At 51.4% G+C, this 128,052-nt stretch overlaps 3 protein-coding genes across 3 annotated transcripts; 2 read left to right on the forward strand and 1 right to left on the reverse strand.

Moving 5' to 3' along the window:
- Positions 1-445: 445 nt before the first annotated feature.
- SLC9A1 (solute carrier family 9 member A1) lies at positions 446-50,653 on the forward strand. The gene is made up of 12 exons (XM_061184675.1): positions 446-1,567; positions 37,257-37,717; positions 40,800-41,050; positions 41,973-42,190; positions 43,155-43,357; positions 45,300-45,389; positions 45,864-45,934; positions 46,053-46,226; positions 46,459-46,573; positions 46,727-46,828; positions 48,117-48,189; positions 48,811-50,653. The coding sequence occupies exons 1-12, from the start codon at positions 1,216-1,218 to the stop codon at positions 49,149-49,151; spliced, it is 2,451 nt and encodes an 816-aa protein (XP_061040658.1). The 5' UTR covers positions 446-1,215; the 3' UTR covers positions 49,152-50,653.
- A 57,753-nt stretch (positions 50,654-108,406) lies between these two features.
- Positions 108,407-115,259, forward strand: TENT5B (terminal nucleotidyltransferase 5B). The gene is made up of 2 exons (XM_061186933.1): positions 108,407-108,852; positions 113,372-115,259. The coding sequence occupies exons 1-2, from the start codon at positions 108,589-108,591 to the stop codon at positions 114,392-114,394; spliced, it is 1,287 nt and encodes a 428-aa protein (XP_061042916.1). The 5' UTR covers positions 108,407-108,588; the 3' UTR covers positions 114,395-115,259.
- A 3,451-nt stretch (positions 115,260-118,710) lies between these two features.
- On the reverse strand, positions 118,711-125,050 carry TRNP1 (TMF1 regulated nuclear protein 1). Its single transcript, XM_061186934.1, has 2 exons — positions 124,079-125,050; positions 118,711-119,467 (listed from the first exon to the last, which is right to left on the reverse strand). The coding sequence occupies exon 1, from the start codon at positions 124,958-124,960 to the stop codon at positions 124,250-124,252; it is 711 nt and encodes a 236-aa protein (XP_061042917.1). The 5' UTR covers positions 124,961-125,050; the 3' UTR covers positions 118,711-119,467; positions 124,079-124,249.
- Positions 125,051-128,052: the final 3,002 nt, after the last annotated feature.

Below are 128,052 nucleotides of genomic sequence, written 5' to 3' on the forward strand. Positions count from 1 at the left end.
CTCATTTAGTCATCACATATACTATACTACAGCAGATATAGGTACTCCTGTTATCCCCACTTTTTCGGATGAGAAAACTGTGCAACAGAGAGGTTAAGTAATTTGCTCAAGATCACATGGTAACTAAATGTATAAGATAATAATACATCCTTCACAAGATTATTGGGGAGTCTCCATGAGACTGTGGATGTGGCTGTGAAGGCGCTTTGTAAATAGTAGAGCATTTTACTCATGTTAGTTAGAATCTCTGTAGATTCAGGACTTTTTTTTTGCCATCTCTGACTCTCCCTCCTCTTTCGACGCGATACTTCCTTTCCTCGGAGACAGGGGTCGCTGCGTTGAGCGGGCGCTGACAGGTCCTTCTAGCCCGCTGCACCGGCTGCTCGCTGGTGCCTATAAGTGGCAGCGCCGGGCTCAGCGAGGCATCAGTCCGCCGCCGCCGGGGCTGGGGCTGGGGCTGCAACTGGAAGTGGAGCTGGACGCGGAGGAACTGAAGCTGGGCCAGGGCGCAGCGCAGCACCGTGCCGGGGCCGCAAGGAGGGGCGTTTCGCTGCTGGCCCACCGCGAGCCGCCCTCTGCACGCGCCAAGGCGCCCTCTCGCCAGGCCGCCTGCCTCCGCCTTCCGCCTCCCTCCATTTCCCCGGAATCTCAGCCCGGCGCGCCTGCACCCCGGTCCTTCTTTGGGTGGGGAAACTCCCGGCCGCTTTCTGGCTTCACTTCCTCGCAGCCTGGGCTCTCATCCCCCTCTCTTCTTCTCCTGGACTGGGTCTCACCCCCTTCGATCCCCTTCCTTTAGCTCAGGCTCCCTGCCCCTTACCTTAGCCGAGTCCCAGCTCATCAGTCACTTTCCTCAGCCGAGGGTCCCCACCCTCCCTTTTCCTTTTCCTTGCCTGGGATCCAACCCATCCTGTCCCTTCCTCTGTCCCTAGGGTGCAGTCTCTCCCCTCCCCCACCCCCTTTCCCAGGCCTGGAGTTCCAGACCTTTTGGTCTTCTCTTACGGTCCTGAGTCCTTGTCCCTGTTCCCCAGTTTGGAGTCCTAGATCGTGAACCCAGCCTTCCTCCACTTCCAGAGGACTGCTTCCACAAAAACACATCTCTAAAACATGAACTTTGCTTAGAGACTCCCCCAGTCTCTCTTCCCCCGCTGCTGCCCCCCTGCTACCTATGTCCCAGGTCTTACTCTCACTTTGCTAAGGGTCGAGGGTGGCAGCAGGATGCTTCTCTGGTCTGGTGTCTGTGGCCTCTCTCCGCCTCGAATCTTCCCTTCGCTGCTCGTGGCAGTAGCCTTGGTGGGGCTGCTACCCGTTCTTAGAAGCCATGGCCTCCAGCCCGGCCCTACTGCCAGCACCATCAGAGGCTCAGAGCCGCCACGGGAACGCTCCATTGGGGAGGTCACCACCGCCCCACCGGAGCTCGCCCCCGAGAGCCGCCCTGTTAACCATTCCTTCACTGAACACAGCCTGAAATCTCGAAAGGCCTTTCCAGTCCTGGGCATCGACTACACACACGTGCGCACACCCTTCGAAATCTCCCTCTGGATCCTGCTGGCCTGCCTTATGAAGATAGGTAAGTGCAGTTCGCCCCCGATGCTTCCGCCACCACCAAACTAATGAGCTTCTTGAACCATCCTTACCACTTGAGGCTGCCTAGGAATAAAGGTCTGGACTACTCCTGTAAAGTAGGCAGCCTCTATCCCATCATCGTGGTCCTTCTCAAACTGGAGCTCTGTGGCCTCTGTGGTCTGAGGCCTCCTAAGATTGGAGGCAGCATTGTTCATGGGAGAGAGCAGGACCAGAGGATGGGATGCTTCAGGTACTAGGTACATTCAGCGAGGCTTCCAGGCCTGGCAAGTCTCGTCTGGCTGGGACAGACCCCGAGGGGAGCCAGGCACCCAGCTGTGTGAGACAGGAGTGTCTTCAGCAAGTGGCACAGTCCGCTCTGTCCACAGCGACCAGTGTAATTACATGCTTCATGGGAGGGTGTTCCAGGATGGAGGCTATTTCTACTTGGTTTGTCTAAGGAGTTTGAGTGTAGTGGGGGACCTGTGTGCTGGAGACTTACAGGTGTGGTGGAAGATGAGGCATCCCCATATCCTCACCTTCCTTCATCCCCAGCGTGTTATCTGTCAGCTTTGCCTGCCCAGGCTGGTCAGGAGCCCCTGAGTCAGTTTCCTGCCTGGGAATGCCATTCCTTATACAGTTTATGGGACAGGGGCCTTGGGAATTCCTGAAGTCTGGTTTGGGGGTGGAGGGAGAGTGGAGGAGGGTCAAGCTTGGTCTGGCCCCAGCTCATCTCCAGGTTGCACCCAGCTGTGTCTCAAGGTGCTGTCATGTTGGCCTGCCGGCTGCTCATCCAAGAGGGAGAGGGACAGGTGGAGGAGCTCAGCATGTTCTGATCTGAAGAGACTTTGAAACGTTCTTTTTGGGAGAAGGAAACAGAAGAGTTGTTCCCTTCCAGAGGATCGTCTCCCTGCTAGGCCTGAGCGCTCTGCTCTGCTGGGTGATTGATGGAGCTCACCAGAGCCTGCAGAGCCCAGAAGTCCCTTGAAGTGGTGTCCGGGAGGCAGGGGGTGGGGGGGTTTGAAAGCTGCCTTTGCTTTTTTAGCCCCCAGCTAGCTGTGGAAGGCACGGGGGCCTGCAACTCTGCTGGTTTGGGTTTGGAGAGTTTGTGACTCTTGGCAGGAAGCCTTGCAGCTTTCCCAAGGACATGCAGGAGCTGAGTGGCGATGCCAGGCTGGTATGAGGCAGGCTCTGGGACATGCTGCAGGAGGGCACTCGTGCTTCTGTTTTGACAGATCCAGGAGCTGGCTTCCTGATACGGGGCTTTGGTGCTGTGACAGTAGCAGGCCTGCACATGGAGCTGGGCCACCAGCACCTATCCCCTGATGGCAGCCAGCTTCCCGGAAAAAATCGAGGCCTGGGCAAGGGGAGCCATGTGTACTGATTCTGACAAATACATGACCTTGAACAAGCTGGGGCCTTTTTCTGCAGGTCTCGCCCACCTGTGAAACTGGCAAGACTCTCTAAATTTGACCATATCAATTGAATCATGAAACCCTGTGTCTTAATTTGTTGGTAAGAAGCTGAAGTGACTGATGTGTCACTTGCCTGTGTGAGACCAGGAAGAGGCCTCATAAGCACTATTTATAAATTGCCCTCCTCTTTCCAACCCCCTCACCTGGCATTGAGTTAGGGCATTAGAGGCTAATGCACACACTGTGGGTCTCAGTGCCTTCTGGTGGGTCGACAGCATGACCACAAAGATCCTACTCTGGATAGTCAGGAGTTTGTCTCTGCAGGCCTGATTACCTCTAATCCTAATGGGGTCAGGCTTGGCCTGCTTTGTCCCCGCCAAAACTGTGCCCGGGACCCTGGGCAGCTGGCAGAGGTGGTGCCATGACAAGGGTATCAGTCTAGAAGTTAGGAAACTTGGCCTCTTATACCACCTTCCTCTGTGACCTTGGGCCAGTCATGCCTCTCCAGTTGTCAGTTGATCTTTGTGGCTTCTTGCTGGTCTGACATTTCTGCCATTCCACTGACTTGGGTAACCCTGGCAAGTCACTCACCCTTGGGCCACAGTTTTCTCATCGTAAAGTGAGGAGGCTGGATATGATCTCCAAGGGCATTTGTAGTTCCAAGAGACTGTGTCTCTGGCTTGATAGGGCAATTTTCTGCCTCTGAAAACAGGGGTGCCCTAGCATCTGGCCATCCTGGGAAGAGGGTAGAGAGAAAGAGGGCCAAAAGATCTTAAGGGTCCCAGTTCAGGTGGCAAAAAGTGAAAGCCCATTTTTCCCTTTACCTTGCAGTGTTTTGTTTTGTTTTGTTTTGGCTGCGCAGCTTGCGGGATCTCAGTTCCCCAACCAGGGATTGAACCTGGGCTGCGGCAGTTGAAAGCCCCGAATCCTAACCAATAGGCCACCGGGGAACTCCCCCTTTGCAGTGTTGAATTGAGGTTGGCACCACTCTGCCACTTACCCTCTCTGAGCCTCAGTTTCCTCAAGTATAAAAAGGGGGAAATAATAGTATCTAGCTATAATGCTGCTGGCGTGATGATGACATAAATTAACTCACGTAAAGCTGGCTTTGTACCTATAGGAAGCACTCAGTGAGTTGCAGCTGCTCCTGTTGGTATTTTAACCACCTAAGGTAAATGCATCCCTACCTCAGCCCCTCCTACAGTCTTCCTCTGAGGCTGGAGGATTACAAATCTCTCAACCTAGGCTGCCACCAGCAGCCCTTCCTTAAGGTTTCAGGAAGGACTGAAAGTCAGTCCTACTGATTTTGTTCTTCCTTCACTTAAGCTGCCTCCAGAGCAGGTCCTGTGGGGAGGGGACATGGCACCAACCGACTTGGGGGATGGGGGGTGTGCCGAGGCCATGCTCCCTCTGTACTGTCAGATACCCAGGAGCCTAGGAGTTCATTTTGGGGTCTTGCCTATTCTCTCAGCACCCCAGCATGGGTAGGAGCTATGTTGGAGGCCTCATTCTGTCATCTATGGCAGCTGCTTCCCTTGCAAGCTACCCCTCCTTTAAAAATAGAAGGTGCTGTGTGCAGTTCTCACTCCTATCCTAATCGTTGAGCAGAGCCTCAGGTAGATACTGTCGGAGATGCGTGTGGGAAGGGTGGGGTTAGAGCTGAAGTTCTAGAGTAGATGCTTCTGGATTCTTTTCTAAGTGACTCAGTGGGTCACATTAGTCAAGTCACTTCCCATCTCTGGGCCTTTTTTCTCTCTCTGACAGTCAGGGATTCTTGCCTTTTCCTTGGTGAGGAGGGGCTCGTGACGTGAGTTGGGGTTAGACTATTGCGAGAACTGTGAGAATGACTCCAAGCCTTAGGTAGGCCCATTCCCCTCCCCCAGCCCCGCCTTACATTGTGGTTCGGACCCTGCGTGAATTCCGCTTTGTCCCTGTTTACCTGGCTCCCAGTCCAGTGCCTCTTTCAAGGGAGAGCCTCACTGTAACCCAGCTCACCACTGGCACCCCCTGCGTTTGTTTACACATATCCCGGACCCGGAACTCCTGGCAGCCTATGAAGCAGGTATTCATCTCGTCTCCTGACCAGAGACAAAAAAACCTTCCTTTGTCCCTTCACATCTTACAGCTTTTTCTGGTTTTGGTGTTTGCAAGTTGTGTTCTGCCATTGCCTCCTTAGAGCAAGTCTGTGAGGAGGGGAGATGGGGATCATTATTGCCCACTTCACATGCGTGGATATCAGACCCAGCAACTGGTTTCCTGTGTAAGACTAGAACTTGCCTCTCTCACTTCTCAGAATGAGAGAGGAACAACTTAAAGGTCACCTTGAAACTGTTTCTAGAAGCCCAGATGGAACTCTCCAAAAAGAAAGAGGTGACCTTTTCCTCTTTGGGAAAACAGCTGAGTGACTGCAGGACAGTGGGAGGGGAGGTCATCTGGGGACTGGGAAGAAGCTTCAGGTAGGACATGTGTGTCCTGAGGCTCCAGGACACTTAGAGGGCCTCTGTTGGTCATATCGCCTGGACTTCATTCAGCTGAACACCCATGAGGTGCACCTTGCCTCTCCTTCCCGCCCCACCTAGCCCCTCCAGCTCTGGTGGGAAGGACAGACGTTGTCACAAAAGCCTGGGCTCTGCCCCTGCCCCTCGGTACCTGGTACCTGGTTTCTCTGAACCTGACTTGCCGCATCGGGAAGGTAAGGATGCCGTCTCTACCTTCTAGGATGGATGTAGAGACCGAACGTGGAATGCTAGCACAGAGCCCAGCGTGCTGTGGCAGCTTCCAGGGCCTGTTCAGATTCCTCCACTTTGGGCGGTCTTCCCAGCCCACTCCAGCCCACAGCCGTTGCTTTCATTTCTCCCCTAAAACCGTATCCCTTATTGTTTATCCGCAACTTTGGCATTAGGCCTAGCCTGCCCTGTGACATCTCTTCTGTTGGGGGGGATGTGCGTTTTAGTAAGAATTACCATTTATTAAGTATCTACAGAGTGGTGTCAGGCACTTTATAAAAGTAATCTCATTTAATTCCTACTATCATCCTATGAGATAAAGGCTCTCTGTCTCACAGATGAGGAAACAGCCCAAAGGGGTTATCTGCTGTGATGCTGAATTGCCATTTATCTTCTGTTTGAGCCTTGGCACAGTCTCCTCTCAGGGTGCAGCTGCATCTCCTGCCCCTCACGTCTTCCTCAGCAGATGCCCGGGCCCCTGCACAGGGTGGGTGCCCAGCTCACTGCACCTGCCTTCCGGGATTTTAGGACTCCCTCTGGGGGCTGGCACTTGTTGATGGCGGAAGCCCTCTCCCTGCCCTGAGAAAGCTGTAGGGGTTCTGTGCCGGCTTTGGGCCCATCCTCTGTCCCTGTGAGTCCACATATGTGTACCTGAATCCCGCAGCCAGGCTGGGCCTATCCCTTGTCCTCTGCTAGTGACCCTGCCTGCCATCTCTTTGCTCTCTCAGTGGTCTGACTGAGCTTGCTTCTTCCCTGCTTGGGCAGGGGAATGCCACTTAAAGAGTAGTTTCCTTTTCCCAGCAGGGGATGGCTAACCTTGTGATTACCGTCTCCTGCTTCTGGGCTAGAAGGGTACTGGGCTGCTTTTGGTTACCCTTGGGGCCCAGCAGGATCCCCTGAGAGGCAGCCTCTGTGCTGGGAGCAGGTGGCACAACTCTCTTTAGCCCTGTAAGGCAGGTGGAGTTTAGTAGTAATTCTCATTAGTATTGTAACTTGTTTCCAAAGCACTTGCGTGTACAGTATTTAATTCCGATCTTCTCAGTGGTCCTGTGGGTTAGAATAGCAGGTCGTATTGATGTAACCATTTTACATCTAAGGAAACCGAGCCCCAGGTTGTGACCTGCCTGAGGTCACTTAGCAAGTAAGTGGCAAAGGACACAATCCCTGGATTTCTAACCCAAGGCCGTGTCCTCATTCCTGCCTGGTCAGGTCATTGTGAAGACCAAGGGGGACCAGAGGTCCCGAGGGTCTTTAACTAGAGTAAATGACCAGGCACATCCATGTTGGTAACTTGAGTAGTTGACAGGAGAGACACTGTGTCCTCTTGGAGGAGCGAAGGGCCAAAGGAGCATGGTGGTTTGGGTTGGTCTGGAAGCCAGGCCAACTTAACTCCAAGTTCTTAACCCCTCAAGCATGCCTGTATTTGTATGAAGAAAGTGTGTGAGAGTGTGAAGGCTGACTCAGCCTTGGGACCTGTCATTCTCACAGCCTGTGGAGCAGCAAACTTTTGAAATGGAAACTTTTCCTTTCCCTTGATGTGTTGTAGGCCCTCTGGGAGGAGAAGGGAGAGGCAGAGAAGTGAATTACAACAGAAAACATGCTGGATGGGGCAGGAGAGGGAAGGGGTCAAGAGACCCTGAGATATGGTATGGTGCTAGCTTTTTGCTGCCTAGCTGTGTGACCTTAGGCAAGGCACTACTTCTCTGAGCCCTCGTTTCCTAATTTGTAACATTTATGTTAAATATTTGTTAATTATATTAGCTGTCACTTATTAAGCTCCTGCTGCAGAGGCTGTGTCAGGTACTTGCACAGCTAGAAAACAGTGGGGTTGAAGCCCAGATCTGTCTCACTTTGGAGCTCTTGTTCTTTTCATCATCATGCCCTGATTCCCTTTCGGTTCAAAAGTTTTATTTTTCCCATGATCATTTTGAACAGGGAAGGATTAAAGGCATTTCAAGTCTTGGCTGCTCTCTGTGGATCATTTCTTGGGTTCGGGGGGAAAACTGTGACCCCCCCCTCCAAGTCTTACCGTGAAGCAAATAGCCCTTCTCAGAGGTGGTGGCGTTCAGAAACACAGGAGGGACAGGGCATTGGAGCTCAGCAGCCCTGGGCTCCCTTCGGGAATGCCAGCCTGTACACAGCTGGCGGGCCTGCTTCCCTCCCTCCCTCCCTCCCTCCCTCCCTCGTCCTGTCACCCTCCCCCACCTGCCCCCCTTTCCTTCCGTGGTGGGGAGAGAAGGCTCACTCAGCAAACCCAGGACCTGGGTTATTCCTGAGTCATCCATTGCCTGTGTGGGCCTCCTTCTGCAGCACTCACTCCCCCTGTAAACGTCTGAGTCAGACATGTCTCCCCAAGGTTGTCTGCACACACTGCGCTGGGCCCAACCATCTCTTTAGATGCTGACAAACATCAACTGATACTTTAAGGCAGGCCGTGATTATATGTGGGTATTTTTAATCTTACAGGCTAATCTAATTTTAACTGAACTAAGTTTTGAGTTGGGCCGGGATCAGTGGGCTGCCCCCCTTCCCTGGGATCGTGCTGACTTCATTTCCTTCCCCTGAAAGCTCTTTCAACATGCGGGGCCAGTTTTGGGCTCTGTTAGGTCGTACATGACCCCTGAGTTCTGACACTGACTTGCTGAGAACCTGGAGTTTCCCCAAATTACCCAGGCAAGCTCTTTCCTGAAAACATAGCCTTAAGCAGCTCTGAGTGAGATTCAGGATGAGAATTCCTATTCCTTCCCAAGTCCCCTTCCCGGTCCCTTGGGGGACACTTACCCCTAAGCCCAGACTTGCCCTTCCACAGCGCTGGGCCTATCTGAGACCAGGCCACTGAAAAGCGGAGAGGTGACATCACAGCTGTGTCAGGCAGAATCTATGAGCTCACAAAAGTAATAAGTAGCTAACACTTACGTAGCACTTGCTGTGTGCCAGGCAGACTCACAGAGGCTCTGGCTTTGGGCTGGCCAGCCAGGACTGAGAGCAGCTAATTAATTCATCTGTCCAAGGTGGGGTCGTAGAGGCAGGTCAGCTGAAACCAGCCAGTGGGCTCTGAGCTTGTGGCACATCGGGGAACCAAGAAGAGTGAGACCCAGGCCTGGCTCACCAGGAGCTTCCAGTCTGTTTGGAGAAAATGGTCCATCTGTGCTGAGGTCTCGGCGGACTCCTGGCAGAGGCAGAGTTCAGAGGGAACAAGCAGTCCCCGAGGGCACAGGTGGTTAGGGAAGGCTTCTCAGAGGAGGTGGAATTTGAGCCAGTCTTGAAGATAGAGAGGAATTAGGCAAGCAGGCAGGACAGAGAGAGCTATTCTTAGGACAGGATTCCTATAAGAATGTAAGCCCCTTGAGTGCAGAGCCTTTGTTTGCTTTCTTCTCTGTGCCTGGCACAGAGGGAGGGCTCCTAAATACTTGGGGGACAAATAAGTGCATGACTGACTTCCCGTGTAGAGATAGTGTCCATGTGAAGCCTTTGAGGAAGACAAGAAACCAGCTTGACACAGAGTGATGCTCTAGGCGTCAGCCAGCACCTGTGTAAGTGCTGCTGCCACAGCCGCCTTCCTCCCCCTCTGCCTCCCTCGGCTTGGCTCTAATGGAGGGTCTTCTAGGGCATCCTCTCTGGGCTGGGTGGGGTCTCTCTGGGAAAGTCTGCATCTGTTTGGTTTACCCTCAATTTGTATAAGTAAAAGCAAGATACCAGAGCTTCCTCAGGGAGCTGCCGAGAGCCCTACTTGAATTAAGCTTTTCCTGGGAAGATTCATCGAGTCATCAACCACACTGTGACTGTGAATTAATGAGACCAGTGCCGTAAACCATGCAAAAAGGCAGTCTTGCTAATTTATAGTTGTACCTAGACAGGTTGACTTATGTCTTCTCTTTGTTTTTGTGTGTGTGTTGGGAGTGGGCTGGGGCCAGAATCTCCTTTCTGTGGCAGGTTTATTTTTATAACATGAATAAATAAAACATGTTCAACAGTAGAGAGGGGTATTAAGGTAAAAAGTAAAAGTTTTCCTCCTCACTTCTCTGACCACCTCCACTGTCATACTCCCCAGAGGTTACCACTGTTAACTTTCTCGTGCATCTTTTCAGAAATTCTCTGTGCGTATATGAGTGTGAGTGTGAGGGCAGATTTTAGTTTTTAATCTTTTTTTTGTGTGTGGCTGCGAGGCTTGCAGGATCTTAGTTCCCCGACCAGGGATTGAACCCGTGCCCTCAGCAGTGAAGGCGTGGAGTCCTAACCATTGGATCACCAGGGAATTCCTGGATTTAGTTGTTTTTTGTTTTTTAATCTTAACATCTTTATTGGAGTATAATTTACAATGATGTGTTAGTTTCTGCTTTGTAACAAAGTGAATCAGCTATACATATACGTATATCCCCATATCCCCTCCCTCTTGCGTCTCTCTCCCACCCTCCCTATCCCACCCCTCTAGGTGGTCACAAAGCACTGAGCTGATCTCCTTGTGCTATGTGGCTTCTTCCCACTAGCTAGCTATTTTACATTTGGTAGTGTATATATGTCCATGCCACTCTCTCATTTCGTCCCAGCTTACCCTTCCCCCTCCCCGTGTCCTCAAGTCCATTCTCTACGTCAGCATCTTTATTGCTGTCCTGCCTCTAGGTTCGTGAGAACCATTTTTTTTTTTTTTTAGATTTCTTATATATGTGTTAGCATACGGTATTTTTCTCTTTCTGACTTACTTCAGGCTGTATGACAGACTCTAGGTCCATCCACCTCCCTACAAATAACTCAATTTCGTTTCTTTTTATGGCTGAGTAATATTCCATTGTATATATGTGCCATATCTTCTTTATCCATTCATCTGTTGATGGACACTTAGGTTGCTTCCATGTCCTGGCTATTGTAACCGGATTTAGTTTTTATAAAGCCACTTGTGTAAGGAAAAGAGCTCCAGGCTGGGAATCAGGGACCTGGGTCCTAGTCCTAGCTCTGCCTCTTTCTTGAATATTGTCATTTTGCCTCCCTGGGCCTTAGTTTCCCTGTCTGTTGATTTCAGTTGTTGAAAGGCTCTCCGGGACTGCAGGAAAGGCAGTTGTCCCAGAGGAGCCCCTCCTCTGGTGAGGCCTGGGCAGACTGAGGCCCTCGGAAGGAGATCTCCACAGCCCCATCCTTTGGGGGAATGGGCCACTGCTATCATGAGCACTGGCTTCAAAGCACAGAATTCTCAAGTTCATGGTAATGGTCATCTCCAACTCTAGCTCAGGGTTATGGGGTTAAATGAATGGGTCTGCAGAGAGCTAGCTCTCTTGCTGGGGAAGTAAGACAACACACAGGAGAGAAAGCACAGGTGGGAAGTTGTGTGGCTCTGGCTAGGATGCAGAGGGCCTCAGAGAGGAGGGGGAGAGACAAGGGAAGGCTCCCTGAAGGAGGTGATCTTGAGCAGTGGGCCAGGTGGAGAAGAGGAACATCACTCAGGGGGACTTGCTGTTAGAAGGGATCCTAGCTTAGGTGGGAGAATGGCCTGGGTGACCTGCTGTTCTTCTAGGATCTAGATCTAGGTTTCTGAGATTCTTTCTGAGTTCCTGATGGAGTTCAGGGGACCCATGGACCATCCCCCTCCAAATATCTGCAGACATTTGTGTCTTTGTATCAGAGGAAGAAAGCCCATAGTAGCCACAGATTCTCAGCAGGATTTGTGCCCCCGCCCCCTGGGCCAAAGGTTAAGAGCTTTGGCCCTTGTCCTGTGGAAATCTGAAGAAGGGTAAAGGGCTTTCCTTGGATGAAGTGGTACTTACCTCTGGGATGAGAGGGGTTTGCCTGGGGAACTGCAGAACTCCTTCTAGGCAAGGGGAATGAACCCAGTCAGAGTGAACAAGCTGTGTCCCAGGAGAAGAGGAGGAAAGATGATTCTGTAAAGTAGAGAAAAACTTTTCTGGATTGGGGATCAAAGCAGATGAAGCAGGCTCCCCCTGCCCAGTGTAGACAGGGAAAGTACTGGGTTCATTCTGCCCCCTGGTTCTGCTGGGTTTCCAAGGTGAGCTCAGCTGACACCCTGGGAGGTAACTCAGTCCTCCTGCCCTTTTTCCTAAAGTGGCCAGGGCCCAGACAGTCCTCTGAGACTCTGTTACGCAAAGCAGCTACGTTGGAGGCAGCAGAAACAAGGCATTGCCTCTTAAGGGGACAGGCTTCGAGGGCACAATACTAGGCAGCCCCGATTGGCCTCTGCTGTTTCTTGGATTGAGGACCCCCATCTCCTGCTCTGACCCTGCTTCCGGGAGCGAAAGTAGACAATATTATTCTACCTGTAGGATGTTAGAGGTAGAAAGAACCTTATCATAGCCTGTGGCTCCAGGGCCCAAAGGAGAGATGGAGATGTTTTGATCCAGTCCTCTCATCTCCCCATTAAGGCCCAGAGAGGATGTGCCCAGAGCCACATGTGAATTAACGGCAGGGCAGGGAGGGCTTTCCCTGCTCTGTTAACTAACTCAGGGGTCTCTAGGCAGTAAGAGCTGGACCAAGAGGAGGGGCTGTGGTCTTTGGCCTTGATGTTGGTATCTAAGCATTGGTACCTCTCTGGTGGGCCCTAAAAGCCTAAGGAAGGGCAGCTTCGTGCTGGACTATCCATCAGAAGAGCTGTTCCTGGCCGAGAAGCCATTTGGCTTTGGTCATACAGGTCCTTGCAGGAGAACAAAGTGCAAGCCTTGGGACCCAGAAGCTTCTGCCCTCACCCATCAAATTCTTCAGGCTTTTGTACTCCTTCACAAGCCAATACTGAGCCTGGGTGCTCTGCTTTTTATAGCATCTTTGCCCTCAAACCAGGGAATGAGATCTTATCTCCTGGGGCCAGAGCCCACAGGAATCTGGATGCCGTACCAGGTAGGCAGGATGCCAGTGTGGAGGCAGGGCCAGCTCACCTCACTGAGCCCAGCCCAAGACTCAGATTACAGCTCAGTGGGGGAGGGGAGCTGGCACCCTACCACACCCTTCTGGGCCTGCCTGGCTGGTGGAACAAACAAAGATGCACAAGAACTGCTTCTCTCAAGGAGCTCAAGGACTGGTCTGAGAAATTCAGTATAGTTGCAGGAGAGTCAGGCAGTAGAAAGTGGGTGCGCGTCGAGGTGCAGATGGAATTTTTTGAGGGTTTAGAGGAGGCAGAAAGAACTTCCCACCTGGGAGGATCAGGGAGGCTTTATGGAGGTGACTGGTGAACTAGGCCTTAAAGAATAGGTAGGATTTAGATGAGACGCTCGAGTGAAACAGGGCTCACTGGGCACAGCCAGAAGCTTCTACTTGGGGCAGGACCTTTGGATTGCAGAGGAGTGTCCCAGAGCAGTTTCCTTTGGAAACATGGTGGTTAGGAACACAGGCTTTGCAACTTGACAGACCTGGGTTCCAATCTAAGCTCTACCACTGTAGCACCTTGACTATGGGCAAGTCACTTTACCCTGTTTGTGTCTCATTTTGATCCTCCCCAACATGGGGTAACACCTGGCAGGGATGTTGGGAGGATTCAGGGAGAGTACCCTTGTAAGATGCATGACACAGGTTTGACGCATTCTGAACATATGATAAATGGTGGCACTTAGGAGTCCTTCTAGGATCAGGAGGAGGAGAAATACTAGCTTGTTTTCTGTGACTCCTGAATCTCCCAGCAACTGGAAAATCACTCAGCAAGACTTACTGATGCCCTGCTGGGCATCCAGTGCTGTGCTAAACACAGGGGTGAGGTGGCTGCGGGTAAATAAAATTTATTATTATTATTATTTTTTTTTAATCAATTTATTTTATTTATTTATTTTTGGCTGCATTGGGTCTTCGTTGCTGCGCGTGGGCTTTTCTCTAGTTGCGGTGAGCAGGGGCTACTCTTTGTTGTGGTGCGTGGGCTTCTCACTGCGGTGGCTTCTCTTGTTGTGGAGCACGGGCTCTAGGCGCGCGGGCTTCAGTAGTTGTGGCACGTTGGCTCAGTAGTTGTGGCTTGCGGGCTCTAGAGCGCAGGCTCAGTAGTTGTGGCACACGGGCTTGGTTGCTCCGTGGCATGTGAGATCTTCCCGGATCAGGGATCGAACCCGTGTCCCCTGCATTGGCAGGCGGATTCTTAACCACTGCGCCACCAGGGGAGTCCCAAAATTTATTATTTTAATGAAGTGGGTAGAGCACTTTCCAGCATGCATCAGGAAACCTTTTGGGGAGATACTGTTCTTCTCTTTTCTACAAATGAGGAAACTGAGGCCCAGAGAGGTTAGGTGACTTGCCTAGGGTCACATAGCCTGACTATGGCACAGCTGAAGCCAGACCCAGGGCTTCCCATTCCAAGTCCTATGCTGTTTCTCCTACATAACAGTCCTTTCACCACCTAGCTGGAGTAGCAAGACTTTTCACTTGAAACATTTAATGAGCAAAGCACGATTTTGTATGACAATTTGATGTGTAGCTATAAAAGCACTAAATATTGCAGAACAGATGATGGTTTTTTAATACATTTATTTATTTATTTATTTTTGGCTGCGTTGGGTCTTTGTTGCTGTGTGCAGTCTTTCTCTAGTTGCGGCGAGCAGGGGCTACTCTTCGTTGTGGTGCGCAGGCTTCTCATTGCGGTAGCTTCTCTTGTTGTGGAGCACGGGCTCTAGGCGTGCGGGCTTCAGTAGTTGTGGCACTCGGGCTCAGTAGTTGTGGCTCGTGGGCTCTAGAGCGCTGGCTCAGTAGTCGTGGCGCACGGGCTTAGTTGCTCCGCGGCATGTGGGATCTTCCTGGACCAGGGCTCGAACCCGTGTCCCCTGCACTGGCAGGCGGATTCTTAACCACTGCGCCACCAGGGAAGCCCCCACATGATGATTTTTAAAATAGGCCCAGCTGTGATGAGGTGCCCGGTGATCTGTGCCAGCGTTAAGGGCAGAAGATTCTGCCACTTCGTAATCACCTCACCCTGTGAGCCTCAGTCTTCACAATCAAATGCGGTAATGTCTGTAAAGCCCCGAGCACATCATAAGCCCTCAGAAATGGGAGTCACCACTGTCCTGTAACATTAAAGGAAAAGGAGGGAATTCCCTGGCAGTCCAGTGGTTGCAACTCCACGCTGTCACTGCCAAGGGTGCGGGTTCAATCCCTGGTTGGGGAACTAAGATCCCACAAGCCGCGCAGAGCAGCCAAAAAAAATTTAAAAATAAAAAAAGTAAAATAAAGGAAGAGGAGATGAGAGTGAAGTCTAGCAGTGGAGGATGGTTTTAGGTAAGGGGGCCGGAGGACATTGGGGTAGGGCTGAATGTCACCAGGACTGGGGTGGGCATAAAATGAGACCGTGAGCTGAAGTGTCTGGGTTTGGCCTTCAGTTGGAAGAGGGGGAGACACACACTCAGTAAACACTGAACTGTGCGTGATAAATGCTGTGCTGAAGATGGAAAGATGAATAAATATAATCCCAGCCTCGTGGGAGCGGCTGACATGGAAACTGGCACTTGCCATGTGCTGTGAAGTGCCACAGCAGGGGCCCATAGGACTGTGGGTGCACGGGAGGAGTTGGGTGGGGGACGGATCAGGAGGGCTTCCCAAGGCTTGAAGGTTAAGCAGGAGTTTGCTCATTTCACATGGAGGGAGGAGCTGGAGAAAGACGAGATGTGGATAATGCAGAGCATAGATAGTGCAGAGCCATTGACTTTTGCCTTTGAAACCCTTTGGGGCACTCTGCATCCCCTCCACATCACTCACCCCCAAACGGACTTAACCCACGTGCCTGGCTGGGCAGAGAAGCTGAGCCTCCCTGTGGGACAGTGTGCACCAGGGATGGGTGTCCTCATATGCAGGCGATAAGGAGGAAGCTACCATTGAGTGAGACCTACCGAGTGCCTGGCCTTGTACTGAGGGCTCCACACAGCGCATCACTGTCTGAGTGTCACGACAACCCCGAAGGGTGCGAGTCATGGTATTTGCCTTTATCCAGCTTACAGCTACCTCGGGAAAGTGGAAGAGGGAATAATTAAGTGCTTGATGATTGCTGTGCCACTGCCTCGAAGCCCAGGAGGACTTCAGAGAGGGGAGAAATGTGGCTGAAATGAGCAGAGAGCAGGGGCCTTTGCGCAGGTGCCTTCACTAGACCCTCATAAGGGGAGGGCAGGTGGCAGGTCAAGTGAGGGTTGCAGCACCTGCTGCACATGTGACTGGGCAGCTGAGAGGAGGCCCAGCCAGCTGGGGGGAAAGTCTGGGCTGGGGTTCACTGAGAAATAAGATTGGGTAGGTGGGCTGGGCTGGAGTCCCAGGTGTCTAGAACTCCAGCCAGAGGGATATAGAGTCGGCCAGGCCTCTCAGGCCGGTGGACAGATGGCTCCACGGATCGAACGCTTTCCTCTTCCCTCCATTTCCACTTCTGCTCTCCCTATCTAAGCCACAAGCATCTCTAACCCGGATGCCTCCAGTGGCCTCCTGGCCCCACTCCCCTCTGCCTGTAATCAGCTCTCCACAGAGTAGCCAGTGGGGTCGTTTAGAAACGTGACCCACAATGTGGTGTTCCCCTGCTAAAACCTTTCAGTTGCTTCCTGATGAACTTGGGATAAAATCCAGGAGAGGTGTGGCCTATACCTCTCTCTCCTTCACTCCCTGCTGCTCTTTCCCCACCACTCACACCAACCTTCTTGGGTTCCTCAAACACACCAAGCCTTGCCAGACCTCTTCCTCTTCCGTAGGGCCGCGGCGCTTGCTTTCCCGAGCCTGGAAGACTGCCTGGAGATGGCCACAGGCCGGCTGCTTTATTCATGCTCTGGGTCAGATGCCGTCTCTTCAGAGAGGCCTCCCTGACCACCTAGTCTAATATGTAGCACACGCCTCACCACCCCCTGCCCCGGCCCATGTCAGACAGTCTTCTGGGTGCTGAGGACACAGCCGGGAGCAAGATGAGGAGGCTCCCGATGTCAGGGGGCTCATGGGCCAGTGTAGGGTGTTGCACAGTGGACACAACGTCAGGCAGTGATCAGTGTCCGGAAGAAAATAAATATGAGAAGGATGTGCTACTTTGGATGGTCAGCGAAGACCTCTCTAAGGAGCTGGCTTTTGAGCTGAGCACATGACAAGAAGGAGCCCACCTTTCAAAGATCAGGGCCCCTGAGGAGAGCGTCTTTGAGGAAGCTGGGGTGGAATAAGAGGGAGGCGCGGTGTGAGGACAGAGAGGAAGGCGGGGGCCGGACCCTGCTTGGCCCGTGGGCCTTGGGTTAGGCATTGGATTGGATTCTAGGTGCGTGCAATGCCACTGAGCTGGGGAGGGATGTGCAGAGCAGCCTAGGGGTCAAGAGATGGCTCCCAGGGTCGGCTCTGGCTTTGGGCTGGCCACAGCGAGCCAAGCAAAGCAGGACCCTGGCCCAGGGCTACTCAGCCGGGTCTGTGAGAGCAACAAGAGTGAAGCTTCCAAACAGGCATCTCTGGCCAGGCCAGGAGCGGGATGGAGAGCCGTGCCCAGGGAGGAGTGGATAGGGAGGGGGTGAGAGCACGTGGCGAGGGGAGGGGCTGAGTGAGGTGCCAGGCTCTGCTGGACTCCTGCCCCCTCCCCTGCCCAGCCCCAGCACCTCTAGGCAGGATGTCACCAGACCTGTCATGTGGGAGGCGTGGCACCGCCGAGCACCAGGGCCCTGACATGCCTCTTACCGCCTGAACCTTACGGTCCCACGTGGCCTGGGGAGTTATCAGGCCCAGAAAGGGCAGGCCTGGAATCAGAGAATTGGACTTGATTGTTGGGAGGGATGCTAGAGACGGAGTTAGGAGTCCAGGAGGTGTAATGGAAAAAGATAAGGGTGTTGGGGATTAAAAGGCCTGGACTCGAATCCCGGCTCCTGTCCTTGCAGCTGTGTGGTGACTGACGGGCAGAGTTGTGGAGGTTCGGTGACAGTGCCGTGCAGAGCACCGAGCAGCGGCGAGGCCTCCTCATCTCACAGAGGAGGAAGCAGAAGACCAGAGAGGAAATGACTTGCCCACAGGCCAGGGCGGTGGCAGAGCTGGGCTAGTGCAGGTCTTCAGCTCCCGGTCCGGAGCTCTTCTGTGATGGAGTGAGTGGCCCTTCCCTCCTTCCCTCCTGCACTGTTTCTCTGGAACAGTCCTCTGGCCCTTCTGCAGGGGTGAGGCGGCTGCCCCTGGGCGTCCCACCTTCTCCTCAGCTTGCCTCTGAGCACCTACTACGCAGTGGCAGGGCTGTGTGGGAGATAGACATGTAAACAGCTTAAATACAAGGCAGGCTGAAGTGACACAGGGAGGCGGCACAATGCAGCGTGGGCCCTGGTGGCAGACGGTCTCAGTTCTGGCGCCGTCACTTAGAATGTAGTGGTGATGAGGCCCGCACCGAAGTTGGGCCAGATCAGAAAGGCTTCTGATTCACTGCAGAGCCGCGAGGACTGTAGTGTAGTGACGGGAACTGCGGAGGTTTAGGAGGGAGGTGTGACCATGACTGACTGGCTTGTGTTTAGGACAGAGGCTCTCCTGGCAGGTGGAGAATGAACTGGATGAACTTTTCCCCAGTGTTCCTGGCTCTGGGAATTTTCCACCTCCTCCCTCCCTGGATAATTATGCTTCCTAAGAAACTGATCAGATGGGAAGCTGCAGGAAATGATTTGGGACAAGGATTGTGTAGGAGTTGGGGAGAGAGTGGAGAGGATGTAGCGGGAGAGGGAGATCCATGCCAAGCAGCAGGAGGTGGCTCCCTTTGGAGGGGGAAGGGGAGCCTGGGCAGGCTGGAAATTTAAAGCAGAATGTGGTGGCTCTGGGGAAGCCAAGTTCCTCAGAGCTCCTCTGTTCCTGGTCCCTGGTGGGGAAGAAGGGTGAGATTGACTGGCAGGGTCTGGCTTTTCTGGGTCGACAGGAGCTGGGGTCCTAATGGGAGAATGTGAGGCAGTGAAGCCTCAAGGCTGGAGCGCTGGGCTGGGTATCAGAGCCAAGCCCAGGCCCAGCACTGCTGCTTAGCTATCCTTACACATCTGAAATTCCATCACTGTGGGCCAGGGCCTATTATGGTAAGTGGGTGTGTACCAGGCACCCGCTCCTGGCACAGAGCACTCCTCGCATCCCAGCTCCTAGTGGGCCCAAGACGTTAGCTGTGGGCGTGGCCTCTGCTCCTTTTTGGCCTCGCTGGTTAAACCGCAGCCCTCAGTGTGCGGAGCCTTCCGGGGAGCCGGGCTCCATCCACTTGGTGTGAGCAGGTGACTGAACCACAGTGATAACAGTGAAGAGCCAGATGGTCTTAGACGGTCTTGAACCCAGGGGCAAGGCTGCCTTTGCAGTGACACAGGGACCCATTGGGAGATTCAGGGCATCCTTCGGGACAGTCAGGGGTCAGTATAGCCTGGCGGCTTAAGGTCTTCAGAAGCTAACAAACCTGGCTTTGAATCCCAGCTCTACTCCCTGCCAGCTGTATAACCTTGGGCTGAGTACCTGACCTATCAGCATCATTTTTATCTGGAAATAATTCTCGCCTGCGTGTTGTTGTTGTTGTTGTTTTAAATTTTCTTTTATTTATTTATTTATTTATTTATTTATTGGCTGCATTAGGTCTTTGTTGCTGTGCGCAGGGTTTCTCTAGTTGTGGCGAGCGGGGGCTACTCTTCGTTGCAGCGCACGGGCTTCTTATTGCAGTGGCTTCTCTTGTTGCGGAGCACGGGCTCTAGGCTCATGGGCTTCAGTAGTTGTGGCTCACAGGCTCTAGTGTGCAGGCTCAGTAGTTGTGGCACACGGGCTTAGTTGCTCCGCGGCATGTGGGATCTTCCCGGACCAGGGATCGAACCCGTGTCCCCTGCATTGGCAGGTGGATTCTTAACCACTGCGCCACCAGGGAAGTCCCTCGCCTGCATGTTTTTTTTAAACCTTTTTCCCTCTGTTCATTTAATAGAGGAATAACATACATACACGCAGTAGAGTACGCTGATCTTAAAGTGTACGTATGGCTCACTGATTATTTACAAATGTTCACGTCCAGATGGAGATAAAGAACATCTGTGTACACCCCCAGAGTCCCCTCTGCCCTTCCCAGTCTGTACTCCCACTGTCCCCTGTGGGAACCACCATTTTGTCTTCCGTCATTGTCACTTGGTTGTACCTGTTCTTCAACTCCATATACCCGCAGTCAGACACAGGTACTCTTGTGTCTGGCTTCTTTTGCTCAGCATTTCTGGGAGGTTTCCCTTTATCTTTGCATGTCCCAGAGGTTTGTTCTTTCCATAGCTTTGCGGCATCGCCTCGTGTGAGTAAGCCACAGTTGGTTCATTCTCCTGTTGGTGGGCATTTGGGTTAGTTCCCTTTTTTGACAGTTATGAATAAAGCTGCTATGAATATTCTTATCCTCCATAGGGTTTTTGTGAAAATTAAGTGAGATAATCAATTACAGTAACATGTTTAATGCTGAGTTTTGATTTAGAGCTGCTGCCCAGAAAATTCCCTCCAGATTTTTGTTGCTGTCGTTTGTAAAAAAGAAAAAAAAAAAAAAAACCAACAAACACTACATAAGTATTTAAAGAAAAAAATGCAAATCATACCTTTCACCCCAGCTGCTCCTCAGAGCTGATCAGTCTTCACAGTTCAGTGTGTCTGCCTGGACTTTTCCCTACAGTTGTATGAAGTTCTTTTTAATAAAAATAGTTTCACAGTAATAATCATGCTATCCGTAATCTTTTGCAACTTACTTTTGTCATTAAATCTGATCTTTTAAGAGAGTCCCCTTCTCTGTGTTGGTGGAGCAGCTTTGAGAGAGACAGGCTAAGTGAGCTCCTGAACCGGTCTCTCGGGCCTTTCACCCTGGCCTGGCTGGGCTGCCTTCAGCTTTCCTCAATGGGGAGCCCAGGGTGCAAGTTCTGGCTCTGTTGCGCCCTATCTGGATGTGTTCTTGGGCTTAAGTGCCCTGAGCTTTGGTTTTTTCATCTTTAACCGAGGAGAACCCACACTTGCCTCTGAAGCATGCCATGAGGTTTAAATGAGACGAAGTATGCGAAAGTACAAAGCAAAATGGAAAGTGATGCATGTGAGCTGGTTATTATGTAAAATCAGGGGCTGTCAGAGCTAGAGGAGGCCTCTGAGAAGCTAACTCAGCCCACTGTCTTAAACGTGAGGAAACAGTGGCCTGGGGAAGGTCACAGAGCCAGCAAGTGATGGAGCCAGACCTGAACCAAGGGAGGCGTAGGAGCTACAGCTTCACAGGGCACCCCACTTCACCCCCGCCTGCCGCTGCCGCCCCCCTCCCCACCGTTCCCACTCTCTCTGGACCAGAGCTTGGCTCTAACCGGTCCACCTCCTATCTGTGGGGACTCCCTGCTAGGGAAGAAGAGTGCTCTCCCCCTGGTTCCTGACTGAGGCCACTGGGGACTAGAACTTCCGGGCACTGATCTGTCCCCACCCTCCCCTGGTCCAAGAAAGCAGAGAAGCAGGGAGGTGGGGCAGAGGAGCGGGGACTTGGATGGATAGGAGATGCAGCCCTGGTCTAGGACCCCCAAACCTGGGGCTATGTGAGTCCCCCAGCCCCATGGAGCTCACTTCCTCCTCCTAAGAAGCCAAGTTAGCACCGCTGCCCCTGTCCTCAGGTAGACAAAGGCCTGGATCTGAGTTGTCGCTCAGACAGCTTCCAGCTCAGTGTTCAGGTCTCCTGAGGCTTCACCCTCACAGCTTCTGCGAGAGGGTAGAGGGGCATCTTCCAGGCCTGTGAGATTACAGCCTAGGCTGAGGTCAAGAATCCGGAAACAAAACCCTGACCAGCATGGGCTGGGCCTTTGCCTCACTACCCTGCCCCTTCCCGGGAAGAATTTGGCATGATAAGATTTGCACGGTACCAGCCCAGGAGGGCCCCACTTTCCTTGGTGTTTAGCCACTGCATGTGGTGCCAGGCACACAGCGGCGGAAATGGCTCCTGTGCTCTGGCTCCCATCCGTCTAGGAGCCGCAGCTCATTATGAAAGCACCAGGGCAGTGATATCAGGGAGCTGGCAAGGCCCTGCCTGGGAGTGCCGTGTTGATCCAGGGTGGGGCTTGGGGAGGGGCTCTGAGCCCAGGTATCTGCTTTCAGGGTGAGGTTGTGGAGTGACACGTGTTCTAGAGGCAGTGAATAGTGACGTCACAGGAGTCCTGCTCAAAGAATCGGAGGCACCACCACCTGGTGCTTGAGCCTGACCTCACAGGCCCTTTGCCTTCCTCAACTCAATGGGGCTCACCTGACCCTGTGAGGTGGGTGGAAGTGTCCCCATTTATAAATGAGGACCCTGTGGTCTGGAGAGGTTAACTAGCTTACCCAGGGTCACACGCACCAGAAAGTGGAAGAACTGAGTGACCTTGAATCCTGGGAAGCCAGAGTGAAAGACCCATTTGAGGTTCCCTGGTCCCCTCCCCTCACAGGGGAGCAAACCCGAGGCCCATAGTTAGGACGGTGTGGGGACTGGCATTCGGGGACAGTGTTCTTTCCTTTCCACTGATAACAACAATAGTTATTCCATACTGAGGCCCCCAGCCTGGTCCTTTGACCATTCTGAGACAGTTCTAGTTAGGTCCATCCTTCAGAGAATTGAGAAAATGGTATCCAGATCATTTTCTCTGTGGCTCAGATGGGGAACCTGGCTGAGAAACGCCCTGGAGGATGAGCACCTGTCAGCTCTGGAGTCAGCTTCCTGGGCTGGAGTCCTGTTTGGCCCTGCCACTTACCGGCTAGGAGGCCTTGGGCGAGTAACCTAGCCCCTCTGAGCCTCAGGTTCCTCATCTGTGATGTGGGTATGATAGGGCCTCCCTCACTGGATAGTTGTGAGGACTAAGGAGCCCTCAGTGAGGCTGTCATCATTAACATCCCCATCTCAAGCGGAAGCTGGGCCACTGAGCTAGCTGATTAGAACCGGGGCTCCAGCCGGAGTTCCAGGCCCTCCGTGTCCTGCCCTGCAGGGGCTACTTTCCCAGCTTCTGCTGCCACAGGTATCCCCACTTCTGTACCATGTGAAGGATCATACGATGGGCCCTGCCCAGGGGGAAGCAGGTGTTCATGGAGACTTTCTTTACTCCTTCCTGGGCACGGGGCACTGCCTTCTATGGGGCGGGCTGGTGGCAGGCAAGTAGGCAGGTGGGCAGCCTCTCAGCCTGCCTGGGACCTTGCCCCTCCATGCCTGGCTCTTCACTGATGGGCTCCCAGCCTCCAGCCAGGCTCTCCCCGCACAATCTGAGCCGGACTCTGGAACCTGTGCCCTGAGGACGAGAGTGATAGACAGTAGGAAGCTGTTACAGGTCGTTTTCTACTGAGCAGCCTGGCTTGAGGGCAGAGCTTGTCTTCGGGGATCAGGCGGTCCTGGGATCAAATACAGCAAGCAAGTTGTGTTGCTTGCTGTGTGCCATCTGGGCAAGTTCGTTAGGCTCTGAGCCTCAGTTTCTCCTCAGAAAATGGAAACACTGCCTATCTCATGGCGTTACTAAGGCGAAACGAGAAAGCACAGGGCTTGGTGTGATTCTCCCTTCCTATGCTGGTGGGCAGCTGGAGGGCTACGCTGTGCCCCTTGAGGCAGTGCGCACAGGCCCAACCCAGGCCTGGGAGGTGCCTCTGCAAGAGTTCCATTCCTCTTCACTAGGGTACCAGATAGCTCCTGGTTCTCCTGCAAGCAAAGCACATGCAGAACCAGGGCACGTGGGTACTGCTAGGGGTTACCTAGAGGGAATCAGAGGTTTAGAGTGGGTGGGTGGCTTACCTCCAAGGTCACACAGCAAGGGAGTGACAGAGCTGGAAGTAAACTGAGGCTTCTGCTCCCAGCCAGCAGAACAGAAAGCCAGGGCTCGAGATGGAGGCAGCCTAGCTGAGCCGTGGCTCTGGAGTCAAAAAGACCAGCTGTAGGGCCTGGGTTAAGCCCCTTCACCTCTCGCTGCCTCTGTTTTCTTAGCTGCAGAATGAGGATGACAATACCTGTATCAGAGAACTTTCAGGAGAACCATGTAGTTAATGTGTACAAAGCATCACAGTGAAGTGCTAGAAAAAAGGTGGTTCTTTGAAAAAAGGTGGGAGTAATATGAGGGGTGGTATTGTGTTCCAAGTGAGGACTGGCTTTGGAATATTGAGTCCTGGGTGTGAATCCTGGCTCTGCCACCACTTTGCAGTGTGACCTTGGCCAAGTCCCTGCCTGTCTCTGGGCTTCATTCTTTGCATCTGTGAAGTGGAGGGGTCAGATTGAAATGGCCTGGGGAGGCCCTGCCTCTTCTAACCTCCTGTGGCTTTTTGCTGCCCATCTTCTTCGCCAGGAGAGGTCCAACTTCCCTTTGCTGTTTCTGGAGCCCCAGGCCTTCCTGGCACCAGGACCAAGGCCTGCAGCCAGCTGTGTCCTCATCTCTACAGTGTCCTCTAAAGGGCAGCCTCCTCTGAGCATGCTCAGCTCTCCCATCCACTCCGCATATCTCCTGGCTCCCAGAGGCCTGAGGTGGCAAACTGTCCCCAGTGGACAAGGAGAGGAGGTGGGGAGAGGCCCGCCAATGCTCCCTCTGTGACCCCCCCCCGCGCTTCGCGACGCTCGGCCAACTGGGCTGTTTTCAGGAGAAGTGTATGGAGACTTTCAGGGCAGACCCGAGATGGATGCCTCGGGCACCTGCTTAGGGGGAAGCTCCAGCAGCTTAACCGCAGGGACTCTGCTGCCGAGGTTTCAGGGAACCTGCATCCGCGGGGCCCCAGCCGCATCCACAGCTCTCAAGATCTGTACTCAGGTACCCTGGGAGAAAGTTTTACAGGTCTTATAGGGGACGAGAAGCAGGTTCAGTGGGGCTTCTGCCTCTCTTCAGCGTCCCCTCTGTCTTCTCTCAGCACCTCTAGAAACTCCTGCCAGCCAGGCTCAGCCTGGAACCAGTGATGACAAGGACAGGGCACCAAGCTCTGCTTCGGAGGGGCTGCCTCAGAAGGTGCCCGGGTCTCCTGACAGCTGCTTCCCTGGCAGCCGTGCTCTGGTGCCAGCGGGCCCTCTCTGGCCTGGGACTGGGGAGACAGCGATGGGACCATGCCCTTTGCTGAGCACTTTCTTTGGCAGCCCTTTGCTCCAGATATATCATCTCCTCGGACCCTCAGGACAGCCCTTTGACGTAGAAATGATTATGAGCCCCACTTTTCAGATGAAGAAATGGAGACTCCGAGGTTGAGTGCCTGCTAGTAGGTGGCAGAGCCAGGAAACCAGGCTGCTGCGTTCTCAAGACCAGCCTCCCTGCCTCCTCTGGTAACTGAGTTTGAGTTGAAACTTGGGACAGAATTCTGAGGCGACACCCCGGTGTGCTTTTTCAGTGTCTCCCTTCCCAGCCATCTCGCTCCCAGCCTGCACCTGGACTGCCTCCCCTGGCCCAGCCCTCCTACAAGCCCGGGACCGGTCCCTCTGCCTCAGTTGCCCAGAGAGCTGGCTGCCGGGCCCCCAAGAGAAGCTGCCTCTAGTGCAGACTGCCGCCTGACCGGGGTTCCTCCTCTCACTAGGGCCTGGCTGCCTGGCTGGGCCGAGGCTTCGGAGTGAGTCTCTGCTCCCGCGGAGGGCCCAGCACCTCTGGCGTCACCATATTCCTGCTGTGCTCTTGTGGAACCCAAGTCAGGTGGCAGCCACGCTGGGCCACACAATAACCTGAGCCCTGGAGGGCAGACATGCCCTGCTCCCCCCAGGAGCAGAGAGGCCCCTTGCCATCCCACCCCTCCCTCCAAGATGTGTCCTCCCTCCGCGTCTTCCTTGAAAGAGGAGTCGTCACGGTGATTGCCGCAGCTCTCTGGGTGTTTGTTTTATTTTCCTCTCAGTCTTTTTACCTCCATTCCCTCCTCTTTCTCACAGCCACGGTATTGCTTTATCCCCATGCTAGAGGGGAAGGAAGTGGGGTTCAGGGCAGTACCGTGATTTGCCAGAGATCACAGAGAAGTTCAAGTTTAGAACAGAAGCCAACTCCCTTGTTGGCAGACCAGGACTCTGTACACTGCCCCATGCTGCTTGTGCAGTCTTGCTCTGCATGAAGACTGTTCTGGGCCCAGACATCATGCTTGTTGGCATGGACAGAGACGGTATGACAGAGCCCCAGCTTTGTCCATCAGCAGGGCTCATCGGTCAGATGTCAGAGCTGGAAAGGCTCTCAACATGCCTCTGAGGATGGGAAAACTGAGGCTAGAGAAAGGCAAGGGCTTGTTCAAATCACCTAGTGAGGTGGTGGTGGCGGGATCTAGACTGGAATCCAGATCTCCTGATCCCCACCCTGGGCTTGGCTCAGGCCCTTTTCCTCTCCCAATGTTGCTTCCTGGTCTCTGCAGGCATTTGGACGTGAGATGGGGGCTGGGCTTGTCCACCTGCTGGAATCTGCAGGAAGCAGTGCCGGCTGCCCCTGGAGCCTAGACTTGATGGCTGGGCAGTTGGAGAGCTCTGCTCCACCCCAGGGTGCTGAGCCTGGGGGCAGCACCATCTCCCTGACTCCCTCCCCAAGGTGCTTGCAGGCAGGACTTTTTCGCCACCTCTGTCAGAACCCTCCAGCAGCTCTGCCTGGTTCACCAGGTTGACCCAGAATTCTCTCTCCAGGCTATTTAAGGCCTTTCACAGTCTGGCCCTGGGTGAGCACTGGACTGGGTCAGTGGTCTCAGCTTTGTGACCTGGCTCTGCTATTACCCGTGATCTTGGGTGCATGTCTGGATCTCTCTGAACTTCTGTTTCCTCATCTGTTGTCTACTGCCTTGGGTTTTAGTGAGGACCAGAGGAAAGGCTGCTTGATGACCATCTGAGTAATGGTTTCCTCTTCAGCCTTCACTGTCATTTACGCCCAGAAGTCCTCTGCCTACACCACACTTGTTCCGCCTGTCCTGCCTTTCCGGACGCTGGGGCTTTGCCTGGAAGGCCTTCCCCGTGTCTCCCTAACCCCAGCCCTTCCTTCAGGCTCAGGCCAGTTCAGCTAGTGTTTAGTGCACACACGCTTAGTGCCAAACACTGGAGATTAGGTTAAATTAGGACAGGAATTCTGCCCTCGAATAGTCATGCAGACTCAACAAACAAGTTTTACCCTTGCCCTGTGCCAGGCTCTGTGCTAAGTGCTGGAGAGTCAGTGGTGAGTAGGACAGGGTCCCTGCCCTTGAGCAATCTGGACGGGAGACGGCCAACCAGCCACACGGTGTGAGCAGACTCTTTTGGTCTGCTCAGTGCTCCCATGTCTGGGTCTCATGTGGTCCTCACAACAACCTTGTTAGGTCACTGAGGCAGGAGACGATCATCCATTAAGCAAATACTGATTGCAAGCCTACTGTGTGCCAGGCCCAACTCTAGGTGCTACGGACACGACAGCGATTGGGACAGTCTGCCTTGACGGAGTTCGCATTCTGGGTCAGGGGAACCGTCAGTGAGCACATACAGACAGTCAGGAAGTGATAAGTGCCCTCAAGAATGATAAAGCAGGGTAAGCAGATAGGAGGGTACGGGAAGGCCTCCCTGAGGAGGGACCCATAAGAAGGGAGGGAATCTGCCGTCCATGTCCACGTATTCAGTGTAGAATGTTTCAGGCAGAGGAGCCAACAAATGCAAAGGCCCTGGGGTGGAATCATATTTGCATCCAAGGAAAAGCAAGGAGGCCAGTAGCGCCAGAAGGGAAGGAGTGGAGGCAAATCCGGTGTTTGCCACTGGATTGGGTTATGGGTTGTGAGAGAAAGAAAGGAGTCAGGATGATTCCAGGGTTTGGGGCCTGAGCAACTGAGTGATGCTGGGGAGACGGGGACCATGGGAGGAGGAGCAGGTTTGGGGGTGGGGAAATGAGAGTTCAGCTCCTGTGCCCTTGCCACTCTGCAGGTCCACCCTATGCACACCCAGACACACCAGCCTCAGGGTCACCCCACGCCCATCCCACTGGAAGCCTCCCCATCTCCTCAGGCTCGCTCCAAGCTCTGTCCTCTGAGAGTCATTTTCTTTCATCAGTGTCTTTCTGGCCTTTCTGAGTGGTCACCAAAACCTAGTTGAGGGGTGCCGGGCACCCCTTCTTCATCACCACCCCCAGACGCTGTGAAGCACATAGTAGACTCTGTAGCCAATTGAGCTGGGAGGGGTAGAAGGGGCCCCAGATGCCTCCCCAGGGCGCTGTTCCCTCTTCCCCGCCCAGCTAGCACCACCTAAGTCCTGTTCTCTCTTTGCAGCTCCCCCTCCCTCCTCTGCGGCAGCTGAAAATGGGGCGCCAGGACTTGCTTTCTGCACGGCTGTTGTCCTGGAAATGGTAGAATTTCTCTTTGTGTTGCTTTCCTACGGCCACCTCTCTGTACTCCACCTCTCTATATCTGAGTACGATGATATCGTGAGCAAGTTCAAGTTATATCTAATGAATTTAGTTCATTGTTGTGCTTCTAAGCTAAGTGACTTTCACCTGGGACATTAAGAACAACAGGTATTTGGTATACTCAATTTCAGTTTTCTCTTAAATTTGGATTTTGCAAACTACACACTACCCCCACCAAAAGGAAAAGAAAAACCCAGCTTTCCCAGGGCTCTAAGGTTTCTGGAAATAGAACCTCTATTATTGAACCTCTTGTTTCTTCCCCACCCCAGGTGTGGGGCAGACTGGTGCTTGGAGCTCCTGCTGCTGTCTGTAAGTCCTGAGAGCAGTCTGGCAGGAGTCACGACAGGGCTGGGGATGGGGATGGGCAGGGAGGGCAGAGCCCGAGCTCGGGAGTGGCATACCTGGGGCACCAGGAAAGGAAGGGGATGGTGGCTTGAAACCAGACTGATGCCAGGTTCTTTTCCAGCTCAAGCATCCTGTGCTTTCCTCTCCTCCACACTCTGTGGTTGAAATCTGGGGAGCCCAGAAAGGCCTCCTTTGAAACGGATGTGATTGATTTTTCTGATACCAGTGGTACCACAGGGTCAGGAGAAAGCAGAAGCCGAGGCCCTCTAGTCTCACTGCCAGCCACAGAGGCAAGGCCTCCCTGGAACTCTTAGTGGAGGACCTCAGAGTATAAGGAAGCAGGCTTCAGCCTAATGCCATCGTGGAGGGACCATCCAATACACGATGGCACAGGCGAGGCCATACACGCAGTGAGGTTGCTTCACAGGGGGCAGGGGTTGGGGGCTGGGGGCGTGGGGTCTGAAACACTGCTCTGTAACCCTGGCTCTCTGACCTTGGGGCACGTAAGTGGTCATCCCTCTGACCTTCTCTTTACTTACCTTAAAATGGGGGCAATAATAGTACCTACTGCAATAGGGTTGTTGAGAGAATTGAACAAGATGCTGCAGTGAAGTGTTTAGCGCAGTCTCTGCCCCATAGAAGCAGTCACAGCACAGTGTGTAGCATACACCATTTACACAAAAATTTTAGACTTATAGATACCGAAAAGCTTCGAAGCTTATATAGCAATCTGTTTCGGGGGTTAGGGGATTATAGAATGGGTATAGGAAAAGGAGAATCACTGGCGGATTATTCTTCGACTTAGCGAACTTATATACTTCTGGAAAAAAGTTTTAAATGACCATGATTTTGTTTAAATCACCATAGTAATATATTTCCATTTTGAAAAAAATCAAAAGAAACCAGTGTGTATCACATGGTCCCCTGCCAGGGACCCAAACCAGCCACGAGAGTCTTTGGAGCCTGAGGTCCTACTCACCCCGCTGAGCTGCTGCCCTTTCTGGCTGCGCGGAGACCTCTGCTGCCTGCCGTTGCCTGCTGGAGCTCTGTATCTTGTCAACACACACAGGCTGTTTACTGCCTGTCCCTGTCGTGTCCCTGCCTCCCCGCCCCTCTGTGAGTCATCCTCCACCTCACTGCATGGGGACTCTCCAGCCAGCATCTTTCCTGTGGGGAGTGGGGAGAATCTGCAGGAGTGAAATTCATTCAACAAATGTTTATGGAGAGCTTGGGTGATTGGGGAGGCTGGACTAGGTACCTAGAGTTGCTGTTCCAGCTCAGGGTGGGGTGAGGGGGAGTAGGGGGTACTGAAATGGGTCTTGAGACCCAGGGAGAAGTCTGGTGGGAGTGAAAGAAAGGGCAGGAATAGAACCTGGCTCAAGGGCCAGGCCTGAAGGTCAGGGGCCCCTCTGAGGCCTGCGGCATCAGCTCGGGCCCCTTGACTTGGGTCCTTGCACGCCTGCCTCCTCCAGCTGTGTGCCAGCACCTTCCTCGCTTCCAGTCTAATTTCCAGGCTGGCTGGAGGCCTCAGGGTCCTTGGAAGGCTTTTGAGACGCCCTCTCTGTACATTTGTTCACTCTTCCCCCATCAGCCCCCCTGCCCTCCAGACCCAACTTCAATTCCACATCCTTTAGGAAGCTTCTGTCATTCCCTTAACCCACTCATCCTGAGCATTATTTTCATGGGGCTCAGGATATTTGGAAAGCCACCTCAGATCCATTCGACAGGATTAGTGCCAGCCCCGTGTGCTGGGCTGCCAAGTCGACTAGAACACCAGCTACAGAGCTCTCACTCCTCAGTTTGCAGGAGCACCCGACTCAGCCTGTGGGTTCAGGGAAGGCTTCCCAGAGGAGGTGACACCTGCGCTGGGTTTTGAAAGGTGGGTAGAAGTTCAAGGTGAAGGATTTCCCTCTGTGTGCACAGAGATGGGGTTTGGGGACTTCTAGCAACTGGAGGACAGGGGTTGATAGGGATGGGAGGTTAAGTGCTAAGGGTTAACGAACCTGGAATCCTGATCACAGCTTCCCCTGCCAGGTCTCCAAGAGGGCCCGGCAGTCACAGCATCACTCTGCTTATTGCTTTCGAGTCTCCTTGTCCCCCCTGCCCTCCGGCCCATGTGGCATTTCTGTCCTTACCTCTCCTTTATCAATCATCTCTGAAGTGTGTCTGCCACGTCACAATGTACAGGTGCTTCTGTATCCAGTCCCTTGATTCTCAGTTGTCTACACCTGAGGAAACTGAGGCCGTCTGTGGTGTAATGATTTGCCCAAGCCTCCTGGTTACTAAAGGGCAGAGCTGGGCCTCAAACCCAGGTTTTGACCTCCTGGCCTAGTCCTCTCTTCCCCATGCCTCAGGTGGCCCAGCGTATGCTGTTGTGTTCTCAGCTAGCTTATTAGCTAATTTCCCACCCAGACTCGATGTTCCCAGAGGGTGGAACCCTGTCTCCCTGAGATGTAGGTTGAAACAGGCAAGAGATAGAGGTACCATTTGGAAGAATGATGGGAAAAGGCACAGAGAGATACTGACTCCACCAGCATGGGGAACAGTTCTTCTCCAGGTACTTGGAACAGATTTATTTTTGGCTGTCTTGCAGGGGAGGCATATTGCAGACTTGAATTCTCTTCCTCTTGATGCTCACAGGTTTAGTTTTCATTGATGCAGCCTGGCACAAAGAACTGGCAATTAGGAGACCTGGGTTCTAATTCTGACTCTGCCACTTCCCAGCTAGGTAGCCTTGGGCAAGTCACTTCACCTCTCTGAGCCTCAGTTTCTTCATCTGTCAAGTGGGGGTCAGGATATGAGATGAAATGAGAGGAGATATGTAAAAGCCTTGAATCAGACACTCTAAGTGTCCAGTAAGTGTTTTTCTCCTTCTCTGTGCTGGAGATTGTATCTTAAAGTGAATCATGATCAAATATAGTCTTACTGAGTGGGCACTGTTGGTTTATATTTTTTTTAAATTGTCACTCATTGGGTGACTCCTGTGGGCCAGGAGCTCTAAATAAATTATCTTAGTGACACAGCCACCCTGGTCACTGGGTGACCAGCTCACTCATCACCCCAGTGACAGAGGAGGGACCAAGACTCAAAGAGACATGTAACAGGTATTGCGCTAAGTGTTTTACATACACCATCTCATTTAATCTTCTCAGCAACACTCATATTTGGATATTGGCAAAGGCTTGGCGAAGTCAAGCCTTCCTATATGTCTTTTTCTTTCCTTGTTTTCCATTCATTCATTACCCATACATCCATTTGCTACGTGCAGGGTACTTATGCTGGGGTCTTTAAAGAATACAGACCCTAGAATGGCTTTTTTCCTGCTTCTCTCTCTGGTAAACTTCAAAGCCCAATTCAGATGGTCCCTGCTCTGGGAGCATCACCTACTCTTGAAATTTCAGAGCCCCCTTCCTTTTTCCCACACTTCACATCTGAAAGTCAGTTTTATCTCAATTCACAAATAGTTAGTATGCCTACTCTATGCTGGCAGCTGGAGACCCAGATGACTCTAGAAAGTTCCCACCCTTAAGGAGCTTGACACCTAAGTGATGGACAAGTGCGCACCAGCAGGTCATGATAACGTAGAGTGATTCATGTTATACCTGGGTTTTGAAGATTATAATAATAATAGCAGTCACCGCTTTTTGCTAACATTGAGTGCCAGCATTGTTTGGCATTCTTTGCCTGATGATGTCCTCTTGTGCTCCAGAAACCTTCTGAAATAGGCTTTTACACAGATGGGGAAACTGAGGGTAGGAGATGTAACTTGCTCAAGGCCACCAAGCTAGTCAGTGGCTACACCCTGATTGGAACCCAGGGCAGAGTGGCGAGTGCCACACGTCTTTGTCTCTGCCGGTCTGGCTGCAAACCTACTGAGGCGCCGCCAACTGCGTCTGGTTTATCTTTCTCCCTGGTCCTCAGAGCTGACGTTGATGGTGGGAAGAATCGACACTGAGAGGAATCTGACTCAAGAACAATCAGAGCCCCTCCTACCCCAAAGAACCCTCCAGCCCCAGTGGAGACCGGAGCTGAATACAGACCAGGCAGGCAGGGGCTGAGCAATCTGACAATTCCCTCCTCCTACCCTAGGAGTTTAGGAGAAGACTGACCCCTTCTGGCTGAGTTAACTGGGGAGTGAGGCGGCAGGCTTAAAAGATGGGAAAGATTCCCCAAGGTCTTTCCTCGGCCTCTAGAGTGGAAGAGGAGCAGTGGCGAGACTTCCCTGGAGAAGAGCTCCTGGAAAGAAATACCTCTGGCACCCTGGGAACCACTTTGGGGCTCTTCAGTCCTGGGTTCTGATGCTCCCCTTAGAAACAAAATAAGAATAAAACCAGGGATAATGTAGGGAGTGGCTAAGAACACAGACTGGAGCCAGACTGCCTGGATTTGAATCAGTTACCAGCCACTTGACTTTGAGCAAGTTGCTTCACCTTTCTGTGCCTCAGTTTCCTCATCTCTAAAATGAGGGGATGGTAATTGTGACTTCCCAGAGCTTGGTGAGGTGCAAGTAAGTTAGATGTGTCAGCACACTGCTGTAAACTATAGAGTACCAGGCTTTACTTGGGAGGTATTACTCATTTACCTCAGTATTTCATTACTGTAGTTGAGACTGGTTGCTGGGGCAGTTGAAGAGGGAGTTAAAGAAACGGAATTGCTGTGCCACCGGGAATCCCTTGGGACCTGGCCGAGTTGCAGCCCCAGAGCAGTCCTCAGGCCTGGAACTAGGGCGGCAGAGCCCATCACGTGCCCCTGGGTCCCTGGTGACCCGGCACTGGTGGGCCAAGGAGGCCCCTCTTCCCGGCACTCTCCTCTGACCGCCAGGGCAGGGGAAAGATTCGGGAAGTGGGACTGCGGTGTCTGGTCACCCCGGCAACCAAGGGTGATGTGGGACAGCCTTGCCTGCCTGCTCCACTGCGCCAGTCTCAGCAGATGCGGACAGTCTGAGGAGCTGTAAATAAAATGTTCTCATGGTGGAGAGCAGAGAGGCTGCAGAGGACCAGGAGCCCCCTCATCAATCTGAAGTTTAGTCCAGTGCCTGTTCCGTTTACGTGTGTGTGTCAGAGAGAGAGTATGTGCGTGTGTCTGTGTAAGAAGGAGAAGAGGGTGGGTGTGTGTGTTTGTCAGAGTATGTGTGTCAGAGAGAGCAAGAATGTGGGTGATTGTGTGCATGTGTGTGTGTAAGAAAGCGAGTGTGTGTCAGTACGTGTGTGAGAGTGAGTGTGGGTGTGAGTGTGAATGTGTGTCAGAGAGAGTGAGAGTGTGAGTATGTATGTATATGTGTGTGTGTGTGTGCCCACAGTGCCCCCACTTGCCCAACTGCCACCTACACTGGACAGAGTGAGAAACACCTCTCCCCTCCCCCAGCCTCTTCACATCAAAGGGAGGCCAGCCCCAACCTGTGTCGGAGGGTTTGCCCCATGGTGGGGATGTTGAATTCCACACCTTCTCCTCCTGTCCTTGCTCTGGGAGGCCTGGGTGCTCCTGAAGGAGGCCGTGTGGCTTGAGTGCTCATTGGACTTGGAGCTTCACGGGTTCTGGTGGTGGGACTGGTCGTGACCACTGACAGGTCACCGCTTCTCTTTGAGTCTCAGTTTCCCCAACCATGTAATGGAGGATTTGGATGATTTCCAAGGTCTGTTTCACCTCTCACGGCGCTGGATCTGATTCTAACTGCCTCTGCCCCACCCCTGATTCCATCCTGGTGACATCACCACTGCCACAAGTTCGAGCCTTGGATGTTTTGCCTCATGTCTTGGCATCTTGGGGTCTTGCCTCAGTGCTGGGCCTTTGTGAGGGGACCAGGAACCCAACTGTCCCCTTTTCACCTCACTCAGTGTCAGCAAGCTTCCTGCGCTTTGAGGGGACTCTTCAGGGGTACAGGGTGGGTACTCCACAGGGTGGAGTCAGGGCCTTGGGAGAGGGACACGCCAGAACAGGCCCTCAGGCCCCCTTCCACCGTGCTGATGACAGAATCTACCCCCTCCCCCTGAAGCTGCTTTCCAGTAATGTGCCGCCTACCCGCAGGCCAGGAGCCAGCGTGGATCCCAGACCTTCCTCCCCAGCCTGGGCCTGCCCCGCCCCCCCCTCCCCTCGCCTTCGGGGCCGGAGTTCCTTCTGTTCTCTGAGAGGCAGGGCCAACACAGGAAGACCTGGGAGGATCTGCTCCGGGAGCAGGGCTCCACCCCAGGTACTCTGGGGGCTGGCTTATTTGAAGAAAGTAAGATGCTCTGAGCTAGAGTCGAACTCCTCCATTAGACTCTGGGGAGGCTACTGAATTTTGCCGGAGCCCCAGCTTTCTCTTCTGCAAAATGGGAAATGGGGACAATACCTATCCCACAGGGCTGTTGTGAGAACTAAAGAGATGACATGTGCCATGCTCCCTGCTCAGGGCCTGGATCCTGATGCACCTTTAGGAGTAGTGAACATTCTTCATGTTCTTGTTCTTGGCTTGTTTCACACAAATACACACACACACCCCCCCAACCACCACCACCACCACCCCCACCGGGGCTGTGGCTTATTTGTCTCTGGGTCTCCGTGCACTGCCTGGCACTTCCTGGGGCCAGGAAAGCCCTGTGGATTGGATGATGGCAGAGAGGGCGGTGAGGCAGTTTCAAAGCCTAACATGCTAGGTGGAGGTGGAAGCTGGCCTCCACCTGCCCTGGGCTGTCTCTTTAGACTCCGCCTTCTCCTGAGGCAGCCGTTAGTGCTCAGCTCCCAGGGGTGGGGGGTAGGGGTGTGGAGGTCAGCTGGCTGGGTTTGACTTCCCCAAACTCACATGCTGTCCTGTCTCCCCAAGGATATGGTGTCAGCCACACATGGTGGGGGGTAGAGGTACAGGAATGGTGTTCTGGAGAGGCAAACTAGACTACACAAAGTTCTGCAGGCAAAAGAGGATGTAGCTCATTTGCAAGGAATTTGTCAAGGTTGAAACATAAGAATAAACAGTGGGGGGACTTCCCTGGCGGTCCAGTGGTTAGGACTCGGTGCTTTCACTGCCAAGGGCCCAGGTTTAATCCCTGGTGGGGGAACTAAGATCCCGCAAGCCGCACGGCACGGCCAAAAAAAAAAAAAAAAAAAATTGACAGTGGGGAGTGGGGAGCACGAGACAGGAGCAGGACCAGATGATGGAGGCAGTGCTGAAAGTTTGGACTTTAACCTTTTAGCAAGTGCGCAAGGGAGACTCGGACTCAACCTGACCTACCCTTCCCAGTGTACCAGCCGGGTGAACACTGAGGGTTACTGAAGGACACTCAAAGACAGGGGACGGGGGAGGGGGCCTTTTTAGCAAAAGAGGTGACTTTTGGTCAGGTCTGTTTTCAAGTCTCCTGGCCTAGGATGGAGATGCGTTTTTCCAACATGTTTTGAGTATCTCCTGGGTGCTTGGCGCTGTGACAAGGTTCTGGGCCAGATAGTGTACTGAGTCTTGAATTGTAGCTGTACTGGCACCACCCAGATCAGTACCTGAGAGCAGGAGGGCTTTGGGCATGGGGAGGGATGTTCCTCTTCCTTCCCAAGGATCTCAGGGATGAAGAGAGCAGAGACCTAGCCAAACAGTTTATCAGGAATCATGTGGGTCCTGGCCAAGCCCTTTGCATTTTCAGATCAGTAGATATTTGTTGAGTGCCTACTGTGTCCCCAGCCCTGGAGATATAATCATAAACAGATATGGAATCTGCCTGCACAGAGCTTACAGTCTAAGGAGGGGAGGAGAGCAAGAGCTTTCACCTTGAGCAAAGTGTCAAGCAGACTCTCTTAACTAAGAGGACTTGGGGGTTATGTGCCTGACATGCAGCTAGATGCCCAGGTCTTCTCCACCCACCTCCTCACCCAAAACAAAACAAACACCCATAGCCAAACCCATAGCGTTGAGAGGTGCCCTCTCTGAAAGGGATTTTTGCTACCTCCCAGCTCTGGGTTTGGAACCAAGGGGACCCGCTGCAGAGAGTGGCCTGCTGCTACTGCTGGTCAGGACCTGGCTTGGGGAGATAGTTGATGGGTCTCAGGCAGAGGGGCATTTTATGCCTTAATGGGGAGGAAGGAGGGGTTGACTTAAGGAACTGCGGAATTTGATGGGAGCTTCTGAGTCAGACCTGGGTTCTGTCCTGGTTCTGCTACTGATTTGCTGTGTGACCTTGGGCAAGTCCCTTCCCCTTTCTGAGCTTCAGTTGCCCTGTCTTTAAAGTGGGTGGAATTGGGCTAGAAACAGGGTGGCAAACAGGTTTTGTCTCACATGCAAAACTGATGTATTGGTGTCGGCTTCCTGAGCAGCTCTCTGGGCTCAGCAGGAAAGCACGCAAGTCTGGGATTGGAAGTTGCTGCGTGCGTTCTACACGTTTGCAGGCCCCTGGCAGTATGATTCCCCAGGTTCCTTCCTGCACTGATACTCTTTGACTCCTCTGTGCTTCTTCCTATCTCCTGTGTCACTTCCCCACCAACCATTGTCTGCCTTTTGCTTAAATACCTCCATGATGAGGAACTGGCTGTCTTCCTTCAGACAGAATTGTTGGATTGTTAGGCCTGGTCTTGAGCTCACATCTGTCTCCCTGAACTTGTGCCTGGAAAGTGACTTGGGTTCAGGTGTAGGTAATGCCCTTAGGATTGCAGATAGAAGTTGTGAGAGGGGAAGGCACCAGAAAAGAACTCCTACCCTGACCTGGGCAGACAGGGTGGTCAGGGAACTTGGAGGTACTTGGAGCCTCAGTAATCAGTGTATAATTTCTGCTTTCTGGAGGCATACAGAGCTGCTTCTTTCTACTACTTTATGACAGTGACAGAGATAGCATCTGTATATCCTTTGCAAAAAGCCCTTTAACAACATCATCACTTAGTTTATACAGCAACCCTCTGAGGCTGGTATCATCAGCTCTGTTTTACAGGCGAGGAAGCTGAGGCTCAGGAAGTTAACAGAGCAGCCCTCTGAAACCAAGCCCGTGCCCCTCTCACCAGCTGCCCTCCTCGTCCCCAACCCCATCCCCAGCCTTCTGTTCTCCTTGCTCCCCGCAAGCCCACGCCTCCCATTCTCTCCCCCTCTGCAGGTTTCCATGTGATCCCCACCATCTCGAGCATTGTCCCGGAGAGCTGCCTGCTGATCGTGGTGGGGCTGCTGGTGGGGGGCCTGATCAAGGGTGTGGGCGAGACACCCCCCTTCCTGCAGTCAGACGTCTTCTTCCTCTTCCTGCTGCCGCCTATCATCCTGGATGCGGGCTACTTCCTGCCGCTGCGGCAGTTCACAGAGAACCTGGGCACCATCCTGATCTTCGCTGTGGTGGGCACGCTGTGGAATGCCTTCTTCCTGGGCGGCCTCATGTACGCCGTGTGCCTGGTGGGCGGCGAGCAGATCAACAACATCGGCCTCCTGGAAAACCTGCTCTTCGGCAGCATCATTTCAGCCGTGGACCCCGTGGCCGTGCTGGCCGTCTTCGAGGAAATTCACATCAATGAGCTGCTGCACATCCTTGTCTTCGGGGAGTCCCTGCTCAATGACGCCGTCACTGTGGTGAGGGGGCAGGGACCACACCCACGTGCACACAAGACGCAGATCCGAATCCAGGTCCAGAGTGAATCCCACATCCACCCGCTAATGATAGTAATAAGATAGCAAATGTCCATTCCTGCTTGCTGTGTGCGGACATCATGATGGGCACTGGACATGGATTATCTCATTTCATCCTCATGACCACCTTAGGAGGTGCTTATTATTCTCACTTTACAAAGGAGGAATCAGGCTCAAAGAAGTTAAATAACTCGCTAGAATATGATAGAAACAAAATTAGAAGCCAGGTCTGTCTGACTCCAGGGCCTGAGCTCTTGGCCTTACCAGGTCGTATGCTCTGTCCTTGATGGATTGTGGTACGATCTTGGTTAAATTACTTATCCTCTTTGTACCTCAGTTTACCCTTTATAGACCGTTTAGTCTCTGAGGGGCATTTCAGCTTTCATGTTAGCTGTGTCTTAAGTTAGAGTTTAATTTGTGCAGAGTTCAGGGGCAGCAATTGTGGAAGGGGACCTTGCCTCTAAAACCTCCAGAAAGTGACAAGTAAAGTGGGTTGGTTTGGGTTGGCCACTTCCTTACTGTGTGACCTTAGGCAAGTGACTGTACCTCTCTGGGCCTCACCTTTGACAGCTGCAAAGTGGCAGAGTAGTTAGTGCTTTCCTTCCAGGTCTAGCGAGGACAGACACCCCCTACTGCAGGGTCTGCACGTGGCAAGGCTGTATATGTTTGCACATACCCTTCCTCCCAGTCGGCTTCCTCAGGAAACAGATACGTGTATGTGCACACTCACGTTATGTTGTGAAAACACCTACACCCCCCTCCTAGCTGGACCCCTCAGAGAGCAGCTGCCCGCACAGGAAAACACAAGGACATGTGTGCATGCTCTGTGCACGCTCGCACACACACTCCCACTTCCCCCCCAGCCCCTCAGGAAGCCGCACCTGAAAGAAGTGACAGACGGTGGTGGTCGGCTGCTGACAGCCTTGGCTTCCTCGCCCTCTTCCTTCCCTGCCACCCTCGTCAGCTCCTCGTGAGACTGGTGGAGTGCTGCTCAGCCTGACCTGAGCAGGCTGGCGTCTGTCCTGTCTCTTCTTGCCCAGGGTTACCACACCAGCCTGTTGCCCCATCTGTAACAGGGATTGCAGTGCTTAGCCTGTCATCCTCCCGGGGTTCTGACAGGAGCCACACTCACTGATGTCTGTAAAATCAGCGGGTGCCAGAGACGAAGCCCTCCCCAGAGGATCTGGGTGTTGGGGTCCAGGTTGGCACTACTGGGGAGCAGCAGGGCGTGGTTGCAAGAGTGGATACCTCAGTCCAGCCACCTAGGGCCACGGCCACACCTCCCCAAGACGGTGGCAGCGTTGGTGGTAATCGCTGGTGTTCACTGAATGCTTCCTGTCGGAATATGTACTGTCTCATCTAATCTGCACAGAAACTCTATGAGCTTAGCATGGTAATTTTCCCCAGTTTTCCAGGTGAGGAAACTGAGGCACTGAGAGATTAAGGAACTAGTCCAAGGTCATATTAGCTGATCAATGATGTAACTGGGGTTCAGATCTACACAGTCTGAGTCCAGAGTCCAAACGCTTACCAGTATGCTACTCTGCTTCTCTAGTCCCAGTGACAGTGGTACCAGGCCAGAAAGGAGGACCTTGCCCTCTACTCCTGCCCCATTGGCCCAGGTGATGCACTTTAGGGACCCATGAATTTCCTCAGGCCAGGAGTAAGTTTAGGTAGCCCGGGGCTGAGAATGCACTGCTGTCCTTCACCGGAGCCCTGCCCTGTCTCCCAGACGGCTGTGTCCTGGCAGCACCGGGGACTGGCCGGTGCTTGGCATCTCCCCTTCCTGCCTAGCCCCAGTCAGGCCCTTTCTAGAGCTCTGGGCATGGGTGTGAGTGCCCCATTTTCCAGACAGTAGAGCTGAAGGCTGCCCCAAGCTGAGTGGCCTCAGGCCTTTGCCCTGGAGCAGAGGTGCCCTGCTTCCAGGTGCGGCCCAGGTACTGGGGGCTTTGGAGGGTTCTGTCTCAAGGATCCTTAGGTCCTCTTCCCCACTCCCTCAGCGTCCCCCGGGCCTGGACACTCCCCAGCTGGTTCCTAGGTAGAGCTGTTTAGGAGCAGGCCAAGAAGCCAGCACCTAAGAGGGGGCAGAACCTCCAAGCTGAATCCCCAGGGAGGCCCCGTCCACTGCTGTCAGGGAACAAGCTCTAGGCCCAGTTCTGCTGCTGCTGGGCTGGGGGCCATCTGGCAAGTCGCTTCACTACTCTGAGCGTAAGTTTAGCAAGGGAACAAGCATCCTTAGCCCGCCTACCTCTTCAGGCTGTAGTGTGTCGAGCAGAATGACCATAATCAAAGGGCTTTACAGTGTATGAAGTGCCACTTAAAGTCTGATGGTAGTGTTACAATGACCGTTTATTTCCCCCGCCCGGAGGTGGGGAAGCCATGGAGAGCCTCTAGCCCCACAGTGCCTGAACTTGGTGGTTCATTGCAACCACCTGTTGAGCAGAGATTTCTGGGTCCCACTTCCAGACAGTCCAAGTGGGGTATGTATGGCCTGGCCGTGTATATTTTCAGAAAACTTCAGCGGTTAAGTCCTGTCCTAGTTCATTATCTGAACTTCCCCTGCTTTGTGCTGAAGGAAAAGCCAAAATCCAGGCAAGGATATGAGAGGCGAACTTGGTGCAGTAGCAGCTAATACTGTGATAGGCACTTTGCCTTCATCGACTAATTTAGTCTCACAATGGCCCTGTAAAGTCGGTACTGTTACCCCTATCTTCTGGTCAGGAAAACCAAAGCACAGGGAGATTGAGTAATTTGCCTCACGTATACAACTGGGGAGCGGCAGAGCCAGAATTTCAACCCAGGTGGTTTGGCCGCAGAGCTGTGCCCTTTACCTGCACAGCACATTGCAGGCCCGAAGACCCTCTGGCCCCGAGGCCGGTGGTTTTGGCACCTGCTTGGTGCTAAGGTTTCTCTGCTACCACATGGCCGTGGTCAACGAAGGGGATAGGATCACCCTGGGTGGACCCCAGGGAGCCGTGGGGCAGGGCCCCACCCTCCTGCCGACCAGCCTGCGCACTCTTCCTAGGTCCTGTATCACCTCTTTGAGGAGTTTGCCAACTACGACCGCGTGGGCATCGTGGACATCGTCCTCGGCTTCCTGAGCTTCTTCGTGGTGTCCCTGGGCGGGGTGTTTGTGGGCGTGGTCTACGGGGTCATCGCAGCCTTCACCTCCCGGTTCACCTCCCACATCCGCGTCATCGAGCCGCTCTTCGTCTTCCTCTACAGCTACATGGCCTACCTGTCAGCCGAGCTCTTCCACCTGTCGGGCATCATGGCGTGAGTCTGGGCGTGGTGTGGGGGGCTGCCAACTCAGATTCCCCAGGCTTGTAGGGTCAAAGGGAGCTACCCAGCGCCCAGCCCCCAGATCCAGACTCCAGGTCCCGGGGCTGCCCCTGAAGCACTGAGTTTAAGGTTCTGGAAAGTCTCAGCCCAGCTATTTCTTCCCTTCATTTGTCGCAAAGGGAACCCCTTGTGGTAGCCGGACACAGTCACTCGCACTTGCTGCTCCCCTCAGCAGCCCCAGCAAGGAGGCTCCAGGCTTCCCTTGAAGTGAGGGTCCTGGAGGTCCTGAGGCCCCAGATGGGTCTTGAAGCCGGGGGAGTGTGGAGAGGCAGTGAGGTGCAAAGGTGCTCACAGTAGGGGAGGCCATTGGAAGTGTGGAGGCGGGGCCGGATTGGGGCACTGGGGGTGACAACGAGGAGGCTGGGCCAGCAGGAATGGGGCCCAGGTGTGGGCACCAGGCTGGGAGGGCTTGGGCTGCTGCTCGGAAGAGAGCTCCCCGTGGGGACCCTCACAGGTTAAAGGGACACCACACTCGGGGGGATAAACCCGAGGCCGCAGACTTGACTTCTGTGAGGTCGAGCGGCAGCATGGCCTCGGGGAGAAGGCACAGGCGTAGGAGTTGGGCAGCCCTTCGTTTGCGTCTCAGCTCTGCCACTCGCTGGCCGTGTGGCCGTGGGCAGGCGACTTTATTTCTGCAAGTCTCAGATCTCTCGTCTGGAAAACCCAGGAATATGCCTGTGTCTACAGGGCTGGGTGAGAGGATTGAGTGAGAACAGGTGTGCAAAGCCCGCAGAGGCGTCTGACTCGTAAGGGGAGCTCAGGAGATGGGCACCTGTCCGCCTCCCTGGCAGTGGAGGCGCTTTGGGAGGGTGCAGCTCGACTCTGAACCCCGAACCCCGCTCTTCCCTGACCCCAGACTCATTGCCTCGGGAGTGGTGATGCGCCCCTACGTGGAGGCCAACATCTCCCACAAGTCCCACACGACCATCAAGTATTTCCTGAAGATGTGGAGCAGTGTCAGCGAGACCCTCATCTTCATCTTCCTCGGCGTCTCCACCGTGGCCGGCTCCCACCACTGGAACTGGACCTTTGTCATCAGCACCCTGCTCTTCTGCCTCATCGCCCGAGTGCTGGGTGAGGTCCCGGGCCCGAGCCAGGGGAGGTGTGTGTGCGTGGTGGGGTGGGTGCTGTGTGTGTGTGTGTGTGAGAAGGGCGCTGGGTGGAGGGGCTGGGGTTGGCTCCTGGCTGGGCTTCCCCACTCCTGCTGTCTGCAGTGCTGAGGCCACGATGGGCCCTTGAGGGGAGAGAGGGACGTGCTTGAGGTGCATCCGTGATCTCTGGGGAGACAGTCGTGGTGTGCCAGTGGAGGGGCCTCAGGAGCCCTGTGATTCTGAGCCTGTCGGTGTCTGGGGAGGGGACCGAGGCCCACAGAGCCAGGTCTGTGAGTGTTTGGACTTTAGCACTTTCAAAGCTGCCTGCAGCTCCTCCCAACCTCTGCTGCCAGCCTGGGGTGCACACGGGGACCAGGCCTTAGGCCCTTGGGTGCTGCTTCACCTTGCAGGCAAACATTACCTCAGTGATTGCATGGCTTCCCCGCTCTGGATCTCACCTCCTCTCTGAGGTTAGGTCTGGGTGTCGCATTTACTTGCTGCACTGTCTTAAAACCCCTTTAATCCTGGGCCTCATCCTCCAGAGATTCTGGTTCTGTGGGTTGAGATTGGACTCCGAACTCTGCATTTTTAAATAATTTTTTATTACAGAAGATTTCAAACACACAGAAAAGTAGATCCATGTACCCATCATATTTAATAGGTATCAACTTGTGGCCATCTCTTTTCCCATCCCCCTCCTGACCTCCAGCCACTGGAGGCCTCTGTAATGTCTCTAAAATATATCCAGGTTGAGGGACCCCCTTAAATTGAAGATCCACCCAGCTCTTGGACTGAGGGATCTGGAGCATCTTGGGCTGAGGGACCCGAGAAATGAGTGAGCTGGGCGGGCTTACTAGTGGAGGCTTCCTCCAGACAGAGCAGTCTCTCTGCTGCAGAAGCCAGGAGGGCCTGGGACAGCCTGACCCCTCTCTTCCCGTCCCCGGCAGGCGTGCTGGGCCTGACCTGGTTCATCAACAAGTTCCGCATCGTGAAGCTGACCCCCAAGGACCAGTTCATCATTGCCTACGGGGGCCTGCGAGGGGCCATCGCCTTCTCCCTGGGCTACCTCCTGGACAAGAAGCACTTTCCCATGTGTGACCTGTTCCTCACGGCCATCATCACCGTCATCTTCTTCACCGTCTTTGTGCAGGTGCTGGACGGGGTGGAGCAGCCCTGCCTGGGGACCCTGACTCTACCAGGAAAGAGGAAGCACATGACCCGAGAGGGGGCCCATGGGTTCTAGTCCCAGCTCCACTGATGACTAGTGCAGTTATCACAGGGACAAGCCACTCCCCCTTTCTGGGCCCCAGTGTCCTAAATTGTAAAGGGAGAGTTGTGATCATGCGTCATTGCAAAGTGACCAATCAGAATGTAAAGTAACCAGACTGCTGCCAAGTTTAGTTAGGAATCCAGATAGCATTAAGAGGAGTGGGTCCAGTCAGCAGGCCCATGATGCTCATTGTAGGGGCTTAAGGAAGTGGTTTAATGTCGTAGGATCTTAGTTTCTGCATCTGTAAAATGGGAATAGTAGTGCAACATGGGGAACTGGAAAGGTCCCTGAGCTGGCCAGCAGGAGGTCTGGAGTTAGCCAGAGCTCTGCTGTTGTCAGTGTGACCCCGGGAAAGACTCTCCTCCCATCTCTGGGTCTCAGATCCCCATCTGTGAGGTGAGGGGACTGAACTGGATGATCCTGAAGAACCCTTGCAGCCTGCTGGCCGTGATTCCTGTGCATTTAAACAACCCAGACTTAGCTGAGAGCCTCACCGCCCTCAGAGTCAAGGAAGCCCAGCCTGAGATGATGTAAATTGCTTTTCCTTATCTGACCTGTGACCTTGGGCAAGTGAGAAACACCCTGTCTGGGCCTCTGTTTCTCTACCATCCCTTCCATCTTTCCTGGACACTAATCCTGGCCAGGCCCTAGATGGGAAACATCATTGCCTTCTCGGGAAAAAACAGTAGAGAGGAAACTTCCTGGGGCTGGACTTGTTTTCTGTCCTTTAAAAGGAGAGGGGACTGCCTCTTTTGTCGTCTTACCCTGCTTCCATCTTCAAAAATATTTTATCACCTTGACTTTGCAGTTGTATATGCTAATGGTTTACCAAGCCCTTTTTTTTAATATAAATTTATTTATTTATTTATTTATTTATTTATTTTTGGCTGCATTGGGTCTTAGTTGCTGCTCACGGGCTTTTCTCTAGTTGCAGCTAGTGGGGGCTACTCTTCGTTGTGGTGCGCGGGCTTCTCATTGCGGTGGCTTCTCTTGTTACGGAGCACGGGCTCTAGGCACACGGGCTCCAGTAGTGGCTTGCGGGCTCTAGAGTGCAGGCTCAGTAGTCGTGTCGCACGGGCTTAGTTGCTCCGTGGCATGTGGGATCTTCCCAGACCAGGGCTCAAACCCGTGTACCCTGCATTGGCAGGCGGATTCTCAACCACTGCACCACCAGGGAAGCCCTACCAAGCCCATTTTTAATGAAAGCAGCTTTGAGGTAGGGACCTCCCTGCCTGAGTTTGAATCCAGCTTTACTACTTCTGTGAGACCTTAGGAAGTTACTTAACCTCTTTGAGTCTCAGTTTTCTCATCTGTGAAATGGGGATAATGAATGGGCTTACCTCTTAGGGTCATTGTGGGTATTGAAGTGCTAATCCTAGTAAAACACAACTGGTCCTGGCACACGGCAAGTGTGCAGTTAAATTAGTTGCTGCTGCTCTTACTAGGTCCTCCTTGGTAGCAGTCCTGCAAGGGGGGCAGAGCAGAGGTGGTCCTCCCTGTTAGCCAGGCCTGACTTCCCTGGGGTGACAGAACGCATCTGTGATGGAGCTCACACTTGAACCCAGGCCCTCTGACCCCTGACCTGGGCTAGATGCCTGTGTGTGAGTCACTCGGCTGGATGGGCTGTGAAACCGCTGGCTGTGTCTTTGGGAAGAAGCGGGCCTTAAGGACCTGCTTTATATAAGTGCTGCTGGGAGGTTGGGAGATTGGGGACCTCAGATCAGAGGGCATCCCAGACTCAGGGACGCTGGGGTGGGGGACCTCTGTGCTCTCCCTGCCAGAGTAGCAGAGCTAGAGTGCCTGACACCCACCTGCCCCCCAGGGCATGACCATTCGGCCCCTGGTAGACCTGCTGGCTGTGAAGAAAAAGCAAGAAACGAAGCGCTCTATCAACGAGGAGATCCACACACAGGTACTGGAAGCTGGGCCTGGGCCCTGTGTTGCAGGAGGAGGCTCCGGAAGCTGGGGAGCAGCTAGGCCTCGCGTCCATGCCCTCAGTCAGCCCCTCCTCCCTCATCCCAGTGCCCGGGTGGTCCTTCAGCCTCCTGAGGTCACCAGGTCACACCATAGGGAGGTGTGGTATGAGCAGCCGAGAACTTGAGGAAGGGGCGTCATGCAATCTCTGCCTCTGCAGAAACCTATCCCAGGCATCGGCACAAGTGGGTTCAGAGAAGGGGTCTCAGCCGGGCCCCAGTGGCCAGAGGGCTTGAGGTTTCCCTGGGGTTCAGGATGAGTGAGGTATAGGTGCCACCTCCTGGCTGGTCCTGGAACTATAGGGCTGGGCTGAGCAGAGCTGCACTAGGGTGGAAGGGGGGCGCCCATTCAGCAGTCTTGGTAGGGGAGGAGCCCAGTAGTAAGGCTTGACCTGGCCCTGGGCCCGTTTCAGTTCCTGGACCACCTTCTGACAGGCATCGAGGACATCTGTGGCCACTACGGCCACCACCACTGGAAGGACAAGTAGGTGGCAGGCCTTGTGGGCAGGAGGGTGGGGAGGGGCAGGTAAGGGTCTCCCGGGGCCTGGGCATCAACCCATCCCAGGAGGTGGCTTCATCCATGTCCTCCCTCCTCCCACCAGGCTCAATCGGTTTAATAAGAAGTATGTGAAGAAGTGTCTGATAGCTGGCGAGCGCTCCAAGGAGCCCCAGCTTATCGCTTTCTACCACAAGATGGAGATGAAGCAGGCTATCGAGCTGGTGGAAAGTGGGGGCATGGGCAAGATCCCCTCTGCCGTCTCCACCGTCTCCATGCAGTGAGTGCTAGTGGCCAGCCCTGGCAGCCTCTGCAGGCGCACTGACCCCTCGACACCCACCTGGAGCAGGCCCCCTGGGGCATCCTACCGGGGTGGGCGGGAGAGCTGCAGGGCCACACTGAGGACCTGAGGCTTGGCCCACCCTCCCGGCCATCCCCGGGGGACCCTTCTGGCCCAGCCCAGCAGGCCCCAGGGTCCCAGGAGTTTTCTCATCTGTGCCCCGTTATCCCAGGAACATCCACCCCAAGTCCCTGCCTGCCGAGCGCATCTTGCCAGCACTGTCCAAGGACAAGGAAGAGGAGATCCGCAAAATCCTGAGGAATAACTTGCAGAAGACCAGGCAGCGGGTGAGGAGCTCCTCCCCACCCGGCCCCCCCTACAGCAGAGGAGCCCCTCCGCCCCCTCTCTGCTCCAGTCCCGCCCCACACGCCCAGAGCCGCCCAGCCCCTCCAGGCCCAGCTTCTGGGGCCTGCCTTGCCTGACAACTGTTCCTCCCACAGCTGCGGTCCTACAACAGACACACGCTGGTGGCAGACCCCTACGAGGAGGCCTGGAACCACATGCTGCTCCAGAGACAGAAGGCCCGGCAACTGGAGCAGAAGGTGTGTCTGGGACCGGAGCTGCTGGCTTCTTCCTGCACCGCCACCACCAGGCCCTTTTGGAGATAGAGCCACTCCGATCTGGTTTTTTGGCCTCCTCCACTTGTTTCAAAGGCTGAGCCCCCCGGGCGGGTTCCAGAAAGCTGCCTTCTCTCCCTCTTCCCCGCTCAGAGCAGCAAAGAGGCCCCCTTCCCCATTGTGTCCTCAAGCATCAGAGCTAGAAGAGTCTATCCATGTGCTCTAACCCCTCATTTTCTAGTGAGAAAACTAAGGCTCAGGGGAAAGGGACCTGTCCAAAATCACAAAGCAAGGCACACACGCCTTCATTCATTTGTTCAGGAAGCATTTGTGGAGGGGTTCCTAAGTGCCAAGCAGCAGAGTATCCTCTGTGAATCCGGTGGTGAATTGGCCCAGTCCCTCCCTTACGGAGCTTCTCATGCAGTAGCCCGTGCAGGACAGGAAGTGCAAGGGGCCCTGAGCACCTTGAACAAGGAAGTGGTCAGGGTATGCTTAGGAATAAGAGCCACAGGGGAGGGAGTGTGGCAGAGGGAGGTCCAGGCGGAAGGAAGAAGCTGTGCATAAGTTCCTGACCACAGACTGAGGGGGCTCAGCTTTCCAGGAAGCTTGTTAATGGTGTAAGGGTTTGGGCTTTATTCCAAGGGCGTGGAGAGTCATGAAGGAGGTTTCTAAGCAAGGGAACGACGTGGGAAGCAGTGGGGGTGGCCCGGCTTAGGGCAGTGGCAGGGGGAGGAAAGGAGCAGGTAGATTCAAGGGACATTTAGGAGGTGGAAGCAGCAAGACTTGGTCACCAGATTGCGGTGGGACTGAGGGAAGAGGAAAAGGAGTCAGGGGTCATGTCTAGCCTTCCATTGGGGTAGTCGGGAGTGGTGGCTGAGAGAGGGGACACCGAGGAAGGAACAGCTTTTGCAGGAAGATAAGCTGAGTTCAGTTTCAACGTGTTGCATTGAGATATCTGGGGGCCATCCAGGGCCCAGGTGACACTCCTGAGTTGACTCTCTGGGTCTGTACCTCAGGGGTAGGTGTGGGCTGGAGCTAGAGTCTGGGCAAGTGTCACCGTGGGAGAGGCGGGGCAGCGAGGGGCGTGTTCAAGGCCACCCCGGAGTTTGCAGAGCTTGGCAAGAGACTGGACCAAGCCCTCAGGACCTAGCACTGGCCCGGGCAGAGAGGGAACGGGCACCCCAGACACACCAAAGGAGGGTGTGGCCACTGGCCTTGGGCGCCGTCCAGAGGGGCCGCCCAGGCTCACCGCTGTCTGCTCTTCCTCTGTCAGATCAACAACTACCTGACGGTGCCGGCCCACAAGCTGGACTCGCCCACCATGTCGCGGGCCCGCATTGGCTCAGGTAAGGCAGGGCGTAGGGTGCTGGGCGAGGGGCCTCAAGGCTGGGCACACAGTGCCACCATCCCGAGGATGAGGCTCCAACAGGGACGGGCCTCAGAGAGCCCGCGGGGAGGACGGGCTGCTCCCTCCCTGACCTCCTCCCAAGCTCCTCCTACATCGGGTAGAGTTGGGGGTTCACCAAAGGGGGCAGAAGAGTGGCCCTGCCGTCCTCCCCAGGGACAGAGCGCTCCACGTGGGGCTCATGCTGAGGAGCTGGGTGCCTGGCAGGGAGGCTGGAGGCGGCTGCACCGTTGGGATCACCAGCGTGTGGGGAAAACAGGGGCAGGCCTTCCAGGACCCGGTGGCTCAGGAGGGAGCCTGAATTCTTGGTCTGAGGAGGGACTCCTATGGGAGCCCCAGGGCTGAGGAGGGGAACACAGTCCTACCTCTCAGACCCCCGTCCGAGGGGAAGCAAAGCAATCTGCTGTGTTGACAAGGGCTTGGAAAGGCCCCTGTGGAGTGATTTGAAGCACGCCAGGATTGCTGAGGTTCTGTAGGAGTTGCTGGCACGGGCTGAGGTGGGGCGCACGCTGGGCAGGGCTCAGGGGCAGAAGCCAGCTTGTGCCTTGCTCTCTGTCCCCAGACCCGCTGGCCTATGAGCCGAAGGCCGACTTGCCTGCGATCACCATCGACCCAGCCTCCCCGCAGTCGCCCGAGTCTGTGGATCTGGTGAACGAGGAGCTGAAGGGCAAGGTCTTGGGGCTGAGCCGGGATCCAGGAAGGGTGGCCGAGGAGGACCATGAGGACAACGACAGGGGCATCATGATGCGGACCAAGGAGCCCTCGTCCCCAGGCACCGACGACGTCTTCAGCCCTGCGCCGAGTGACAGCCCCAGCTCCCAGAGGATACAGCGCTGCCTCAGTGACCCAGGCCCCCATCCTGAGCCTGGGGAGGGAGAGCCTTTCATCCCCAAGGGCCAGTAGCACTGGGGCCAGCGGGCGGTGCCCGTCCCACCACAGACTCTCCCACCAGAGCAGGGGCCTGCTGGCGGGGCTCCCCTCGTCCTTCCCGACCTGGATTGGCCCTGCCCCTCCCCCTGTCGCATGGCAGCTGGGCCCATAGCCCCCACCGCAGCACGGCTCCCCCTGCCTCCTGGGAAGCGCCCTCCCTCCCACCAGAACTGCCTTCCCAGTCCTTTGGCAGACCTGCTGGGCTGAGGCAAACCCTGCCCTTCCTGATCCAAGCTCTCTCCCACACCCAGACCAGGGCCTCTGAGTTTCCCAGACCTCGGAGGGCCGCCTCCCAATCTGTCACCCTCCTCATTGAAGTCAATCTTAGTTTCTAACCAAAGAGCCTCTGGCTCAGCCTTGGTCCCTCCTGGAAAGGGAAGGAGCCGAGGCCTCTGTTGGCCTAAGCCAGGCCCTCCATTAACAGCGTTAAGACTAGGGGACCAGGCATCTGACTGGGGGAGGGATCGGTGACCCATGGCCGTCCCACCCTCCTCCAGCCAGCTCTGTCACCCTGGCCAGCCACCTGACCTGTCCTTACTCAGAGCTGCAGGCTGAGGGCATCTCTGAGCTCTGTCTGGAGCTGGGGCGCTTTGGACGATGATATGACTCAGCTCTCCAAACTGTGCTCCAGCGGGGACCACTGGGCCCTTCAGGGGCCGCTGCCAGGGGCTCCAGAAAGTGCTGCCTTTTTATCTGTTTTGTTTGTTCACACTTCCATGTATGATTCTATTTGCACAGAGGGCATTCCTGTTTTTAAAACATTTTTGAAAACCTCTAGCTGAACAGAGCTCCAGCCATCCTACTCTGGAGCATTAGCCATCCTCATTTGTGCCTGTCTGCCCAACACTCTCCCCCAAAACAGTCCTCTGTCCCCAGGGCTCTGATTTCAGAAGTGACCTCACCCGCTCACATACACACCCTAATCATGATTTTCTCTAAGTCACAGACGCCGGGCCTCCTGGCACCTTCTTTCTCTTGGGCCTGACCCTCAGTTCCCGCTGGCCTGTTCTTTCTCTCATCCCTCTCCCCTCCCCCATTGGCCCCTGGAACCTCTCTTGTAAGCACTGCACCCAGCTTGCTGTGGAGCCCCGTCCTCAGGGGAGGGGCCTCCCCTGAGCATCTCCCACCGGCCAGGGCTGGTGGGTGGGCTGAGTCCTGGGCCCCCAGAGGCCTTTGCTCACAGACACACACTCCTATTCCCACTGCCACCATGGGCCAGGCCCAGGCCTCCTGGTGTCTGTCCTTCTCCCAAGGGTACTCCTTTCCCCAGGATTGTGCAATAGTCAGAGCGTCCCCCTTCCCAATAGACTGGGCAGTGGGTGCTCATCTGTCCCCCCTCCTCTCCATGTAAGTGCTGTTTTGGGCAGGAGTCACCATGCAAGGGTGACGTTGACAACCATGTTCAAAGCCACCACAGCTGCTGCCGCTCTGCCGCCTGTACAGAAGAAACTGAATCTTTTTCATATTCTAATAAATCCGTGTGAGTTTTTGATAGAGTCGAGGGCTGCTCCCTGGGGACCAGGGACTTGTGGGAGGAGGGTGGCCCAGGGGCCTGAAGGACTTGGCTCAGTGGCCGGCACAAAGAAACACTTAATCCATGTCAGGGGCTGGTGTGGTTATTACTGTGGGTCTAGCACCAGGAATACAGCTGTGAGCAAAGCAAGACGCTCCCTTCAGGCTCCTTCAGCCTCTGGGGAAGAGCAATATTAATCAGTCCTACCAGGAAAACCCGTGTGTGTGTGTGTGTATGTGTGTGTGAATGACAGTGAGGGGAGGAAGGGGTGATGAGGAGGACTTTCCTAAGTGATGGATAGAACTACAGGATGAGCTGAGGTTAACCAGGTGAAGAAGGTTGCAGAGAGTGCCCACATGTTCTAATTGGGAGCTGCATGTGGGAACATCCTAGGATCTGAGGAAAGGCTGATGTGGCTGGGTCAGAGAGTGACAGGAGGGGAGGCGAAGATGGGACCTTGCAGCCCATGGTCAAGATTTTGGTTTATACTAAGGGCAATGGAGAGGCTCTCCGCTCTAAAGTGGGAACAATAACCCCTGGGTGAAACATGCTCAGGAGTGAAATGGGCTCAGCACCAGTGCCCAGTGGGCTGAGTTCAGCTGAGGTTGGATCCCTGAGGTGCATTTTCAGGAGCTGACCGCCAGAGGGCAGTGAGGCCTTGGTACACACCCCTGGCACCCTTGGAACCTGCTTTGTGGAGGAAAGCATCTCCTTTGCCCAGACTGGGACCTGTGAACAGAGCTGGTTTGATCCATAAAATCTGAAGTGGTCCATGCCAAAAGGACCATACGGAGGGACCACACCATCCATTTCTGTATCAGTGTCCCAGCTAGAAACGGATGGTACACTCAAAGGGTTACTGAAGAGCCTTCAACTAAGGAATTCTTTACAGAGGTATGGGCAGGGTTAAGGGAACCTACCAGGGATGGGACCCAGGGGGTTCACATTACAGGAAGCCGTTACAACTCCTAGACCTGAAGAGCAAAAGGAGGGAGTTGTTACTATGGGGGCGGGAGGGAGAATGCCCTGCTGGGGCTGCAGCCATGGGGAGCAGAACACAGCCTCTGCCAGACGGAGCCAGGGGATAAATATTCTGACTTTGATCCTGCTGGTCCCTCCCCTTGGTCAGACCCATCTGCAAGCCAAAAGCAGAGGCACCTGAGTGACTTCACTGAGTGTAGTCCACAGAGGTCAGCCTTCCAGGAATGGAACAAGGGGAGAGTGGATTTAGAGGGGAGACAGGGTATCCAAGCAGAGCAATTCCTTACCCCCCTTCTCCCCCACCATTCACTCTTGTCCTTGTTAAACTCATGTTCCTATTGCTTAATGGTTACAGAATTTGTTTGGGGTAATGAAAGAGTTTTGAAAATAGATCATGGTGATGGTTGCACAAATGCCACTGATTGTTCACTTTAAAATGGCTTGTTTTATGTTATGTGAATTTCACCTCAATACTTAAAAAAAATTAAGGGGTAAAGAAAGCTCATCCCTAACAGGGAAAAACAGTCTCACCAGCCACCATATCCTTGTCATCCTTTAGTCACACTCACCTGGAGCCTAACTTAGTCATCATCAAGGCTCTTTCAATCAGCAGAGGGGGGATAACAGCAGAAACCTGCTCCAGCCCCGCTTCTGTAGCTGGTCACAAGGCCTGAGTTAGAAGTCACGCCTTCTTCCTCCCACCCCTTCCATGCTCCTCTCACCAGCTGCCAGCACTTTGGCTGATCTGGTTCTTTGCCAGGTGTGTGTGTGTGTGTCCTAAGTCTTTATTCCTATGCGATTCAGTTTCTTATTGGTCTTTGGTTTATTGGGTTGCCGTTTCCCACTGTTGTTATTAGACATGGGAGATCTGAGAGGTACCCAGTGAATCCTCTGGATTCCAGATGTGGCCTTCCTGCCCACCCTCCATTTTCCAGATTCATCACTCTGTCTGGTACAGTTGATGCCCACTCTGCCTTTTAGTTAAGCAACATACAGAGCTCAAAATGACCAGAAGGAAGACTCTACTTCCAGTTTCAAGGAACCACATCTGTGTTGCCTGGAGAAAGTATTCCTCCCTTGGACACTAAGGACTCCAGACCCACTGAACACAAAGTTGAGAGATGGAAAGCAAAAATTCCTCCAGGAGGTGAATTGGAATAATAGTGAGAGGAGCCACCTCCACTTCCACCCCTTGGTCCCTGGGCCTCTGCATTCTGGCTGTGAGAGAGGTGGAGCCACTGATTTTAAACTTATACTGCATCCTACACGTCAATAACCTAACCTTGAAAGTTGCTGTCTCCCAGCTGGCGCTGAAGGTTTCTCTATCCAGTCAGCTGCTTTTGAGCGATGGGGCATATTGTGTGTCCAGTACGTTCCATGGGTGAGACCATTGCTATGTGCCCTTCACCATAAAATGAAAATAGGCAATGTGTGGGATAGCATAGTGATGAATAAGCAAGTCCAAAAATGATGAGGCTGGCAGAAGCACTGCAGGCAGGGACGCCAAGTCCAGAGCAGGAATACATATTTATTACCATGAGGTCATAGATCCTTTACGAAGGAAGGGGACAATCAACCTACCAGTAGGTAAGTAGCTGGTCCCCCTAGAGCAGTGGTTCTCAGATTTTTTAGGTCTCAGGATCCCTTTACACTCTTCAAAATTATTGAAAAACCATACTCTTAAAAATTGCAAAGGGTTTTTGTTTATATGGTTTATATCTATTTTACTGGATTAGAAATTAAAGCTTTAAACTATTTATTTAAAATTAATAAACCTATTACATAACAACATAAATATAATATTTTAATGAAAAATAACTTTCAAAACAAAAATTGTGAGAAGGGTGGCATTATTTGACATGTTTGCAAATCTGTTTAGAGTCTGGCTTAATAAAAGAGAGCTAGATTCTCAGACCTGCTTCAGCATTCAGTCTGTTGTATACATGTCGTGTAGCCTCTGGAAAATTCCACTGTACACTCATGAAAGAATGACAGTGAAAAAGGCAAATACTGTCTTAGTATTAATAAAGTAGATTTGACCTCATAGAACCCCTGGAAGAGTCTTGGGGACCCCCTGGGCTTCCTGGTCCACACTTTGAGAACCATTGCCCCGGGGAATAGTGCCATACAGGGAACTCAGCTTGGTCTTTGCTGCTGGCAGCTTGGGCACTCAACAGTGCCAACCGCCCAATCAGATTTGGTGAGGGAAATCTGTTGAGTCTATGTGTACTAGCTTTATACGGCTGCTGTAATAAACTACCACAAACTTAGTGGCTTAAAACAACACAAATTTATTATCTTACATTTTGGGAGGTCAGAAGACTGAAATGAGTTTAACTGGTCTAAAATCAAGGTGTCAGCAAGGCTGCAGTCCTTCCTGGAATCTCTAGAGGAGAATCTGTTTTCTTGCCTTTTCCAGCTTCTAGAGGCTGCCTGCATTCCTTGGCTTGCTCCCTCTTTACATCTTCAAATCCAGCCATGGCCAGTAGAATCTTTCTCACCTCACACCACCCTGACTCTGACTCTGCCTCCTGCTTCCACATTTAAAGACCCTTGTAATGACACCGGGTCCACCCAGGTAATTCAGGATAATCTCCCTATTTTTAAGGTCAGCTGATTAGCAACCTTAATCCTATCTGCTACCTTAATTTACCCTTTGCCATATAAAATATATTCACAGGTCCCTAGGATTAGGACATGGACATTTTTGGGAGGTCATTATTCGTCTACCACACTGTGACTAGCCCCTATCCCTGCCATCATGGCCACTCTGTATGTGGGCCCATTGAGCAAGAACCAGGGTAGATGGGGAAAGAAGTTGACATCAACAGGATAGGGCATCTTGTCCACCTAATCACTGAGACCCTCCCTCACAATGGATGCCCTCTCAGGACATTTGTGTGGGTTAAAAATAACTTCAACACCTGTGCCCATTTCAAGCAATTCATCCATATGTCTTTCCCTTAGACCTCTTAACTCTTCATCACCAATCTCCCAATCTTCTTATTTTCAAGTCCCTGACCAGCTAGTCAACTTGTGAGCCACTGCTCATGAATCAGAGTAGATCTGTACCTCTGGTCATCTCTCCTTCCATGCAAAATGGACAATCAGTATAACCAGAAGTTCTGCCCATAGAGGATACCTCTTCATCACTGTCTTTTAGAGACACTCTGAGTGTGGCTTTAATGTGGCAGTTATCCATTTGTGGCTGGTGCTCACATAACCATGCAGACTCATTTGGAAACCATGTCTGCTTTTTCCTCCATGACAACTGGCCATAGCAACTTCCCGACCTTTGGGTTGAGAGAGAAGCGGTGAAGCACTAAGAGTACCTACCACGGGAATCTGAGCCACCTGTTCCTGCAATTTCCTTGTGCCTTCTGGACTTGCTCAGACCTGATCTCATATATACTATTTAATAATAGAATGTTGCCATGCATGTCCAATTTGATGATTAGATGGATCAGAAAATGTCCAGTTCCGGTTGCATGGGTCACTTGGTGTCCCACAGTCAGGCATTCAGTCTTTATCATGCCCAGCTGTGAGCCAGGAGCTGTTTTTAAGTGGAGAATAGCTATTGGCAGAAGAGGGCATGAATTAATCCAAAACCCTAAGGGTCTGTAACTGTACTGCAACTCTCCTACTGGAGCTTGTCCCTACAGCATCTTTTTCTGCCATAAACTTCTAAATCGTAAAGCTCATGTGACAGGGCAGCTTGCTCTGCAGTCTGGACCTGCTGTAGAGTCTAATCTTGCTGCAGGCCTCACTCAAAACTTGCAGTATTATGGGTTTTTCGAGTAAATGGGTAGAACAGCATGACCAAATGTAGTATATATTGCCTCAAAAATCCAGAGTCCCATCAAATGTTTTGCCTCTCTCTTTGTTGTAGGCAGTATCAGGTTCAGTAACTTGTCTCTCATTTTGGAGGATATATCCTGACATACCCCAGACCACTGGCTACCCTAGAAACTTCACTGACAAGGCATTCCTCTGAATTTTTGTGGGATTTATCACCCTTCCTTTGGCATACATATGTTCTACTAAGAATCTAAAGTGCTTGCAATTTCCTGCTCACTAGGCCCAATTACCATAATGTCATCAGTATAAAGGACCAGCATGTTTGGAACCACGTCAAGATGATCAGTATCCCTTTGGACTATATTATGGCAGAAATCAGGAGAGTAAACAAAGCCCTGAGGTAGTAGAGTGAAGATATACTGCTGTCCCTGCTACACAAAGGCAAACTAATTCTGATGATCTTTACTTAGTGGAATAGAAAAGTAAGATTTTGGGGTCAAAGATGTACACGAGGGCAAGAGTTGTGTTGATTCGTTCCAGTAAAGATTTCATGTCTGGAATCACAGTTACAATTGGCATCCCACCTAGTTAACTATAGTAATTACAGTAATCTACAATTAATTACAGTAATCTATAGTCTTTCCTCAAGACCCAACTGGTTTTTGCACCAGCCAAATAGGTATGTTAAACTGAGTCTTAATAGGAGTGACCCCCTGACATATCTCAGATCCTTGATGGTGGTGCTAATTTCTAGAATTCCCTTAGGGATGTAGTGTTGCCTTCGGTTTGCTGTTTTGATGGTGGGGACGTTGCCGTTCAGGGTCTTCCATTTGGCCCTTCCACACCTAAGTGCTCTTTTACCATGAGTCAGGAAATCAGTGGTGGGATTCTGCCAGTTAATTTACAGACACAGGATGGGTCTGTGGTCACATTGAGCTCACTCAGGCTAAAAACGAATTGAAAGCCTTGAACTCATGACTCAGTGCAAGGGTGGACATTCAAAAAGCCTCCAGAATGACTCTGAAGGAATCTTTGATCTCTGGTAGTCACAGAGCAGTTATAGCAGAGGACCAAGCCCAGGCCTTGATGGTCAGGGCCCCAGGGTTGCAGAGCCAGTTAAATGTGCAACCCTACCAAGTCTCTTATGCTAATGGAAAGGCACTGGTTAAGAAAGAATGGGAAGCCCAGGCATGGGATGGGGACATTTGGTCAGAACTTGGAACCCCCAACACCTCCTGAATCTTCCTCATTGGTGAAGGCAGCAACCCTACCCCGCCCCGAGCCCCCACCCCCCGCCTTCAGTCTGAGGAAACCAGCCTTCCTAGCATAAATATCCTGCAGGGACTTCACTTGGGGCAGTTTCCTCACAAGGGATGCTGATTTTCCTCAGGATGCACTCCATCACCTGTTATTGCCTCTAGGACCATAATGAGAATTCTATCCCATTTAGTCCAGTTCAAGGCTTTCAATCTGTTTTGTTTTGTTTTTTTCCTTTGTGTGTGTTTCCGAGGGCAATCAGATGTAGAGTCAGAAGGCCACTCCCGTCTTTGTAATCACTTCTGTCACCATAGTGACTAAGTGTCATAGCTACTTGATCTCCCAACATCTTACCAGTTCATGTCACGCCACCACTCGTCATAAAGGCAGTAACTGTGATGCCGCAGATAACCATCGTCCATTACCCCCGTCAAGGAGGCTGTTCACACACTAATCAAGATGTGTGAGCAACCCAATCCCAGAATCCCAGAATCCCAGCCAAGAATCTGTTTCCCGAGGCTATTCTGGTACCAATTATTGTAGCAGTCAGGGCACTGGATGGAAACAGATGGCACATTTAAAGGGGTAATTGAAAAGGGTTTGATGAAGGGATAATTTCAAAGTAGTGGGCACAGTTAAAGGAACCAAGAAAGGCTGGTGAGGTACTCAGGGGCTAGCAGCGGCAGGCAGCTTCACCACCCAGGGAGCAAGGGACGGTCCCAGACCTGATGAGAGCTGCAGCCTTAGGAAATGTCAGTTTCTGTTGACCAGTGCAGAACGGAGAAAAGTGAAGAGTGGACCGGTACTGGCACATGGAGAATGCCAGACATGATGCCTCATTTTACAGATAAGGAAACTAAGCCTTAGCTGCCCTCAGCAAATAGGCTCAGTAGGGGGTGTGTGTTGGTGTGGAGAGACCCATCCTGGAAGAACTGGCAGCCTGGTGAGGCAGACACACTCAGCCTCATTTCCTCATCTGTAACAAAGGATTCCTAATTATTGCCCACGTCATAAACTCAGTAAAAGGATCATGACAGTGAGAGCCAGGAAAGCAATTTTCCATCAAGGAGTATTTTTTGAGGACCCATTGTATGCTGTTCTCTGTGCTCAGGGAGAGGATGGGGGGTGGAAGGGGACACTTGTAGATAGTTGAAGCCCACCTTTTTAGCATCCAGGGTGTCCCAGAGAGTGATGTAAGGAAGAAAGACCAAGGAAATTGGACCCAGGAGAGGGAGTCCCTGAGTCCAAGGTGGAAAGTCTGGGAGCTGCAGAGAAAGAGAAGGGGGTAGCCTTGGTCAAGCATCTCTGGAGCTGTTTCTCCTTCCACATCCCCAAGGAGCCCCTGGTTCCAGCCTGCACTGTGGAAGGTGGAGGGCGAGGTCAGGGGTGGCTCTGAAACAAGGTGGCAGGTCATAAGGGAAGACTGTGTTCTGATGTGATCTCCATCTGCTGGGCTGGGTGTGTGCCCCGGAGGACACATCACCCAGACTCACTGTTTCAGCAGCCCACCAGCCCTGGGTCCACTGGCTGGCTTTCCAGGCCCACCATCCAACCCCCAAGGTCCCTTTTGCTTAGCCTGTTCCACTGGTTCTACTTCGCTGTAGTGTCTGAATTTGAGCATAAACAGTGTGATGTGAGATGTGTATTAGTTTAAGCTCTGCTCCAGGGAGCAGACAATTGCTCTGATTGGGAATTCACACTGAGAGGGAAGAGGGATGGAAGTTATCAGCTCTCATTTAGCCAGAAGGGCCATTCTCCAGTCCTGACCACTGCCAGAGCTTCAGCTTATTTTATTTCCCATTGACCGCAGAAGCTGTGCCAGTTAGCACACTGAATATTAGAAATGGGTCTCACTGAGGGGGAGGGATAAATTGGGAGTTTAGGATTGACATATACCCACTACTATATTTAAAACAGATAACCAACAAGGACTTACTGTATAGCACAGGGAACTGCTCAATATTCTGTAATAACCTAAATGGGAAAATAATTTGAAAAAGAATAGATATATGTATATGTATGACTGAATCGCTTTGCTGTACACCTGAAACTAACACAACATTATAAATCAATGTAGTCCCATATAAAATAAAAAATATTTTAAGTCATATTTACACTATACTGTAGTCTATTAAGTGTGCAATAGCGCTGTCTACAAAAACAATATACATACCTTTATTGCTAAAAGATAAAATAAATAAAAAAAAAATTTTAATGATAGAAATGGGTCTCATTGATAAAAACAGTGGTGTCAAGATATATGGATTGGCTGGAGTATCATAGAAACACTCCACTGTCCTTGCCTGAACAGGGAATAAAAATCCAGCTGCCAACAGCGGTTGCCTGTGGGGTTTGGGGACTGACCGGAAAGGGGAAAGTAGGAATTTTGGGGGTGATAGAAGTGTTCTATATCTTGATCAGGGTGTTATCAAAACTCATTGAATTGTACATTTAGGATGTGTGCATTTTTTTACTATGTGTAAATTTTATATCCATTTTAAAAAGATATCAAAAAATCTGGGGCTTCCCAGGTGGCGCAGTGGTTAAGAATCCGCCTGCCAATGCGGTGGACACGGGTTCGAGCCCTGGTCCGGGAAGATCCCACATGCCGGGGAGCAACTAAGCCCGTGTGCTACAACTGAGCCTGTGCTCTAGAGCCCGAGAGCCACAACTACTGAAGCCCTCGAGCCTAGAGCCCGTGCTCCACAACAAGAGAAGCCACTGCAATGAGAAGCCCGCGCAACCCAAGGAAGACCCAATGCAGCCAAAAGTAAATAAATAAATAAAATTAAAAAAAAAAAAAAAATCTAGCGACCAGCCCTGAGTTCACATCCTGGATAATTCACCCCTGCAGCACTCGCTGTTCTGCTGCTACTTGGGAGGCTTCTGGGAGCCTGGCTGGTTAGAAGTCAGCCCAGACCCACAGCTAGAATAGCGTCCCATCCTCTGCAAGTTTACCATTCGTGCAAAGGTGAAACCGACCATGGGTTGGTGGGGCAGATGGACAATAAACAAGTGCGCACATCAAACAAGTGCCCTGAAAGAGACAGAGGGAGCACTAGGAGGGGACCCTTTAGATTCATTGGAGAGCGAAGGGCTCTCTGAGCTGGTACCATTTAAACCACAACTGAAGGAAAGAGGGAACCAGCCCTGATGAACAGTAGAGAGATTGGTCAGAGAGACGGGCAGGACGATGACATTTTTGAGAGCTTCAGAGAAGGCAATGGTCAGATTACACAGACCACAGACTTCATAGGCCAGGGGGGAAAGTGAATTTTTTTTTTTTTTTTTTTTGGCCGCTCTGCGAGGCATGTGGTATCTTAGTTCCCCGAGCAGGGATCAAACCTGCACCCTCTGCAGTGGAAGATGGACTCTTTACCGCTGGACCGCCAGGGAAGTCCCAGAAAGTGAATTTTATTTGAAGTGCATTGGGAAACTATTCACATGACTTAAGCAGGAAAGTTATATTACCTGATTTATGCTTTTAAAGGATTCCTTTGGGCCATATGGAGAATTGATTTAGGGGGTCTGGGATGGAGGTAGGAAGTAAGGAGACCAGAACAGTAGTCCAGGAAAAGGTGACAGAAGTCAGGACTAGGGTGCAGACAGTGCTGATGCAGATGTGTGTAATTTAGAGGTATAATGACAGACCCTGACAGGCTGTGTACGAGAAGTGAGGGAAAGGCAGGGATCAAGGAAAACTCCAGGTTCCTGGCTCTCTGACTGGGTGCGGGTTGGTGCAGTCACCCAGAGGGAGAACAGGTTTGGGGAGAAGGAAATCCAGAGTTCCCTTTAGGACACGTTTAGTTTGAGATGCCAGTGAGAGGGCTGAATGAAACTATCAGATAAGTTCCCACAGAAATGAGTCTGGAGCTTGGGGAAGAGGTTTGGGCTAGAGATAAAATGGTGTGAGTCTTTCAGTATCTAAATGGCGTTTAAAGCCACATCACCAGATCAACTGACACTAACCTAGGGAGACAGTGTGGATAGAGAAGCAAGGAGCTGAATTCTGCCACCAACTGGTGAGTTTGAAGAGGAACCTGGGCCTCAGAGGAGATCAGAGCCTTGGCCAACCAGAGCCTTGCTTTCAGCCTGGTGAGACCCTGGACAGAGAGCCCAGCAAAAACCTGCTGGACTTCTGACCCACAGAAGCTGTGACGCAATAAATCTGGGTTGTTTTAAGCCGCTAAGTCTGTGGTTATGTATCATACGGAATAGAAAGTGAATAGAGATATGTGTCTTGTTTCGTTGGGCGAAACAAGAGAGATATTACAGATATTTGTGAGCTATTGGAAAATGACCCAGTTGAGAAGAAAACACTTTGAGAATGTAAAAGAGGCGGAGATTTAGAGTCAGACACCCTTGAGAGAAGCGGGGCCAGCTTCTCCAGGAACTGCAGAAGCAGGTGGGTTTGCAGACTTAGCGGCGGGAAGAGGAAACATGCCAGTGTGATTGAAGGCTTTAATTCTCTTAGGAAAAAATGAGACAAGGTCACCAAACAAGAATGAACCTAGGAAAGGGGTACAAATTTTGAAGAACAAGGACAAGAAATGAAACTGTAATCTTGAGAGAGTAGAGAAGAAGGAAATTGTGCTTATTCAAAAAACATAGTAGAATTTTCCATGTTGAGTCCATTTTCCGTTTGAGAACAGAAAACCAGTCAGCCTTAATTGTATGATTTTATCAGTGATCTTCAGATACTTAAGCACAGGCACCAAAGGATGAGTTTTGCCAGTAAAATGAAATGAAAGAGGGGCTAAAGACTTAATATTGCACGGATGTGATTGTCATAAGAGACCGTAGAATCAAGAAGAGATCCCAAGAGAAGTAAAGATGGGAGGAAGAAGAACAACTGAGGTCAATGGATTGACATCTCCATGAAATGGGAGCATTAAGTGGGTGTGTATTAATTAGGGGGAAAGGCAAAATGCTATAACAAAGATATCCCAAAATACAGTAACTCAACAGAAGTTTGGTTTTTTTTTCTCATGTAACAATCCTGAGATGAGTGGTCCAGATTGTTGGGGCCACTGTGCTCCCTGCGGTCATTCAGGGACTAGGTCTCTCCCATCCTGTGGCTCTGACATCTCCTAAGGTGTTGTCTTCATCTTCATAGTCAAATCATGGCCCATGTTTAGCCCAGTGGGAAAAAAAAGGACATGAAGGGGAATGCACCTAAAGTTGAAGGCCCGGGCTTGGAGGTGACACCCATCACTTTTGCTCGCATCCACTAATAATAATCTATCATGTAGCCGCACCCAGCTACAATGGAGGCTGGGAAATGTAGTTTCTAGCTTGGCAGCTAAGTAACCCTACTGCTAATACAAAAGAAGGAGACAACAGATTTTGATGGACATCTGACAGTCTTTGCCATGGGGGTACTTTAGAAAATGGGCACGGTAATTGTCATATATGGATATCATAATATAATAATTCATCTTTTTTTGAACACTACCTATTCTACCTAATTTGTATGTATTTTAACTAGTTTGCCAATTAACATCTTAGTACATAAGTCTTTGGGAGTGAAGTTTCTGGTAAGCATCTTCCTAAAAACATCTTCCTGAAAAGAAGATTTTTTTAGGAAGATGCTTATAATGAATAAGCATCCTTGAATTCTGACAAGCTTAAAATGAACAACCAGGCAAAACCTAAGCGAAATGAGTGAGGTTAGTCAAGGTGTGGAGTTGTTTTTCCCTGAGGTCATTTGCCAACTTTGGGTTTGATATCTGATGGGCTTCGGGTTTGATGATCTCACAAAGCCTAGGACCTAACCAAGAAGGAGAAGCTGATAAGAGACCCCAAGGGGCCACACTCTCACTGTAAGAGTGAAGCAGCAGAAACCATCCCACCACCGCCCCCCGCGGACTACAAGGAAATATGCCATGGTGCCGAAAAGAACAGGAGGAAAGAAACCATATCCCTGAGAAGTTGCTTCCTGAAGCTGTCCCTTATGCATACAATTCACATCATCTATCGTGGTCTACAAATATTCAGACTGTAAATTTAATTTAAAATGATCCTGGGCTTGTAATGCCCCCTAGCACCTGATAGAAGCAAATGCCCTCCGAAGGAATGCACCATCATCCTAAGCCTCAAAATTTCAACAAGTTGTGTTTTTTAAAATGTGAACCATTAACCATGCAAACAAGGGAACAAGTTATCATAAGTGACCATAAAGGAAAAATAGATACATTTAATTATATCACAATCCAGAAACTCCACAAAGAGAATGAAAAGACAAGCCATACAATGGAATAATACTTGAACACATATAACTGATATAGGAGTTTTATTTCGAATATATAAAGAACTCCTGCAAATCAACAAGAAAAGACAAACTCACCAAATAGAAAAATGGGCAAATAAATTCAATACATGCTTTGCAAAAAAAGGAAATCCGAATGACCAATAAATACATGGAAAAGTGCTTAACTCCATAAATAATCAACAAAAACTATAATGAAATAACGCTATACATGTACCAGATGGGTAAAATTCAAAAGTGGGACAAGACCAAGTGGTCACTAGGGTATGGTCCAACAGGAACTCTCATACACTGCTGGTGACTATTAGCCCAACTACTCTGGGGGAAAGTTTGGCATTCTCCAGTAAAGTGGTATAAATACTCACATCCTGTGACCCTGCAACATCCCCACTGGAAAAATGCCCTAAGAAATGCATGGACTGTGCGCCAGGAGACATGTACAAAAATGTTCAGAGGAGAATTATTTATGGAGCCCCAAACTGGAAACAATCAAAATACCTATCAATAGTAAAGTAGCTAAGTCAATTTTGGTATAATCATACCATGGAATATTAAACAACAATGACAATAAACTAGAACTTCACAACAACATGAATTAATGTTATAAATCCAGTGATGAGCGAAAGAAGCAAAACACAAAAGATATGTAGGGAATTTTCCCATTTATTTAAAATTCAAGAACAGAAAAATCTAAACTATATTATATAAGGATGGATAAGCTATATAGAATGATGAAACTATAACACTAGGCAAAGATAACCGTAAATAAAAGAATGATTACTCCTAAGAGGAAAGGTGGGGATGTGATTGAGAAGGGGCCCATGGGGATTCCTGTGGTGCTGGCAATATTCTATTTCTTGACTTGGGTGGTGATTACACAGATGTTTGCTTTGTAATTGTACATTATACTATGCATTTATGTTTTATGCACCTTTCTGTATGTGAGTTATATTTTACAATCAAGTTTTTAAACAGAACAACTTTATGCCAATATATTTGAAAACTGAGGCAAAATGAATACATTTCTAGAAAACTACTACTTTCCAAAACTGAATCAAAAAGTAATAAGATATCTGAATAGTTCTATAATTAGTAACCTATTGCAATGTGACAAATTACAACAAACTTAGCAAATTAAAAACACATGTTTATTATCTCATGATTTCTGTGGGTTAGGAGTCTGGGCACATCTTAGGTGGGTGCTCTGTTTCAGAATCTCTCACAAGGCTGCAATTGTTGGCCAGGGCTAGTTCTTATCTGAAGGCTCAACTGGGGAAAGTCCACTTGTAGGTTCACATGGTTGTTTGCAGAATCCAGTCTCTCAAAAGTTGTTGGACTCTGGGTTTCAGTTCCCAGCTGGCTCTTAACCTGAGGTCACCATCTGTTTCTTGCCCCACGGACCTCTCCAACACAGCCACTTGCTTCATCAGAGGGTACAAGCCAAGAAGGCAATAGGGAGAGTCTGCCAGCCAGACAGAAGTTACAATCTTATGTAACCTAATCATGGAAGTGACATTCCATGATTCCATATTCTATTGTTTAGGAGCAAATCACATGTCTTTGCCACACTCAAGGGGAGCAGATTACACAAAGACTTGATACCAGAAGGGGGTCATCTTAGAGTCTGCTCATCACATGAGTAAAGGAATTGAATCGGCAGTCAAATATCTTCTCACAGAGAAAAATCCCAGGCCTCCACACTAAGTTCTGCCAAGTATTAAAGTAACAATTCCAATTTTACATACATCTTTGTTCTCATTTCCAATTATTCCCTTAGAACAGGGAAATTAGTGGGGCAAGGCTCTTGATAAATGCTGCTGAATTTTTTTCCAGGAATGTTGTACTAATTTACACTATTACTACTTTCCCATATCTATTTTTTCCCAATATTTTATTTTGAAAAATTTCAAATGCATGGAAAAGTTGAAGAAACTGTACAATGAATGCACATATACTCACTACCTGGATTCTACAACTGTTAACATTTTGCTATATTTGCTTCATCATGTATTTATCCATCAATGCATCTTACTTTGTCTATTTTAATTGTGGTAGAATATGCATAACACAAAGTTTGCCATTTTAAGCACTTTTAAGTGTACAGTTCTGCAGCATTAAGTACATTCACATTGTGTGACCATCACCACCATCCATCTCCACATTTTTTTCATCTTGCAAGACTGAAACTCTGTACCCATTAAATAATAACTACCTATTCCCCTCCACCCCCAGCCCCTGGCAACCACCGATCTTTCTGTCTCTATGAATCTGACTACTCTAAGCACCTCATATGTGTGGAATCATATAGGTTTTTGTCCTTTCGTGACTTGCTTATTTCACTTAGCAAAATTTCTTCAAGGTTCATTCATGTTGTAGCGTGTGTCAGAATTTCCTTCCCTTTTAAGGTTGAATAATATTCCTTTGTGTGTCTATACCACATTTTGTTTATCTGTTAATGGACACTTGGATCGCTTCCACATTTTGACTATTGTGAATAACAACACATCTTATATTTAATGCATTTAAGAGTAATTTGCAGGTGTCAGTACACTTCATTCCTAAACACTTCAGCATGTATAGCATTGACTAGAGTTCAATATCTGTTTGCAGTTCTTTTTTTCTTTTTCTTATTGAAATACAGTTGATGTACAATATTGTATGTTACAGGTGTACAGTATAGTGATTCACAATTTTTAAAGGTTATACTCCATTTATAGTTATTATAAAATAGTGGCTATATTCCCTGTTTAGCTTTTTTTTTTTTTAGGGTTTTCTGTTACTTTTATTTATTTTTTTAATTTAATTTTATTTATTTACTTTTTATACAGCAGGTTCTTATTAGTTACCTATTTTGTACATATTAGTGTATATATGTCAATCCCAATCTTCTAATTCATCCCCCCCACCAATTCCCCCCCCTTGGTGACCATATGTTTGTTCTCTACATCTGTCTCTCTATTTCTGCCTTGCAAACTGGTTCATCTGTACCATTTTTCTAGATTCCACATATATATGTTAATATACGATATTTGTTTTTCTCTTTCTGACTTACTTCACTCTGTATGACAGACTCTAGGTCCATCCATGTCTCTACAAATGACCCAATTTTTTTCCTTTTTATGGCTGAGTAATATTCCATTGTATATATACACCACAACTTCCTTATCCATTCCCTCTGTAGCTTATTTTATTTATTCATTAATTTTTTGGCTGTGCCGTGTGGCTTGTGGGATCTTAGCTCCCTGATCAGGGATTGAACCCTGGGGCCTCGGCAGTGAAAGTACCAAGTCCTAATGACTGGACCTCCAGGGAATTCCCGCTTGTAGCTTATTTTATACACAACAGTTTGTACCTCTTAATCCCCTACCCTTATAATGCACCTATCCTGATCCCTCTCCCCACTGGTAACCACTAATTTGTTCTCTATATCTGTGAGTCTGTTTCTTTTTTGTTATATTCACTTGTCTGTTGTATTTGTTACGTTCCACGTATATGTGATATCATACATTATTTGTCTTTCTCTGTCTGATTTATTTCACTTAGCGTAATACCCTCCAAGTCCATCCATGTTGCTGCAAATGGCAAAATTTCATTCTTTTTTATGGCTGAGTAGTATTCTGTTGTATATACACCACATGTTCTTTATCCAGTCATCTGTTGGTGGACACTTAGGTTGCTTCCATATCCTGGCAGTTGTAAATAATGCTGCTATGAACATTGGGGTGCATGTATCTTTTCAAATTAGTGTTTTTGTTTCTTTTGGATATATACCCAGAAGTGGAGTTGGTGGGTCATATAGTAGTTCCATTTTTAGTTTTTTGAGAAACCTCCACACTGTCTCCCACAGTGGCTGCACCAATTTACATTCCCACCAACAGTGTACAGGATTCCCTTTTCTCCACATCCTCACCAACATTTGTTATTTGTGTTCTTTTTGAGGATCGCCATTCTGACAGGTGTGAGGTGATATCTCACTGTGGTTTTGATTTGCATTTCCCTGATGATTCCTGACGCTGAGCAGTTTTTCATGTGCCTTTTGGCCATCTGCATGACCTCTTTGGAAAAACGTCTATTCAGGTCTTCTGCCCCCGTTTTTACTTTTGAGATAAAATTTAGACTCAGTGAAATGCACAGATTATAAGTGTACCATTAGATGAATTTTGGCAAATGCATGTATCCATGTTACCCAGACCCTCATCAATACATAGAACACCTCCATCACCGCAGAAAATTCCCTCATGCTCCTTCCTAGTCAATTCTCAGTCACCCTTGTCCCCAGTCCCGAGGCAGACACTGTAATAATTTTTTTAACCATAGATTGGTTGTGCTTGTTCTAGAACTTCATATAAATGGAATCATACTCTGTGTGTTCTTCCGTGTCTGTCTTCTTTCCCTCAGCCTGTTTCTAAGATTCATCCATGTTGCTGCCATCTAGCAATAGTCCCTTCTACCTCATTGGTTAGTATTCTATTGTAAGTATACAGTCAAATCTATTGTCCTGTTGATAACACTTGGGCTGTTTACAATTTGGGCTTGTGAATAAAGCTGCTATGAATCTTGTTGTCCAAATCTTTTTGTGGGCATATATGTTCATGTCTCTTTAGTAAATGCCTACAAGTGGACTTGCCAGTCACAGGGTATGTATTTAGTTTTATAAGAAACTGCCAGACCTTTTCCCCAAATTGACTGAGCCATTTTATCCTCTCACCAACAGTACACGAGCATTCCAGGTGCTCCACATCCTCAGTGTCTCTTGGGACTGTCTTTTCATTGTTAGCCATTCTGTTAGGTTTTGCAGTGGTATCTCATTGTGGCTTTAATTTACATTCCCTTGACAACTAATGATGTTAAACATCTTGCCTTATGCTTATTGACCAAGTTCATATCTTTCTTTGTGGCGTATCTGTTCAAATCTTTTGCCCATTTTAAAACTGGGTATTTGTCTTTTTATCATTGAGCTTTAGAAACTCTATATTTTCTGGAATCAAATCATTTGTCAAGATATGGGTTTTGTGAATATTTTCTTCCACTCCGTGGCTTGTCTGTTCATTCTATTAAAGATGACTTTTGTGATGAAGTCTAATTTACTGTTTTTTGATGGTTATTGTTTTCTGTGTCCAGTCTAAGAAACCTTTTCTTACCTACAGATTGTAAAATTTTTCTTTTAATTTTATTTATTTATTTATTTATTTATGGCTGTGTTGGTTCTCCGTTTCTGTGCGAGGGCTTTCTCCAGTTGCGGCAAGCGGGGGCCACTCTTCATTGCGGTGCGCGGGCCTCTCACTATCGCGGCCTCTCTTGTTGCGGAGCACAGGCTCCAGAAGCGCAGGCTCAGTAATTGTGGCTCACGGGCCTAGTTGCTCCGTGGCATGTGGGATCTTCCCAGACCAGGGCTCGAACCCGTGTCCCCTGCATTGGCAGGCAGATTCTCAACCACTGCGCCACCAGGGAAGCCCCTCTATTTTTTCTTTTAGAAATCTTACGGTTATTTATTTATGGCTGCATTGGGTCCTTGTTGCTGCACACGGACCTTCTCTAGTTGCGGCAAGCAGGGGCTACTTTTCCTTGCGGTGTGCAGGTTTCTCATCGTGGTGGCTTCTCTTGTTGCGGAGCATGGGCTCTAGGCATGTGGGCTTCAGTAGTTGTGGCACGCGGGCTCAGTAGTTGTGGCTCGCAGGCTCTAGAGCACAGGCTCAGTAGTTGTGGCGCACGGGCTTAGTTGCTCCTTGGCATGTGAGATCTTCCCGGACCGGGGTTCGAACCCGTGTCCCCGGCATTGGCAGGCGGATTCTTAACCACTGCGCCACTGGGGAAGCCCAACCTTATGGTTTTAGTTCTACATTTAATTTCAACAACAATTCATAAGATTTAGGTACTTTTTCCCCTTTCATAGGGGAAGAAACTACGGCCACAGAAAGACGAAGTAACTCGCACATGGGCACACACACATACACACCCTTAGCAAGTAATTGTTGTGCTGGGGCTGGAATCCAAGAGGTCAGATGCTAGACCCAAACTCTGACACCCCTCTATGGACCACTTTTGAAAGGTGCTATTGGGGAGAGAGGGAACCCAACCAAACTATTCTCTAGGGCCAGACGTCCCTGTCCTTCCACACGGGAAGAGAGAGCTGGGCGCTAGGGGCTGGAGAAGAGGAGAGGGGAGGAGAGGCTGGAAGGACTCAGGGTTCCCAGTTGCCCTAGGAGGGGCTGGGCTGTCTGAACAGGCTCCCTCTTGACTGTCCCAGTCTAGACCCCCACCGCCCTCCGCAGGGCCCACCAAGGGGCATCCGAGCCTGTTGGTCCTCCTGGGGCAGTGGTTCTCACTGGCACTTCCGGTTGCACGTTCCTTTTGCCTTTAGCCAGCATCACCGCTGGAGGATTCATTCATGATTCAAGGCTTCATTCGTGAAGAATCTCAACCCCGCGTGTATTTTTGCCATGTAGGGTAGAAATCCTCCATTTACTTTTACCACTGGGCCTGGAGGAACAAGGAGGTGTCCAGATGATCGCACCCCACCCCAGGCTGTCTCCAGGTTCCTCCTTGTCTCTGCTTTATGGCAGCCTGCATCTCCTCTCCACAGTCAAGGTCAACACCCAGCCAATACCATAACCCACCTCATTACCTGTTTTCTCAGTGGCCAGTGACAGTCTCAGCTTCCACTTCAGAGGGATCACTTTTGTATCTCTTGATGGACCCAGTTCTCCTCCTGGGTACTGAGTATGTACCACTCCAACCTCCCCCCGCTGGCTCCCAGACCCACGTGTATGACTCCAGGAGAACTAGCATCCTATGTTGATACTGGTTCGGAGCACTCCACCATCTTCAGGCCAGCAGGTCTCATGCGGAGGTGTCTCTCAGCTCATATCACAACTGAGCCTGCAGTGGGACACTTCCCCATGCTTCAAGGCCACCTGGTCCTGGGTGAGGGGCACAAGGAAAGACCACTGAACCTCATGGGCACTGGCTTGTTGGTGCATGCCTTTGGTCTTCACAGAAACATGAGCTTCTTTGTAGTGGGCCATGCTGTCTCAGACAAGGCCCAGCGCTGCCATTCAGTAAGTTTAAGAATGGAGGTGCAGAAGGAGGATGGGGAAGCACATCCGACTCTACAATAAGGTTCTATTGCAGGAGGACAAATTGCTGCTTCTCCACTGATGAGGCTCTTGACCAGCTGTGGCTTATGGAGACTCTCAGAACCCAGGGTGTCACCATGTAACAATTTGTCCTCTTCTTGGGAAACAGATGGAATTAACAAACTATGACTATTAAGCAAGTTACACCAGAAGATAAATTATACATATTGCAACAAGGGGAAAGAGAACATGTAATGTTTGCAAAATTCTTAAAGGAGTTTGTCCTTGTCCTGGAAAAAAAAAATGCTGGCTTGCAGTTTAACATTTCTATCAGAAAGTTGAAGCTCTTCGTGCCTCAGAGAAGGCAAGAAAGTCATGCTGAGATGTCACCTCTGAAGCTGCCTGGAATGAGTAAGAGTCACAATCTAGTTGTGACTAGTTCTGTCCCCAGGGAATAGTAGCTAAATGTTGCTAGCATTATCTTAGGTCAGGATAACAGGACAGGAAAAAGCCATGACTTGAGTCTCTTGTCCTAAAATTTGTCTCACTGCAATTAGAAGTATCAAAGGTAAGGCCTAGTGGATGTTGCAATATTTTCTCTTATTTTGTCTAGGTCCTAAAAACAGAGAAGGGAAGAGAATGACACCCACAGGCGTCCCCTGAATATTGAGCCTCCATTCAAGGGGTGCCCCTTGGTGGATAGTCACCTGGGACAATCGTTCTCTCGCAATCCGGGCCCATCCTGAGAGTCCAACCACAGTACCTCCTTATCACCAGTCCTCCGATCTCCCTCCCTCCAAATCCCTGTCCACCTGGCAAGACCAGCCACTGCCCAGAACTGACATAGAGCCTGACCTCAAGCCGCCTCTCCTTCCAGGCAAAACGGACAACAAAATGTACTGCTAGAAACCCTGAAAAGGTTTCTCGTCACTGTCGCCGTCGGAAATGGGCAGCAGTGCCACAGCAATCGATTTCTGGCTGGGCTGGCTGCTGTGGAACCATCTGTTAGCAGCCTGTGGAGAGACCTCAGGATTGTCTGAGAAATGACCTCAAAGGCTCATCCTGGGTTGCCTGGCAACTAGCAAGCTGGGACCAGTGGCTCTGGGTCCCTGAAGGAGGGGCTGTGCCTGAACTCAGCCTTTCCTGGGATGATGATGAGGTGGGGCACAGGCGCCCAAGACCTCCAGGCTGGCTTTCCCAAATAGCTGATGCTTAAGGTCAGACTGCTTAGCATTCATTCCCCTCATGCCATCACCCCGAGGTCCTTCTCACACTTGCCTGTGAAAGGGAGAACAAGGGGGGGACCAGGGTCCCTCTGTCCCATGGTGCCTCCAGTCTCACCAGGGACCTGCTGTCTGTGGGCGCTCTGCCCGTGAGTTGCAATCTTCACCGAGTACTGGGCCAAGTGTCCCCCGAGCTCTTTACATGGCACATGATCGAGTTTTCAATCCTTGGGCAACTGGGCCTGGGGGACCTGCGTCTGAGGTGTGGGTGGAGGGATGGGCAGCTGGAAGCTGGAGAAGGGCCTCCGGGGAGTTAGCTGCCTGCTCAGCGCTCGCCTGGGCTTCAGGACGTGCCTGGGCCCGGTCTCTCTCCCTGTGTGCCTTCTCCCTTTGATGACAGATGCTGCTGGGCACACCTGACTTTGTGGCAAAGTCAGACAGCACGCAGCTCTCGTCACATGGTCCCCAGGTGCCTCATGTCAGGCTTTGAGTCTCCCCTGGGGCCCACCAGCTTATGAAAGGCATGAGCTGTTTCTCAAAAGGAGAACAGTGGCTGGCAAAAGGGGAAACAGCTTTGCACCAAAATCCAGGCTCCTGAGCTGAGATTTGCCTCCTGGGGCTTGTCCTGGGCTCCATAAGGGCATCTCAATATGCCAGAGACACTCGGGGACTCAGACGATCCCAGCTTTGGAGCAACTGCCATGTGTGAGGGCAGGAGTGTGGAGATGGCTGATCCTCCACATTATCCAGCCACCCCTACCCACCACCGCAATAGAGCTACATCCTCGACCTCAGAGAGGGCTGCACAGCCCCTTGCCTCGGGGGATAGATGCAGATTACCTGAGGCTCCTGACTCTTGACCTCTGTCCACAAGCCCCCCTCCAACCCAGAGTCCTCTGTTATTTTTAGGCCCCTGAGTTCTACTTACCTTTAGTTCTACCCAAGGGATCAGAATGGACTTCTGATTTTCTTAGGATTTGCAAGAGGAAACAGAATGACACGTCATGTTCTCAGACTTGAGTGTACATCAGAACCCTCTAGGTGGGCAGCTTGCTTTAAATAGAATTGCCCAGGCCCTAACTCTGGAAAGTCTAACTTGGCAGAGCTGATGTGGGACTCTGGAATACACATTTTAACCAAGTTCCACACCCATGATTCTGATTCAGGTAGTCTGCCATGTACCTGGTGGAGCGTCTCAGGGACAGGCAAGCCTGGGTCCAAATCCAAGTTCTGTTCCTGAATCAGTTTGGATTCATTGCATCGGTGAGGGGTAGATACCCAAAACAACAGGAGCCTAAACAAGAGGGAAGTTAGAAGTTTCCATCTCTCATGTGAATGTCCAGGAATGTCCTGGATTCAGGCTGGTATGGTGGTTCCACAATCATTAGGAACCTAGATTTTTTCTATCTTGTTGGTCCCAAATCCTCCACATTCAGCTTTGCCTCGTGGTCCAAAATGGCTGCTCCAGCTCCAGCCATCACGCCTGCATTTCATCCAGTAGGAGAAAAGAAAAGGGGAAGAGAACGGCACAGTCTTGTTTAAGGGCAATTCCTGGAAGTTAAACAACCACTTCTACTTACATTCCATTAGCCAGAACTTAGTTAAATGGCTAGATCTGTCGTAAGGGAGATCAGGAAATATAGATATTTGTTTGTAAATAGTGATTTAAGGCACAGAGTGTGTAAAGTAGCTGAAACAGAGAGGAAAGGGTGGTGGGAGAGGAAGATAAAACCAGTCTACTAACCCCAGTCGTATACTTATGAATGTCAGTAACTGTTCTAAGCACTTTGTGTGTAACCATGAATTCAATTCTTCCAACAATCTTGTGACATAGGTCCTACTATTCCTTGTTTGTCAGAATGGAGTCACACACTCACCCCCAAACTGCACCAATTGAAAGATTAGCCTTGCCAGCTACTTCCTGAGTGACTCTGATCAAGTTCTTTGCTGGCAAAACAGAATAGGTAAGCCATACTCAGCTCAGACCAGACACAATTTACGCCTGAGACCTGGATACATTGTGCCCCCCAAACCTTGACCACGTCAGACTTCTGCCAGCCAGGAAGAAAGGGTATGTGCTGCCCTAATGTCTATAAGCCAGGTGTCAGCAGAGGAGCCCCATGAGACTGAGGTAAGTTTCACTCAAACCCCATCCCGTGGTCATGCTAGGGGTCGCTAGCTCTGGCTTCTTGCTTCTGCTAAATTATGTCTGTGGGTGTTTGGAGCCTGGAGGTGCAATTCCTGGGCTCTGGGACTTCCAGGAGTGTTTGCTGTTGGCACAGTGCTGGGCACAAAGTAATTGCTCCCTAAATGCTTGTTGAATAATAACGACAATAACCATCATTTAATGAGTGCTTATCACACACCAGGAACTATGCTCAGGGCTTTACATATATTATGCCATTTAACACTGACAACTGTCAAGATCTTCATTTTACTGATGAAGAAACTGAAACTCACAAAGACAAGGTACTTGCCAAGGGTCTCACACCTAGTAAATAGTAGAGCTAGGATTTGAAGCCACACATTTTTTAACCACAATGCTTGGATGTCTACAGCTCTCAAATAGCCACCCCTCTGTACCCACACGTACCATGAAAGTCCCAGGAGCCTGGGGTCTAGGCTGATGGTTCTGTGCACTGACATAAACAAGAAGAATGAGTTTTGTCTGGGCTTCCAAGGAGTCAAACTACTGCGGGACACTCCTGTCGGTCTCCTCAATTTCCCCTGCTCCTAACCCACCACCTGAGCGATGCTGCTGCCCAAAATGGAGGCCACTTTCACTGTGGAGAGAGGAAAGGAGGACAGGCCTTTTATCCACAGGGGACTTGGAAACAATTTCCAGAAAAGCAGCAGAGTACGTGGTTGAACTGCTGGACTCTAGCCTGTCACTCCTCAGCTTTGTGACCTGGTGAGGATTAAATGGGTTAATATGTCACAGAAAGCACTGAGAAAGGGGCCAGCACACTCTCTATCAACAGTCTCCAAGAATTAGCCATCATTATGCCTATTTCAGCGAAAGATGTTACCAGCAGAAGCCAACCACCTGGAGAGGGCTGTTTGTCCCCTCTTCTTCCTTTTTCTGCATAATAAAGTTGGTTTTTAAGTAACAAGTGATACATGGTCAACTGGTAGAAACTGTAAAAATTCAGATTGAAAAAAAATCACCTACAATCCCACTCTCCAAAGATCATCTTTCTATTCTTGTATTGAATTAATATCATAGTGATTTGGTGCTATTTGTTTTTTCCCCAGAAGGTGACTAGTATTTGTGGTTCTCCCACCTCCACCAGCATGAGTCACCCTGGTCCCACACAGTCACCCAAGCCTCTGGGTTTGCTAAGGGGGGTGATGGCTCAGAGGCGAGTGAAAGAGGCTGAAGAACAGGCCCTGCAAGTGCATCTGGCTCATCCCCAGCCACCTGGAGAATTTTATGAGCAAAGTGCTTCAGTGATTTTTAAAAGGCAAATCAGGGCTGCACCCCTGCTCACAATCTTTCAACAACTTCCCGTGGCACTTAGGAGAAAGCCAAGATCTCCTACGTGGCCTTTGAAGCCCACCCCCACGGCCTGGGTCTGAATCGTTGACTCCATATATCAGTTATGTGACTTTGGACAAGTCATTTAGACCTCTCCGTGCCTCAGTTTCCCCATCTATAAAATGGGAATAACAGAGCCTACCTCTTAGAACTGCTATGAGGGTGAAATATGCTAAGTGAAGTACTTAGAACAGCACCTGGCATATGAAAAGCCCTTGATAAATGTTAGCAGTATGACTATTACAATTTTGTTCCATTTTTCCCTTTGCCCTCTACCCTGGGACTCATGCCCCAGCAGCCTGACTGCAGAGCGCCCACATTTAACCCCTCTGTACACAGCTTCTGACAGTGTCCAAAGGTGATAAGACAGGGTAAGTCTTCTACTCAGATGCCTTTCCTGTTTTATGAGGGGGTTGGGGATGGGATATCTTTCCAGAACCCCCTCTGTCTCATTGACCAGAACTGTGTTCCACATCTGTCCCTAAATGAATAACTGGCAGAGAGGAAAGGAAACGCCCTAGTTATACAAGAGCTGGACAAAATCAGGCTTCTGTTAGCTCTGATGTGCTTCTCAGACTCCAGGTGCATTGGAATCCCCTGGAGGGTTTGTTACAACACAGATTTCTGGGCCTCACCTCCCAGGCTTGCTTAGGTAGGTCTCAAGTAAGGTCAAGAATCTGCATTTTCCAGATGCTTCTGCTGCTGCTGCTGATGATCCCAGGACCAGACCTTGAGAATCCCAGGAGGAGGGGGACAAATGTCTGCCCCCAAGATGTAACCCGGCCTCTGACCAGCCTCTAGGGTTGGAGATGGGCTGTGGCTCTACGAAGACCTCCCCCAGATCTCTGCCAGTTCTCATGGCCACTGTCCCGCTTCTGCTCATTTCTTGTCGCTATGGCCTTTATTTCTGCCCTGGAATGGACCCAAGTGAGGGACGAGGGGCGGAGAACATTTTCCCCAGCTCACAGAGCAACCGTGGGTACCAGCTGTTGTGTGAGCGAGACTTTTAGTAAAGATGCAGCACACAGTGGAAAATAGCACAGGAGCCGTTCCTGTTCTTAAAAGCCCTGGGGCTGCCCTGACACTGAGGTTCTCGGTGAGTTCTCAGGGCCCTTCACCCTTCACAGGGCCCAGCCAGCTCCTCTCCCCTCCTCCTTGCCTTCTCTCCTACACATGCCTCCCTCCTCGATGCCTCCATCAGAACAATGGGTTCCCTCCACCCCCTCCTCCCCAACTCAGCCCTAGTCCCGCCAGTGGCCAAACCCTTGATCAGTGGGCCCAGGGCAGGAGAGTCAGAGAAACGCACCTGTGCAGAGCCAGGGAGTAAGGATACTGAGTCTGAGCCCCCAGATCGGGAAGGGGGTGCTTCTGATCTGAGCAAACCCTGTGGGCAGACAGAAGACAGCTAAGGCCTGAGGGTGGGACTCTGCCTCGCGTGGGCTGGGCAAGGACTGGGGTTTGGTTCTGAGCTATGCTGGCCCTGAGATGATTCTAGGAATATTGTGAGAGATGCTGGGCTGAGGACCCTTCCTACTTCTTCGGCTCTCAGAATCACTCACAGCAGGCTCATACGAGGAATCACTGAGGCTTTTGAGTCTCAGAAGCAGAGAACCTGCTGGCCGGGGCGGGTAACCCCTAGAGGCATCAAGAGGCACCAGTTTCGGGGACAGGGGTTTAGAAAGCTCCAGGAGGACAGTGTCTTTCTAATGCAGTTTGGTTTTACTTCTCAGGTTCTGGAAGAGCGACTGTGTCCTTTATGGTGAACTTTAAGGATGCTGAGGCCCCGACAGGGAGAGGACCCTCTTGGCTGTCAATTTATTGTGAAATTTTGATTTCACCCAGAGGAATCCAGAGGGGGGACCATTGTTATTTATAACCACAGCTTCCTTCTCTGGAGAGTAGATCCTGCTGCTTTAAATAAAAGGCCCTGGGCTTCCCTGGTAGCGCAGTGGTTAAGAATCCGCCTGCCAATGCAGGGGACATGGGTTCGAGCCCTGGTCCGGGAAGATCCCACATGCCGCGGAGCAACTAAGCCCGTGCGCCACAACTACGGAGCCTGCACTCTAGAGCCTGTGAACCACAACTACTGAGCCCGCACACCACAACTACTGAAGCCCGCACGCCTAGAGCCCGTGCTCCGCAACAAGAGAAGCCCCTGCTCGTCACAACTAGAGAAAGCCCACGCGCAGCAACGAAGACCCAACACAGCCAAAAATTAAATAAATAAATAAATAAATGGCCCTTTTGTTCTGAGGCCCCTTGTTGGGTTTGGCAAAGGTAGCCAGGTAGCCGAGTTTAGGAGGAGAAGCTGGGGAAGGCCGAATCACTCAAACTGCTTGGTGTCACAAGTGAGCCGAGCAGGGGAAGCCCCTGTGGGCGGTGAGGTGGGAGGGCTGTGAAGGAAGGAGGGCAGGTGGAGATGGGGGAGCCAGCAGATGGCAGCAGGCAGCCCAGCGAGGGCAGCAGAGAGGGCTGGGGGTGTTGGGATGAAGCGTGAGTGAAGAAGGCCTGGGGGCCGCAGCTTTTAATAATGTCGCTTTCAGTTGTGTGCTGAGCAGCGCTGTGACTTCCAGAGACCCAGACAGCATCTGCTCACTAGAGCAGCCTGGTATTCATGGTTTCTTGGGAGAAGAAATGGGCTGCATCCTACGTTTGAGTCAATTCCAGGGCAGAAATAAAGGGAACAGCTGCTAGAATTCAGCAGAAGCAGGAAACCAGAGCCACACAACTGTAAACCTGAGAAATTGCAGAAGTCTTGGGGAGGGTGAGGGATGGGGTCTTAGTCAAATTTATTTCAGTCCTGATGAGCTGGGAACCCCCAGGCAAGCCTGGGTTCTGCCATCGGGGCAGACTCTGCCCCCTGCTTCCTTACTAAAAGAAGCCTGTTGTGTTCAGGTGAGAGGGCAATGTACCCACCCAGAGAAGCGGGGGGAGGTTGATGACTTGTCAAAGATAATTCTATGTGTTCCCACTCCCCTCTGCTGTGATTGGGTTGCGGTAGGCCTGTGACCCTCTTCTGGCCAATGAGACAGAAGGGGAAGTGGGCTGGGGGCTTCAGGAAGGATTTCCCTCTCTAATAAAAGGAGAGAGAGCCATTTTAGAGCAAGGCCTGCCCCAGCTTTCTTTTTTGGAGATGCTGTCTTTGGCCGAGTAGCTGAGCCATTAAAAACAGAGTCAGGGTTAAAAGTATGGCTGGGCTCTGATTAGCTGTGCGGTCTGGAGAGAGTTACTTGATCTCCTGCCTCATCTGCAACATGAAAATAATAATGGCACCTTCCTCATAGGGTTGTCGTGAAGATCAAATGAGCAAATACATCTAAAATGTTTAGACATCTCTGGCACATGATGAGCACTCGATACATGATAGCTGTTATTATTATTTTTATCTGTGGATATGATGCTTGGAACCACTGTAGCCATCTTTTAGCCATGAAGGAGGGACCCCTAACATATCAATAAAAGACGGGAAGGCAGAAAGAAGACAGCAGTATTGATTCCAAAACAAGCCCTTTTAAGATAATAAAACTCTCAACTCTTTAGGCAACATTTAGTTGAGTATTTTGTTACCTGCAGCCTAAATCATCCTGACCAGTTTGTACATAAAACTTGACTCCATTATTGATTTACAATGAGGATAAAACCACCTAGTCTACAGGACACTCATAGTTATTGATGAGAATACTCACCCTGCAGGCAGACTATGGCAGTGACTGCCAGTTATTTTCAAATACTTAGTTTCTCCTTTTTTTTTAAAATTTATTTTATTGAAGTATAGTTGATTTACAATGTTGTGTAGTTTCTCCTTTCTTTAATAAAAAGAACTGCCATATTTTAGCTGGGCACATGCTGCCTAGCTAGAAACTACATTTCCCAGTCTCCTTTACAACTAGGTGAAGCCATATGCCCAAGTTCTAGCCAAAGGAATGTGAATAGAAGTGATACGTGCCACTTCTGGGTTTTGCCCTTAAAAGCACTGGGCATGCCCTCCCCTTGCTCTTCTCTCTCTTGCTGGTGGGAAGTTAATAAGAGCTTGAGCAGTCATCTTGGACCCAAAGATGGTAGAGCCATTTTGAGGGTGGGCAGAGTTGCCCCACCAGCCCTGAACCACCTACTTCTTACATATAAGAGAAAGAAATTATCTTGTTTAAGCCAGTGTATTTTTTTATTGCTTCACTAAAGCAGATATACATGAGGCTACGGAATATCAGGTAGAAATAGTGGCACAGAAGTACTGTTCTGTGATTATTACCATGACCTTATGTATCAGTCAGCTATTGCTGCATAACAAAACACCCAAGGGCTTCCCTGGTAGCGCAGTGGTTGAGAATCTGCCTGCCAATGCAGGGGACATGGGTTCAAGCCCTGGTCTGGGAAGATCCCACATGCCGCGGAGCAACTAGGCCCGTGAGCCACAACTACTGAGCCTGCGCGTCTGGAGCCTGTGCTCCGCAACAAGAGAGGCCACGATAGTGAGAGGCCCGCACACCGCGATGAAGAGTGGCCCCCCCTTGCCGCAACTAGAGAAAGCCCTCGCACAGAAATGAAGACCCAACACACCCAAAAATAAATATAAAAATAAATAAATAAATTAAAAAAAAAAAAACACCCAAAATTTAGGACTTAATAATGCTTTATTATTTCTCATGATTCTGTGGATTGGCTGCATTTTTCTGCTGGTTTTTCCAGGGCTTGCTTGTGCAGCTTCATTCAGTTGGAGGAATGGCTGAGGGCTGAGTTCAGCTAGGACAGTGGGGATGGCTGGGCCTCCCTCTCCATGTGGTCTTTCATCCTCAAGGAAGATAGTCCAAGCTAGGTTTCCTCACATGGTGATTCCATGAGAGTTCCAAGATGAAAGACCCAAAGTACCAGCATTTTTCAAGCTTCTGTTTGTATCATGGTTACTGGTACTCCACTGGCCAAAGCAAGTCACATGGTCAAGCCCAGAGTCAATGTGGGAGGGTATAGATACCAGAGGCTTGATTCACTGGGCCATTTAGGTAACAACCCACCTTACTCTATTATGCCCCATGCATTTTGGAAGCTCATTAAGGATAATTAGAAATCCTAGTGCAGTGCTCATTAGGCCTATCTGCATAGGGACTAATAATCCCCTAGGATTAGGGACAATTGAAATTCATTCCTTCATTTGGATATTCATCACCTAGCTCCAAAAAAATTTCTTTCAGGTTGTTTATATAAACACAAAGATTTTTAAATGATAAAATTAAATTAAAAATGAGTATCGGAGAGAATCAGAACAGAAGGAAAGTGAAGGTAGGAAAAAAACAAAAGATGGTAGCAGGAGTAGGTTCAGAACAAAAGATGTGTGTCTCAGAGGTCCAAGCTCCTGCTAGGAGAGGGACGTGAGAGTCGCTGGAGAGTGCTGGAACTAGATCCAGGAGATGGTCAGGGGGTAGTGGGGGGGACAGGGGTGACGAAGTGGCTTCCCATAGAGCTCTGCCATTTTGTGGGCTACATCTGAAGTACTCCAAGGTGGTGCTTCTCAACCTTATTTATTAGGATCACCTGAGGAGTGGGTTTAATACAGATTCATAGGCCCAATCCCTAGAGCCTGGGTTTTTGACAAGCTTCCTAAGTGGGTAGTCTTTGAACCACATTTTGAAGTGACTTCGAAGCCCATAAGTGGATGCCAGATGCCGGTAGGATATTCAGAGGGGAAGAATAAGCAAGAAGAAAGCTTCTTGAATAAGTGAGTGGCTCTCAGAGTCCCAGGAAGATTCTAGAAAGGGAAAGGGGATGCAATGTGGCCTTGGCGCTCCCTAATATTTCAGATACTTTATTTCTGCACAGAACAAACCTCTTTCCTGAATAAATATCTCCCAGTGAGACTCTCAGCCCTCAGCAATATTACCAGCTCTAGGGCCTGCCCCATCATATAGCACCAACGTGCCCATCTTAGTGCCCACCTTGGTGATAGTGAGAGATGCACCTTTTTTTCTCCTGAGGTAAATCCAAGGATCACAGAGAATCTACCAGTCCAAAGGAGGCCACCCTGGTTGGTTTCTTCTGGTAGAAGAAGAAACCAGAAAATCTGGTCAAGACCACTGAGGGGACCCATTTCTCAGCTGCACAGCCTTCGCCAAACCAGAAGTTCTAGCAGTTTCTCAGAGCATTTCTGAGGAAAGGAAACATTGCCTTTGCAAAAAGCCCAGGGACCCTTCCTGAAGGAACAACTTAGGGATGTCCCAATTTTTTAGAGCAAAGAAGTCCAAGCCATTGGTACAAGCTGTCCTGGATGCTGAGTCAGGCTGCATGGTTCTCGGCAAAGAAGGGAGACTCAAGGTTGTGCTAATAGCGTGGAGAATCTTCCTGGCCTGTCTGGGCTCGTCACTGCCCTCAGGGAAATGTAGGCCTCTGCGAGCTTCATGATTCCTCTTCCCTTTCCTGTCCTCTACTTCTCCACATGCTTTGCACCCCGCCACCTCTACCTCATTCCCACCATATCTCGCTGCCTGCAGGCCCAAGGTACTTAGAGACCAGGGGCCTTTTCCCTCAGGATCCACCTCCCATGTAGTCCCACTCTTTTCTCTCAAAGATTCCTCTTTCAGGAAATTCCGGAGGGGCTTGACAACAGCACTGTGGTGACCTCTGTCCTGTGGATGTTTGTCATGGTGGGAGCAGGGACCCTCAGCCTAACTCACTCCCCACCTCCCAGGATGGGAGGAAGATTTTCTTCCACGATACTGGACCCAGCATACAGGGCAGGGCCAAGGAGCCAGGGCAGGACCCTCCTGGAAACCGCTGCCCAGTGCCCAGTGGGACAGGTGCGCCCTCTGGTGGCCCAATGCCACATTCCCCCCACCACTCTCATGCCCCAGCACAGATCTTACTACCACGATGGCCTTCAGGACCCCACCTGCCCACCTCCATCCCTGAGCCGGCTGCCCCTACCCCAGATCAGGGGTCCCAGCTGAGGAGAGAGGTGAGGTCACTCCAGAGCTCCTTGTCTGCTGAGTCGGGCGGGCACTGAGTTTGTAGTTATCCCCACAACATTTTGGAGAACTCTTATGACCCCTGGGAAGTGCTGAGGAGGTGCCCTTTATGCTGCAGGCCTCTGTGAGTGTGAACTTGTGGGAAGGCCAGGGAAATGGTGAGGTCTAGGGTGGCATCTCAGCCATCTTTGGTCCTCAAGGGTTGGGGGCACAGCATTCCCACACAGCCAGGACGGGCCCAGAAGAGGAGGAATATGCTTTCTCACCTGGAAAATGGGAATAATAATATCTTAAAAGGAGATTATAGAATTAAAGCTTTTATTCAACCTCTGATGAGGTGAATTTTCCAAGGGAAGTGGACACATGCGTAGGCAGGGCTGGGGTGCAGTGGAGTGATTCTGAGTTTTCAGAATTTCAGATCGCTCTGAGTCCTGGCAGCAAAGCCAGGCAAGCAAAGACAAACAAAGAAAAGAACTGATTCTCTGGAGAATCTCAGGAACATGATTTGTGGGCCTGACCACATGTTTGTTGAATGAAAAAATGGCTGGATCAGTGAATGACTGACTTCACGGCTCTAGGCGAGCTCACACGGAAACAGCCCTGTGATATCCTCAAGTCATGAAACCTGACTCCCGAAGGCCAGCAGTGGTGGAAAACTGAGTCAGCCCCCAGTTCCCAGCCCCAGAATTCCCCTCAGTGCCACCTGCTGGTGGGCACTGACTGGACAGCTCCTGCTAGAGTTGGAAATCTGTCACCTGGATGCAGAAGGGGATGGTGGAAGGATGGGGACCAGGCTCTCTCCAGATGACCTACTCCCTCAGGAACAGTTGCTACCTGATTTTTCCTGATCCTTCTAAGCGTTAGTCAAGAAAACATACAAAGCCCTTGGAAAAAGCAAAAGAGAGTCCTAGGTGTCCTTTCAGAGGAAGGCTGAGCATCCTCTGATGATGATCTGATCCGTAGGACTGTGTGCTGTTGGTTTTCTTTGACTGACTTTATAACTCTGTAGGGATAGAAGTAATTTGTAGAAAACAGATAATAATGCAAATGATTCCTGCCCATAGCAAGCAAATGATTCCTATTTATAATCACGCAAAGGAATTTTGTCCAGGAGAGAACATTCTCATTTGAACTACTTTTTTTTTTTTTTTTTAATTTAATTTAATTTAATTAATTAATTAATTTATCTTTGGCTGTGTTGGGTCTTCATTTCTGTACGAGGGCTTTCCCTAGTTGCGGCAAGCGGGGGCCACTCTTCATCGCGGTGCGCAGGCCTCTCACTATCGCGGCCTCTCCTGTTGCGGAGCACAGGCTCCAGACGCGCAGGCTCAGTAGTTGTGGCTCACGGGCCCAGCCGCTCCGCAGCATGTGGGATCCTCCCAGACCAGGGCTCGAACCCGTGTCCCCTGCATCGGCAGGCAGACTCTCAACCACTGCGCCACCAGGGAAGCCCTGAACTACTTTTAACACCTTGCTGGTTCCTTGTCAGTTACAGAGTTAAAGAAAATCTTTGACACACATTCATTTTTTTTTTGTATGAAGGTCATGATTTTACCTTTTTGAAACTTATACTTCAGTAGATTCTTGGTCTTCAAGGAATCTACAAATCTCTCAGACCTTCCTTCCCATCGTGCCCCCAACCTGTTCAGGTGGCACCAGCATCTGCATCTTCTGGGTCCCCACTGCCCCCGGCACTGACTTCAAGGACAAACTGCCCTGTGTGCTTCCCAGCCAGCCTCTCCCTCCAGATTGCTAGTGCCCGAGAGCAAGGGCTAGGTCTGATTCTCACTGGATCTGCAGAGCTTGGTAGATGCTGTTGAATGAATTTATGAATATACTTAGTGTGGACCACAACCCCTGCTGGTGAGAGAGCCCAGTGTACGCGAAGGGCAATATATGCACATGGCCTAACACTTCTCAGCCTCAGTTTCCACATCTGTGCAATGAGGATAATATTTCCGGTGTGCTGCAAATACAGATGGGAAGGAATTCTTAAGTAACTCCTGCATGTTTTCCTTTTGCCTCTTTTGCTTTCTATTCCGACCTCCCACCCCACCCCCAGAATATTAAGAACAGGAATAGGGTCGTTTCCTCTGGCTCACCACCCTGCAAGGCCTACGGGACATGTTAAGTGTCCCCTAATCCCTACAACCTAGCCTCGTTCATGAATGAGAAAGGGAAGGGGAAATGGCTTGAGGGGCCAGGGTGCCCATCAGCTGGCAATCAAGGATCATGGCCTACTTAGCAGAAGCCTTGGACTCCAACCCTGGGAGGGGAGGGGAAAAGTCGGGGCGGGGGGCGGGGGACGGACCCTGGGGGTGGGGTGGACTGTATACCTGAACACTAACAGGGAAACCCCAAGAGAAAAACCAAAACGAGAGAGAGTCTGGAAGGGGCGCCATGACCAGACCCCAGCCCCCACCCATCCTGAGCCATAGGAGCCCAGCTGCCTCTCTGGCCCCAACTCCCCTAAAGAGCTTCATCTGCTAAAGGAAAGAAAAGAAAAAAAAAAAATTACCGACAACTAAATAACTGGGATTTGGGCGCCACCTCGTGGCCATTTGTGAAACTGCCCACCCAGGCTGAGCGGGTGATCCAAGGGCAGAGGGAGGCCCGCCAGCATTCCTCCAAATTTCCTGGCCTCCATCCTCTTCCTCATCTTCTCCCTGCCATGTATTGAGCACTAACTGTATTCCAGACTCTGTGCTCAGCCCTTTTCAGGCCTTTACCACATTTATTCTTGGAACAGCTTTAAAAGAGAGGTAATACTTAATACCATTTTACGAATGAGGAAACTGAGGCACAGAGAGATGAAGTTTTCCCAAGGCCACACAGCTAGGAAGTGGACCAGAAGAGCTCCTCTCTGTACAGAAGAGGGACGGTGAAGCAGTCGGTCCTGCCCCTTAACAGCTGGTTGGCCTCGGGGCCTTTCGGCTCTAATTCAAATGTTTTTGTTGCTGACTCTGCCAGACCCTACACTGGGCACTGGGATCTCCTGTAATCTTCCGTCTCAGTCCCTGTTAATCCCCTTCACAGCACTGATGCTGCGTCTCTGAGCTCAAAATCGATCTCAGAACACAGAATAAGTGCTCAATAAACATTTGTGAATGAACTCATAAATCAATGAATGAATACAAGATTTTTAAAAACCCGAAAATGTGTCCCTGCCCTCAAGGCGCTGATGGCCTGGTGAGGAAAACAGATCAGTAAAGGGCAGAAGTGGTTCCTGCTCCCCCCCGCACCCCCCCTCCTCCTGCACTGCCCACCTTCCCTCAGTGCTTTACCAGAGGGACGCACAGGAGATTTCGGACCCAGAGGAGGTACTTAACTGCATCCTGCCCGGAAGCCCTGAGAAGGACAACCAGCAGAGCTGAGACCTATAAAGGAGGGAAGGGGAAAGGCACTCCAGATAGAGGCCACAGCTCAAGCAAGCACCTGCATGGTGTGCACTGCGAATTCTAAGCCTTTAGGAGGAACAAAAAGGGAGGAAGAAAGGTCTGCAGGGAATTCATCAAGGATTTGCCATTAAAACAAAACCCTCCCTTGACTATGCCTCAGATTCCTCAACCACAAAATGGGAATAAGATGAGGATGACATGAATCTTGAAGCCTGGCACACGGTAACCTTTAGGACTCTTGACTGGTTACCCACACCAGATGCACTTCAGGGGTAGGTATAGCCACCAGGGGGCAGTAGGTAGGTCCCAGAGGCCACTGGCGAATGGCCTGAGACTCGAGCTGCAGGGGATCACAGTCCCCATCTGGTTTAAATCAGTGCCTCTCAGATGGCAGCACCAGGACATCCCTTGGGGTCCAAATGTCCAACCCCCATGAGATAGCAGAGATTTGTCCTATAACGCATGGGCACCAGGTCAAGGAACTGGGGTGGGCCTCACAGACAGGGCATCAGATAGAACCCTTTGATGTAACCAGTAATTCATTCTTGTTTATTAAGTACCTACTATGGTCCAGCTGTTAGCAGCCCTGGTGATGCAGCTAGACAATAAACCAATATAGTGTGTGTGTGTGTGTGTGTGTGTGTGTGTGTGTGTGTGGTGATGAGATGTTGAAAAGTTATTTTAGGGAGAAAAATAAAGATGGGATGGGGAATAGTGAACGTAGGGATGGTTTGCAATTTTAAATAGGATGGTACAGGAAGGCCTCCTGAGAAAGGACATTTGCATAGAGACCAGAAGATGTGATGGAAGTAATCCATGAGAGTATCTGAGGAAGGAGGGTCCCAGGCAGAGGGGACAGCAAGGGCAAATGCCCTGGGGCAAGACTGTGCTTGCCTTGATTCAAAGAGCTGTGAAGAAGCCAGAGAGTGGGCTGAGTGGGGGGAGGAGGGGGCCAGATGGAGTAGGGCCTTATAGGCTGTTGAGATGCCCAAATGAGGATATAACATGCAGTGACAAAGGTACACGATGGGAGAGAAGCACAGACTGCTCGTTAGGCAAATCTAAACTGGGGTCTCATTACCCGACCACACCCCCTGCAGTGCACAATGAATTAATATTTTCTATAAATCCTGTAATTATCTTGTGAATAGCACTATTATATTGCATTGTATTCTGTGTGTTAAAAGCATTCATTTGTTAAATGTAAACATTTAAAATATACCATGTATCATGCAGCCCTTTTTACTTTTTCATTTAATAAACTGGAAGCCTTACGTTAGAAGCAGAGGGGGCTTTTCTTGCCCTCCAAGAGTCCCCTGGAGGCTGGTCTACACTCACACTTACCCACACCCTCACACACTCACACTCACTCACCAACAGTGCCCAGCCACAACCCAGGGATGCTCACCTGCCACCTCGAGGTGGCCTTGGGCAGGTCCCTGCTGCGTCTTCCACTACCTCGGCACCACCCAGCCCTTGGCAATGTACAGAATGTCCTCATCCTCATGGGCCGTCACTATGAAATGGGCAGGGATTAATGTGTCCACTTGACAGATAGATAAACAGGTTCTGAGAGGTGCCTGGAGCAGGGAGTCTGGAGAAGGCAAGATGGGGATAGGGAAGATTTAAAAGTGTAAAAGTGAGGAGAGGAGCAGGAGAGTGTCATTGCTAACCCTCTGGTGGACCATGATCTCAGACAGACCTGGGCGTGAATCCTAGCCCCACCATTTATTTATCTTGGGTAAATTCCTTAAAATCCCTGAGCCTCAGCTTCCAAATCTTTACTATGGGTATAATGGTAGTACTCACCCGGTGACTTTGTTATGCAGATTAAATGAGGTAGCATGGCCGAAATGACTGTTGTTATCAGTGTTATTTTCAGTCTTACCAAGTCCTGGGGTTAGGGGTGGGGTGGGGACAAGGCTGCTCAGATTCCCCGCCCCCCGCCCCGAGCCACACACTGGCTAGATTCCTGCTGGGCAGCTTCCTCTGCCTGTGTAGACAGCAGTTATTTTACAACCATCACAGCCTTTCCCATCACTCCTGCTTTATAATTTATAAAGTGGTGTCATTCATTCATTCAACATTTACTGAGTGCCTCCTGTATAAACCAGCACAGTGCTGGACTCTGGGCATCTCCTGGTGAATGAGGCAGGCACCGTCCCTGCACCTAGACACCTTACAGACAGCGAGTAATCACACATAAAAATATAGTTAGAAATCGGGTTAAGGGCTAGGAGAGAACGATAGAGGGGAGCCAGGGGAGAAAATGATAAGGGGCCCCAATTTAACCTCAACAGGCCTGCCCAGCAGTGGCCAAGGATGACTCACCCCCGCTGCACCTGATGGAGACCCTGAATCTCAGGACAGGGCAGGCTCTTGCCCAAGGGCACCGGTGAGGTGGGATGAAGGAACAAGGAATCCAGCACATGCAGCTGGCCCTGGCTCCTTCCATTCTGGACATGCTGGCCTCCTTGTTTCTCAAGTTCATGGTCACATTCCTGCCTCAGGGCCCCTTGCACCTGCTGTTCCCTCTCCTGGGATGTTCCATGCCCCGATGTCGCTGTGACTTCCTCTCTCACTCCACACAGGCCTCCATTCAAATGTTAACATCTCAAAAGAGCATCTTCCAGGACTTCCCTGGTGGTCCAGTGGTTGAGACTTCGCCTCCCAGTGCAGGGAGTTCGGGTTCGATCCCTGGCTGGGGAGCTAAGATCCCACATGCCTTGAGGCCAAGAAACCAAAACATAAAACAGAAGCAATATTGTAACAAATTCAATAAAGACTTTAAAAATTGTCCACATCAAAAAAAAAAAAATTCTAAAAAAAAAAGTGCATCTTCCTTCCATCCTTTGTCCTCCTCACTTTCTTTCAGAACGCAGGTCACCACCTCACGTTATACTATATACGTGCTATCGCCTGTCTCCCGTCTAGAGCAGGGATTTTGCCTCCTGTTCACTGGTGTATCAGTGCATGGAGCACTCCTGGTATTGAACAAATGAATGAAGACAATTATGAAGTGGGACGAAGGCTATGAATGAAAAATACAGGAAGTCTATGCATGAGGGAACAAGAGGCCTAATAGGTGGTGGGGTGTCAGAAATGCTTTCCTCAAGGCGCTGGGACAGCCCTTCAGAGTTAACCCCAGCTGAGGCAAGGGGACCAGGCCCCTGAGCTCCCCCGGTGACCAGTCCCTGAATCCAGGCTGCCCCCAGGGAGGGGACATAATCTTGTACTAGGTGGTTTCTGGGGGAACGAGTGCCTGAGTCCTGTAGGGGGTTCTGAGTGGTGCACGCCAGCATCCAAGAGCAGCCCCTTCACACGACCCTCCAGAGGGGCCCTCCTCACCCCAGCTTAACTGTGGAAAATCCAGACTTATTACAAACCTCTTCCCCATCCCTGTACTTGTGGAAGCTTCAGGAGTGTTTATACATGCCCAGGAACCTGCTTTGGTCGGCCCCACTCTGGGAGCTCCTCACCTGGTATGCAGTAAGTGCTTACTAACTGTTAGATGGCCAGGATGTCGTGTGGAGGGAGGAGAAGGGGGCAAGTCTAGGGAGACCCCGAGCTTTCTTTTCGGTTTGGGTCCCCGGCTAAGATGGAGGCCAAATTTGGAGCGAGAAGATGTGGTGGGTTTGGGACATGTTGAGGCTGTGGTGACTGAGATGCCCAGGCCCTGGGGTGTGGTGCCAGCTCCCCAAGGAGCTCTCCATGATGGAGTAAGAGGGAGAAGAGACCAAGGGGGTTGCAGGGGGAGGGAAGCCTGGGCAGAATGGGATCTCAGAGTCCAGGGAGCAGACAACGATGTCAGACATCGAGAGGACAAAAGGGATGGGGACCAAGAAGAGGGGGCCCAGAGGACATGGCAGGGCCTGAGTGAGGCGTGCGGGAGCTTAGGAGGAGGGGGCTTGGTGAGGGGCCTGGAGCTCACTGGGGCCTGAGAGGTCTCTGGTGCAGTCATGGGGTGGGTGGGGAAACAAGGCTCCCTGCAGAGCAGCTAACAGGGAGGCCTGCCCCAGAGCTCCGCCCACCCCAGACCCCCTCCACCCCCATCCCACTGGCTGAGAGCCCAGGGTCAAGACCCCTCCCTCCACCACATCTCCTGAGGTCCCCACTACTAGGTATCTCAGCCCAGGAGGTTCCTCCCTGGAAACTGCTGCCTCAGCCCAAATCCAAATCAGACAACAGGAAAGACTTCCTGGCTGGGAGGGATGGGAGGCCCTGGACAAGGTGAATGCGGGTATTTCTGTCCAAGATGAGAAACTGGACACAGTGACTTCTGGAGGCCCGTTTCCCATTGCTGGACAAAAAGAGCAGCGTCTTCTCCAATCTGGATGGGGCAGAAGGGGAGCTTTTTAGAACAGGGAAGAAACACTTGCTGCCAGAGAGCATCAGGGTCAAGAGCTCAGATTTGAGCTGGACTCCCTGAGCTAAAATCCCAGCTCTGTCACTAACTAGCTGTGTAACCTTGGATAAGCTACTTAACCTCTCTGTGCCTCAGTTTCCTCATCTGTAAAAAGGGAAAATAGTAGTACCTATCTCTTACGGGCTCTTACGAAGTTTCAATTAATGAACTGAAATTTGTCAAGTGCTCCGAACAGTGCTGGCACGAAGTGAGCTCTATATAAGTGTTTGATAAAAGAAATAAAAGGGGGCTTCCCTGGTGGCGCAGTGGTTAAGAATCCGCCTGCCAATGCAGGGGACACGGGTTCGAGCCCTGGTCCGGGAAGATCCCACATGCTGCAGAGCAACTAAGCCTGTGTGCCACAACTACTGAGCCTGTGCTCTAGATCCCTCGAGCCACAAATACTGAGCCCGTGAGCCACAACTACTGAGGCCCGCGCACCTAGAGCCCGTGCTCCGCAACAAGAGAAGCCACGGTAGTGAGGAGCCCGCTCACGGCAATGAAGAGTAGCCCCCGCTCGCCGCAACTAGAGAAAGCCCGCGCGCAGCAAGGAAGACCCAACGCAGCCATAAATAAATAAATAAATAAATTTATTTAAAAAAAAAAAAGATGCATATCAAAGGAATATTTTCAATGAGCCCAGGCTCTTGCGTATTCCCATACATAGAAAAACACTAAAAAAAAAAAAAAAAGAAATAAAAGGTATTAGTGACTTCCATTTGAGAGCCTCCTAAGCACTAAGCACTGTGCCAGGTTCTTTATTTACATTACCTCTAATCCCCACGTTCCTCTATAAGAACTATCCTATTTTACAGATAAAGAAACTGAGACCCAGAAAGGTGAAGTCACTTGTCTAAGCTGACCTAGACTAACTTGACCAGCACTCCTAACTACTATGTTGCTTTTCTCCACCACAAAGGCAGGGGGATGGATGGAATGGCCTCCCAGAGGCTTGCCTTGGACCCTCACAGCCACACTCACAGGGGCAGACCCCTCCAGTATATAAACCATCCCCAGCCTCATCGGAGCCTGGGAAGATTTCCTACTTTGAGGAGATAGCTCAAAGCACAACCATCTAATTAAGCAATTACTTTTTGGAGCACCAAGGCAAGGAAGTGACCTCAATTGCCGCTCAACACCGCCCTGCCGCTGGGGATGGAGGTAATGGGGATAATCATGACAATGGTGGTAGTGACATTGATGGTGACGTTTGTCAAGTGACAGAAAAGGTGATGGCTGTCAGAGCTCAGTGTTGGTGGAGGAGGTGACGGGGCTGGTAATGACTTGATGGTGGTTAAGGGGATGGTTCCCTCATCCAGGTGTCTGTCAGCCAAGGTCATCCCAGGTGATTGGCCCAGGGATGTCCCCTCTGGTTTCAAAGATGTGCAAATGAGGTTTAAAATATAGTGTTTGAGGGCTTCCTTGGTGGCGCAGTGGTTAAGAATCAGTCTGCCAATGCAGGGGACACGGGTTCGCGCCCTGGTCTGGGAAGATCCCACATGCTGCGAAGCAACTAAGCCCGTGCACCACAACTACTGAGCCTGCGCTCTAGATCCCTCGAGCCTCAACTACTGAGCCCGCGTGCCACAACTACTGAAGCACGTGCGCCTAGAGCCCGGGCTCCACAACAAGAGTAGCCCCTGCTCGCCACAACTAGAGCAAGCCCGCATGCAGCAATGAAGATCCAACACAGCCAAAACAATAAAATATAATATAATGTTTGATTCTCAACCTTTTGCTATCTGAATAAAGCAGAGTTTATTTCGGGGAGAAAAAAAGCAGATCATATTGTTGATGGAGAGGTGACAGTGGTAGTGATGGTTTACAGGGTAGATCCTGTGGCTGGGCTCTCTCAGTCTCCATCCCACCCTGCTAGACGGGGAGGTTGGAAAGCTAACAACTACATTTCCCTCCCTTGCAGCGTTTATATGTGGAACAGGCTCCACTTATTAGATTCACTCCAGCAAGATCTGGAAGGCTAAAGTGAGGTGCAGCCCTTTCCGTGCTTCGGTTTTCTCATTTATAAAATAGGGATAATAATAGAAGAGTGCTGGCCACATAATAAGCACATAATAAGCACTATTTATGATTTGGTTGTTGTAGTGGGGGTTTTGGGGGTTTGTTTTTTGGTTTTTGTTTTTTTGCTCCCTTTTGGCTGTTTCTGCCAGCCCGCAAGTTTGCAGTAACAGGAGGTTTTTCTGCAGCAGTGTTCTGGTATCGGGTCCAGCTTCCTGCTTGCCCAGAGGCAGTGGCAATTGTGAATGTGGTGGTAGCAACTTCTTACCTGCAGCTTCCTGATACCTGGACTGAAGCTTCAGGGGCGTGTTTTTGAATTCACAGTGACTCTCTTGGTGGGTCAGTTCTGTATGGTTCTGGGAGTCATTCTTAGAGGCGTGGCTCATTCGGCCTCTGGAACAATTGTCCTCTATTAAATACCTTCCTGCTAAAAACACTAAGGCAGGGTTTCTGTTTCCTGCACTGAACCCTGACAAATACAGTTTGAGAGCCTGAGGATGGTTAAAGCTGAGGTGCTTGAGGTCACAAGACATGGATGGTGATGGTGTCTGGTGAATATTATGGGGCTAAACTGATGGGTGCTTGATCTTGGGATTGATGGGAATGGTGATAATGACAATGTCTAGTGGTGGAGGTAGGTGGCAATAAGAGTTCTTGGGTGCAAGCAATAGAACCTGACTCTGGTTGACCTATGAAAAACCAAAAGATATTGGGGAGCTCCCAGAATGGACACAAAGCCCGGTGATCCAGGCTGAGATAAAGGGCAGGAACCAAGGAAGTAACAGCATTGGACAGACCAAGCCCCTCAGCAAGACACCCAGATAGAACTGTCACCATCAGACACCACACTGACCACTACTACCAAAGGCCACCTTTCTCAGTGAATTCTAAACCCTCCTATCTTTGCATCACTCACTCAAGATTCAAAGCTCTGGGCTGAGGCATCCAATTGGCCGAGCCCAGGTCATGTGCCCATGTCCTATCTGCCAAGGAGTGGGAGGAGGGGCCTGTGGTCCCCTTAACTTCAGTAGTAGGATGTCCATCGAGACACATGTAGTGGAGGCTTCCCCCTAAAGAGAAAGGGGGTTGGGATGTAGGGCAGCCAAAAACCAACAAAAGTCCACCCAGTAAGGAAGCCTGGTGGTAATGATAGCATGAAGCTAGGAGGAGATGCTGCCTTCTTTATTAAAACCAAACCCAAGTCAGTGGCATCTGGACCTTTCAACACTGGTCAGACCCAAAGCCCCTTGCAATCACCTACCAACTTCTGATGCCACCACCACAAGTGCCCTGCACTCCAGCCAAGTGCAGTTGGGACACTGCCCCTTCCATTTATAGCCCAGCACAGAGCAGAAACCAGGCCTGGACATTCAAACAAGATGCTAGCAATGACCCAGGGAGAACAAAGAGGGAAGAAACACAGACATATATTCATTTATTCCATATCCTTTTATTGGGCACAGACCAGATACAGCAGAGAATGAGGTGCCTGCACCGTGGAGCTTACAATCTAATGGGGAAGACAGCTGAATCAGTAACACATAAGTAGACAAGAACACTGCAGGGCAGGAAACACAAGGAGGATGAGATGGAGAGGAACTGGGGGAGCCCCTTAAGAGGGGGCGGTCAGGGAAGGACTCTGAGCTGAAGCTGAAGCTGTCGTGCAGAGATCTGGGGCGATTGTGGACTCCGAGACCCTGAGGCCGGAACAAACTTGCTGTGCTTGTGGAACAGAAAGGTGGCCCGAGTAGCTGGAGCATAGGAAGCCAGGGTGGGAGGAGGTGAGGTTAAAGTCAGCCGGGGAGGGACTTCCCTGGCGGTCCAGTGGTTGAGACTCCGCACTTCCACTGCAGGGGGCACGGGTTCGATCCCTGGTCGGGGAACTAAGATCCCGCATGCCACGTGGCAGGGCCAAAACGATAAATAAGTAAATAAAGTAAAATAAAATCAGCCGGGGAAAGAAGTGGGATTTTTATTCCCATCAATGGGAAGCCACTAAGCGCCATCCTTTGATAAGAGGAGGGTCTCGTTCTCAGGAATGAGTAGGGAAGGAGAAGATGGGCCGAGTGCAGGGAGGGGTATAGGGTCAGTAGAGGTAAGGGCTGGGCTTCCCACACATTGGGCTCCTGTTTCCTCAGTGAGGTATGAGGCTAGGTCATCAATGCACAGGAGGAGTAGGAGATGGCAGGACATCTGTCCATAAGGCCACATCAGGCTTCCAGTGTCCTGGAAAGAGCCATGATACAGCCCTGGGGAGGACCTAATCGGCCATCGTACTCCTGGGCACACACCTCCTGGCAGTTTCCCTCGGGGGACGGAGGCACTTCCTTGACTGAGAAGAGGTCAGTGGTAGCAAGTGAAGCCTCAACCATCACAATCACAACGTCAATCACGATCATAATCACCATCACCTTCACACCAACAGGCACAAGGATAGGACAGGAAACCCTTGAAGGCACCCTGACCCTGTGAGCTAGTGGGACCCGAGCCCCTACCTGCTCTGTGGACGGCAGTGGGACTGTCCTGGGACAGAGCCAGTGGTGTGCTGGAGCTGGCTCCTACCTGCTTACAAGAGCTGATTCTGTGAATCTCTTCCCAACTCTACATGCAGTGACATCGCATGGGTGGCTTGAAATCAGCCACAGTGGAGGGCTTTTGGTTATTTTTCCCAGCTAGCAGCCAATTCATCAGCTTACCTCTGGACAGAGCCCTGAGGACAGTTAGAGACCATGATCCGCACCACTTGCCTCTGTAAACTTCAGAGCCTGGAGCAGGACCAGCAGAAAGAGAGTCCAGAGTCCTGGTGGGCAGGTTGTCTGGTGGGAGGATGTTGGGTGGAGGTGGGAGGTCACCTCCCCTTAAGACACACCTGATGGTGGACCAGAGAGCCTGGGCATCACCTTCACCAGAGCCTCTGCTCCAGTCCAGGAGCCTAAAGGAAGGCCTGTGGACTCCCAGCCGGACTGCCTGACTCACCCTCCTGGGCTGGGTCTCCCCTGGGAGGGACCAAGGGCTGCTTCTCCCTGCTCCCTGCTCCTTGCTCCCAGGATGAGCCCTGACCTTGGTCATAAACTGGACCTGAGCCCAGTGACAAAGATCTCCACCCAGGCCCAAATAGAACCGCACCCTGATTCTGGGTTGGGCTATGATTGGGCCACAGAAAACACACTCCCATTTCCATCTGTGCCTGACACAGGCTCACCACTAAAATCACGTCAAAGCCAGGGCCTTGAGCCCAAGGGAGCAGACCTGGCCAGGGGCTGGCTCAGCGTCGTCCACCTCTGCAGTCAAGGCTTGAGCTCCTGCCTGGGAAGCAAACAGTGAAGAACAAAACCAAATTAAAACCCACCACCATCTCCTCCTTGCTTTAGTGACACATCTTCATCTTAGGAAATAAAGCCTAAAGGCAAAGCATATTTTCTAAGACCTAACCCCTCCCCATTTCTGTCAGGCTTCCTCTTTGATTTGGAGGATTCTTGCACTAAACCCTCCCTCCCCACTGTGCCCACACACAGGCCTCCAGATCACTAGGAGGAGAGGGAGCTGAAAAAGCCCCAGGAACTTCACCTGAGAACCTAGGGGTGGAGGCCAGTACCTTATCTGGCAAATGGGCAAGACCCTTCCTCTCTACAGCCTCGGTTTCCCCACCTATACAGTGAGAGATTTAGCCTTCCAGCTCTAATGTCCAAAGTTAATGACCCTGATGGAAATTTAGGGCCCCATGTTCAAGGGTTGTACTTCAGGGACAATTCAGACCCAGGAGATTCAGGAAACTTTCCCTAAACCATGTATGGGACACTGGGTTCAAGTCCTGGGATGTCTTCTTAGCTCTGAGACCTTGTGCTAGTGACTTGACTTCTCTGGGCCTCAGTTTTCTCATCTGTCAAATGGCACTAACGCCAAGTTTGTGAGGATCAAATGAGATGGTAGCAAGAAAACAGCTTTGTAAGCTGTGGAGAACAGTCCTCGTGGGAGGGAGGGGCATTTGTTATTCCTGTTGTCATTTGTTATTTCTGCTGTCATGGGTTAATGTTTTGCCTTCCAGCAGAGCCCAGAAAGTAGAACAGTCTGGCCTAGCTCTCAGGTGGGAGACCACCTCAGAGTCTCCCCGGAACCCACTCCCCCTGCCCAGAGACAGCTCCAGCCCTGCATAAGCCTGCTGCCTGGCCTCCCCACCTCAGAGATGATAAATCCTCCTCATTGGTCACCAAGGGACCGCAGGCTTTAGAGCTAGACTGGCCTTGGGGATCCTCAGATCCCATCCCTTTATGGTGGCCCAGACAGGAAAAGGGCTTACCCCAGAAGGCACACAGTATGTCAGCAGCACAGCTGGGCCTCAAACCCAGCTTCTCTTTCCTCTACCCTAGCCCGTAAAATGGGGTCCTCTGGAATCCTCACAGCAGCAATGCCCCTGCTGGTGCCCCAAATCAGCAGGCCCTGGCCAGGCGGGGACTCTGGGAGAGAGGGCTGTCTAAGGCATCCCTCCACAGCCTTCACGCCCTGCTGCGCTCCTGCTGCCTCCAGGAAGCCTTCTCTGATTGGCACCCAAAAGGCTGGAAATGAGTTCCCTCCCACATACCTCCTTTGACAGAACACCTGCTTAAAGGTGAAAGTTGTCTGTTTGCCCGTCTGCTGGCCTCCAGCCTGAAAGTTTCTCGGGATAGGGAACAGCTAGATTATCTGGGCTCCCCATTACAGGGGCCTAGGCCAGACTGAGGGCAAAGGGAATGAGGGAGAAGTGGAAGACAGGGGGATGGGAGGGCGCTCAGGGCAAGAAAACAGTGCACTGGGATTTAGTGGCCCAAGCTGCAGTGCGGCGGGGACACAAAGCCCTCACCCCTTCAGACGTTGATTCCCAGGGCTTCCCTCCCTCCCCAGTGGCCCATACCCCAGGGCAGGCTCCTCCTGTGGGAACTGCTGCCTCGGCAGCGGGCACCCAGCCACGTGGGTGCCAGGAATGAGGCTTGGCAGCAGGGCGGGCGCTTTCCTGGGCAGTGTTTGCTCTGGGCTGTCCCAACAGGGCTGCCCCTTGCTCGGGCCTGGGGAGGGGATGGCCCTGGGCGGAGGTCCTGCTGGGAAGGCGGAGTGGTGCGTGGGCCCAGGGAACAGGAAGCATCCTTCTCCCGCCAGCGCCAGTGGAGCAGCTGCTGGGCAACACCTGGGAGCTGGTTAGAGATGCAGGTTGTCAGGTCCTTCCCCAGACCTGCTGTTCAGAATCTCCACTTTAACAAGATCCCCAGGTAACTCCTATGCACATTTCAATTTGACAAGCCCTGTTTTGCAAGTGTCTGCCTGTGTATTTACACAGCAAATAAATAAATAAATAAATATCTACAAGTTCCCAGTTAAGATAAATAAGTCATGGGTGTACTGCATGGTGACTAAAGTTAATAATACTGTATCATAATTCAGAAGTTGCTAAGAGAGTAAATCTTTAATATTTTTAAAATTTATTTATGTGGCTGTACCGCGGGATCTTCGCTGCCGCCTGTGGGATCTTTAGCTGAGGCGAGTGCGAAGTCTTAGCCACTGGACCGCCGCCAGGGAAGTCCCAAGAGAGTAGATCTTAAAAGTTCTCATCACAAGAAAAAAAATTGTAACTACATGTGGTGATAGATGTTAGCTAGACATTGTGGTGATCATTTCACAATGTATACAAATATCAAACCATGTCATACACCAGAAACTTAAGTAATGTTTTATAATTAGATATCAATTAAAAATTAAATCATGAAAAAAAAACAGATTACCTTCCTTTCATTTCTTCTTTACATTTCAGTTAGGGCATTACCTTGATTTTTTTTTTTTTTCAAAATTTTGAGTGTGTGAATAGGATATTTTATCTGTGAATCTCATTCCATTATAGGAAAGAGATATTGCAAGAAATTTATTATAAAAGAGGGTGTGGGGTCTGCTGGGGCTGGAAACCCACTGATGAATACCCACTCCTGTTTTCAGTTGGCAGCGTCAGCCCTGAGGAGACAGAAATGGAAGTGGGCAGCCCTTGAACCTGAGGAGCTTACCTCTAGCAAGGGAGATGAGACAGAGGTGCATATTGCCACCTCCTGAGCCTCAGTTTCCTCACCCATGAAATGGGTGTAATCAATCATTAGTCATGTCTGCCTGCCTCCCCAAGGGGCTGGACAAGCTCAAATGAGTTTGGTGGGGGTGGGGCTTTATGAGCTGCCTCATAGGTGAGGGAAGTGAGATCTGAGAGTGCCCTGCTCACAGCTCTGTCTTCTGGTGTCTCTCCCTGTCCTTTAGGGTCTAGCCCTCAGCCTCCTCTTTCTCTTCCAGAGCCTCATCTGCCGCTATGGTCTCACTCTCTCTTCCTCCTTCCTCCCCCGCCCCCCCCGCAGAAACCCACACCTATCTGAACCTTGCTCCAAATTAGCAAATTAGCACTGCTTCTGGGGAGAGCAAGCATGCACTGAGTGCTGACTACATGCCAGGACCCCTCATGCACTGGGTCTTTTATGCCAGCCCTGAGACTAGGTCATAATACCCCAATGAGCAGATGAGAAAACCGAGGCTCAGTGATTTGCACCCAGTTGCACACAGCCAATAAGAGGCCAAGCTGGAACAGGAACTCAAGCTTTTGGCTCCTACTTCACCAGGCTTCCTTGGCTGCAAACAGGAACCAACTTTCCACGACCTTGAGGAGGACTCCGTTCAAGTCCCTCCTCAGAGATCTGTCTCTAGCCATACTGCACCACTCCCTGCAAGGTCAGGTTCTGGAAGAGTGCTCCTTCCTCCTTCCCTCAAGCATCCCTTCACTCGTCCCATGAATATTTATAGACTCCAGGAGCTGGGATACACAGAAAACAAAAACAGACAAAATCTCTGCCCTCCTGGAGCATCTGTTCCAACAGACAAACAGGCAATAAATAGGTATGATGTGTAGCATGATGTGTAGATGGTGCTGGGCGCTATGGAAACAATAAAGCAGAGGAGAGGGTGGGGAGGGGAGACTGCCATTCTAATTGGGTAGTTAGGGCTCACTGAGAAAAGGACACACCGAGAAAAAGACCTGGAGGAACTGGGCAGAAGCCATGTGGCTAAGAGGGGATGAGTGTATCAGGCAGATGAAAGCAATTTGCAAAGGCTCTGAGGTGCGAGAGGAGCATCAAGAAGGCCAGTGTACCCGCAGCAGATGAGCGAGGGGAGAGTGGGAGGAGATGGGGGTGGGGTGTCCCATGGAGCCTTGTGGTGAGTGGAGGACTTTGGCTTTTACTCCAAGTGAGATGGAGGCGTTAAAATGACATGATCTGACTTGTGTTTTAAAAGGATCGCTCTGGCTGCTGGGTTGAAACCACACTGTAGGAGACAAGTGCAATAGCAGGGGGGCCAGCAGGGAGGCTCCAATAATCCAGGGGAGGGGGGTGATGCCCACGGAGGTGGCAGCAAGCTGGGTGGGGGGCAAGATGGGGTCAGAGTCTGCCTGTATTCTGAAGGTAGAGCCAACAAGACTTGCGGACAAATTGGATGTGGGATGTGAGAGGAAAAAGGAATAAAAAATGGCTACATATGTTCAGCCCAAGAACTGGAAGTTGCCATTTGCTGTGGGAGGAGCAATTCAGTTCAAGAATTCAGCTTTGGGGGCTTCCCTGGTGGCGCAGTGGTTAAGAATCTGCCTGCCAATGCAGGGGACACGGGTTCGAGCCCTGGTCTGGGAAGATCCCACATGTCGCAGAGCAACTAAGCCCGTGCGCCACAACTACTGAGCCTGTGCTCTACAGCCCACAAGCCACAACTACTGAGCCCACGTGCTGCATCTACTGAAGCCCGTGCGCTCTAGAGCCTGTGCTCCGCAACAAGCGAACCCACTGCAATGAGAAGCCAGCGCACCGCCACGAAGAGTAGCCCCCGCTCGCCGCAACTAGAGAAAGCCCGCACACAGCAACAAAGACCCAAAACAGCCAAAAATAATAAATAAATTTTTTTTTAATTAAAAAAATAAAGAACTCAGCTTTTGATGTGCAAAGTTTGAGGAGACCATAAAGATACATGTAGAGGTGTTGCGTAAAATTAGATAAATGAGCCTGGAGTTCAGGAGAGAGCTCTGGGCTGGAATATATAAATCTGGGATTTGCCAGCACAGAGATGGCATTTAAAGCTTGAAACTGGATGAGATCACCAAGGGAGTGAGTGTAGACAGAAAAGAGAAGAGGACCAGGGAGTGAGGCCTGGGCACTTCACTGTTTAGCAGTTGAGGGGATGAGGAGGAAACCACAAAATAGTAATCAGTGAAATAGGAGAAAAAGCAGGATAGTAAGACATCTTAAAAGCGAAGTGAAGAAAGTATTTCAAAGAGGAGGGAATGATCAGCTGTGTCACATGCAATTTATAGATCTAGGAAAATATGAGGATTAAGAATTGACAATTAGAATGGACGAAAATTTTGCAAATCATATATCTGATAAGGGACTTGTATCTAAAATATATAAAGAACCCTCAGAAAGCAACAATTTTTTTAAAATTTTTATTTATTTATTTATTTTTGGCTGCGTTGGGTCTTCATTGCTGCGCGAGGGCTTTTCTCTAGTTGCAGCGAGGGGGGGCTACTCTTCATTGCAGTGCATGGGCTTCTCATTGCGGTGGCTTCTCTTGTTGCAGAGCACAGGCCCTAGGCGCATGGGCTTCAGTAGTTGTGGCACGCGGGCTCAGTAGTTGTGGCTCACGGGCTCTAGAGCGCAGGCTCAGTAGTTGTGGCGCACGGGCTTAGTTGCTCCGCGGCATGTGGGATCTTCCCGGACCAGGGCTCGAACCCGTGTCCCCTGCATTGGCAGGTGGATTCTTAACCACTGCGCCACCAGGGAAGCCCCAACAATTTTTTTAAAGATAATTTTTTAAAGTATTTATTTATTTATTTGGTTGCACCGGGTCTTAGTTGTGGCAGGTGGCTCCTTAGTTTCGGCACGCGAACTCAAGTTGCGGCATGCATGTGGAATCTAGTTCCCTGACCAGGGATGGAATCCGGGCCCCCTGCACTGGGAGCACGGGGTCTTAATCACTGCACCACCAGGGAAGTCCCAACAATAACTTTTTAAAATAATGCCATTTAGGGGACTTCCCTGGCGGTCCAGTGGTTGGGACTCCGCGCTTCCACTGCACGGGACCCGGGTTCCATCCCTGGTAGGGGAACTAAGATCCCACATGTTGCATGGCACAGCCAAAAAAAGCAACTTAAAATGGGTAAAGGATTTGAATAGACATTCCTCCAAAGATACAGATGGCCAATAAGCACGTGAAAAGAAATTCAGCATCATTAGCCATCAGAGACATCCAAATCAAAACCACAATGAGATACTACTTCTAAGATGGCTATAATCAAAAAGACATATAATAACAAGTGTTGACAAGGATATGGAGAAATTGTAACCCTTATACACCACTGGTGAGAAATGTAAAATGGTGCAGCTGCTCTGGAAACCAGTCTGGCAGTTCCTCAAATGGGTAAACATAAAGTTACCTTATTACCTATGACCAGTAATTCCACTTCTAGATATTTACCCAAGAGAAATGAAAACACATGTCCACACAAAAACTTGTATGTGTACAACACCAAGAGTGGACCCTCATGTAAACTTTGAGTGATGATGATGTGTGAATGTAAGTTCCTCAGTTGTAACAAAGGTACCACTCTGGTGGGATTTTGTTGATAACGGAGGAGACTATGCATATGTGGGGGCAGAGCCTATACAGGAAATCTCTGTACCTTCCTCTCAATTTTGCTGTGAATTTAAAACTGCTCTTTAGGGGCTTCCCTGGTGGCGCAGTGGTTGAGAATCTGCCTGCCAATGCAGGGCACACGGGTTCGAGCCCTGGTCTGGGAAGATCCCACGTGCCGCGGAGCAACTGGGCCCGTGAGCCACAGCTACTGAGCCTGCGCGTCTGGAACCTGTGCTCCGTAACAAGAGAGGCCGCGATAGTGAGAGGCCTGCGCACCGCGATGAAGAGTGGCCCCCGCTTGCCGCAGCTAGAGGAAGCCCTCGCACAGAAACGAAGACCCAACACAGCCAAATAACTAACTAACTAAATAAATAAATAAATAATTAAAGATGCTAATAATTAAAAAAAAAAAAAAAAAAAACTGCTCTTTAAAAAGAAAAAAAGTTAAAAAAAAACTTGTACAGGGCTTCCCTGGTGGCTCAGTGGTTGAGAATCCGCCTGCCAATGCAGGGGACACGGGTTCGAGCCCTGGTCTGGGAAGATCCCACATGCCACGGAGCGGCTGGGCCCGTGAGCCACAATAACTGAGCCTGCGCGTCTGGAGCCTGTGCTCCGCAACAAGAAAGACCGCGATAGTGAGAGGCCCGCGCACCGCGATGAAGAGTGGCCCCCGCTTGCCACAACTAGAGAAAGCCCTCGCACAGAAGCGAAGACCCAACACAGCCATAAATAAATAAATAAAAATTAAAAAAAAAATACTAGAGATGAATGTTTCTCTAGCTTCGAAAATTTCAAAAAAAAAAAAAAATTCCTTTAAAAAAAAAAAAAAAAACTTGTACATGAATATTCATAGCAGTATTCATAATAGCCAAAAGTAGAAACAACTCAAATGTCCATCAGTTGATGAGTGGATAAATAAAATGTGGTATATCCATATATCCATGGCATATTATTTGTCAATAAAGAAAAAGTGAAATACTAATACATGCTATAACATAAGTGAACCTTGAAAACATTATGCTAAGTAAAAGAAACTAGTAACAAGAGACCACGTATTATGTGATTCTATTTATATGAAATGCCCAGAATAGGGCAATCTATACAGAGGCAGAAAGTAGATTAGTGGTTGCCTGTGAGTTGAAGGGGTTGGGGGAAAATGGGGAGTGACTGCTAAAGGGCACAGGGTTTCTTTGGGGGGTGACGAAAATGTTCTAAAATTGATTATGGTGCTGGTTGAACAGCTCTGTCAGTATACCAAGCACCACTGAATTGTACACTTTATATGGGTGAAGTATATGTTAGCCATCATATAATTCATTAGGTAAATTATATCTCAATAAACCTATTTCCAAAAAAAATGTGGTGGGGAGTTCCCTGGCGGTTCAGTGGTTAAGACTGGGCACTTTCACTGCTGTGGCCCAGGTCCAATCCCTGGTGGAGGAACTAAGATCCTGCAAGCTGCACGGTGGGGCCAAAACCCCTTGAGGATTGGATTAAGCAACGTGAAGGTCACAGGTGACCTCGACAAAAAGCAGTCTTAGTCTAGTGGTGGGGACAAAAGCCTTATTAAAGTGTGTTCAAGTGAGAAGAGAACAAGCGAAGGCAGCAAATATGAACATTTTCAAAGAGTTCTGCTATACAGACGGTGCCCAACTTACGGTGGTTCAACTTACAATGGTTCTACTTACAATTTTTCGACTTTACAATGGTGCACAAGCAATACTCATTCAGTAGAAAATGTACTTTGAATTTTGAATTTTAATCTTCTCCTGGGCTAGCGATATTGGGTCTGATACTCTCTCGTGATGCTGTGCAGTGGCAGCGAGCTGCAGCTCCCATTGAACCATATGACCACATCACATCAAGGGGAAACAACCGATACATTTACACCCATTCTGTCTTTCACTTTCAATACAGTATTCAATAAATTAGATGAGATAATCAACATTTAATTATAAAATAGGCTTTGTATTAGGTGATTTTGCCCAACTTCAGGCTAATGTTAGTGTACTGAGCACGTTTAAGGTAGGCTAGGCTAAGCCTAGTTAACAGTAGGTTACATGTATTAAATGCATTTTCAACTTAGGATATTTTCAGCTTACCATGGGTTTATCAGGATGTAACCCCACCGTAAGTCAAGGAAGATCTATATAGAGAAATGGGGTAGAGGGGATGCAGATGTGAGGTCAAGAGAGGTTCCTTGGTTTTGTTGTGGTTTTTTCTGAGATGCAAAAAATTTTGTCTCAACACTGATTGGAATGAACCAGTAGAGAGGGGGAAATAGCCCAAGTGAAGTCCTTGAGCAGGTGAGAGGCAGGAGATCTGGGGTATGAGTGGAAGGGAAGCACAGAGAGGAGCAAATGGGGTTCATCCAAGGTAGCAGGAGGGAGGGTAAAAACGAGGCACAGACCCAGGGATTGGGTAGAGGAGGTGTTGAGAGTCTGCAGAAATTCTCTTTTGATCACTTCTATCTTCTCAGTGAGGTAGGAAGCGAGGTCAAGAGCTGAGGGAGGGTTGGGGGAATAGTTGTCAGGGATTGAGGAGAGAGGAGAAGGTAAGAAATTGTCTATAGGACCATGGGAGAGTGACAGGACTGGGTCATATGGTAGGATCTCGAGACAGTGCAAAGGGTCCCCTGGAGGAGGGTGGGTGTGACATTAAAGTGAGACCAGTCAGCAGGGCTGTGTGTCTTTCTCCAGCTTCTGCCAACTGTGTGGGTGCAAGTGCAGAGTTGGATTAACCAGGGTGTGGTTTTGCCAGGTGAGTGCAATTTAACAAGAAAGGAGCAAGGGGGTTGAGGGCGTATGCAAGGAAGTAATTATAATTATGGTCCACAGAATCTAAGCTGGTTAAGGAGGAAAGTCAGGACATGAGGGAGGCGAGGAACAGTAGGGGAAAAGGTGGGAAGATCAGTGGATTGAAGTCCTGGTAGATCTGGAACTGATGGAGTCAGGGTTCTAGAGGGAGTGAGCAGAGAGACAGGAGGTGGTGTCCGGAGGATGGGATACTTGATATTGAAATTACTCAGGGTAGGGGCATAATTGTTGGTAATGACGAGGTCTAGGACATCACCTTGGCCATGAGGGGCTGAGGCAGGGTGGAGGACAAGAACCCTGGGAGGAGGGAATGGGTGTTCTCCACAGGGGAGGATTATCTGTGTGTAATTGAACAAACCAAGTCATCCTCAGGGGCAGGACCCTGGGTAGGGCATGGGCCTGGGATTCAGCCAGACCTGGATATGAAGTGTCACTGGCCAACTCATGCTCAAATTAATTAGTTTCTCTGAGCCTCAGTTTTCTCTCGTGTAAAGTGAAAGATGACTCCTATGTCAAAAGATTATGTTCTGAAAATTGAAAGAGAAACTGTGTGGAAAGTGCCTGGTGTGGGTCTAGGAACAATGCACTCAGTAATGTGGGCTGATCCCAGGATGCTCCTGCCTCGGGTCCCAGAGCTGAGGGGCCAATGTAGGGACCAAGACTCTCCTGGGACCCCTTCTCCCTTCCCTCCACCTTAAATCATAGAAGGTGTGAATGGAAGAGCCTGACTCCTATTTCTCTCCCATTTTACAGAATAGGAAACTGAGGCCCAGATAGGGAAAGTGTGTCACTATGACTCAATTATTATACAGAGTAAGTTCCCTTTTAAAATCAGCTGGAGTCAGAATTAAGATGGGAAATTTGTACAGGGGGGAAAAGGCTCATATATAAAATTTGAAAGCCAGTAAGACTCTTCAGGATGTACTTCAGCTGTCATTATTCCCTCCATTCATTGGAACAATTAAAAGTTGGTCTTGGTGAAAATGAAAAACCCTATGAGTTTACCCCTGCTCTTGTCTTCTCTCTCCTCTTCCTACATCCCCAAGTCACACCCCCCCAACACTAAAGTTCAGGTCCTGTGATTGGTCAAACATTGGACCAATTAGCTTTGGAAGTAGAAGTGTCAACAGAAGGGTGATTCACAGTTCATGAATTTGCTAATTGCTCTTCCTAGCCCAGGCAGAAGGAAGGGGAGAGGAAAAGAGATCTCTAAGTTTCCTTCCTTAGAGAACTTAATGCAAGTGTATGGGGTGGGCACAGCACCAGCCCACACCACAAGGCGCTGCCCCTGTGTGGTTCCAGCCCTAGCCAGTCTCCTTGGGGTAAATCCCTTCTGCTTTCTGGACCCCAGTTTCCCCATCTACAAAGTGGGAAGAGAGTATACAAAATGATTGTCAAAGGGCCTCTCAGCTAAAGCCTTCAGGGTTCTAGGGATATGTAGCTTGGCACCTTCTCTGCTGCCCTGGCTGTCTAGGGACAAGCATGGGGAGATAGGGCAGAAGTGGATCCAGCAGACACAATGGAAATGTCACCTCCTTAGGGAGGACTTCCATGATTACACCATCTAATGATGTATATTGATCTCTCTAGTTCTCTTCCCCTCTCTTGCTATATATTTTTCACACTCACATACACCTGTGGCTGCTCTCTCTTCCATTTCCCTGTTTTTTAAAATTATTTATTTATTATTTATTTATTTATTTAGGCTGTGCCAGGTCTTAGTTGTGGCATGCGGGATCTTTAGTTGCAGCATGCGAACTCTTAGTTGTGGCATGCATGCAGGATCTAGCTCCCCGACCAGGGATCAAACCCAGGCCCCCTGCATTGGGAGGGTGCAGTCTTACCCACTGGACCACCAGGGAAGTCCCTGTTTTATTTTCTTTTTAGCACTATTCAAAATGTCTTATTTACTTACTTGACTATTGTCTTACTACACTTGAATGTCAGTTCGAGAAGGGCAGGGACCTTGCCTATCATATCCCAGGGCCTAGCCCAGCCCCTGGTACACAGTAGGTGCTTAGTATATCTGTGTTGGTTGATGAATGAATAAATGAATGGATGAATGGATCTTGTGGGTCCATTCATCCAGGGTTATGCCAAGCATGACTCTGTGATCTGTGCCAACTCTTTTAAGAAGAGCAGGGAATTAGGGCTCTGGAGTCAGGAGACCTGGGTTCAAGTCTCACACTGCCAATTAGTAGTTGTATGACCTTAGGCATGTCACTTGACCTCTCTAAACCTTAGGTTCTTCATCTGTAAGTTGAGGATAATGATGCCACTTCTTGAGATGCATTTTTAGGAATAAGAGATCACGTATATAAAGTATCTGGTGCATAGTAGGTTATCCAGTAAATGTTAGTTTCCTTTCTTTTCCTTCCTCTGCTGGGGCATGGAAGTGATAGGTCAAGGGTTTGGAGACTCTGGGTTTGGTTGAAGTATATTTCTTATCTATTTCTTATCTTTCAAGAGAAGGTAAAACAAAATAGCAAGCAACTGTGCTGAGGACAGTGCAAGAGACTTGCCCGAAGTCACAAAGCCAAGCAGTGGAGCAAATAGCAGGTCCCCACCCTGGGGGCCAGAGGAAGTCCCTGACCCCAGATAAGATGGAGGGAGGGAGGGAGGGGACAAGGGCAGGATCTTGCTTGGGCTGGCCTCCAGACAGAGGAAGCAGCTGCTCTAGTCTGAGAGTCAGGCTCCTGGGATCTAGTCCTAGGTTTGTCTGAGACAACCTGGTGACCTTGGAATGTAGTTTACCATTTCTAGGTTTTGGTTTCTCTGTCTGTACATTGGACACATTGCTCCTTGCCCAGCCTACCTTATGGAATGGGGGTGTTAGGAGAATGATATTTAATTAATTGTTAGAAGAATGATGTTTAATTTAAAAGAGAATATTGCAGAGATGAATCAGACTCAATTTCTAAAATTTTGCCACAAGCACATATTTTTAAAATAAGAAAAAAAGATTAAAAGTAACAACAATAATAAGCCTCATCCCACTAGGCTCTGTAAAGTGCGAGACAAAAACACGTAAACGTATTATTTCAATGGAACATACGAAAATGTTTTGCCAACTATAAATAATCAAATCAAATTTTTAAAAAAATTTATTGAGCCCCTTCTCTGTAGCAGATGAGGAAACTGGCTTAGAGAGGTTTAGTGACTTGCCCAAGGTCACACAGGACCTGAGAAAGGTAAGAGGCTGGCAGGAAAGACTTCCACCAGCTGCCCAGGAAGCTCCTGCCAGAAGACCAACACCCCAGTTCCAGCTTCCCTCCAACCTCCAGCCCCATGAAGGCCCTGGGTCTGCTCAAGTGTAGTGGAAAGAGCATGCGCCCACAGATTCTATAGCGCAGATTCATCACCAGGGCCCCGTCTCACCTAATGTGTGACCTTGAGAGAGGTAGGCCCCTTCTCTGAGCAGGTTTCCTCACCCCTAAACCAAAACATTAACGCTGGCCAGGCAGTGATGTACTCAAGAGAGTACATTTAAAAAGTATTATGCTTCCCTGGTGGCGCAGTGGTTAAGAATCCGCCTGCCAGTGCAGGGGACATGAGTTCGAGCCCTGGTCCGGAAAGATCCCACATGCCGCGGGGCAACTAAGCCCGTGTGCCACAACTACTGAGCCTGCGCTCTAGAGCCCGTGAGCCACAACTCCTGAAGCCACTGCAATGAGAAGCCCGCGCACCGCAACCAAGACCTACGCAGCCAAAAATAAATAAATTAAATAAATAAAAAAAATTTTAAAGACCCTATTTCCAAATAAAGTCACATTAAAAAAAAGAAGTATCTACCACGGTATACAAGTTTGTTACCTTTTCTCAACTCTGGAAGATTGCCGGAGAGCAGGAGGAGCACTGCGTGGAGTTGAACAACTGGCACAATCTCTCTGGGCTTCTGAAAATAGCTTACGACCAGCACCAGGCCGGGTGATTTCGAAATTCCTTCCAGCGGGGGTGGGGGTGGGGTGGGGGGGGATCTTAGTGGTCCGACTCCGCTACAAACTCCACAGGTCACTTCCCTCACGTCTGCCCCTGGAGGGCGCAGTCCCTTTAAATCCAGGCCCTGCCTTCCGCCCGGGCCAATCACGGAGAACAGAAGTTCTTTAAGGACCAAAGGAGGGAATTCTGCCGGAGAAGGGGGCGGGGCAGGGGCGTGCCTTCCAGCCAATCGGAATCTTCCTGGCGACCAGTGACTCACGTGCAAAGCTCTGCTGACCAATGGTAGGAGCGTTGAGAGGCGGGGCGGTTCCCGCTGTGTGACAGCAGCCGGGACCAATGGGCGTGTCGCCCGCGGCCTATAAGAGTCGGCTGGGCCCCAGGCCACAAGCTTTCGGGTCGGTTGGTTGTTGCCGTCGGAGGTGTACCCTGCGTTTGCCTCGCCGTCGCTGCCGTCCGGCCCTGCGCCCTCCGCGTTGGCCCCGGCCCAGCCGCTCTCCCTGCCCTCTTCCCCTTTACCGCCCCCCGGTTTCTGCCGTCGGGGCCCCGGGGCCGGGCTAATGATGCCTTCGGAAAGCGGAGCGGAGAGCCCGGACCGAGCGGCTGCACAGGTGGAGACCGCTGCGGCCTCGGCGGTGGCTACGGCCGCCCCGGCAGCCGGCGGCCCCGACCCGGAGGCCGCATCAGCCTCCCTCGGACGGCACCTGAGTAGGCTGAGTTGGCCGCAGGTGAAGCGGCTGGATGCGCTCCTGAGCGAAGCGATTCCCATTCATGGGCGCGGCAACTTCCCCACGCTGAGCGTGCAGCCCCGGCAGATCGTGCAGGTGAGAGACGCTGGGCGAGGATATGGGGCTGAGGCTCTCGTGGCTGGGAGGCTCCCGGAGTCTGTTCGATTTGCTGGAAAGCTAAGAAAACAAGGCTCAGAGAAGGACAGGGGCTGTAACAAAATCGCACGACATTGATGGTAGTCCATACCCTCCTCCCCCTGCACCTCATACTCTCTCCCCACTTGACTTTCCCGTCCCCCGCCCCTTAATGAGCCCCAATTCCGCTCGGACCATTCACCTAGGCCCTGGCTGGGAGAGGGGCGGGAAGTGGGGAGGGACCTGGCCGTGGAGAAAGAACAACCCCGCCTGCAGGGACAACAGATGCCAGGCAGCCCTGGGTGGGTAGATGTACATGCTTGAGTCCAAAATAGTTCTTTTCATCTCTAAATCGTCATCCCCGGGTCTCACCCTCTACCTCTTCCCTCTCTCAAGGTTCTAGGAGCAGACTCTGTCCTGTGTTCCCACAGCGCATGGCTCAAGAGCCCCCTCGCTAGGTGGGAAAGCTGAGAAATTCCAGCAAGGACTCCCTCCCTCTCAAGTAGGGTTGTGGCAGGAGGAGATTAAGCACCAGGCCAGACCTGATGCCTGCATGCTGGAGGGCAACATCAGGTGTCCAGTTTAGGTGTTTCTTTCCCTCCCCAAGATTGGAAATGAGGGCCGAGTCTCTGGCCCCAAGCCCCACCTCTCTCCTGAGAGCAGAAGAGAATTCTGGCAACTCCTCTCCTCTTCCACAGACTCCCTCTTCCCTTTACCTGACTCTCAACAACCCTAAAATTGCTCTTTCACCTGTTAGCCCAGGCACTGTCATCCCCTGAAATACCAGAAGATGGTAATTATTGTATGCATTTTATAGCTGGGGAAGCTGAGGCCCCAAGAGGGGCAGCGAGCTGCCTAAGATTACCTAGAGGGGAAAATCAAACCCAGAGAATCTTGGGTCTTCCCAGGAGCCGGTTACTGCAGGTTCAAGGTTTTCCCACCTCTTCCCCAGTTCCCAAGACTCAACTTCTAGGTGTTAGCAGATAGAAGAAACCAGAAAATCTAGCCACAATTCCTGCATATTCCTGCCAGCAGATGGACTTTCTTTCTGGGGAGGTGAACCATACAAGCCAGGTGAAGCAGGCCATCCCCCTGCTCCTTCTGCCTTAGCTTCCACAGAGGGGGAGTGGTGCTTGCTGGGGGATTACCTCGCCCTCCCTCCCAAGGAATGGGAGGGGGTGGGGACAGATTCCCCAGGGCTGACTCATCAGTGGTGCTCACTGAGGCATTTCTTGGCTGCCCCACTGTCATGGGGTGATTAGGAAACCAGTTGAGGCTTTTCTCCCCTTGACAGTCAGGTCAACTTTGGGCCCCAAATGCTGTATCTCTAGGACTATTGTCCCAGGCATGAGCCCAGTGTGGCAATTCACCTCTGCACCATGCAGTGCCCTGGAGGGGAAGTCCCTGCCCCTATCAGTATGGTCCAAACTGCCTTTACTGGTGTCTCCTCTGTGCCAGGCCCTGTTCAGGACACTAGGGGCATAGATGTGACTGGGACCCAGCCTCCCTGCCTTCCAGCCAGGTGGGGGAGACTGCAGGTCAATAGGAGCTGACTCTACAATGTGATAATAGTACTATGTACTATTATCCTAGACTAGGGTCAGAAATATCACAAAACAGGGAGCTGCCGGCTGTGGTGGGGAGGGGGAAGTGACGACTTCACAGTTGGACTGGGAGGTTGGACATCTGGCTTCAGGGCCTGGACAGTTGTCAATTCCCTTTGCTGGGCCCAATGTCCCTATTTGTTCAATGGGGATGGGTTGAACTGCTCTCCAACGCCCCTTCTGCTTCCAGAATCCAAAGGAAACAGGTGCCTTCACCTGGTGTGAAGAAAGTCCATCTCCTGGCAGGAATCTGCAGCCGGCAGCTTTACAAACTATTGGGATATGTGTATGTGTGTGTGTGTGTGTGTGTGTGTGTGTGTGGCAGGGGGTGAAGGTACTGGTTTTGTGTGTGTGTGGTGGGGGGTGCTGGTTGTTGATTTTGGGCTTCTCACTAGTGCTGAGTTGTCCGATGGTTCAAGAATTGGAACCTTTCTCCCTCTCTACCCCCACAAGGTTTTCCTACAGCAGTGATCTGGGCAGTTAGAGATGCTATTCTTGCTTGTCCCTGGGCTAGAGGGACCCACTCTCCTGTAGGAGGCCCCCTGCTCATAGCTCTAGGAGGACTGGTTTTAATTAAGTTCAGCCACTTATTGGCTGTGTGACCCTAAACAAGTCCTTTGCCCTCTCTGGGTCCAGAGGATTGAATTAGACTCTGATCTCTCCAGCTGCAGCTAGAGGGCCTGCATCAAGTGGCTCTGGATTCAAGTTTTTTAAGCCTGCTGGCTGACAGCACCTATGGTCTCCCTGCAGGTCTCAGCAGCAGCCTGGGAGCAGAGTGGTTTGGGGGAGGGCCTTGGCACAGAAGAAAGGAAGGTGCAGCCACTGCCCCCTCCATGGCTGGAAAGTCTGATTCAGGAGGCTCCAAGCTGCCCTGCAGTCGTTGGGTGTGGCGGTATCTGGGGACTGCCTGCCAAGCTGGCTGTAGTCACACCTGGGAAAGAGACAACAGCCGCTGGCTGGTTGGCTGACACGGCCGGCCCCACGGCCTGACACAGGCGATTTAACAAGGGTACTCCTACCTACTCACCAGGCCAGATGCCATGCCCTAGGGTGGGCATCAGCCTGGGAGCAGGAGCTGGCGCTGAGTAAGGCCCAGTCAGCTCTAATGGGACTTGGAGAGGGGGCTGGTCTACTCTGCAGGTCTGCCAGGGTCCTTAGGACAAAGTCTTTGGCCCAATTCTCCCCTTGGCCTACATGGGCACAGCTGCCAGCTGCCAGAGTGTGGGTTAGAAGTCCCACAGGCTGGACTGCAACAACTGGCCCCTTACTTCCAGCCTCCCCCGTCTGCCTGGCCAGGCTTCCCCAACCCCCACCCTCCTGCTCCCTAGCTACTCTGGCCCTGGGCTTCAGTGATTGGAGGGTTGCCCTCACTTTGAAATTTTGAAAGGGAGAGAGGATTAGAACCCTACTTTCTGGCCTCTGCTCCTTCCAAACCCTGGGTTGGTAATGTGGTAGAAAGAAGATAGACTTTGGAGTCAGCCATACCTGGATCACCTCTGGGTGATCTTGGGCAGGTAACTTCACTCCTCGGTTTCCCCATCTATAACTTGGAGATTTTAAAGATCTATTCCCCATAGATTCTGGTAAGAAGGTCCAATGCCTGGCACCCAATAGGTGCCGAGCCAATATTCCTCTTCCCCTGCCCCAGCTGCCTGGCCCCGCAGGTCCCTGATGGCCAGATGTTTCCCCACCCCCCATAGTCACGATAATACCTTCCCCTAGTCAGGGTCCTCCTCCTGGAAGCTTTCTGGAGGGAGCCGCCCGCCTCAGATTGCCCCACTGCAGCTTGCCTCCTCAGCACTTACGTGCATTCTTTGTAGTAATACCCTGGGAGGCCAGAAGAGCAGCCGGGTCTGGAGCTGACTTGGCAGCAAGGCGGGGTTGCAGAGTCGCTCAGGGTAGGAATGCTGCCTGGTCACTTTCGGTGTGTGAAGTACTCCGGGCTGCTGAGAAAACTGAATGTCCGGGTCCAGGGATTTTGACCCATCCCCTCACCCAAGAGCAGGAAGAGTTTGGGTTTCAACTTCCAGCCCTGCCATTTCTGAATGGCTTCCTCTCTGAGCCTTAAGTGTTTTACCACTATAAGCCTCAGTTTCCTCATCTGTAAAATTAGTCTAATATTTGCCTCACTGTGTCCTTGTAAAGGTAAATGAATGTGTCATAGTCAAAAGAGCACGCATGGACTTGAGAATCCAACTGTCCTGGGTTCTAGTCTCAGCCCGACTACTCTCTGACTTTGGACATGACCTCTCTGTGCCTCAGGTCCCCCATCTGTAAATTGGAGTAATAATACTCAAACAGGATTATTGTGAGCATTAATGTAGTAATGCATGTGAACAGCCAATTACATTCCCAACACATTTGAGCAGTTTGCATCATGCCTGGCACAAAATGAAGTGTTTTACTTGCAGTTTTAGAGAGGTGGAATTGCATACTGGTTAAGACATGAACTCTGAGTTTAATTCCCAGCTCTGCATTCACCAGCTGTGTGACTTTGGGCAAGTTACTTGGCCCCTCTGTGCTTCCATTTCCCCATCTGTAGAGTGGGAGTAATAATACCCACCTCATAGAGTCACTGTAAGATTTACGTGAGTTTATATCCTAATGTATAAAGTGCTTAGATCAGGACCTGGCATTTAGTAAATTCTATGCACGTATGTGCTATCATTATTGCTGAGTCATTCCTCCAAACGGGCCACTCTCTAGATTAGGAAATAGAGGCTTAGGCTTAGAGAATTAAATGATTTTCCAAAGGCACAACAGCTGATAAGTGGTCAACAGTGGTTGATGTCACTGTGATTATTACGTGGAAGCCCACAGCGGACCCCAGGGGCCCTAGTCGCTGATACCTCTCCCTCCTGCCATCCCCTCTGCAGGTCGTCCGCAGCAGCCTGGAGGAGCAGGGACTGCGTGTGCACGGTGTGCGGCTGCACGGCTCGGCCGCCAGCCACGTGCTGCACCCCGAGAGTGGCCTGGGCTACAAGGACCTGGACCTGGTGTTCCGCGTGGACCTGCGCAGCGAGGCGTCTTTCCAGCTGACCAAAGAGGTGGTGCTGGCCTGCCTGCTGGACTTCTTGCCGGCCGGCGTGAGCCGGGCCAAGATCACACCCCTGACACTCAAGGAGGCTTATGTGCAGAAGCTGGTGAAAGTGTGCACAGACACGGACCGCTGGAGCCTCATCTCGTTGTCCAACAAGAGCGGTAAGAACGTGGAGCTCAAGTTCGTGGATTCGGTCAGGCGCCAATTCGAGTTTAGTGTAGACTCCTTCCAGATCCTCCTGGACTCCCTGCTGCTCTTCAGCCAGTGCTCCTCCACACCCATGTCCGAGGCCTTCCACCCCACGGTGACAGGCGAGAGCCTGTACGGGGACTTCGCCGAGGCCCTGGACCACCTGCGGCACCGCGTCATCGCCACACGCAGTCCCGAAGAGATCCGAGGGGGCGGCCTCCTCAAGTACTGCCACCTGCTGGTGCGGGGCTTACGGCCGCAGCCCAGCACCGACGTGAGCGCCCTGCAGCGCTACATGTGCTCCCGCTTCTTCATCGACTTCCCGGACCTGGCGGAGCAGCAGCGCATGCTGGAGCGCTACCTCGAGGCCCACTTCAGCGGGGCCGACTCGGCGCGCCGCTACGCCTGCCTGGTCACGCTGCACCGGGTGGTCAACGAGAGCACAGTGTGCCTCATGAGCCACGAGCGCCGCCAGACGCTGGGCCTCATCGCCACGCTGGCGCTCCAGGCGCTGGCCGAGCAGGGCCCGGCGGCCGCGGCCGCCCTGGCCTGGCGCTCCCCAGTCCCTGACGGGGTCGTGCCTGCCACTGTCAATTACTACGTGACCCCCGTGCAGCCTCTGCTGTCCCGGGCCCACGCCTCCTATCCCACCTGGCTGCCTTGTAACTGACTCAGACCCTGGCCAGAAAGGACTAGGCCTCTCCAGATGGAGTGGGGCCTCCAGAAGTGCATGGAGAACATGACCAGAGACAGGCAGCCCGTGCCAGGTAGCCCAGCACTGCTGCAGGGTTGGGCCTTAAACTGAACAGACCAGACTCCTCCCCCGAGTGAAGCCCCTGTGGGCTGAAGGCCAAGCTTAGGTTCTTGGTAAATGGACCTTTTGGTTATTTGCACTACACTTTTGGACCAGCATGATTGTGGGGTGCAGGGGAAATTCGTCTTGGGGGTCAATTGCCTTCAGGAGACAAAGAATGTTTGGGATGGTAGCTTCAATGCCTATCATCTCAGGTTGATTTCTGTGGCCTAGAAAGGGTCTTTTTTGCGTCGGGCCAGCCCACAGTGAAACCAGCAGCCTCCGAGGGCCTGCAGCCCACACAGTGGCTAAAATATGGTACGTTATGGGAACTACTCACTTTGGGTCGGGCTGGGCCACTAACTAGGAGGAGGGAAACTGAGGCATGAGGCAGATACCTAGGTTTGGAAAGGGATAGGTTTAGCTCAGTCCCCTAACACCCCTACCCCGCGCTGTCGGTCAAGGTGTGCGGTGGACAGGAACGAAGCAGCCTGGGGTGGGACACAGCCCATGCCCCTGCTGGGGTACAGCTCCCTTCGCCCGTGTCCTGAGGAGCCCTCCTGCCTGGGAGCTTGTTCTTCAGAGGGTGCTGGGTCCAAAGTAGCCACAGTCAAGTGCTCCCACCCCACTGGCCTGGTTACAGGGTCCTTACATGGGGGAGGAGAGCCACGCCCCACTTCCCTTCCCATCCCTCTGTATTTGCTACTATTTAGCACTCTTAACACCTGCCAATAAAGATTGTCTACACTGAACCTAGTACCATGCTTTCTCCTGGGAGAAGGACCTTCCACAGTCTGTGGGATCTGTGGCTGCTTCCCCCAGCCTGAGTCTGGCTTGCATTATGGGAGGGGACATTTGGAGGGCAGGGTCTGAGTCCTGGGCTGTAGCTGGGGAATGCTCCTCCTTCCCCCAACACCAGCCCAGCTTGGCAACTGTCCTAGGAGCCCCTGTCCACACAGGTGTGACTTGCCCCTGGACATCACCTCAGCAAGTCTCTTGCTAAAGAGCAAATATTTCGGGCTTCCCTGGTGGCGCAGTGGTTGAGAATCTGCCTGCCAATGCAGGGGACACGGGTTCGAGCCCTGGTCTGGGAGGATCCCACATGCCGCGGAGCGGCTAGGCCCGTGAGCCACAATTACTGAGCCTGCGCGTCTGGAGCCTGTGCTCCGCAACAAGAGAGGCCGCGATGGTGAGAGGCCCGCGCACTGTGATGAAGAGTGGCCCCCACTTGCCGCAACTAGAGAAAGCCCTCGCACAGAAACGAAGACCCAACACAGCCTAAATTAATTAATTAATTAATATTAAAAAAAAAAAAAAAACAAATATTTCAATGTTTCCTACCTGGAGTCCTAATGACCCTGGACCTGGCCTCACACTCCAGTGCTCAGGGCTGCTTGACCCCAGCCCTGCTCACCCTTCCCTAACCCTTCCCAGGAAGCAGGTGGAGAACAAGCAGGGTGAGTCTGGACTGGAGAACGCCCCCCTAGTGGTGGCAGCTGGGACTGGGGGGCTTCTAGGGCCCCCAGAGCCAGAGCTGAGGCTTGGCCTCCCTGCTGGGAAAGGCTCCCTCAATGCTCCAGCTTCCTCTCTCACCCCCTACTGCTGATGGACACGCTCTGGCTTGCTCTAAGCAGGTCCCCCAGAGGGGCAGGGACTCTCCTTTCCAAACGCAGCTGGGGCCATGCCTGGCTGTCTGGGAGTGAGTGCCAGCTGCCAGCCATAAGCTCTCAGGGAGGCTGATGCCTCAGGGCATCAGCCAGTCACAGGCATGGACGCTGCCCACTGTTTACCCAGCCTCTTTGATCCAAGGATTGCAAAGTCCTTAACATATTCAGCCTCATTAGTGGCCTCTGAAGTGCTGGCTTTGATGGTTCCAGCCAGGGTGGAAAAAACAATGCCGCAGAGGAGGCCCCTGGTCAGCTGGGTGAGTCCAGCCATCTCACCTGCTCACTGGGTCCCTGCTGGGCTCAGAATGGCTGGAAGGATGAGTGGAAAGGCTTTCTTTGCTTGGTGACTGAAAGCAGCCTCCCACCCCACACTGGCCGTGCCTACCCAACTAGGGTCCTGGGATGGGGGACTAAATTTGTCCCAGCTCCTGCTTTGGGCATGAGGGGAATGCTCACAATGTAAGCACACAGGCCTAGCTTGTTGGGGTGGGTGGGGAGTGGGGTTCACCTGGACGTGCTCGTTTCAGAGGGGAGAGAGCCAGAAACCCACGGCATATGCGTGTATGCACTGGATTCAGCCCACGTGTGCCAGCCACCCCTCCAGGGGTGGGAACACATCAGCAAACAAAGGACCAAGATCCCTACCCTTGTGAGGATTACATTCTAATGGGGTAGAAAGAAAATAAACTAAATTATATAGTCTTAGAAGGTCAGCAATGCCTAAAAATATACATAGCAAGGCAAAGGATTGGAAGTGCTGGGTTTGCAATTTTAAAAAGGGTGAACCTCCTTTAAAGGGTGACATTTGATTGGACAAAGACTTAAAGAAAGACAGTGTGAAGCAAGCCATGCGGATGTCTGGGGAAAGAGCATTCTGGGCGGAGGAGACTTGCCAATGTACACATGCTCCTGGCAGGTGTGTCTGGGGAAGGGCACATGCGCCTGATGGTGTTCTGCTGACCTTGTGCAGGCGCGTGTGCTCCCCATGAGACGTGGGAGACAGGAGTTTCCCACTAATAACTATCACTTTGCTAAGTTCTCCCCGACCACACCCTCTCAGTGCACCCTCCCAACATCTCCACGAGAGAAGAGCAAGAATTTCCATTTTACAGACAAGGAAACTGATGCCAGAGAGGTCAAAGAGGTTTGTCTGCCCCCAGAGCCATTGCTGTTAACCCCTGCACCATCCTGCCCCTACACTCTGATTTCACATGGATGAGCGTGACAGGATGTCTCCTGTACATACATGTGACAGAGAAAAAGAGTTTGCATTACTGTTTGCCAAGTTTGTACATTTTCTTAATGCAACTGTGACACCAGCCATGGCTTGTGGTGACTATGTCAGAGGCCCGTGTGGCAGCAGGTGTGCCCGGGGGTGTGTTTGGGAGAGGTGTAGTGTTTCCGGGTGTGAAAAAAACACTGACTCAGTGGTTGGCATTGTTCTCTCATGGACAGTTCCTGCAGCCATCTAAGATGCCAGGACAGGAAGGAATCAAGAACTGGGAATCAGAGCCACAGAGGGGAAGGCTGAGGGAGTAAAGACCCATCCCCCATCCCCAACCCCACAGTGCTCTCCAAGCAACAGTCCACTCTCCCCCTGTGACCCATGGTGGGTGGGGGGAGCTCCAGAGGGGGAAAAAGCCTTGCAGTGAACTTTAGGGAATGGAAGATAATGCCCTCAGGCAGTTGCATGATATGTCAGCCCTTCCAGTCCCACTCTCCGCCCTCCTTCAGGCTCTGTGCCCTTGGGAGGCTGACCTCTACGGACTGTGCATCAATGGCCCCCTTGTTCCCTACCTCTCTGTTGGGTTCAGCCAATGAGAGTCCCCAGCAGGAGATACTGGAGGAAGGAGGAGAATAAGGTGTTTATTCCCCCTGCTCCCTTCCCATCAGGTCACCGTGGTTGCCTACATCTCTCAACCAAAGACCACTGCTCCTGTCAGGGGCCCCCTCCACACAGCTGCACTCTCCGGGTCCGTGTGCCCTCCCCTCCCCTCTCCTCTCTTACCCCTTCAGGCCCAGGAGTTGTAATGGCTTCTCCCTGTTGCTAGCCCTGGAGAGCTGCATATACCTTGTTAGTTTCTTAAGCCCAGCCCCCATCTTTGGAAATAGTCCCTTTTTAAGTCTCTGCCCAGTTTGAGTGTGCTGTGTCTCCTGCTGGGAGCCTGAGTGACAGACAGGTCCATCCATTCACCAGCGCGGTCACACACAATCCTCCACGGATCACCATGCTGCCATGTTATCAGAAACGCGCTCGCATCCCTTCGTGTCACACAGTCTCACACGTGCATCCCATCCCCTAGTTTCCTCAACACATCCTTATTTGGGGAAGACTCCATAAAGAGGGTCAACTTTGAGCCAGGTCAAGGGAGAAGTCAGTCTACAAATCAGTAAGCAGGCCCAGATTGCCAAACGAAACGAAACAGAAGCTGCTCAAGGAACTGCCAACTTAAAGAGCCGTGACAGACACACAAAAGGGAAAGGCGGCAACGCCACTCACAGAGTAAACCTCAAAACCACGCATGCTTGTCTCACATCACTGAGATTTATTCTTCCTGAATGTATACATCAAGGAACTGACTCTATATGCGTTCATTTTGCGGAACTCTACAAGTTCTGGGTTATGTGTGAGTCAGTGTGGCCCCCTTCCCTCTACCATCAGGATATTTGAATAAATGTGTTCCCTTTTTTCATTTAAAACTTAGAATTATGTTGCCAACACCTCTTCCTGAGAAAGAGGTGTGTCCCCTGGGAGCCAGCAGCCCATTACCTTTCTGAGGGGCCACAGGCACGTGCCCACCTGGAGAGGGCAAGGACGGTGAATGAGGGGAACTGAGGGATTGCTCAGAGCAATGCTTCCCCTCAAACAGGCCTCCTGGTGCTGTTAGACTGAGAAGCAACAGCATCTACCAAAATGGGGACCCCAGCTGCACTGACTTGTTTAAGAATGATGACATTTTTAAAAGAGATCCTTTTCACTTTCACATTGGAAAGCTTTGCTGCACTCTTAAATAATCTGACTGCGTCTCAAGGACTTGTAACATCTTCAGTTGTACAGTGTAAGCCAAAGTCAAATGCAGCATATATAGAGAAATTCATAGTATCGGCAACTTCCCCAGAATCCAGCCCCTTGCCACTGTGGAGTGAAGGGCTCCTGTGAAGTGAGGAGGGTGCCATGCTTGTGTAGGGTCAATGAGAGGAGTCTTCCTGAAGGAGGTGCCCAGGGAAGGAGCAGAATCCAGGAGTCAGATCCAGAGTCGAGGCTCTGAGGAGCTGGGAGGAGCTGGAAAGAATAATTTCAAGAGCTTTAACTGTCTCTCTCCCATAGCCACCCAGCCCCACCCAAACCCTTCGACATCTACTTCCTTTAGTGGGGCCATTGTGGAGAGAAGGTGCAGGGGCAATATTTTGGAATCAGGCTCCACTCGCTCCCGCCCTGGAAGAGGTGGGGGCTCCTGGGGTGAGCTCCCTTGGGCCTCTGTCCTTGGCTGGGATCCCCACTGGTCTGAGCAGCTGGAATGGAATGTTCCTGGGATAAAAAGCCTGCCCCCTCCTCCACCTCTTCCCTTATGGAGTTCCTCAGGGACTGTCATGGGGGGGAGAAGGGGGACTGTTCCAGGGATGCCTGATATGGCGATGCTCTGGAGAAGCAAAGGCCCACACTGCCTGGGGGCTCTGTCCTGGCAGCTTCTCCTGGGCTAGGTAGGTTGGCTCCACCGAACATTTACAGACCTCCTCTATGTGCTAGGCACTTAGTGTGACCTCTCATTTAATACTCAGAAATTATCTCCTCCTTAACTCCCCATAAAACACACACACACACACACACACACACATACAGACACACACGAAACTGGCTCAGAGAAGGGAAGTCATTTGCCCAAGGTCTCCCAGCTGAGAAGCTCCAGGTCAGGACTAAATCCCAGATCTGTCTAGTTCTAAGACGGGACACTTTCTGCCCCACCATGGAGCCTGTCACCCTCTTCCTCTGCCATCCCAGGCTCTTTGCTCTCCTTGGTACCAAACACGCCAGCCCAGGTATGCAGGGAGAGGAGGCAGCCTCCAAGGCAAGACCAGGCCCTGAGCATCCTTGGCCTGCCCTTGCCTGAAGCCAGGTGTGCTGACTCAGCCTGACTTACCCCCCAAAGCCCAGACAACCAAGCAGGGGAGGCAGCCTCTTGGGGTGTGCCCAGACCTTGGAGGGGTGGCAGAAGATGCCACCTTCTGCCACCCCTCCAGTGTCTGATCACATCCCTCCCCAGAACCAAGGACCAGGGTTCACTGTACCCAGATTCAAAGGGTGAGAGTTAAGAAACCCTCATTAGCCTGATAAATGGAGCCCTCATTAGCCTGATAAATGAAAAGCCACATAGCCTAATGTTTAAGGTGTCCCCCACTTAGAGGTTCTATGTCCTTGGGCAAGTCACCTGCCCTCCCTGACCCTCAGTTTCCTCATCTGTGGAAATGGGGCTAACTCCTACTTTGCTGAGTAGCTGGGAGGACTGAAAGAGATAATGGGTGTAAAGTGCTTAGCACAGTGCCTGGCATAGAGGTGGTGGTTAATATATTATGCCACAACCAAGGAGTCCCTTCCCCCATCACTCCTAGCCAGCGTGCGGTCAAGGTCTAATATGGGAAGAAATAGGCTGGGGATCTCCCAGCTTTCCCAAATACCTCCTCCCGTGCTGGCTGTAAAGCAGGGGAGGAGGTAAAGGCTCTGCTTCTCCTTCAGCTCGGAGAAGACTGGGACCCTGGGTTTTTCTCCAGGGCCCTGGCTGTTAGGGGAAGGGAGCCTCCTAGAGACTGCCCACTGCAGGCCTGGAGCACTTTAGCTGTGAATTGTCGCTTCAGCCTAATCTCTAGGAAGCCACCTTGATTCCCAGGTGGCGGCGGCGGCAGGATGGGGTGTTCTGATCAATTATCAGTGTAACAAATCTGGGAGGAGTGAAACTACTCTGGGCTTTTACTCAGACGGTGATGGCCAACAGGGGCAACCTCTCTCTCCAGGAAAGTCTTTCCTGATGGACCTTCCCTCTGAGGTCAGAGGCCCGCCCCTTCTCTAAGTGACCACCAGTACCCACACATTCTGCCAGATCTTTAAAGCTCAAAGCCTGAGAAGCCTGGGCAACAAGGGAAGAGGCTGGCTGGAGGCAGGGACACTGTGGGTTCGGAGCCCGCTCCAGGCCTTGCCCGCACGCCCGCAGAAGCAGCCCACACTGCCCTCTGGTGGCGCCGCCCAGAGGCGCCTCACTCGTCAGGGACCAGCCAAGAGAGCGAAAGGGCTCATCCAGCGGAGGGGCAGGGCCCGACTAAAACCCTGAACTGGTCTTCCAGCCCCTCACTTCCCTCAGCTGACATTCCAGATTCACTGGTGGCAATCAATGTCCTCAGGGCACAGATCCCTCAGGATCCCCTGTACTCAGTCCAGTCCCCAGGGCTAGAATGCTGGGCCATCTAGAAAGTGTTCAGGAAGTCATGCAGGGTGGGGATGTAGTATATAACCAGGGGCTATAGTTACTTGTGAAGGCCTAAAAACAGCCCTCCAACATCGCCAGGGCAGGCTGCCTAGAAGAGGGCTGAGAGACACAAGTCCTTGAAAACAGAGACCCTCTGATTCAGTGCTGCTTCTTGAGCCCCTGGACTGAGCAGAGATCAATGTTTGTTGATTGAGAATATGAAGCCTTCTAGAGGGGCCCTGGGTGGGCCAGACAGTGGTGGGAAGCTGACTTTTATTAATTGGCTGAGGAGTAGTGGACAGAGCACTGAACCAAGAGCTGGGGTTCAAGTCACTGAACACTGTGTGCCCTGGCCGAGGCCCTTAGTGAGAAGCGTGGGACATCTGGAAGTGGAGGGAGGGGACAGAGCTGCCTGTGACACTAGGACCAATCTCCATTTCCTACATATACCACTTTCTCCAGCAAGAGCCATCTCTAATTCCCTACCCGCCCCGCCCCCCTCCCCACCAAAATCAGGACAAAGCTGATTACCAATAAATCCCAGAGAAAGGCAAAATTGTGGTGACACAGAGCACTTTACACCATTAGCTAAAAGCTTCTCTGGACCAAGTGTCCCTCTCCCATGCAACCCAGAAAACAAACAGTCCTGGCTGCAGCCCAGCGCTGAAGTCTGAGCTCCTCACTGTGTCACCTCCAGGGAGTCCTTGTCCTCTCTGGGCCTCTAGACCCCAAATGACCCAAGTAGCTTAGGAAGGTCCTCTCTCTCTGGGGAAGTCAGAGGATGCCAGGGCCCCTCACTGCTCTCCCAGTCCACAAGCTCTCAGAGTCTCTGAGACCTCCTCCTGGACTTCCCTTCCCCAGCTAAGAATGGGTTCAGGAAGTCCTGGCTGTTAGCTGAGAAACCAGGCAAAAAGTTTGGTCTGGGAAGAGGAAGAGCTAGCTGGGGGAGGGACAGGTGAGGGTCCCTGGGTCTCTGCCTTTCAGAGCAGTGCACCTGACCCTGAGGACTCTGGGATTACACCAGATTCCTGTGACTCTTAATTATCTCATTCTACACCCTTCTCCCCATTCCTAAGCCCTGACATGAGGAGGGACAGCTACATTCAGAGAGGGACTGAGGAAACTGGCCCAAAGAGAGGGCAGAGTTGTTCTAGGTCACACGGCAGACAAGCTGACACCAGTTCCATCAAGCCCCTGCCCCTGGACAGCGGAGAGATACGGCGAGAAGGACACACACAGGCCTAGGACCTAGTTCTGTCCCTAGCTGACCTTGCCACTCCGTAAAATGAGGACTTTAAATCAGCTCCTAGGCTCCGTCAGCAAAAGCAGTGCCTGTTTCTAGGTGTGATATAAGAGAATAAAACATTCTTCCGTGATTTATGGGAAAAGACAGACCTCTGCCCTGTGTTAACCTCGCTACAACCCTTCCAAGAGGTGAAGATACCCACATCACAGACTGATAAGTGAGGATGCAGTCAACTCAGCCAGTGAGCAGCAAAGCAGCAGCCAGGCCATTCACAGCTGAGTGGGGCAGGGGAATGGGGGGCCTGAAGGGCATGTGGAAAGGAAGAGAAGCAGATCTCATTTCAGGTCTGGCCCTTTAAGGCCCCACTTTCCAGAATCTAGAAGCCAATGACATACCTGCCCCCCTGGGGCCTGTTAAAGGATGTCACCTGGCTCCATCCCTGGCAGAGCCATCTTAGTGACAGGTTGGGAGGGAGCCCCTAGGAGAGCCGGCAAAGCTTCAGGCAGTCACCAAACACCCCACCTTGGTCATCTGAGTCAGACTGTACTCTTAGCGAAGCTGCATGAGGGCCTGAGAAAAGACCTGCCTCCTAGAAGTGGAAGGTCCTAAGTATAAGTATGATGGGAGCAAATCCTTAGCCTCTCTGGGATTCCATCTCCCCGAATGGGAAACAGGAGCTTAGGAGAGGAGAACTCAGAGGTACATTGCTGTGCCAGCCCCCACCCCATCCTGGGGCCTCATTATTCTGGCATCCCGAAGGGCAGTGCCAGAAAGCAGCAGCCTCAAGGGCAAGACTCTTCTTACAGCCCCAAGGGACCCAGGAAATGCAGCGTTGGTGGAAGGTGAGGGTGGGGTGCTGCGTCAGTGCAGGAGGCTCCAGCGGGTAAAAGTTTGCTGGCAAACCCCTTCTGGGATCTGAGCAGCCTCCATTTGTCCAACTCTATAATGGGTACTTGGTGCTACTACCTCATTCCGCAGGAGGTCTGGGAGTGACGGCAACAGAAAGCGGACTGCTTTATTAAGGACCCAGCGGACTCCAGAAGCCCTAGGGAAGGAGGTCTGGAGCCTCGCCCCGCCCCGCCCCGCCCCGCCCCGCCCCGCCCCGCCCCGCCCCGCCCCGCCCCGCCCCACTCCGCCCCGCCCCGCCCCACTCCGCCCCGCCCCACGGATGCACCAGCCGCTAAGACCGCACCTCAGTTTAGCCTTCTTTACTGGGCCCTCGGCCCCCCGACTGTCTCCTCCTGGGGTCGGGCAATCTGTCCATCCGCGTCGGTGACGCCGTCCATCCAGCCGGCGTCCACAATCCGTCGGTCGGCACCTCGGCGATGGCCTGTCGGGGTGGCCAGAGGTCCCGGCGCGGAGGTCAGCGCTGGGGGGAGGCGGGGCCGCGGGGCGGGCTCCGGCGGAAGGGCGAATCGGGCTCGGGGCAGTGGCCCCGCCGCAGGCGCCCAGCGCCCCAGGGCACGCAGCCGCCCAGACCGAGCGCAGAGGCAAGCAGCGCGGGCGGGCGGCCGCGGCGGCCGCGGCGCGAGCCCTTCTTGAGGCGCGACCCGTGCGCTGCCAGATAGAGCTCGGCCTGCGCCACGCCGCCGCCCAGGCGGCCCAGGCTTTCGGCGCGGTGCGCTAGGCGCAGCTCGGCCGCCAGGAAGACGCAGTGCAGCTGCAGCACGCGGCTCTCCAGCTCCGACACTAGGCGCCGGCGGCCCTCCACCTCCAGCAGTCGCCGCCGCGCTTCGGCCAGCTCAAGCGCGCGGCCCCCTGCCGCCGCTGCCGCCGCCGCCGCCGCCGCCGCGCCCGGGCCGCCGCCCGCGCCCCCTGCCGGCCCGGTGCGCCCCGCGCCCCCGCTAGCGCCCTGCCGCCAGCGCTGCAGCTCCTGCCCCTCGGCCGAGCCCGCCGACTCCCGGGCCACTTCGGGCTGCGGTGAGGCCTGAGCCGGGGTCGGGGTCAAGGTCGGAGTTGGGGACGGTGGCTGAGGGGACAACAGGCGCTCCCCGGGCGGCGGCGACGGGGACCCCGGTTCCGCCGACCCTTCCTGGGCCCCTGGGCCGCAGGCGCTGATGCGGCAGCCCGGCATCCCCCGCCCCCCGGCGGTCCGCAGCAGTAGGTCCGCGGGTCTGGCCGGCTGTCCCCCACGCTGGGAAGGATGGAGGCCTCAAACCAGAGAGAGACGCGGCCGCAGCCCCCACACTAGCGCCAAGGCAACCGCGGGTGCATCTTATAGACCATGGGGCGGAGCGAAGGGCAACACAGCCAATCAAAGACTAGCATGCCGTGAACCCTCCTCCCCTGCCCCGCCCCGTCAGGACACTGCCCAAACCCTTCAGGTCCCGGGTCCTTCGACCCAGGCTGCTCTGCTAGGGCATCCAGTCCCTATCCACCTCCTCCAAATTTTGGGTGGAAAGGGGACCGCATCTTCTCTGGCCTGGCCCCTGAGTCATAAGCTCTAGTAGCTGGTGCTTAGAAATCATGGACTCCAGTCCCCACCTGTGGTAGGCTTTTGCCTGAAGCCACACTATGTGACAGTGAAAGCCTGAGACACAACTCAGGAGGCTTGTCTCCTTACACAGTACCAAACGCTGCCCCTTGGCTGAATCGGCTCTACCTGGTCTCCTGGGCCGCAAACTTCACCAGGACCACCTTCTCCAATCTCCCTGCGGCCATGGAGAGGTTAACACAGAGGGGCGACTGGCCTCCTGGTGGGGATCTGGCAGTGTTGGTTCCTCACCAGGCAAGCCCTTCACTTGCAGAACAAACCTCAGCACTGCTGCTGAGCTTGGCGCGGCTTTCGCAAATCTTGGTGGCCCCCCAGGGGAGCCCCACCCCTCAGTGGGCAAAATTCTTTCCAAGCCCCTGCTTCTGTCTGCTCCTCCCAGTAGGTGTCCCCACACCTATCACACAGAGCGGGAAACAGACCCAGGAGGTGTAGTGGAGCCTTGCCCAAGGTCCGTGGCTCAATCTGGACCACCGAAAGGGACAAGCTCATCCATTCATGCCCTCTGGGAACTCAGATACCTGGGTCTCCTCACTGTCATTGAGGGGACCCTGCTTAACTGGGACTTTAGTCATACTGGCAAAACGATAGAACTGAGCTCTAGCCATTTTTCCCACAGCGGAAGTGATCTTGCCATACCCCCTCCAAACATTGACCCAGACACCATGGCACTGCCATCCACTTGAAAGTGCCATCAGAAATGAAAGGGCTCTGTGTTGGGCGGTGGCAGGGGCTGGAGGGCCAGAAACCAGCTGACACCAATTGGGAAGAACTGCAGCAGACCGTGGGCTCAGAGGACCTGCCGAAAGTGTGGCCAGTGTGATTACCGCCCCAGGCTGAAGAGGAGGCTGATGGGGGCGCTGCACTGGCTTGATGTGGAGGAGAAGGAGGACTTTGGAGCACACCCCACCCCCACACCACCCCGCCCCACCCCCGCATCATGTTCTCTAAGTGCTTTTAAGTGCCTTAGATTGAGTGATTGGGACTCGTGGGCGAGACAGCTCGGCTCCTGAGAGGCAGCTCAGAAGGGGCTCGGAGAGGACGGTGAGGTCCATGAGGGGACGTCAAGCTCAGTGAAGGGTAAGGGAGGAGGACTTTGAAGGAGGGAGTGAGGGGGACGGTGTTCAGTGACGGGAGTAGCGGAGGCTCAGGGCAGGGCGAGGGGAGGGGCTCAGTGAGGGAGAGGCTCAGCGAATGTGATGGGCTCAGTGAGGGGAGAGGGGTTTAGTGGGTGCATTGGTGCTAGAGGCTCACAGAGGGAGAAGGAGAAGGGAAATTCAGTGAGGAGGATCAGAGGGGCTCAATGGGGATGACGGAATGCCCTGCTGAATGGTTCATCCCTTTGAATGGTCTCCTTTGTGTCATCAAACTTTGTGTCTTTCTCTGTGCAGAAGATCCCTCTCCCATCACCGTGGGGAGATCTACAGGTGTTTTGCCTACATCAGGCAGATCACTGCTCCCAACTTCTGGGGATGAAGCAAGGGGAACAAGACTAGGACTTACCCCCACCTCCCACCATCAGCCAGATCCAGAGAACCAGTCAGATCTGAGTTCAAATCCCACACACACTGCCCATCTGGGTTACCCTGGGCAAGTTGTTTCTCTGAATAGAAGGAGATACTCAACCTATATTTGTTGAATAGATGAACATTCTCTCTCCACAGCACCCCTAAAGGAGGGGCATCAGCAGCCTTTGTTCCTGATGAGAAACCAAAGCCCAGAGAAGTGAAGAGACTCGCTCAAGGTCACACAGCAGATAAGTGGCCAAACAAAGATTCAAACACAGATGTGACCCACCCCAAAGTCATAGCTCACCTCCCTGCTGTTCTCTGATATGTCCCCTGTTCCTATCCTCTATGGCATTTCCCACTAGTCATATATAAATATGTATTTGTTTATAGTTTAGTTACTTAACAGTCTCTCCTTAGACTGGTTTTGCTTAGCATGAGATTCCCTGAAGTTAGGTAGAGTGCCTGGCCCCGTAAGGCCACTCAAACGATATTTGTTTGAATTGAAAAATAATACAAGGGTAGACAGAGCTAGTTGAGAATAGAGAAGTCCCCTTCTTCATTCATTCATTTATCCATTCATTCTTTATTTCACTCACTCAACAAATTTGATCATTACCTTCTCTGTTGAGCTGGCTGCTGAAGGTACAGCAGTGATCAGATGGGGCCCTGCCCTCAGAGAGCACACAGCCTAGGGAGGACACAGGTGACTGCAGTTCAGTGAGGTATCTCCTGGGATAGGAGAAACACAGTGGCTGTGCGAACGCAGAGCAGACACTGAGCTGGGTGGGGAGGGGATCAGAGAGAGTTCCCTGCAGAAGATGATATTTAAACTGAGACCTGAGGGATGAATCAAAGTGTGAGATGTGTGCACAGATGGCGGAGGGACAGGAAGGGAGAAGGATTCAGGGTAGGAACAGCATGTGTACAGGATCAGAGGTGAGAGAGCTTTGGCACCTGCCAGCTTCCTTCCCAGCTTCCTTAATTGCCCTGAGCTCCATGCTCCCAAGAATGGGCAGGGGACACAGCCAACCACCTCTTAGGGCACAACCAGCCTGGCAAACACAACATTAGGAATTAGAAAATACACTTTTATTTATTATTATTTTCAAAATTTATTTATTATTTATTTTTGGTTGCATTGGGTCTTCATTGCTGCACGCGGGC

Source organism: Eubalaena glacialis, chromosome 3 (assembly GCF_028564815.1).
Source record: "Eubalaena glacialis isolate mEubGla1 chromosome 3, mEubGla1.1.hap2.+ XY, whole genome shotgun sequence".
NCBI lineage: Eukaryota > Metazoa > Chordata > Mammalia > Artiodactyla > Balaenidae > Eubalaena > Eubalaena glacialis.

What these genes read in the sequence shown, in the direction of transcription:
- SLC9A1 (XM_061184675.1), top strand. Translation starts at nt 1,216, where the DNA reads ATGCTTCTCTGGTCTGGTGTCTGTGGCCTCTCTCCGCCTCGAATCTTC. An exon ending in TCTTCACCGTCTTTGTGCAG is followed by an intron (nt 43,358 to 45,299) that starts GTGCTGGACGGG and finishes CCTGCCCCCCAG; the next exon opens with GGCATGACCATTCGGCCCCT. An exon ending in ACGAGGAGATCCACACACAG is followed by an intron (nt 45,390 to 45,863) that starts GTACTGGAAGCT and finishes GGCCCGTTTCAG; the next exon opens with TTCCTGGACCACCTTCTGAC.
- TENT5B (XM_061186933.1), top strand. Translation starts at nt 108,589, where the DNA reads ATGATGCCTTCGGAAAGCGGAGCGGAGAGCCCGGACCGAGCGGCTGCA. An exon ending in AGCCCCGGCAGATCGTGCAG is followed by an intron (nt 108,853 to 113,371) that starts GTGAGAGACGCT and finishes TCCCCTCTGCAG; the next exon opens with GTCGTCCGCAGCAGCCTGGA.
- TRNP1 (XM_061186934.1), bottom strand. Translation starts at nt 124,960, where the DNA reads ATGCCGGGCTGCCGCATCAGCGCCTGCGGCCCAGGGGCCCAGGAAGGG.